The sequence below is a fragment of the Biomphalaria glabrata genome, chromosome 8, assembly GCF_947242115.1.
Source record: "Biomphalaria glabrata chromosome 8, xgBioGlab47.1, whole genome shotgun sequence".
In the NCBI taxonomy this organism is placed as follows: Eukaryota; Metazoa; Mollusca; class Gastropoda; family Planorbidae; genus Biomphalaria; species Biomphalaria glabrata.
The window spans coordinates 33,173,655-33,283,422 of record NC_074718.1 but is presented as its reverse complement, the minus strand read 5'-3'; the positions used below and the strand labels follow the sequence as shown (position 1 = coordinate 33,283,422).

At 33.4% G+C, this 109,768-nt stretch overlaps 7 protein-coding genes across 16 annotated transcripts; 2 read left to right on the top strand and 5 right to left on the bottom strand.

Moving 5' to 3' along the window:
- Window positions 1-1,158: 1,158 nt before the first annotated feature.
- Window positions 1,159-7,995, bottom strand: LOC106069348 (probable cytosolic iron-sulfur protein assembly protein CIAO1 homolog). 2 transcript variants are annotated; one of them, XM_013228989.2, is made up of 4 exons: window positions 7,711-7,995; window positions 3,918-4,062; window positions 3,316-3,576; window positions 1,159-2,692 (listed from the first exon to the last, which is right to left on the bottom strand). In XM_013228989.2, the coding sequence occupies exons 1-4, from the start codon at window positions 7,750-7,752 to the stop codon at window positions 2,073-2,075; spliced, it is 1,068 nt and encodes a 355-aa protein (XP_013084443.2). In that variant the 5' UTR covers window positions 7,753-7,995; the 3' UTR covers window positions 1,159-2,072. The 2 variants fall into 2 exon arrangements, with proteins under 2 accessions (XP_013084443.2, XP_013084444.2); XM_013228990.2 differs by having other exon boundaries at window positions 7,581-7,987.
- Window positions 7,996-8,100: 105 nt separating this feature from the next.
- On the top strand, window positions 8,101-15,252 carry LOC106069347 (ras suppressor protein 1-like). The gene is made up of 9 exons (XM_013228988.2): window positions 8,101-8,358; window positions 10,061-10,111; window positions 10,254-10,321; window positions 10,452-10,504; window positions 10,635-10,753; window positions 10,927-11,009; window positions 11,695-11,809; window positions 12,053-12,185; window positions 13,097-15,252. The coding sequence occupies exons 1-9, from the start codon at window positions 8,250-8,252 to the stop codon at window positions 13,182-13,184; spliced, it is 819 nt and encodes a 272-aa protein (XP_013084442.1). The 5' UTR covers window positions 8,101-8,249; the 3' UTR covers window positions 13,185-15,252.
- Window positions 15,253-18,721: 3,469 nt separating this feature from the next.
- On the bottom strand, window positions 18,722-38,612 carry LOC106069346 (NFX1-type zinc finger-containing protein 1-like). 2 transcript variants are annotated; one of them, XM_056039133.1, is made up of 12 exons: window positions 38,594-38,612; window positions 38,111-38,208; window positions 36,759-37,437; window positions 35,848-35,946; window positions 32,232-35,339; window positions 27,479-27,720; window positions 26,083-26,326; window positions 24,775-24,990; window positions 24,353-24,491; window positions 23,895-24,228; window positions 23,371-23,546; window positions 18,722-22,485 (listed from the first exon to the last, which is right to left on the bottom strand). In XM_056039133.1, the coding sequence occupies exons 2-12, from the start codon at window positions 38,137-38,139 to the stop codon at window positions 22,277-22,279; spliced, it is 5,475 nt and encodes a 1,824-aa protein (XP_055895108.1). In that variant the 5' UTR covers window positions 38,140-38,208; window positions 38,594-38,612; the 3' UTR covers window positions 18,722-22,276. The 2 variants fall into 2 exon arrangements, with proteins under 2 accessions (XP_055895108.1, XP_013084441.2); XM_013228987.2 differs by lacking the exon at window positions 38,594-38,612 and adding an exon at window positions 38,378-38,585.
- A 1,897-nt stretch (window positions 38,613-40,509) lies between these two features.
- LOC106069345 (NFX1-type zinc finger-containing protein 1-like) lies at window positions 40,510-63,215 on the bottom strand. 4 transcript variants are annotated; one of them, XM_013228986.2, is made up of 13 exons: window positions 62,901-63,215; window positions 59,863-60,038; window positions 57,917-58,580; window positions 56,646-56,753; window positions 52,957-56,109; window positions 52,468-52,709; window positions 51,717-51,960; window positions 49,471-49,686; window positions 49,222-49,360; window positions 44,333-44,675; window positions 43,634-43,809; window positions 42,704-42,912; window positions 40,510-42,262 (listed from the first exon to the last, which is right to left on the bottom strand). In XM_013228986.2, the coding sequence occupies exons 2-13, from the start codon at window positions 59,925-59,927 to the stop codon at window positions 42,242-42,244; spliced, it is 5,580 nt and encodes a 1,859-aa protein (XP_013084440.2). In that variant the 5' UTR covers window positions 59,928-60,038; window positions 62,901-63,215; the 3' UTR covers window positions 40,510-42,241. The 4 variants fall into 4 exon arrangements, with proteins under 4 accessions (XP_013084440.2, XP_055893384.1, XP_055893386.1 ...); XM_056037409.1 differs by having other exon boundaries at window positions 62,950-63,215; XM_056037411.1 differs by lacking the exon at window positions 62,901-63,215 and adding an exon at window positions 62,750-62,860.
- Window positions 63,216-71,434: 8,219 nt separating this feature from the next.
- On the bottom strand, window positions 71,435-75,642 carry LOC106069344 (transmembrane protein 203-like). 4 transcript variants are annotated; one of them, XM_056038626.1, is made up of 3 exons: window positions 75,524-75,642; window positions 73,083-73,337; window positions 71,435-72,486 (listed from the first exon to the last, which is right to left on the bottom strand). In XM_056038626.1, the coding sequence occupies exons 1-3, from the start codon at window positions 75,524-75,526 to the stop codon at window positions 72,319-72,321; spliced, it is 426 nt and encodes a 141-aa protein (XP_055894601.1). In that variant the 5' UTR covers window positions 75,527-75,642; the 3' UTR covers window positions 71,435-72,318. The 4 variants fall into 4 exon arrangements, with proteins under 4 accessions (XP_055894601.1, XP_055894600.1, XP_055894602.1 ...); XM_056038625.1 differs by lacking the exon at window positions 75,524-75,642 and adding an exon at window positions 75,324-75,517; XM_056038627.1 differs by lacking the exon at window positions 75,524-75,642 and adding an exon at window positions 75,341-75,479.
- On the top strand, window positions 75,606-91,734 carry LOC106069343 (protein arginine N-methyltransferase 9-like). Its single transcript, XM_013228982.2, has 13 exons — window positions 75,606-76,207; window positions 77,163-77,405; window positions 77,961-78,140; window positions 79,941-80,052; window positions 80,327-80,400; window positions 82,793-82,964; window positions 83,390-83,597; window positions 83,953-84,104; window positions 84,452-84,634; window positions 85,432-85,736; window positions 86,728-86,887; window positions 87,333-88,145; window positions 88,887-91,734. Exons 1-13 carry the CDS (start codon window positions 75,633-75,635, stop codon window positions 89,103-89,105), a joined length of 3,396 nt encoding a protein of 1,131 aa, XP_013084436.2. The 5' UTR covers window positions 75,606-75,632; the 3' UTR covers window positions 89,106-91,734.
- Window positions 91,735-96,585: 4,851 nt separating this feature from the next.
- LOC106069321 (transmembrane protein 184C-like) lies at window positions 96,586-107,962 on the bottom strand. Of its 2 annotated transcripts, XM_056038616.1 has the most exons (11): window positions 107,569-107,710; window positions 106,613-106,864; window positions 106,117-106,153; window positions 105,746-105,883; window positions 105,175-105,239; window positions 103,466-103,540; window positions 102,304-102,397; window positions 101,495-101,607; window positions 100,597-100,699; window positions 100,185-100,359; window positions 96,586-99,679 (listed from the first exon to the last, which is right to left on the bottom strand). In XM_056038616.1, exons 3-11 carry the CDS (start codon window positions 106,141-106,143, stop codon window positions 99,048-99,050), a joined length of 1,422 nt encoding a protein of 473 aa, XP_055894591.1. In that variant the 5' UTR covers window positions 106,144-106,153; window positions 106,613-106,864; window positions 107,569-107,710; the 3' UTR covers window positions 96,586-99,047. The 2 variants fall into 2 exon arrangements, with proteins under 2 accessions (XP_055894591.1, XP_055894590.1); XM_056038615.1 differs by lacking the exon at window positions 106,613-106,864 and having other exon boundaries at window positions 107,569-107,962.
- Between the last annotated feature and the right edge of the window lie 1,806 nt (window positions 107,963-109,768).

Sequence of the window (109,768 nt, the reverse complement as noted above, 5' to 3'; positions counted from 1 at the left end):
ATAAATATCTAGGCGTTATCATCAACAACAAGCTTTCATGGGAAGACCACCTTGGAACTCTGACAAAGAAAATAGCCCAGCGACTCTTTTTTCTATACAAACTCAACAGTTTTAAATTAAACAAGAAGATCCTTGAGACATTTTACGGCGCGACTGTACAAAATCTGCTAACATACGGAATAAGTTGTTGGAAAGGCAACGCCTCATCTAAAATGTTGCAACGTCTAGAAAACATCATTAAAAAAGCATCAAAAATTACACTCACAACATTACCACATTTAAAGGAACTTTTTGAACAAACATGCCTAAGAAAAAATCTTGGAAGACAACGGCCACCCGCTCCATCAGAAGTACGCCAGGTCGTCGCGAAGTGGGCGACTGCTGTCAATCAAAACAAGAACGGAGCTGTACAAAAACTCGTTCGTACCTCACTCGGTCAGACTCTATCACCGCCACTCATTGATCAGGGAACATGAAATGCACCAAGATACCTGTGTGTAGTCGCTGAATGAACTCTTTATGTTGTCTGTTGTATTTATGTGTATGTTTCTGTTGTGTTGTCTTTATACGAGAAACGAGTCCTTGTAATCACAACAAATTTCCGTAAGGATCAATAAAGCAGTCTTAGTCTTAGATGAGGCACCATGATACAATCAGAATACAGTGAATCCATTGCAAACTTCAATTACCATATATACAAAATAATAATATAAGTAGAGTATTTCAAGAGGCAATGTTACGACTACCATTATTAGAACAAGGGGAGGACAATCTTAACTTTTTTTCCTTTTCTAATAGGTATTTAAAGAAAAATGCTTCCAAGAAATATTATTATTGATCTTAGACATATCCTGACTATATAAAACAGCAAATTAAACATTTCCCAGTATTTTGTTTTTGCATGCTCATTCATATGTACAACACATTAAGTAAATGTTTGTAGCCCAATAGGCACTACACATTAATTATTAAGATCTTTAGGTATTTTTTATTCACTTTATCATGTTTTTATAAACCATAATATCTGTTATCTTTATGCTGATGCTAATCATGGCATTAAGGAAATTGTAACTTTATGAAAGTAAGCCTACATTTTTTAACCTATAGCAGATTAATTAGTTAATAATAGACTAGTGATAGAAAAAAAAAAAGCTCTGATTTCACATTTTTTAACAATTTTTTTAAATTGCAGACTAAAATCATCGTAAACCTAGGCAATGAATCTCTTTTTTATATTGTATAATTCAATTTATAATATATACACATAACAACACATCTAAAATATAGGTACATTTCAAATGAAATAAAAACCAGTGAAGGATGAATTAATATCAATAACATACAAGGAGATGTTTCTATATTAATGCTAATAATACCATGTTCAGCCAAATCAACCAAACTAACAACTACTCTAGATTATTTGACATAAACAAGTATCTTATGAGCAAGCCTTAAGTTCTTTAGGAAAGAAGGACAAAAAGCATGCAAGATTTAGGATAAGAGTTCTTCTGTTCATGAGGCATAAATACTGTTATAATTTTGCCAACCAACTGTTTCTATATAGTATGACTTGAAACTATTGTAAAATAAAATCAAAAGTGCAGTATTCATAAGAGACAACCTACCATCTACATGAGTAATAAGTAAACTCAACAAAAGCTATTCTCTGGAATCAGAGAAACTGACAACTGGCTTATCCAGCACATGCTATTTGAGACCCAAGAAAAACACTATCCAATAAAAGAAGAAAGGAAGACAAAGAAAGATTTTAAAGCTGAAAACATTTGCAAAAGATGCCCAACAGAGTCATGCTTGCACAAAATTACAGTGCAAATCCTTGCCTCATTAGGTTTTGATCATCGGTCTTTCAGCTTGACAACCACACAATAGTGCAAAAATAAGCCAGTTTATTAGTATTTCTTTTCTTTCTTGATTAAGACATGTTCCTTTACACAAAGGAAAAAAACATATACATAGAATGAATACAAATCTTTTTTTTTCTTTTAAGGTACTTATTCAATAAAGTTGATCAAAGTATTTTTTGTTTAAAGAGCAACTTTATCCAGCTTTCATTACTTCTCATCCCTTTCAAGTTTCCATAATTTAATAGTTCCATCATCACTACATGAAGCTAATAGTCCTTCCTCTGTGGGGCTCCATACTGTGCAATTGACATCTTGAGAGTGAGCTCCCCTGACCCTAGCTACTAGTTCAAATTGAGGCTGGTTCCTAGAATCAGAAGAATGGATCTCACTGAAAATACACAGGCTGTCATCCCCTGATGATGTAGCTAGCAAGCCAGACAGGTGGGACCAGCTAATGTCATAGATAGCCCTTTCATGATAGCCACCAATAGTGCAGACACACTTCCAAGTGGAGACATTATCAGGTGTAGCAACACACTCTGGGTTTCCAGGCTCGTATTCCTGCCATATCTTGACGGTTGCATCAGCACTGCAGGAAGCCAACCTGCTCCCTGTCTTATCAAAGTCTATCGCCCAAACAGTTGAGCTATGCCCTTTGAGAGTAGTGAAACACTCCCAGTCATCTGCTTGTTCTCTGTAGAGACGGACAGTGTCGTCATAGCTACAAGACGCCAGAATTTCCTTGTTAGGGTGCCATTTCACTCTTTTTACATCCTGTGTATGTGTTGACATTACACTGGCACATTCAAATTCTTCATCAGCAGTCACTGTGACAAAAAGTATCTTAATTAATTTTACAGTCAAGTCTAAAAAAGATATCTAGGAGATTTTCTTATAATGAAAGCTAATCCATAAATAGCATGTTTACAAAGTATTAAAGTATTAAACAAAACATTTTTAAGACCATGTCATAATCTATGTCCACATTTTTCAGCAATTAAGAATCAAATTAATTATCAAGTTGGTAATGAGCAGATAAAGCTGAATAGCCTTTAGAATGAACATCTCTAATACTAGTAAATAGAACATCAACAGATATGGCTTTCCACACACACAGATCTCAGAAAGAGAAATGAGGATATCCTTCAAAATACTGGAGTAGATATAAAAATATTCTGTTGGCTGTAGTATTTAAACCAATGAAGGGCTGTAAAAGATGGTGTGGATCAACTGAGAATGTCTTTTAATAAATTAAATGCGGCAATTTAACGTGATAACCGCATAATGGCCAAGTATCACTTCATTGAAATATTACCAAATAACACATTTTTAATGAAACATTTTTTTGAAATATTTTAATCCAGAATAAAATTTGTTTAGCTGTTTCAATATTTTAAAGAAAGGTGTTTGCTAAAGGACTTCAAATGGTAATGTTACAGTAGACTAATACCTTCCCATATCCATACACTTTTGTCTCGACTGCAGGTGGCCAGTAGATTTCCAGTGCATGCCCATGAAGTACTTTTGACCTCATTTTCATGACCTTCCAAGGTAGCAAGACATTCAAACTCTCCCGCTTTCCTGCTCCACACACTAGTAGTGGCATCAAAACTTGCAGCTGCTAAATACATCCCACAAGGTGACCATGACACTGACCTTACAGTTCTAGTGTGACCGTCAGTTAAAATGGACTTGCAGATCCATTTTTCACCTAAATATGAGCATTGCAAATGATGACAATAATGACATTATATATAAATCAACACCAAATAAATTAAAATCAGGTAAAAATGTGTATACCATTGAATGTAGATGAAGTGTGCTAATTGTCAAATATAAGCAATTAAGATCAAATTACAAATTCACAAAAAAAGATAACAGCAGTAGCAAATTTAACAAAATTATTCTTCATTCTTAAAAAAATTATTTAGACTTAACGAAAAAGAATCAAAATGATGCAACAGCAGATTCTATGATTACATTCTGAACTTACTAGTACCAATCATGTATGAGCAATCATTAACATTAAAATTTGTACAATTCATACATTACCTTCCTTCCCCCAAATTCGTATAGATTTATCTCCTCCACAAGAAGCAAGAAGACTTCCATTAGGACTCCAGGAGACACACCAAACCCTGTCTGAGTGACCAGATAAAGTTTCTACTTCTGTTAATGTGTGCATTTCCTTGAGACGCTGAAAACATAAAACAAAAAACAGTAAAAAAAAATTAAAAATTGAAAAACAAGATGTGACCCTGCTACTGCTCTCTTACGTACATCCATTGGCATCCTGTGAGTGCAAGAATCAACTACAAGGTGACCATTGTCATCAATGCATCTACAACAAAGAAATGCCCTTATACCTTAGTAAACTGATCACTCCATATGTTCCTATGAGAGCCCTGAGTGCAAAGGACTCGATGCTTCCAGTCGTGCCATGTTTTTCCCTTAAAAGTTACAGTTTGTTGGCTTTTTCAGTTTATCTCAGACAAACAACAGGCTTCTATTTTAATGATACCATGGTCTGATAGTCCCGGGATAATATCATAATCTACTACTAATCCAGGCCTGATGGTTAAGAAGAGATCTAATGTGTTGTTTAATCTAGTTGGTTTTTTAATAATTTCGATCTAAACTTAAGTTGTGTAAAGTTTCTATGAAAAGCTCATTTATGTCCTTAAGGTTTTGGCTTTGATCTATGGTTAATGTTTTCCAATTTATATCAGGTAGGTTGAAGTCACCCATAATCCAAAAAACTGCAGTTTTATATTTTTCCTTTAAATATAGTTAACTGATTGCATAGTTCTTGCATATATACTCTGAACTAGAATTTGGTGGTCTGTAGATACTGCCTATTATTAGGGATGTTTTCCTACTACCATTTCAGCCCAACATAACCAACACCCTGTAAGGCAGTGCTGAACAACTGAAGAGAACAACACACTATTTTTCCTTGGCACAGTCTGCAAAAGAGCTCACAGCTCAGCAGCAAAAAGCTAGCTAAAAGAAGAATTAGGGATATTGAGGTGGTGTTAATTTTACAAAATGTTGATTCTATGGATATTTTTTAGGTAAGGTAATTTCATCTGCTATAAGAGTGTTTTTTATTGCTAAAAAAACTTCTCCATGATTATCTGTCCTATCTTTTCTAAACATAATAATAATAATGATACCATAATGCAGAGTTGCCTATAAGTATGCGTCTTGCGTATTTTGTACATAAATGGACTCGAAAATACGCGAGTACGGTTTATCATCTGAAAATATGCATTTCCCCCTCTAAAGCAGAAAAAAATTTAATTAAAAAAAAAAAAAAAAGTAGTTCTTGCTAATCATATAAATAGATGAGTGCGTCAATGCCTGGAAATGGACTATTCCTATTAGATCTACCACGCAATAAATCTAGTATCGCTTTTTTTTTCCTCGCACGCTGACGCACGAAGATTTAAATATTTAATAGGTCTAGATCTTACTGATCTAAACAAAGTTGAGTTCCTTTCAATGTGAAATATATGAATATGAAGTCTTTATACTAATTGGGAATTAATTGATTGATTAGTTCTAATTCATCTAGACAGGATCTAGAATCAGAGATATGTCAGACAATAGACTTAGATTTAGACTACTGGCTAGGTGTAGCAATCAATGTAGGCTGTATATGCACATTAAAAAAAATCAACTGTTAATGAAGTTGCTTACAGATCTAGATTTATTCTAGATTTGAATTTGATTTTTTTTTTTTTAGATGAAAGGAGAAGGGCAGAGGTTTTCATAGAAGAAACATTGGTTGCGCTTAATCTCTCTTTTAGCATGATAAAGGGAATCAAACTGATGTTCTATAACTTGCAGAATAAAATGCTTAATGAGGATTTATTTTTTTTAACGTCAATAAAGTTTTTTTGTTTTTTTTTTTTACTCTAATGAAATAATAACTTAGTAATTGATGTTTTTCTGACGTAATTTTCCTGCACATCCAAAACCGTCAGACTTTCACCGGGTATCATAGCTCTGGACTAGGCCGTCACTAAGCCTAACAGCTACTGTAAGAATGAAGCGATATAATTGGTTAAATCAAGTTTCTCTTTAGGAAAGTGACGCATGAAATAACTTAAAACAAAATCTCAAGGAATCAGAAAATTCTTCACGCCCCCAAAAAAACGGGGTTCTGCGAGATTTTGTTTTAAGTTATTTCATGCGTCACTTCCTTAAACAGTACTAAAAGAGAAACTTGATTTAACCAATCGTATCGCTTCATTCTTACAGTAGCTGTTAGGCTGTTAGGCTTAGTGACGGCCTAGTCCAGAGCTATGATACAGTTATATATATAAACATGTATAGATAGATCCAAAAGCATTAGGATAACCAACTCGAGAAAAAAAAAGTAACATTGTCATCAAAGCCTCTTCCTATCCCAAGAAGTAAATAGATCGTGTGTCTGAATGATTCGAACAAGCTGGTCAGTGTAAGGCTAGTCGAGACTACGTGTAGTCGGTCATGAAAAGACAACCAAGCGATAGTGTTTGTTGTGTGTTGAGTGGTCTGGCGAGAAAATACACACTGCCATGATTAGTCAAGCATGTAAATCTACTTTTAATACGCATTTTTTCTTTGCTTACAAGATCTTAATTCTAATTGCATAGACAAAGATATATTTCTTTTACGAGAATGTAAACTTTGCTGTATGGTCTCCTGTTATACAATTATAAGTCAGTAGATTAAAACACCTTTGTGACGTCACATAGAAACCTGGTGAAAGTCTGACTGTTTTGGATGCGCAGGAAAATTACGTCGGAAAAACATCAATTACTAAGTTATTATTGCAAATTTAAAAAAAAGAAGAATATATTCATTATCTGTAAATCAAAACACATATTATAGCAAAAATTGTCAAAACCATCGGAGTTTCCCTTTAATTTTAGTTAAGTAAAAAACAGGACAAAAAAGTCATACAAATACAGTCATAATTTATATTATACATCATTGGAAAGTTCTAATGAAGCACTTTAATCATTACAGACATTAATGATGTATTAACAAAAAAAATATTTTTCCCATCCCTATACCGGTAATGGTGGTATAGGTAGACCCCTCTAGAGTCTATATACTTTATTATATAGTATCATGACTATCAAGTATCATGCCTAGCCTATGTATGGCGGAGCCTATGGCATGGCTATGTCAAGTATGTCTATGATCATTATTATCATGACTATGTTACTAACTAGATCTAGATCTTTGTAAGCATATAGATCTAGATTTAAATGACTAATGCAATCTTATTGAATCTATAATCTATATCTACACTTATAAAAAGTTAATTTATTAGGACTTAAACTACAAAAAGGTCAGTCATGGGAAATCTTATCAGAAGTAGAAGGGCACAGTGACAATGACACTACTAGTACTAGTCTAGATCTAGATTCTAGATCTAACACTAACTTTAGAACAGTAACACAGACTTTACAGAGCATCATCGATCATCATAGTCATAATCATGATCTTCATCTTGTTAGTAATACTAAATGTTACTATTCGAATCTAAATTGACTAAACTAATTTACTAAATTCAAAACAAAATTGTTAGACTTGTTGACTAAATTTCTAAATCTGTATTAATATTCTGTAACAAACTCAAAATAATGATAATATTAAAAATATTTATTATTTAAATAAAATTTAATGATATTTCAGAAAAAAATGTGACTTAACCACCTTCTTGCTGCAGCAATGATGGCTCTAGATCTAAAGATAGATCTAGGTTTGTGGAGAAGTGCCTTCTATATTATATAGATCTATATCTCTAGAGACTCTAGATCAAATTAGTCTCTATTAGTATTTCTACCTTAACAGTCTGTGTATGGACTATGCCTTGGAACGGAAACATGCAATAAAAGGTAAGTGTAAATTCGAAAGTAGAAAGTTTAAAACAACTACTCTATAGTCACTATAGAAAATCATGAAACGCAAATTTGTAATCAATGTAAATGTAATGTATAAAGATTCTAGAAATCTAGATCTAGAATGTTGACACATTAAAATAGATTTTTTACGAGTCCTAGTTTTATGTAAATACTAATTGATCTAGATCTAGATCTAATTGTTTATGAGTCCTAGTTTAATTTAAATTCTAAATATTTAGCGTTTTTATAGCTTTAGATCCAGATCACAGACCTATATAGATCTAGATCTAGATCTATATTATTTTTTTTATTAAAAGATTTTAAAACTGTGATTCATCGTTTCCGAAATAAGCTCTTCCGGGTTTCCATAAAAAGGCAAACAATTTAGACTCTCTTGGCTTCGTAGATTAAATTTGTAAACTCACATCTAGGGTTAGATTTAATGTTTTTAAGAAAAGAAAAACTTAATTTGCACTAAATTATGGCTAGTAAACTAAAGAAACTAGTCGACGATTCTAAAGAAGGCAGTGGAACCGAGTTAGATCTCGTTGACAAAGGCATTGTAAACATCCTTGAAATACCAGGTTTTGGTAAGAATTATAATAAGTTCTTCAAGTCAAGTCTTCATTCAATATTATAAGTAGATCTAGAAATCTAGATCTATAAGATCATACTCATAACATTGATAACATAGATCTAGTAGATCTACATTAAATACACATACACACATTATCTGGACTTGTTGGGTGTTCAGGGGAAGTAATCTTCTTATGTTATATAATACAGACGTTACTTTAAAAAAAAAAGATGATTACATCCTACGCGTCATGCATTCAGTCATGCATGTTAACCAATGACTTAAATTCTGTCAAGTCACTGGTTTTCCTGGCTAGCTCAGGCAACCCATTCCATGCTCTAATACTTCTAAGTAATAGCACTAGAGAAGAAGGAGTATTTGTACAAATTTGTCCTAGCATATGGGATGAGGAATGTACCTTTATCTTTGTGTCTTCTGAGTATTTTATTAAATTTTGTATTTGAAGATTATGGTTCAGTGTTATGTATAATTGCTACTCTACTTTTGAGTCTTCTGTCCTGAAGGCTTTCTAAATTGAATTGATTTTACTAAAGGTGTTACTCTAGTCAAATGTGAATATTCGTTTGTTAGTCTGTGTTACTGGTTTACCATGAATAAGATAAGTGGAATTAATTTGTTTTAAATAGTTTTTTTGTTACTTTTAATAACTGACATTTTTCTGGGTGGAAAGACATGCTCCAATTTGATTCCCATTTCTGTAATTCATCTAATTCTCTTTGTAAAATTTCTGTATCTTGTGTTGTTTTTATTGTTCTATATATTATGCAATCATCTGCAAATAATCTGACTTTTGTTCCTGAACTAATGCAATTTGGTAAATCATTTAATGATTTATGTGGACCTAAGACTGTTTCTTGAGGTACGCCTGAGTTTACTGTTATTGGTGTTGATTTAGAGCTATTTATTATTACAGTTTGTTCCCTCCCTATCAGAAAATCTTTAATCCACTGATGCAATGAACCATCAGTGCCAAAATTTTTAATTTTTTAAGCAAACGTTGGTGGTGAACTTTATCAAAAGCTTTGGAAAAATCTAGTAAGATAGCATCTATTTGCTCACTGTTGTCTAAACCCTTTGAAAAATCATCAAATAAGTAATGTGTGATTGTCCAGATACCATTCTATAGAGTATAGTGTTATAAGTATAAGCTGAGTAGTAGTATTTATAACTATAGTCTTAGTAACTAGTAAATAGTAGAGTGAATGTTTGTGGGTTGTTGTCTTCTCTACATTGATATTGACTCTAGTTGAGTATTAGATCTGTTGTATTTTGCTGTTTGAAGTAACCATTGATATAATATTGCTTCAAATTTTGATAAAGATCTATTGTATGACTTTCAAGTCTCTTGTTGTATTTTTATCAGTTTATGTATATACACATTTCCTTTGATTGAATGGCACAGTATATTTTGAATGGTTTATAAATGTGATGATTTATTATACAGGATAACAGCAGATAGCATGCCATGAGTCAGGTTACCATTAATAATGGTCAAATGATTCTTGTTTTAAACTTCATTTCTTTTTATTATAATTGGATAGCTAGGGTAAGATTAAATCATCTCCAGGATCTAATAATATTGGCATCATCATACTTTTTATTGTACAACTGAGTTCTTTACTATCTTTCCTTTTTTTTTTTTAATTAATTGTATTTACTATCTTGATAATTTTTTGCTTGTTTATTTTACACAGCAAGCTTGAAGAATTTGACAAAACTTGTACTCGCTCACAACAAAATATCTTGTAAGTTTTACTTTGCATTTTACCATCTAGTTAACTTGTAACAAGTTGCTTAATCACAACAATTATTATCCCTTTTTTCAAGATATAAGCATACTTATATTTGTCTTAACTTTTTACTTTTATTTTTAATTTTTCTCAACAGCTGTGCCTCCAAACATTGCCAATTTTCTAAACCTTGAGATAATTGTTTTGTTTAACAATATCATTGAGGTAATTTTTTTGGCCCAATTCCCTTTTCCCCATTTCTATTTCTAAGTATTTGTTTCCCTTAGTTGGCAATAAGAATGTAGAATACATATTAAATCCTTCATTTCTGTCATTCTTTTCTTTCTTTCTTCAGGAGCTGCCTACAACACTCAGCTCTCTGCCCAAACTAAAAATTTTAAATGTTGGGTAAGGGTATATTGGTACATTTCTATGTAAAATAGTTTTATTCATGCAAGTATTAATTAAAATGTGTGATGATTTAAAATTGGTGTGAATCTATGGGAATAATGTGGTATACAATCTTAAATATTTTTAGAATGAATAGATTGAATTCTTTACCTCGAGGATTTGGTGCTTGTCCAATGCTTGAGGTTTTGGATGTAACCTACAACAATCTCAGTGAAAATAGTCTTCCTGCTAATTTCTTCTGCTTAGGTATGATAGTATCAATGCTTTTTTTTTAATTTTGAATTATTGTATTATTATTATTATTAAGATTTTTTTTTTGTACTATTATTTAGCTCACTTTTCTGTTGAATTGTTTGTTTTAGTTTGTATAAATATGATCACTTATTAATCTTTTTCTTAAAACTTTAATTTTTGTTTAGATACATTGAGGGCACTGTATATGGGAGACAATGACTTTGAACACTTGCCACCCGAAATTGGTCGTCTGAAAAATCTTCAAGTGGTGAGTTGAACTTGAAATACTGCAAAGTTATTACTGGACTGTAGTTTGGCTTATTTTAAGAAAATAAAATTGTCAGTTTTGTTAAAGTTTAGTATTATCTTACAGCTTACCACTAGGCTGTATTTTGTTAATGTTTAGTATTATCTTAAAACTTACTACTAGGCTGTAGTTTGTTAATGTTTATTATTATCTTACAGCTTACCACTAGGCTGTATTTTGTTAATGTTTATTATTATCTGACAGCTTACCACTGGGCTGTATTTTGTTAATGTTTAGTATTATCTGACAGCTTACCACTAGGCTGTATTTTGTTAATGTTTAATATTATTTGACAGCTTACTACTGGGCTGTAGTTTGTTAATGTTTATTATTATCTGACAGCTTACCACTGGGCTGTAGTTTGTTAATGTTCAGTATTATCTTACAGCATCTTGCAGATCACCACTGGGCTGTAGTTTGTATATGTATAGTATTATCTGACAGCTTATTACTAAGTGAAAAAGAGGACGGTTTGGCATGGGGCTAGCTACCACCCACCATGTAAAGCCTTAATTGCTACAGAAACGGCAAACTTTAAACATAAAAATGATTTTACATGTGGTGAGGGAGTCCAAACCCCTGATGACAGATTATCTTATATTTGTTATTGGGCTGTAATTTGCTAATGTTTAATATTATCTTACAGCTTGTGCTGCGAGAGAATGATCTGGTAGAGTTGCCCAAAGATATGGGGGAGCTTACTAGACTTCGAGAACTTCATATTCAGGGGAACAGGTTGACTGTGCTACCACCAGAAATGGGTAATTAAAATTTGGTTACAGAAATAAAAAATTGTCCTGATTTTATGAAAAAAATAACATAATAAACAATTCAACAACTAGTCATCTATTTTTTGTTTAAATGTTTAGGTACAACTAATCTACCTAGTTGAAATTAGTTGAGATTAATTTTTTTTTTTTATTTCCATTTTGCAGTAATGTCAAAAAACAATGTTTTTTATTATAATGCTTATGGCCTTCTTTTCTACTTTCTTCCTTAACTAGGTAATCTTGATTTAGTGGGAACAAAACAGGTATTTAAGGCAGATGGTAACCCTTGGGTAACACCAATAGCTGATCAATTTCAAGTTGGCATCTCACATGTGTTTGATTACATTAGGTCAGACACTTACAAATTGTAAGTTGTATTTGTTTTTTCTGAACTCTCTTCTAAAGCAAATTGTAACTCTAAACATTCAAACTATTAAAAAAAATGTATACTGTACTGTATTTTCACACACATAACCAACACACACGTACATCCTGCACAAATTGCAAAATAAGTACTACCCTCACCTGTATATACCCTGTATATGAAAAGTCGATTTATGACCAACTGCTGCTGACAACAAGCTTCATTTATTGGAAGACGACAGTGAAAATGATACAAGTTTTGATGACTTCACTAACTATAGCGAGGACAGTGACATTGGTGAGACTGGGGATTGATTGCGGAGTACTGCATGTATTGTAGTCTTTATGTTTTGACATTACTGGTATCTGCAAATTAGTTTAGTGGCTTACTTGTCACAATTCATTACTGGTATATTGAACATTCTCTGTTGCATCAGTACTATTTGTGTTGCATCAGTACTATTTGCTTTCTTGAGAAGTTCATAAAGCTTTCCAATCTACATATCACAAGCACACAGCAAACTATAGGAGGTATAAAGACCCACCAGTATGTCCATAGTTTCTGTTGGGTATGTTTATAAGTAAAAAAAATTTTGTAAGCTCGTACCTTCGTATAACCTTAACAGCTGCCATATTAATTCGTAAAAACTTTTATTACCCATGAGTTATATGCACAAAAATACAATAATTTTTTGCTAAGAACTAGAGGTAGTTTATATAGGTCTAACTTGTATTTATAAGGTTGATCATTAAAGAATTATATAAAATGATTTTCAAATGCACTGCACTATATAAACACATATTTTTCCATAGTATTTAATATTTAGACATTGTTTGTTTGTTTTTTAATTTGGAGTTGTTATTTGTAACGAAGCAATTATTTGGATAATTTTTGGTGTTGTTTATTTTTTCTAGTCTTTATGGTCGTCACATTGCAGCCAGGGCAGACCCTCCTCCTAAAAGTGTGGACAAGTCCAAGAAGATCAGTCGGATCAAAAAATAGTGGCCAGTTGTGAATGGTCTATAGAATAGAAAAAATTATTTCATGCTGTTAGAGTATGACCAGGGGGTGTGGGGGTGGGGGATAACATCAACTAATGACTTATTTCTTACAATGGCTATTACTCATTCAACTGTAAGATTTGTTTGCATAATGAAGGTAGTTCTCAACCTACTTTTTAGAAATGTCAAAGGCTTTTATATTATTACCAGCTGCATAATGCAAGCAATAGTGCTATCAGTTATGATCTTTGAAATTTGTCCATAGACTCTTACCAGTCATCAAAGATATTTAAGAAATGATTTCATTATTATCAAATTTCAGAGTACATTATTCATTTCTCTTCTTTCTCATAGTTTTACTTTGGTCACCATTTTGTTTAGTTTTACTTTGGTTGCCATTTTGTTTGTTCATCCAAATTTTAAAAAAATTAGACCTTTGCCTTAGTATCTCAATCTGGCTAATGATAGGCACTATGTTAAAAAAATGGAAAAAACTTTTTTTTTAGCATTCAATTTGCATCATATTATCTTACATTTCTTGTAAGTCTGTACCAGAATAACTCAGAAAGCTAGTTTTTAATTTCTAGTCTTCACGTTACATTTTTTTATGATTGTAGCACATCTTGTTACAGTTCATGTTATTTTTCTGTAAAAGAGAAAAATTTGTTTTGTCTTTTATATTAGTGCTTTAGTAATGGAATGTTTTTGCTGTACAAACGTATATATTATATGCCTGTATATTTGTGATACATTTACTCATCCCTGCTTATAGTATTATAGTTAAGAATGATCAAGTACATTCATTGTGAAGTGAATTGATAGTGCTTTATTAGTTCTCATCTAATTAGCATGTGTAAGTTTGTACATATATTAGTGTATAAACTCTTACTGATCTTATTATGGTGCTATGTTTTGTGGTGTAAATATACAAAATATTTATAAGTTAACAGTTATATTCTCTGGCTTGATGCAATCATCATTATATTCTAAATGTTTCTGTTTTCAGTAGCAAAGTAGTAAAAGAAAAAGTACTTGTATGGTTTGAATCAATAAAATGCTCTGATGTGAGTGCTGTGGAGGCATACAATTGAAAATAACCTATGCACCTTCTTTTAAAGTTACAAACATTAGCATTTAATTTTTTTTTGTGGCAATAGAGCTTTTATGAATCACATAAATTAACTCTTTTAGTGCATATTAATTTGATGGAAAAAAATGGAGATTTCAGGGACAAACAAAAACTTGCAGGGGGGTAGTGTTACTAGAACTAACTTTTTATTTTATTATATATTTTGATTTGATTTTAAAGGAAAATGAATTGGCTACAAAAGTGTTACAAATAAAATAAATTATTTAAGAAAATATTTCTTTTAATAAGCTTAAACTGAGTATGTAAAAACAAAATTTATTTTACAAATAAAAAAAAAATTGATATACTATGTGATTTAATAATTCTAGATTTAATTCTAAATATTGAGAAATCACCAACCTAAACACTAAGTCACTTTTAATTTTATAAAAGATGAAAAAAATGCACTAAAAATTGTATTCAACATTTTGGGTCCCAATGATTTAAACTAAAAAGTGGAGTCACCAGCACAATTTTGTCTTTTTTAAAAAAAACACATCTTGGACTTTGTTTTTACAACCAAAACAAAGAACAATCACTCCTATATGCAGAAAGTTAAAAATATATAGAAAGAAAAAAAGTTTATCATAATGATAGTGAAACAAACATTGTATTCCAAGTTACTCACTGAAAGTTACCCTGCATGAAAGTTAAATGTTTTCTCCACTTTTTAGTACAATTGATTAGAAAACAAATAACTATTGCTTATAGAATGTATACCAGTGCTGGGAAGTTATAATTTAAATTTCACAGTTACTTAGAGATTTGTTACAAAGTATTGTTTCCTTTGTGTAACAACAATTGTTTTATTCAATACTGCCTTATTTATTGATATATTGTTCATTCTTTATTGAGTATACTTATAAGTTATATACATAAACAAAGTAAATGCTCTTTTTTTTTTTAACTTTTAATAAACATAATGGCTTAATCTCTTTCATTTGACTTGAGGGGATTTTTCTTTTAGAAATATAAGCATAACATATTAATTATTATTTAAGAAAGATACTTAATTTTCATGATTATTATTTTCTTTCCCCATAAAAAATGGGATCAGTATAATGTTAATATATCTATATCTATATAATTCTCTACTTCACCCAACTATGTGGGGGACACGATGCACACACACAGACTCTCTAACCCGTGATGAAAAAGTCATGGAAAGATAACTCATTTATTTCTGCAAGTCAGATAAAAATTACTCTAGGTAACTTTTGTAGCGACTGAGTGTGGCTCAGAAAAAAAAAAGATGAAGGAGGGAACAAGTAATCTTCTCGCTAAATAGTGGTGAATGCTACACTGCAGGTTGGCTCGTACATGAACATTTTTTTACTTGCCCTACTGATAGAGCCAGATATTTATTTTGAAAATGTTAGCTGCAATGTTTCTAGTATTAATAGAACAATTACAAAAACTAGTTTGTTCCTTGTATCAGCCCTACTCATTGATTAGGGTGTCTGTTGCACCTGTTCACATTTTGTGTGGAATGTTTGTCGTTTTTAATTATTATAATTTTAAAAAAGACCTAATCACAACAAATTTCCTAAAAGGATCTATTAAAGGGTAACTCCGATGGTTTTGACAATTTTTGATATAATATGTGTTTTGATTTATAGATAATGAATATATTATTCTTTTTTTTTTATTTGCAAGAATAACTTAGTAATTGATGTTTTTGTGACATAATTTTTCTGCGCATCCAAAACAGTCAGATTTTCACTGAATTTCTGTGTGACGTCACGACGGTGCACTCAAATCCTATTGATACTCATTGATAGGGAGGCGAAAAAGAAATTATCTTTGATAAAAAAAAAATTTCGTTATTACATCATTATAATACTTTAAAAGAAATTTCTAATGGTGTATTAATTATGACTGTATGTTTGACCGTAAGAAAATTATGATTTTTTTGTGCTGTTTCGACCTAACATTGGTTGACATGGAAAAAGTGATGAGAGAGCTTGACGCTGGCTCAGCCGGCGAGACACACCCCCAAGGGCAAAAGTTAAAAAGTTGGAATTGAGTTTCGTAGACGATAGATCTACTTATTAAATAAGAAATTTAATAGTAGATCTAGTATTCGTAGTAAATTTCTAGCTCACAAATCTGATTTCATTTAAATTTATGAACTTCAGTTGTTTAAAATGTCTCAGTAGTATCATTAATTGAATTATTTGGCCTGGAAATCCAATGTATTGTTGGTACTGCACCTGGTATTCACTTCAATTTTTTTTTAAAATCCCATTTCCACAGCAGTGAAGTTGCTGAAACAGCTTCTCTCAAAATGGTTATAGCATAAACAGGAATTAGCTAATGCCTTTGTAAAATATTTGCTCTTCAGGCGAATAAATTTTCCCTTTAAAACTTCATCTCTTGGAAACAAATGAAAAGAGACACTAATTTCTGTATCAGCATACTTGCTGATTTTATCTTTGTGATTGGAACTACTGCAACAAGCTGAAGAACAATATTTAATTTTCTTCAAGTAGAAATAGAGGTTTATAAACAATGACCGATTATAAATCAACGTGGAGACTAGATCTAGCTGTGAAGCGTAACAATAAATGCGATCCGATAGGTCTAGATCTAGACTAGAGAGTTTATCGGTTATATAGGTCTAGATCTATATTTAGCCAGCACCTTCGTGACGTCACGTTTTTAAAAACTAAAAACATCTCGCAGAATCCCGTTTTTTTGGGGGCGTGGAGAATTTTCTGTCTAATTTATTAAATATAAAATTTTCCGAGCATTTAAATAAAAAATGATATAATGTTTACTATTACAACTTTTTACGCAGAATTTAAATATGTCAATAACTAAAATTTGAAAAACTATCGGAGTTTCCCTTTAAGCACCAGAAATCAATTAAAGGCAGACAATTTTATTTTTACTTGGAAAGACAAGAATATTGATTTTTTGCTTACTGAGAAATGTTTAAAAAAAAAAAAATAGATCCTAAACTGGATATAAGAAGGGGTGATTAGCTTTGCACAAAGTTAACATGAATACATAATACAATTGGCAATCGAGCTATGTATGAACATTTTATAGATAAAGTAGAGACAAGAAACAAATTTCAGACCTGCCTACCGTTACGCAAAATGCGTATTCGTTACGCAAAATCTCCCAAAAATGACCGCCAGTACGCAAATACGCATTTAACCCATCGCGTTACGCATTTCGTATGCTTTTTTGTTCTCCTCTCTAGACTAGCTTACAAGCGGTCACAGAGGTCACGCTAAGCCCACCTGTGGGGAGAGGGGCGAAACAGAAAAGGTGGGGTGAACACAATGTGCCCAGATCTATACGTTGATTGGTACTTAATAGCAATTAGATGTCTAGAAATGAAGAACGCGAGAGTGACTTTTGTTTTTGTGTAAGTTCATGAGTAGAATTTAATTATGTTGGTGCATTCCTGATTCTCGTATTCATTTGTATAAAAAAAAAAATCGAAGAGCTATCGATTAAAAACACATTGAGTGACATTGTAGATATCTAGTCTAGATCTAGATTCTAGATCTAGAATCTAGATAACTTGTTATACAGGAATAGATCTAGCTCGAGTCTAGCTAGTCATTACGTTATGATTCTCTACATTAATATTAGTACATTACCCTACAAACTAGTTATAGTATGATTTAGAATTTAGATTGACTAGATCTAGATCGATAACATCTACTACCATCTAGTCTAGATCTAGACTAGATTCTTAGTCTTAGTATAGAATAGATCAAGTATGAAGGTAGGCTTACGAAAGTTTGGATCTAGCGGATCCACGGCATCGGTAACACTTTTGAGCCCAGATCTAGAGTAGATTATATTCATTATATAGACATAGATCCAGATCTAGTCTAGATATCATCTCTATTGATCTAGATTTAGATTGTAGATCTAATCATGACATCTAATATTATACACATATATATATATTTATATATATAATATATATATATATATATATATATATATATATATATATATATATATATATATATATATATATATGACAAAATAGAGGATCACGTAAGTGTTACGCATTCTGGTGCCAAAATACGCATTTTGACCGTAAGTGTTACGCATTTGGACTTTTTTTGGTAGGCAGGTCTGAAATTTCCTTGATGTGGATTGAAAATGCCATGTTCTACAAATTAAAAGTGTCTGTTTAATAAAGGCAGAGAGTGTTTACAACATTGAAATAAAAATCGATGAACACCGCTAATAACTGATTGAATAGTGAATAGATAGATATGAAAAAAAAAACTTTATGATGGCATAAAGCTGTCTGTAATGAAAATTAACAGCAAAAACTTTTTTTTTTCCCCTTACCAAGATGTGAGCTAGTTATCTAAACTGCTATGCCAAGTTTTCAAGGCTCTACTCTATTAAATATCATTGAAGTCATAGTCTCAAATCTTGCAATGCATTTATTTAGATGATAAAAACGGTATAACATTGTTCAATGATTGTTGGTATTGGTTAAAGTTTTGCAAGTAGTGATGTACAATTACATAATTCAAGGCATTGTTTTGTTTATTTAAAATAGAATTTTAAATACATTTAAATGGCTTGTTAAATATCCATGTTAAGTCTAGTGTAATAGGGTTTTTTTTAGCAATACATTTCAAGTTACCAGAATGAAATAAACAAAAAGCTCTAAAATGGCATGACAAACAAAGGGAAAATAAAAGCAAATCTAGGAACATTCTAATCATTGACAAATTCATTAACCCTTATATTGCAATGCACCTTCTAGATATGACTCTATATAGATTTACTATTAAAGATAGTAGAAAATATAATTTATCATTACAATAATGTAAATTATTATTAAACAAACAATTAATAAATAAGATACATGATTAGTACATGACTCGCTGGAGGGCAATGTGCAAGATCATTAATAACAAGGGAAATTGACTAGGATAATGTCAAGGGGTATTTGTTAAAAGGAATTTGGCGATTGTTGACTACCAAATGTGACAGTTGGCTAACTATCAACATAGATTATCTATTGCATAGGTTTTAAGTGATTGATCATTGTATAGGGGCACTAAATCAAGATTAATTATCCACAAGCAAAATGTTTGTGTGGTTATGCGCTAAAATGAGAAGGTGAAAACCACAAGCTAGTTTTCTGTGTATATCATACAACAATTTAGAATACCAACCATGTCCTATAGAACTGCACTATAATCATGAGGCCAGAAAAGACACAGGCCCAATGACCTCTCTATAGAAGAAAAACTATCTGGAGAGCTGCTTGATTTAAAAACCACTCCACAGTTCCTCACAAATACTGATCTAGTCATCTGAACCCTCCAATGTAATAATGAGAACAAAAAAGAAGAAATACATTAATTTTTAATTAATTCTCAAACTTAAAAAATGAAAGACAAAAATGTATTGGTTTAAAACAATATAAATTTTTTGAAAAGTACAAATATATTATTAAGCTCCCTTTTCAGACTTTGCAGTCTAAGAGCCAATGATGTAGAGCTCATCTTTTTCTATGGCCAAAGGTTAACAAGGGTGTCAAAATGACCAACTGCATTCACTTTTACTAATAAATGTCAGGTATCCATTGGAATAATATAAAATCTGGGTTTTCCTCAGTATCCTTAAGTTCAAAACCTTAGTCTTCACTGGGATACAAACACATCCCCCTTCAATTCAGATGCCAAATTATTTATAGCTCAGCTATAATATTCCTGAAACTAAATGAAATTGAATTAAAATTCGAAGAATGATGCCTTATGGAAACATATTGATAATAAAGCTCAGCATTAAGATTGGGCTTATTAACTAAGGACTATTTCAGTGATACAGACTTTTTCTTTATTCATTTTTTTTTTTGGAAAAAAAAAAATTGAATTAGGTATGGTAGAATTAGAAAAATTTTGTTAGCAACCTTTATGTCAGCAGCTGTAAGTTCTTGCAACAAATGTTATCTAATAAAATACAGACATACTTTAAAAAAGATGATTACGTCCTAAGTCAATCTAGTCATGCATGTTAATGACTTAGACTAAGCCAAGTTGTGGGTTTTCTTAGCTGATTCAGGCAACCCATTCCATGCTCTAATAGCACTAGGGAAGAAGGAGTATTTGTACAAATTTTTCCTAGAATTTGGAACAAGATATGTGCCTTTAAAACAATTTCAATAATACATATACATATCTTAAATATGTGGAGTTCTGGTAGCTGAGCAGTAAAGTGCTTGGCTTCTGTACCAAGGTCTGGAGTTCAAATCCTGGTGAAGACTGGTATTTTTAATTTTGTAATCTTTGGGCACCTCTTTAATGAGTACCTGACATTATTTGGGGAAAAGTAAAGGCGGTTGATGATGACCTTTACATCATCTGCCCTATAGACGGCTATAGACCACAAGGTCTGAAAGAGGAACTTGACTTTTTTTTTTTTTAACTTAAATATGTAAATTACTTCTTAAAGCTTATGTAAGAATGGGTATATTGACAACTTTTTGAACTTTCAGGTAACAACCCTGATCCACATGACCATGATGTTCACTTGTAAAATCCACATGACTGTGATGTTAAGTGTAAAATCCACATGACTGTGATGTTAAGTGTAAAATCCACATGACTGTGATGTTAAGTGTAAAATCCACATGACTGTGATGTTAAGTGTAAAATCCAAATCCACAGCAGTTATGTATACAATTACTTCACCTGAATATTTTCAATCATTAAGTAGTCAAAATATTCTGTTTTTACATTGTATAAATTATTGAGAAATTTACATCAGTCTAGTGGATATACATATTCAATATCATTCAAACCATTTATTAAAAATTTTTTGCATAATATAATACATATAAATATATATATATATAAGTAAAATACGATTTTTACAAAATCTGGTTAAAAGTGATTGTTGTGATTTGCACACAAAGTTTCACACCATAATTATTACTCAAATGTACTTCAAATAATAAGAAAAAAAATGGCCAATTTGCAAGTATTTTGCAAAATGAGAACAATTTTATTTATAAAATTAAAATATGTGAACAGCATCCTGATATGTATTTTATGTACACAACCAACCAGTTTATAATTTAATCACTTTTGAATGCTTTTGTCTTTGAGCATGCCATACAAGTTTTTATTTCATAGCACAGTTACTTGTAATGTGTTTTTAATTTAGTAGACAAAGTGTTTATATTGCAGAGTATAAACACCAAATGAGTAGGGTTTCAAACAATATACATTTTCAATGATACAGTAATGTATTTCGTGTTCTTTTAAAAAGAAAGAGAAATAAGTTTCACAGTCAATGATGGAACAAGAAATTAAGAAAGACAAAAAAAAATCTGTTCAATTAGTTTTCATATGCTGGGTTCAATAGTTCTTTCATATTTTGTTTGTTTGATAGTTAATCAACAACTAATTGTATTTTGGACGTGAAGACAAGCTTTATTATTAATTGCATTTCATAGAATTAAAAAAAATTAACTGCATTATATCAAATCATAAGATTCCTGTAGTTGTAGATTAGAAAAAATGGAATATGTAAAAAAAGAAGGTAATTATGCTGCCAAAGTAGCAAATCTTGAACAATCTTACTTCCTTTTAGTTTCAATTGTAAACCATATAGGGTAAATCTAGCATCTTTCTATATATTGTGCATTATGAGGCATATCAGTCCAAAGTTGTTTTTAATGATGCTTGAGGTTGATAACTTAATTTAATCATGCCAACTACTTCTTGAACATAGTCATTATATTTGCATCACAAAAAAGTTAAAAATCAACCACACTCAAATATATCTTTAACAAAATAACAACATTTCGACAATTATCTCTAGGAGAGCAATGATAGTTTAATGCCTAGTTCCAGTTAATACATCAATGTAAATGAAAAAGACATTATCAGGTCATTATACAATAACATACTATAATTTGAATGACAATATATAAAAGAGTAAACGCTTTTCAAGCAAAACTAAATAAATTGTTGCCTTTGAAGTCTCTCTGCCAATTGACGGTCGCGTTCTACATTGCGCCAAATAGGCTGTTGAGCATTGTCCATATGCTGAGCCCAAGCATTGGTTGGAAGCAATCTGTGATTGGTGCCTCCAATTTTCTCTTTACAATCTGGACATCTAGATTCTTCCATTGCTTGACCACAATCTCCAATAGCATAAATATGACCTTCAAGAAAAGGTGAAAAGAGAAGCCTTATTAATTGATAAATGAATTGAATTTCAAAAGTCATATGCTTTAATTTCGTAATCTACAAAATATTTAATTTTGGATTTTTTTTTATGTTGTCCTCAACGTACTTAAAGTTTTGTTTTCACAGGAAATATTGTTCACTTACACTACACTTCAAGCATTTACAGGGGTGCCACTTAAAGATGCCCCAGTTTTGCAGTTGACTAATTAAGTATTACCTCTATACTGTCTACATTGCTATTCACAAAAACTATCTTTCTTGTGGTCTTATTCTCATATTGATGTGCAACTGGGTCTCAGTCATACAGATTGTGAGAACCTGTAAACTTTGGATTTTGTCAGAAGAAAGACTTATTTCATCAACATTTCTTTCAAATGTGTTTATAAGCCATTCTAGCCTGAAAGTTATCTTACTCTCAAGAATGATCCACCATTAGATACTGTTATAACATTCTTATATACTGTTATGACACGATTAGGAATTACTTATTTGTTTTGGGAATAGGGTAAAGTTTTACTTAGCGACAATGACGTAAAGTTTATTAAAAAATAAGAACACTCTAGGAGACGCTTTAAAACAAGACGCTTTTCTTATCACAGTAGGAATAAGAAGTCTTATATAGATGGCTAGTAATAGAGGACATTCGACTGTTCAATTTTGAGTATTTAAGTATTTGTTGTTTCAACACTAGCGTCAACTACTTTTATCGATTATTGGCCTTTCGTCTTTTTTCTGTTCCAACATTGAGTTCGATGTTACCTCTATTGGAGTTTGGTTGTATTTCAAGTACTAGACACTGCGGAAGAGCTTAACAGTACATACATTTAAAACTGAAATATAATTAGAAAAAAAATCTTTACCATTGGGGCAATGATACCAGGCCCCAGCACTAACATTGACAGCACGAATAATGGCCAGTCTTTCTTCATTTGTAAGAGTCAATTGTGTGTCAGGTACTTGCTTTTTAAGCTCAGTACATAGATCTTGGCTTGTCTTTATTGTTCTCTTATCTGCCCTTCCTTGCATTGACAACACTCTGTATAAATTAAATGTTTAAACATATGTATTTACATTTTTCTGAAAGAGCATGTTATACCTAAAACATTCTAAAGTAAAGAGACTGTAAAAAAAAAAAGACAAATTATTGCTGTTTAAAATTGCTAAATCACTAAAAATTTTCCAAAATGATTTTTCATTTAGCATTACACCTTTGTATTTTGAGTTTTTAGCCTGTGTAACTGGTTTACCATGAATAAAGTAAGTAGTTTTTATTAATTTTAGTTTTATTGTTACTCTTATAACTAACATTTTTCTAGTTGGATGCTCTTTAGCATTCTGTGACATACACAACTAATACTTGACAAAAGCAACAAATATTCTATACCTAATACAATTTTGCAATTTTCTTTCAGAATCATTAAGCTGTATGCCTCTGATTTTAGCATTCTGATCAATTTTGTGAAGATTAATTAACAAATTAAGGCGGTTTATTTCTAATTCAGCATCCTCCTTATTCTGTTCAGAAAATACAGCTCTTCTTGACAAGATCCAGTCTTCAAAACATTGCAAGTCCTGGTAGATTTGGTCAAAACTTTGAGCTTTATTTTGCCATCGTCCCTTACATTCCATTGCTTCTCTTTGTAATGCGAAAATCTGTTTGAAAATGATTATTTGATTTATTTCTGCCTCTATGATTGTCTCTGAGGCCACTTCATATCCTGAAACAAAATTGACAAAATATATGAATAAAACTTATTGTACATCAGGTAAGTAAAAAAAAATTGTTAAAAAAAAAGGATGGCTATGTAAGGTAAAAAAAAAAAAGACTTTTTAAGAGTCTACCTTCTTCAAGGAAGGTTTCAATGATCTGCTTTTCTTCTCCTCGTGATTTTGCTACTTCACGTTCCAACTGCTCTTTCATGTCTCTCAGTTTTTCACCAATACATTTACGTTTAACTTTCTCAATAAGGATGAGCATTTTCTAAAAATAGCCAGAATCGAGAAAAACATTATTACTTCATAGCTTTTCTAAAAGTAAAACAAGCTATACATTTAACTTACAGATGCACATTTATGTATATTAGATATATATTTTTTTTCTTTACTTTTAATTCAAGTACTAGCATTTATCAAATGAGGTGTTTTGTAAGGTTAAAAAAAACAACACTTGATTTATAGTTAAGTATAGCTTTTAAGCTATATTTTTAAGATTGCTTTTAAGAATGGAACAAAAAAAACTGCAGAAGATTTCTCTTTTAACTTGCCTTTATCTGAGCATTGTAACGATTGCATTTTCTAATGGGTGTTTTGCACACTGGGCAAGCTTTTAAGCCAATAGCTTGCTGATCGCCAGAGGATGTTGTAGAGGTTACCATCCATTGATCCATAAAATCCACTTCTTGTACATGGCCACAATCTAGCTCAATGAAAGTAGTTGATGAATCACCATCATAGCCATATAGGCTTGTATCTATGAGTTCCTGATTGTAGAGATAGATTAGTTGACCAACATTTGATAATATTAAACATGAGATTTTTTTTTTTTTGAATCTATGTAATAAGGTTTGACCATAACAATTATTATTTTTTAAATAAGTTTCTGTTTTTCTGTGCCAATATAGATCAAAATATGATTACTTTTAAAAACCAAGAAAGTGTTCAGATTTACAATAAGTAGTTTTTAGCTGGACAGACAGTATAGGTTCAAGAATTATTTTTTTTTTGTTTAAATGAAAGGGGATGGTTCAGCAGTAAAGCCAAACTTAAGGTTTTAAATTAAAATCCCCTTGAAGGCTAAAATGTTCATAAAATATTTTAGATAAAATTAGTTGATCACTCTGATGCAACATGACGCCCTCATTAATCTCTGGCCCAAAGAAACGGATAAACGTTACATCAATTTACATACAGATCTCATTACTTAAGTTATTCATAGGTTGTTATTGCCAGAAGTATGAATAGCTATAAGCACATCACTACTGATAAAATGCATTCAATGGCATGGGTTTCAAATAGCCTCTGACCTGGCTAATAGTCAAGACCTGGTCTTGGTCTGACCTTCACATGGTTCAATATTGGGTCCAGCTGACTGTTATCACTAACAACAAATAGGACAAAGGTGAGCAAATAGTGGCTTAACCAGTAAGCTTCAAGCAGGAGAAGCCTACTGACCTAGGAGAAGGACAACTCTGAATTTAAATCTCTGCTGCATTGGGACAATACCCAAACATGGGAAAAGTTTTGAGAGTAAACACTGAGGAAAAATCCCAGAAATGGTGACCCTAATGGATCTTTCATCACAGTGGGCTACACCCTGGAAGAATCTGCTATGTCACTGATCTCAAACTACATCAGCACCTGCCATTCTTTTGGACACATCAGCTGCATGAAGAGTAGAGAATTGCTGAGTGAAGAACATTGTTCTGGACAAAGCTAATCTCATAGAAATGAGATGATCCATAGTCATTTCACAACTGAAGGAAATCACAGATGCACTTATCACATGATTTTGTTTTTCATAGTATACATAAATTAAACAAAGATGATTAAAAATTCATAAAAAAGACAATTACCTGTTTATTACAGATTACACATAGCCTGGGACATTTCTCTCCACACAGACCAGGGCACTTATGTTTACATGGTAATGTCTTAAGGCAAGGAGAATCACAAGGAGGATGAGGACATGGCTTGAAGCAGTCTTCATCACATTCTTGATGGACACAGCCAGATGAGCATGTCTCCACACATGGTACACATAGTTCCCCACACTTTTTAGGACAACGAGAATGAACACAGGCAACATCACAAGGTTGTCTGTAGATACATTCAATTTCAATTTTTTGATTGTTTTGACATCACAAATATAATAGAAATGTACTATCTAAAGGATTCTTGTGAAATTTTTAAATGGTTCAAGCTATCTATGTTCCAAGCTAAACAAAAATATTTATGATAGAAATGAAGTGGGAAATTTTTTTACCACATTCACATTAAAAAAAAACATGTCCAATAAAAAACAAACATGTAAATAAAATTTCAACTTGAAAAAAAAAAAGATAACTGATGAAGCACAACATAGAAACATCAAGTATTATCATTAATAGAAGAAATTATGTTTGTATGATAAATGTGCATAAAATTACTAAATTGTAAATAACAATTTTTTTTAAGTAGAGATACAGTATCAAGAGTCTATACAAATATTAACATTCTTATTTTATTATTATATATGCATATAGAATAAAGATAACCAAATCTTGCATACACAATAGCACAACCTATTCAGAAAGATACAAAGATAAAGGCACATTTATTATTTCCTATGTAAGAGCAAGTCCTCTTTCTTCCTTAGTGCCATTAGAGCATGAAATTGGCTACCTGAATCTGCCAGGCAAACCCATGAATTAGAAAGAAGAGTTTAAGTCCTTATAAAAAAAATTTAAGATAAGGTAACTCTGCCCACTCCCATCCCCCCTTGTCCTGCGGGAGGTTTGGACTAAGAAGTAAATTTTTTTAACTCTGAAGGAACACCCGAAACATGTAAAACATTTTACAAACAAACAAACAAAAAAAAAAAGATTTGAGGTTGGTAGCTACTTATGAAAAGTAGTAATAGATTTTGATGAATGGACACTACAGCATAAATAAAACAGTTCAACTGTAGAATGAGTGATGGCTTAAAATGTTTATTAACATGATAAAAGCCAAACCTTGATATTGGACTTGCAAATGCACAACAATAAGCTCTGTCATATCAAAATCTACTACATGAAAGGATACTATGTGTTATTTTGCTCAACCTGCTCAAAACCTTAGATATTGAGCCATAATTGATGGTTGTGATACCCCAACAGACTAAGAGACAGGTGAATAGATGGAGTGAGAACAGAGTAGGCTTGTAATGTTTATTTAAAGATATCATGACTAAACTTGCTAAGAAAGCAGGATAGATCAAATAGAGCTTACGAGCAAGGAGGGCAGCTGTTGCACTTGTCTTTGCATTCGTGACCACAGATCAGTATTTTCTGACACTTTTGTTGACAGTTCAGATGCAAGCGGCCATTAAGGCACTTTCCACAGGTCCCTTGGCACACATGCTCACATTCAAGAACTGTCTGACAAGGTTGAGGACAGAGATAGAAGTCATCCTCTGTTCTTTTCCAACATTCAGTTCTGAATTTCCCATGTCCACAAGATTTTGGTACTATCTAGTTTTCATAAGAAAACAACATTTAATTAGTTCTACAATTTTAGGTCATTTTTAGGCTCAATTATTAAAATTGTTAGCATACAGATTAGAACAATATTTGTGTCTATAAAAAGATTTTATTGTTTTAATTGGACCATAATGCTTTGGTCCATAAATATGAGAAAAAAATAATAAAGGGACACCACTTAACTGAAAAAAACAAACTTAAAAAATCTGCATACTGTATTCTGATAATAAATCATCAAAGATAATTTATATAGGTCTTTAACATGCTATAATCTCAATCCTGTTTGATGTCTATTTACTTTGAGGTTTATTTATATGGTTTTTATTAGTAAGTTCATAAGCCTAAAAGTTTTTTTTTACCTTACTATTCTACTTGGACTATTTGACATTTGTTTTAAGCCTAATACTTTATTGGCATATAATTTCATTGTTCTAAAAAATAATGAATGTAATACATAGTAAAACCTATTGCCACAAATTGCTCTAGAGGTAGTATTGTCTTTCAAATCATGAGACACCTTTATGTCTCTATGTAAACACAGAAGAAGTGTTGAAAATAGTTTTCTTTAGATTGCTAGTATATTTAACATAACCAGAATTTTTGGGAGAGAAACTGGACACATGCTGAAAGTGCCAGAAAAAAAGGGTAAGGGGGAGAAGAGATTTTGCTCTTAATGACCATCAACATCAGATTGTCCACACATCATTAGAATAGTGCATTTAAAAAAAAAGAGAGAATTGACATTTTGTTGGGCAATATAGCAGAAACGATTCATCGACAGTTATTGCAATGCTGCCTAAAAAATACAGGCACAATTCAGCACACTGGTTTTTTTAACTTTTGAGACATGAAATATGAACTCAAACCTAGAAACAATTTTATGAAAGCTTCAGAGATAATAACAGTCCAATATTTCTGCAATATTCTTTTTTTTTCTATATCGTCAAAGTGGAAGAATTTTTTTTAGATCCATGCACAGACTGTGTAGTTTTCATACATATAGTTTCCAAAATGATGAGAAGACAATCTGCATCAGTTTTTTATGGTGTTATGCACTTTATGAGCAGCATAAGAATCACAAACGAAATTTCAAAGGTCTGTAACTTTGAAATTATTAAATAAATTATATTTTAAATCAGATTTTTAAAATAGAAGAGGTGCAAAGATTGACTTATTGCATGAAAGCAGGACATTGGAAGTCCCACCTGTAAATTTTATGAAAAGTGGAACATCTGGTCATCTTAATATCTTCAAACTCAATTTAATAAACAAGTAATCTCCAGCGACTAATAGAAGTGAGATAAAGAGTAAATCACCAGTACAAATAGTAGCCTATAATACTGACAATCAATATAATAAATAGCTACTGGTCAGTTAATAATGACCACTGAACAAAGACCCAAACAGCAAGATTTTCTTTCATTATATAGTTTTCTAAAAAGACTTTTCTGAATAGTTGAATAATTCTTAACCTTTTCTTCAACCTTTTTCTGTCCATGTTTGTATGTTTACATAAATATCTTTTCAAGGTCTTCTGGAAAAATCTGGTCATCTACACATACACATTGTGACCTATTAGCCTGGTCATTCACACACACACGCTCTTAGTCCACTTATGAGTTGAAGGGTGACTTAAATAGTTAATAGTTCTTTTTTTTTTTTAAAGTATTGTTATAAACCTGGTGGTGGCACAGATGGGGGTAGTGGTGTGAGTGTAGTCAGCCGACGCAAATCGCCCCAGGCCAGCGCTAGACGAGCGGTCAACCGTGACGAGTTACGATGGTCAGCCGAGTCGAGTGTCAACACGGCGGTTCGGGAAGGATCGACGGCAGTTCGTGAACAGAGCTCAGGAGCGTCACGAGAGTTTTGGTCATCTGACCACCTGGAAACGTCGAGCGGCGTTCTGTCCGGTTCGAGAAGGCCAGTAGGGACCCTATATAAGAGCGGAGGTATCGCAGTCAAGACGGTCGAGAAAGGGGCTCATTACAGCAAGGTTCACTACAGTCCGGTCGACTACAGCACAGTTCAGCGGTGTGGGTCTGTACGGAGCATTACGACGGTTCAGTGCGGAGTACTGTCAAGTACAGTTGAGACGGCTGGCGTCTTGATCTTGGTCTGCGATCGAGTCCGACACAACGAGCCTAGTGTGTGAAGTCAGTCCTGAACTGTTGAACCCAGTGCAAGCCCGGAACGAGACGGGGAGGCCAGTGCAAGAGTTGATACGGCGGAACGGTGTTATCGAAGAGATATTTGTACAGTCTTGTGTTACGTGCTGCCAATTGTACAGTATTGGCTGTTATTTATTCAACCATTAAAGCGTTACGTTACTTTGGAGCCCTGAGTTGTCAAGTTCTTTAAGTTGGTGGTGTATGGTGCAGTTTGCAGAGAGCCTGGATAGTGAGATTCGTAACACTGGTGTCAGAAGTGGGATAGGATCGGAATCGGATTGGATCGGATCTACTATGGCTCGTCTGAAACTGCTGTACGAACTTGAATTCAGAGAACTGAAGCAAGAACTCCGCGAACGAAGGCTGAAGACATGTGGAAACAAGGAAACGTTACAAGCACGCCTCCGAGATGACATTTTGGAAGAGAAAGAATATCCGGACACATATCTTTTTGAAGTCGAACCTAACTTGCTGGAACAGATCAATTCCAAGTTAGATGCCATGAACACCAAGATAGCCGCTATGAACCAACGCATACCTGCTGTGGAGGAGAGAATCATCAACTCAAACGTTCGTTCAGATGCTAAAACCAGAGAGAGGAACCTTGGTGGTGATCACGAGGACCCATTGAAACCTGACGAAGCCGTTGAGAGACATATGCAAGTCGAGAGATACCAGCCAGGTCCGAACCTAACAGACTTTGGTCCAGCTGCTAAGACTGGAGAGGAAAGTCCTGAAGGTGGTAAAGATAATCCAAGGCAGTCTGACGTTGACGTTGATGGACATTTGAAAGACGAAAGTCATCGACAGGGTCTAAAACCAACAAGTGATTGGCCCGATACTGAGACGAGAGAGAGAGGTCCTGATGGTGGTGAAGAAAGCCGAATGGAGCCTGAAGCCGAAGACGAGGGACCTTTGCACGAGGAATGTTACCAACCTGCCCCACAAGCATGCCCTCCAGACAAGGCTGAAGATGATGATCTGTCCCACAATTCCCTGTCCTGTGGATTTGAAGCCCATCCCAGTCCTTCTTCGCAAAGCCCTATGAAGCCACCTCTTTGGTCAACAATCTTGGTAATCCCTGCCCTTACATCCTATACCTCTCCATGTGTCAAGTGGCTGTCCTCAGTACCGACCGACAAGAGAGCGATGAAACCACAACGTCACTGCAACAAGAGGACGATCAAGTGGCGGAGAAGAAGAAGAAGGCGACTTTTGTTGAGTGCAACATGGATGACGATGCGACAACGACGTCGATGCAACCAGATGAAGGTTAACTGGAGGAGAAGAAGAAAACGTTTTCTGAATTCAACTTGGATGGCAATGAACGCAAAACGTCCATGCAACCAGGTGAAGGCCAATTGGAGGAAGCGAACATTGCTGACTGCAACATGGATGGCTCCATCAAGCTCAAGAGGCAAGCCAACTGCCACTGATCGACCCCCGCCTGCAGCGATGAAACTTTACAGCCAATGTCATGATGTTGATTCTGTCCGGGACGGACAGATCTAAGGAGGGGGCAGTGTTATAAACCTGGTGGTGGCACAGATGGGGGTAGTGGTGTGAGTGTAGTCAGCCGACGCAAATCGCCCCAGGCCAGCGCTAGACGAGCGGTCAACCGTGACGAGTTACGATGGTCAGCCGAGTCGAGTGTCAACACGGCGGTTCGGGAAGGATCGACGGCGGTTCGTGAACAGAGCTCAAGAGCGTCACGAGAGTTTTGGTCATCTGACCACCTGGAAACGTCGAGCGGCGTTCTGTCCGGTTCGAGAAGGCCAGTAGGGACCCTATATAAGAGCGGAGGTATCGCAGTCAAGACGGTCGAGAAAGTGGCTCATTACAGCAAGGTTCACTACAGTCCGGTCGACTACAGCACAGTTCAGCGGTGTGGGTCTGTACGGAGCATTACGACGGTTCAGTGCGGAGTACTGTCAAGTACAGTTGAGACGGCTGGCGTCTTGATCTTGGTCTGCGATCGAGTCCGACACAACGAGCCTAGTGTGTGAAGTCAGTCCTGAACTGTTGAACCCAGTGCAAGCCCGGAACGAGACGGGGAGGCCAGTGCAAGAGTTGATACGGCGGAACGGTGTTATCGAAGAGATATTTGTACAGTCTTGTGTTACGTGCTGCCAATTGTACAGTATTGGCTGTTATTTATTCAACCATTAAAGCGTTACGTTACTTTGGAGCCCTGAGTTGTCAAGTTCTTTAAGTTGGTGGTGTATGGTGCAGTTTGCAGAGAGCCTGGATAGTGAGATTCGTAACAGTATAAATAGTTTCACTTATGTTTGTTGGGACTAAGTTTTCCTAAGAGCTATTTTGAGATCTACTTACCTCAATTTTTTCTTTACATATTTCATCTGAGTGATCATGTAACTGGCCACATTTCTCTCTACAAGGATGACCACATGATAGTGTTTCACCACACTGAGCCAGGCATTCAAACTGATTTGGCTCCAAATAGCAAGGAACCTTCTGTATATGGTTACAAATAGGAATACGTTTATCCACTGGCAAACGGCAGACGTCATGCTCACCACACTTATGAGCTCCCTTGCAGCTTTGATTGCATTTATCACACACCTGCTTACATTTCTCATTGCACTTGTTTACTTTATGGTCGAGATCATCGGCATGACAAATTCTTTTACAGCTGTGCCCACAGTCTAAGCGTACACCACAAGCTTGTCTGCAACCCCCTTCAGGAACATTTTTAAAATCACTAGGATGTCTGATAATGGTTTCTTTACCTCTATGGCGCAAGCAAGTCAGCACAATATGATCTTTAAGATATTCAAGTTTATCAGCCTTTTTCAAAATCTCATTCATAAGTGGGCTTGACTCAGCAAGTCCAATAAAGTTGCCTACAACATAGAGACCCATCTTGGCCCTAGAAAGTGCCACACAAATTCGGTTATTCGCTTTGAGAAAACCAATATCATTATCAACATTGCTTCTCACAAGAGACAGCAAAATGATGTCATTTTCTTCTCCCTGATAGTTATCCACAGATGAAATCTTTAAGCCTTTCATTTTTGAAGCTGTGGTCTGAGATTTGGGCATTGTTTCTAAAAGAGTTTTGATGTGATGGATCTGTCCTGCATATGGCGAGAGAATTGTAATTTGCTTAGATGTGTAGCCTTGTTGTAGAAGATATTCACATAAGCCAATAAGTAATTCAGCTTCATATGAATTTTTAAAAGTTTTGGTGTCATTCTCTTGCTCATCTGGAGCATAATGCTGAATGAAAGCAATGTCTCCTTTAATTTTTAAGATATGAGGGTAAGTCTTCACAACTTCATGGTCGCAAAGATCTAAATACAAATCTGGGATTTTTAATAATGTGGAAATTTCAGGACGCATTCTATGTTGGTATCTGAGACAATCATAAGGAAATTTATTCATGATGAGTCTCTCAAACAAAGAGATGTCAATATGGAATTTTTGTTTTAACTTGTATACTGAAGGATTAGGTCGAAGCTGTTTGTGGTCACCAATCAAAATGACATGCTGGCATTGGTCAGTCAGAGATGTAATCACATGACCCTCAAAGACCTCAGCTGCTTCTTCCACTAAGACAATCTTTGGTCCAATTTCCCTTAAGATCCCTTGGTATTTAGCTGCTGCTGTTGTGGTCATACCAATGATAGTAGCCTTTTCAAGAATGGCTTTGTCCTCTTGGTGCAAAATCTCTTGATATCTTCTGGCTTTCTGCTCATACATTTCTGAGTTCTCTCTTATTCCTTCTCGAATCTCCTTAGAATATAAATCAATCCAATAACGATAAAGCCTCCATTTATTTTTCCTGCTTATTTTCCAAATGTTAACTAAATTTTCAGCTTCTTCTTGGGTCATTCTGTCTGTTTTCTGAAGATGTCCAAGAAGTATTGACCTGTAACGTTTTTTTAAGGGAATAAGACTTTTCCAGTAAGCTTTTTCTTTTTTGGATAAATTTGGAGGAGTAGGCTCATCACCAAAGTTACTTATGTTAAAAGCTGTGTTTTCTATTTTAATTCTTGCTGCTTCTTTGTCGGCTTCATCCAGCTTTTTACTAGTATTCTTAAAAGCTTCTGCAAATTCTTCACCAAGGTTAGCTTGAAGCTCTGCAAATAAGTCATCATCTTCTTCATCATCTTCATCAACGTCAAGTTGATCTTCAGGCTGCTCACCAGCAACAATTTCAACTAGATCATTATCAATTTCCTCATCTTCTTCAGTTTCTTCTAATTGATTTCTATTCTTGTTTTTTTGACCATTGTCTTTCTCTTTTGTTTCTAATTTATGAATATCTTCTAAAATACCTAGCCAACCTGGTAGTACATTCTCTCTAGAAGAACGAGCTGTCAGCTGTTGATAGTGACGAGGATGAATAAATTTTTTCAGGAAGGATTCTTTGACAATTTCTCTTTCCAAAATCTCAAGCTTTGCAGCTTCTTTGTGAATATCTGCTTTGAGGTCATTCATCTGAGTGTGTGTCTGACGTTTTGCTAAGTGAACATCCAAAGGCACCATACGATTCTCTCGAGCTCTGTGTCTCATTCCTCTTAAGTTGCACTCTTCCAATCTCTCACTCTTACTTCTGGAGCCTACCCGAACTAGTTTTCCTTTGTAAAAATCTAGAATTCCTTCAAGAAATTGATCAAGAGCATGATTAGTATAACAGACAAGAAGAATAGGCTTTGGATCCTCATCCTCAGTCCAAATGTCTTTATTATAAAGTAAAGCTTTCATAGCCATCAAGCCAATAAAAGTTTTTCCAGTGCCAGGTGGACCCTGAATCAAAGAGAACTCTTTAGTGAGGGCTGACTGTAAAGCTAAAAACTGAGACTGGTCGAGCCCAAAAGTATTTGCTTTAGGCCATGACTCAAGGTCAAGAACATCTATGTTGGCGGCAGTTTGCGCTTCTCTAGAAAAATTTACATTTCTATCCCTTTCATCTTTTATTATGAAAGATTTATCCACCAGCGGCTGAAGCTGGTATAGCTTCCTTTCCCCTGCAAGATATTGTGGTGGATTGATGTCAGTTACACATTCTCCAATGTAATCCCAAAATGGAAAATTATTTTCAGTAAATTGCTGAAGGCCTAGCAGGACATATTTGTATGCTTCAAAATATGTTGGTGATTCTACCATGACAAAGCGTTGGTCCCGTGCTTCATCAATGAGTCTCACAAACTCCATATGTCCTCCAACATCTACATCTGGCCCTTGACGTGGGAGAATGAACTGCACATCAACTAAACCTTTAGCAAGATCTTTTGGTTCCCTATTTTCAACAATAGCACACTTGTATGTTTGAAAGTTGTCAGAAGACAAGCACAAAAGTGAGCCATATTTCAGTCTTTGAGAAAAAGACCAATTCACTCTGCGAAACTTGGAGACATCAAAGGACAAACGAAAACAAAGTCCATTATCATGACATACTGGTCTGACAATCCTAACCTAGTAAAAAAAAATCATTTTTAAGTTTATCAACAGAATAGCATTTATAATATCTGCTGCAGAAAGAAATGTAAATGTTCAAAAGCACATGTATGCTCTATATCCTATCAAAAAACTTAATAGTATAACAAGAAAAAAAAAAGATTTTGAAAAAGATGCATCTACTCAAAGCTTATGTTATTAGAGTCTTAATAGTAATTGAGTTTCAGCTTTATTTATCTGAAGTCATTGTAAAGCACTGATTATAAAGCACTGATTGTAAAGCAATGATGACTGTTATATGGCTTGAGCTTCAGTTATAACAAACGCTAATTAAAATCTTTTTACAAAAATGTAGCATGCATAAATTTTACTACATTAAAAATATACTTAAGCATTTTTTTTAACAATCTTTATGAATACCTAAAGTCAAGCATTGATTTATAATACGCTATTTACTTAGATTTTACATCTCTCTATATATAAGCCTTAATTATCTGAAACTAAATGCTTTTATTAATAGACTTACTTGTGAATATGCCCTGATGCCTTTTTTAGCATCACCATTTAAAAAGTTATGAATGTTTTCTCTCAATGGGATGAGTAGATCTGCTCTCAAGAGACGAAACTTAAAGATGCAAAATAATTTGTCATATCTTAATATATAATAAAGATAAAGATGTATGTATTGAAGTATTAGTTATTTATGTTGATTAGAACAAAGATGACTGAGACTGAAGATGGAAATCCTGTTTCAATAGAGAGAAACCTGTCAAAAGATCACTATACAGTACCCCAGCAAACTAAGGGAAAGGTGAAGAAATTTCCTAGCTTAAAAGGCTTTTTTTTGTTTTTCTCTCCATCAAATTTGATGATTATTACATCCTAACCAAAATCTTGAACAGGAACCATCATGAGGGCAGTTCAGAGCACATACTGCCTGGTCGTGCGGTTTGCTCGCTGGACTGTCATTCGGATGGTTAAGGGTTCAAATCTTGCCCGCTCCCATCCCCAGTTGTCCTGCGGGAGGTTTGGACTAGGAAGTAAACTATCTTCAACTCTGAAGGAACATCCAAAACATGTAAAACATTTTACAAACAAACAAACAAACAAACATTTTACTCCATGACCAGACAGCAATCTAATTGAAATGAGTACTTTAATAACTAATTTTTTTGTTCTAGTCTCTTTCTGAGTATTTCATCCTATTATGTTTTTTTTAATTTTTAAGCTTTGCTTTATGTTTTAAAATAATTCTGCTACTTTATTTCAAAATCTAGTTTGTAAAGTCTTTAAATTAAATTTTATTGATTCGTTAGCTGCCATAATTTTAAATCTTAGTGTATGATTTCAAGAGTGAATTGTATTTTTTAAATTTAGAATTCAAAATATGAACTACTAAAATATCTCTTAAAACATGTTTTTTAAAATAAACTTTACCTGCATATCAAGATAGTCATTAACATTCTGATACCTCCCTTGTATTTTATTTGCACGCACTGCAATAGACTGAGCAGGGTCAAAGTCCTCTGCTAAAGGAATAATACTGAGTCCACGGAAAAGGTTAGGATCAACTTCTTGATCTTGTTGTGCAACAGCTCCACCTCCTTGACCTGTTTCTTCCTCTTCTGTTCCAATATTTCTTATGGGCCTGAGAAAAATTTCTTTGACCTCATCCTTTTCTTCAACTAATGCAGGGAACTTAAGGTTAACAGCTTGTTCCAGGTGGGTAAAAAGAAATGAAAATGTTTTGAGGGCATTATTGGGAAATGCTTCTAGCAACATTTTGAGAATCACCAGCAAATCTTGAATATATTTGGCGTTATCACCAAGTCGTCCTGTCAGACTCTGCAAGATCCTATCATGAAATTGTGAAGCATTCATAACCATATGAAGTACATCAATGACAGCTTGTCTCTGAGAGTTTTTGTGATCACTCAGAGCATATTGTATAACTTTGATAGTTAATTCCAAGGTTTTCACATCATTTCCCAATTCCTCTAGGAGCTTTTGAAAGCCTCCATCAATCTGAGCTATTCGGAGAAGAACATCACCAGGTTTTTTACTCTGGAGCATAGTCTGCAGTTCCCTTGTGGTGAGAGCTCGTCTTAGGGCTAGTCTGTAGAAATACAAAGTACAAAATATAATAGAGATTATTCTCCCTTTGTGTAATGCATACTTAAATTTCATAGCAAGAATAGCAATTAAGACTGGCCTTTAAAATAAAAGTATAAAAAAACTTAATTTATACTGCAAATATTATCTTAAAACTTTGGATTTAATCATTTTCAAAATGCCATACAAGAAAACAAAATAATAACAGGACATACTAAGAATAAAGGTTTGTCCCAGACATTTCTTCAAAATAAAGAAGATTATTATAACCTAGCATAAACTTATTAATTTTACAGAAGGGGATGAAGCCAGCCATGCTTTAAATTCGCTGGAACACATGACATCACCTAAATAACATATGCCACTCAGATAATCATCCTGTGGATTAAAGCTTTGCTTTCTATATCTTAAAGGTTTAAGAAATGTAACCTAGAAGGATTTTATTAATCTTATATAAATTATGTAACCTGTCCTGGAGAACAAAGGTACTGGTAATGCTGAGATTATTTTTTTTTGATTTTTTTCCCCCAAGATGGTGTTAGTCAATCAAAATATAACAAATACAAAAAAAGTGTTTGATTGTTTTAAAATTCTCTTGATATTACATAAGCATTATATACTTTTATTATATACTTTTGTAACCTACAACTTATTCTTCATAAAAAAAAATTCCTTACCCAACAGCTGAATGACTTTCTTCATCCATCTTTCCTTTATATTCTGAAGTCCTAGTGAACTGTAAAATCTCATTAGGCTTATGGTATATTTAATAAGCCTATTAAAAGAATACATATATTGTTCAGACATGGAAATTAAAACTATACAAGAAGGATCGATATCTGAACTGAATATTAATAGTTAAAATAGTAACAAAAATTTAAACTCTTTTATCATTTTATGGCAAATAGATCTAAATAATAATAATAATAAAACAAATTACTCACAACTATGTTACTCAAAAGATTTAGTCGATTGACACAATTAAAATACTTAAATTTAAATAGCATTAACAGTAATCAAGAGTTTTCCTTTTCGGTAAAACCTCCCATCAAAGGCCCTAGTTTTTCACTTCAATAAATCTATATCTTATTCTAGGTCTTCTAGATCTTAATTAGAGATAACGAAATTCCCAAAAGGACTGAAAATAAAAACATGTTTACAAAGTAAAAAATGATTTCACAAGATAATCGAAAAAGTTATTCACTATTCGTTTTGATATCTGGAAATAACATAAAATAAGTTTCAATTTCCAGTATTTTCCAGTCTTTCGGATTTTCCCTAAATTGTATTCCTTGAAATGTTTATCTCTTGAGAGATTTTGTTTATAGGCTATTTATATATTATCTTATCTTATATAATACAGACGTTACTTCAAAAAAAAAAGAAGATGATTACGTAATCATGCATTTATTATTATTAAACCAATATATAGATCTAGAATTGTAGATCTTAGATGGATTTAAATTATATAAAGAAAGATTGGCCATCGATCGCTTTTGAAAATAATATTCGCAATTTTCGCGTTTTTGCAATTTTCGCGTTTTTACAATTCCTCTTTTTAATTTCAGCTTACAACCTCTTCATGAGCGGGAAAACCTGGACACGGTTCTCGAAAATGGCTCTAAACGATTTTCCCACTAATTTGGCAGTTGATTTAACCTATATCATTGGGAAAGAAATTTCTAGCTAATTGGCCACACTAGGAAAGCTCTAGTTAGACTATTATAGGTTTTTGAACTATTAAGATAATTTTATTGGCCCAATTATAGACTAAAATTAAAATTGGTCTTTATCTGGAACAGACAAACGATGTTTTTTTCCCGCATGTGGGGCCTATTAAAAAGTTTAGTAATATTAAAAAGTTCAAGCGCATTTTTTTCCGGAAGGGGGGGGGGTATAGGACCGGGTAAAAAAGTTGTAGTCAAATTGAATGTCCATTTGTTTGGACCAATAAAATTGTCTTATTACTAGAGCAACTTTATTGCTCTTTCAAACTCTTATAAAGGAGGAATATTTTACTTGTTCTCCCTTTATAAGTGGCGTACTGCTTATATAAGAATGACAGAGCACATAATTTAATCCACATACACAACGTTTTGCAAGTATTAGACTATTTATATTAGGGCCTACAGGTTTTAGACTATTATAGGTTTTTGAACTATTAAGCTAATTTTATTGGCCCAATTATAGACTAAAATTAAAATAGTTCAAAAATCTATAATAGTCTTTGTGATTGTCCTTAGAGTGTAAAAAAAAAAAGTTAAGTTTACATATGTTTCGGATATTTCTTCAGAGTTGAAGAAAATCTACTTCCTAGTCCAAACCTACCGCAGGATGACGGGGAATGACAGCTAGCAGAATATATTAAACTGGGGATCATCGAGGTGACCGAACAACAGTCCAGCGCACGTAGGCCTACCACACGACCAGATCGAGAGTTGAGTTGAAGACTCTTAAAACTCTAGACCTATGAAACCTACCCTCCAACGGCTTGTATTGAACAGCTGTTCTGTCTAGGAATATATCTTTAAATTTATAAATAAACGTTTTTATTCAAGTTTGTTTAAAAAGAGATGTTTGTGCAAAATTTATTTCATTGAGAATTATAAATACGCCTACATCGGATTTGTTGTACTAACTGTTTGGAGCTACACTTAACCAACGATCGAGAGAAGGCTTCCGTGCTGCCTTAATTTAGGAGCTCATCAACACAAGTCAGCTCGAGCCCCCAATATTAGGTCACCAAGTGGTTTTTGCCAATCAGCCAAACACAATTTGAAATATAGATCTCTAGGCTTACGCGTTTTTTCATCTTGCATTTTAGTTGAATAGTAATGTTGAACTCGTATCTAAGGTTTAAGTGTTCCACTGTTTTTTCTTTACCTTTCTTTTTAATTTTAATTTTAACTTATACTTTATCTATGCCACATTCTTTCTTAGATTCGCAAAGTGTGCCTTTTTCCAGAAAAAATATTTTTTTTATTGTATCCAGTTAAAATTAATACAACTACATTAATACAACTATATAATACGTTTCAACTGAACTAGAACTTCACAAAAACAGGAAAACAAATACTTTCATTTCCAAAGTTTTATTAGCTAATACACATATAAAAACGATCTAACAAAAAACTCTAACAAATTATGAATATATATCCAAACGAGTGGTTCTTTTTTCAGTAGTTTAACATTTCTCCACACTCCTGATTGGTTCAATTTGAATACAACATTGTGTACAAAACTCAACTAAAGTGGACATATCTGTGTCCATCCTGTAAAAGATTTCTCACATCAGTCATGCTTACACATTACATTTCACAGAAGAACACACACACCTAAATGAAGACTTGTTGCTGAATAATATTAACTACCTATATAATCTCGTTATGTTTTATACATATATGTGCATATAATATGAATAGATTACAAAAGAAAAGTGCATTCTTTCAGAAGACCATAAGTAGCTTTTTATTTTTTACTAAATCCATTGACCTTTATCAAAACAAAGCATAATATTTCAGACAACAAAAAAGTTTGATTATTTTTTCCTTTTAATATCACAATGGCATTGTAACACTATCCAGTGGTATATTATTATATAAGACTTTTAAATTTTGTTTTAGAAGTGGTGCATGTAGTTACCAAATTCAATTGAAAAACTAAAAGCTTTGCTTTCACAGAACCAAAAGTAAAACATTTAATTTCCGCTTGATACAGGCAGTGGTGAAATATAATTTTTATAGTGATATTAGTTTATGATGCAGGCAGCTCTAAACCAATAGCTGCCTTTACCTATTAGGCAGCTAATAAGATGATACAGGGAAATATCATTGAACATGTATTTGAAAGCCAAAGCCACTATTGAAAGACTAGTGCAGACAGCAAAAACAAAATTTGAGTAAGTGAGAGAGAAATTAAACGGCACCAAGCAGACAATTAAGATGTGACAAAAAATGGATATCACAGAGGAGTCAGCATAGTTTTGTCAAATAGTACTCTTCCATATTCTTCAAACAATGCCTTAAATAGAAATATAGGCTACATCTGGCTTCTTATTATGAGTTTATATATATATATATATAAAATAATTATTTATTTTTTTTATCTGAATTCTGCTCTACAGGAACATGATAAAATAAACAAGAAATACATTTCAGGATATGGCAATACAAAATAGTTTTATATTCTTAATATAAACCTATTCATTTATTTTCATGCATTCTATTAATAAAAAAAAATAATGAGTATTAGATCTTTTCAATATCTAACATTCAAATATAACTTTTTGCCTCAGTTTTTCAGCAATGCTTGGAGAGCTAAGCTAGTCAAGTTAAACTTCAAAAGATGAAATAAAACTGTACAACTTCCGAGAAGTCAATAAGGATCTACACATAGCCTCCAATATTTGCTTTAAAATGTGTTTTAAAAAGATTGCAAACTTTATGTAGCCGTAGAGTAAACTTAAACTAATTAAACTGTTTTATATTTTACATAGTCTACAAATAGTTTTTATTCAAACTTTGGCATTACTAATGAAAATGTTAATAAAAAGAAAAGTACTTTAATTAATGGCAACTGTGTAAAAATAATAATAATACACAATTGATTGAATCATCAAAAAAATTTCAGCAGTAAAATAAACCAAATTGAACAGCATTCAATTAGAAATAATAAATTATAGTTATAATATAACATATCTTTCTTCTTTGTCAAAAAAAAATAATTTTATTTAATAGCCAACATAAATAAAACATAATATCAATCATGGAATTTAAGACAACAACAAAAGTGTATTGAAGATCATTGCTTTAAAAAAAGTAACCTTGCAGCTGTAAAAGAAAAATAGAATTAAATTACTTTCATGTGTTTTGAAACATTATTTAGGTCTTTTTTTATGAATGTGATACTGGTCCATAAGATAAAATAAGGTATAATAATATAGTTTACTGATTCATAATAGAAATGTGGTTTTATTGTTTTAGATTTCAAAATCAATTATGGTAGTTCAGAGAAAATAAAAGGCTGATAAATAGGAACAGCAACTTTTTTTTTTTCAATTGAACTTGACACAGAAATGCTTATTAAATTGGTTATCAATTAATATTTTTTTATCAAAATGTTTGAGAAACAAAAATCTTATTCTTACAAAAAAAGAATGTTTGCATTATTTTGATTCAGTTATGTCTAGGAAGGTGAGCTATGATTATTGTAATTTTGTTGAAACATAATACATTTTCCGACAACTCAATATCAATGATATTACAACTTACCCCTTCATTTAATTGGCGCTGCAATCTTTCAGCAAGTTCTCTGTCAGCATCTAAGTTATTCCATATTGGCCCTTCTGCTCCATCCATTTCCAGTGCCACTTGATTGTTGGCTACAAGTTCGTGATTGGTGCCCCCTATCCTGGCTCTACACTCAGGGCAATGTGCTTCCTCCATGGCTCGGCCACACTCTCCAATAGCATAAATGTGACCTGAATATTGAAATGACAAAAAGAGATTTAGAAGATGCATTATCAAATATGAAACTTTAAAATTAAATCAAATTGAGAGTAATTATTTTAAAATTTACATATTAAAGGGAGCAGAGATTACTTATCATTAATAAGTAATCAGAAAACAAAATTGGAAAAATCTTGGAAGAAAACAGCCACCCACTCCATCATAAGTATGTCAAGTCATCGCAAAGTGGGCGACTACTTTCAATTAAGACAAGAACAGAGAGGTACAAAAACTTGTTCGTACCTTACTCGGTCAGACTATATCAACGCCACTCGTTGATTAGGAAACATGAAAAGGACCAAGATGCTAGTGTGTAGTAGCTGAATGAACTTTTTATGTTGTGTCTGTTCTATTTATGTGTATGTTTCTGTTGTGTTGTCTTTATATGAGAAAAGAGTCTTTGTAATCACAACGAATTTCCATAAGGATCAATAAAGCAGTCTTAGTCTTAATCAATTTTAATGATTTCATAAGGGTTACATTACAATTACTGGATTTGTTTATCTCCATATATATCACTTTATGTTTTTGTAGGCATACAAGTTTTGAATGAAGAATATGAAATACTTTTATTTAAAGGATTGGAAAAGGGAAACATTGAACAAGACAGTATGATGCAAACATAATTTTAGCAAAGCTAAAGTCTCTTTATTTGATAAGTTTGTATTTAATGCATATCTAATAAGCTATTACCATTTGGGCATTTATACCAGGCCCCCAGACTGACATTCACTGCTTTAACAATAGCCAACTTTTCTTCATTAGTAAGTGCAATATGTGAATCTGGCACAAGCTTTCTTAAATCTTCACACAAAGTCCTTGATTCACTGATTAAATCTTTGCTGGCTTTTACAGATTGGGATAATGTTCTGAAACAGAGATGTTGATCAATTTAAGCATATGAAACCATCTGCTAGTTAGGTGAAGTATAGGTCTTTTAATTTTTTTTTCAGGCTAATTTTTACAAGTAGGTCTATTTTTATGGCCAGCACAATGATTACAATATTTGCTATCCAGAATTAATATATCTATGTGAATAGAGACAACTCCAAAGCAACACAAAACAAAGGCCTACAACTCAAAAGTTATGCATCATCTATTCAAACACTTTAAAATAAACCTATGGCAAAAATTCAGCTATATTTTTATTGATTTTTATTGACTGCTTCATTCCAGTGCAAGTGGACATTTTTTGAAATAAAAAAATCTTAATTAGACAAGAAATCTTGTTACTTATACAATTAAAATAAAAGTTTATTTGGAGGAATATTATGACCTAGGCAAATCTTGACTACTCTGTCAAACCATACCCATTAGTATTGATGATAAAGAAATGAGAATCCCATCTTAAAAGCTCGAGGCCCATTTTAGGCTTAACCTTTTGATACTCACTCAATATTTTGCCCAAGCATGACAAAATGTTTTTTTGGAATCTGATCTCTCAGTTCACGCACACTAATATTTAACTCTATTTTGTGCAGATCAATAAGAATGCTGATGCGCTCTAGCTCATCCTCGGCATCAGTCTTGTTCTGGTTGCTGAAAGTTGTCCTGCTTTTAAGGGTCCATTCTGAAAATCTTTCCAGGTCTTTTAGTACATTGTCCAGTGTCAATAATCTCTGTGGCCATCTGTCCTTACATTCTATTGCTACCCTGCGTAGGGCATATATACGTCTGAAGAGATTCACTTGGTTTATTTGAGATTCTAAAATAGTTTCTGATGGTATAGCAACACCTGTATTTTAAAGATAAATTTATTTTTTAAATGTCTCACCTTCTAATTTTATATATATATTCATAAAAATGATATATTAAAAATCTAAACTTCTTTGCTTTTTATTTAAAGAATTTGATTCTAGAAATGAAAAAATTTTAAGGTTAGTTACCACAGTGACAAGGATCTTTTAAAATTTGTAATTTATTTTTATTTTTAAAAGTTCCTATTTAAAAAATTCTTTTTTTTTTTACATTTTGTTTTCAGATATGTTTCTCTTAGTATTTTAAATGAAATTTTGCGGTCACCTTTCTCTTAAATTATCCGTATTCCTTCAAAAAGATTATTATATGTCTTACGTGTTAGTTTATTCCTTAATGTTAGTTATTTAAACTCTACTAAGTCAAACATTTTTCTTGCTAATTCAAGAAACCTGTTCCATGTTCTAATAGCACTTGAGAAGACAGAGAAGGAGTTTGAATGTATATGTAGTGGAGAGCATAAAATCTACTGGGAGGCCAAACTTGACCAAGCATTGGTCTGCAAAGAATGAGTTGACCTCTGCCCCCGGAAAGGCCGTCAAATCAACTGATTTAAAAGAAAGTATCATAATGTGGTCACTGCTCTTTCTGCTGGCACCCTTCGCTGAAGCTTGGTTCCACATCTACTCCTTGATGATAAACTTATAGAATTCATAATAATAAGTTATTGAGGACTATTAGTACTTTATTTTAGTGACTGATATGATATCAATTATAATTATCATTTGGGAACTCGGATAATATGTGTTCGGATATCATTTTTTGTTGTTTATGCGTTGTTTATATTACTTTAAGAACTTGAGATATCTCACTCATTATATTTTATTTTGTTAATTACAAGAATTATTTAAGTTAATTTTGTTAAGCTGTAGAAAGGGAAGGATGTTAGTATGTATGTTATATATAGGTTATGCTATTAAGTTTATAAGAGTAATGTCCCTTGTTGACTGTTGATACCTTGAATGGCGTCCTTAATAAACAGCTGATTTGTCAGTTAGAAACTAAAAATAAGAGTTATGTGCTTAATCGTTTAATGATATCAACAACTCGATCTATCTAGATATGGCTATAATTAAACTGAATTGTGTTCATTGCACTTTATCATCATAATTGCTTGAGTGTGAATACTATGTAGTTTTCAGTATTTGTATTAGAAGAAATGCTCACTCTGGAGTTTGGTTTCTTTTTAATTTATTATGTTCTATGTTGGAACTTAAGTTCCTATTTGGTCATTTGTTGAGCCAAGCTTATCAGGTTTTATGTCTTTATTTTTTTATATGTTGCTTTTATTTAACTGTTTTAAGTTTGCATTTGGCAGGTTTTTTTTATCTGTAATAAAAGTTTGAAATCAGCCTACATCTTGCCTTGGTCTTTTAATGAATTCTGTGCCAAACCCACCACATATATTTGTTGTTAACCACATATAATAGATCTTATTGCCCTTTTCATAAAAAAAAAAGGCATGGGGTATTAAGTTTTAAAGTTATTATGAGCTGAAGAGTTCCATGCAAAGGAAACAAATTTTATATATTTTTAATATTATATTTTAGTTAAGTTCTTCTTTAATTAATAAAACTCCTATTAGTAAACCCTGTAATCCTTGTAAAATTTTTATTTAAAAAAAGCTACCTTTATTTAGAAAAAATAGTAATTTAAAAAGATAATGAACCAAAAAATCTGGACAAAAAGGAAAACGTTTTTTTTAAATAGTCTAGCTCTCAAAAACTTACATTTGATCCAAAGAATAGTCTTTAATTTCAACCTTGTTCCCTTCTTAAGATAAAATATAAAAGTAAAAAAAAAAAAATGTAAAGTTCCCCTTTGAAACCTTGTGTTCTATAGGGCAGATGATGTAAAGGTCATCTGTTTCTGTGATCTACGGTTAATGAGGTTGTCATGTGGCCAGCACAACGACCAACCGTCTTTTCTTTTCCCCAACTAATGTCAGGTACCCATTAGACTCAGAGGCGCCCAAAGATTCCAAAATAAAAAATCCCAGGATTCAAACTCAGGATCCCGGTTCGGAAACCAAGCACTCTACCGCTAAGCCACCGCGCCTCCCAAGGTAAAACATATGTACCACATATTGACTGTGAACTAAATTCCTCCATCAACATATGATAAACTTTGATAAAATTATTTTTTGAAATGCTTGTGTTTAGTGCCCTCAGTGCCCATTGGTCCTGCCTGTGTGGTGGGGGGTGGGGGGTATTTGGGAGAAGATTTCTAGTGATGGGCAAAAGTTAACTAAAAAGTTAGAAACTTTTAGTTTAACTAAAAAAAATTAGTTAAGGCCATTGTTTAATTAGACAAAAAAAGTTTAGTTAAAATCATAGTTTAATTAATTTTTTTTTAGTTACTAACCAAAAAGTTTAATTAAAATTTGTAAAACTTTTCAACATGTGGTCAGGGTTGAAACGCACTCCCTGTTTTCTGTGATATCAATAACTTTGATTATCAAAAAAAATGATGCAGTTAACAACTATTTAGTGTTAAGGCTTCCGCGCGGTGTTGATTCTTGGCAATCTGTCTAGTGTAGATCTGACTGGAAGTAACGCTGAACTCAACTCCTTCAGTAACACCGGCGAAAGGCCGAAACAATCAAATAGGTAGTCGACGCTGATATGTTGTTCTACAAATATGTTTAATACTTAAGAAGGGAATCGTCCGATGTCAGTTATGTCGTAAATCCGTATATCTATTGTACTCAAGTCTACTACTCTACAAGAAGCGTCTTCCTTTTAGCGTCACTTAAAGCGTTCTTATTTTTTAAAGATCTGTCACGTCACTTGTCGCTAATTAAAACTTTCCCCTTATTCCCGAAACAAATAACTAAATCCTAATCATGTCATAACATTAGACAGTCTGCATTTGAAGAGGGTAAAGTAAGATGCTGGTAGAAGTTATGGGAGTAAATATTTGAAACTGAAAGAAGCTATGCAGTATTATAAAATTTTAAACATTTTTTGCCAAAAGCTTCTATGCAATATTATGAATGAGGTTGTTCCGAATTTTTTTGTGAGCCACGTGGAGGTGTTTAATTTCTGTTTCTAGTGGGAATCTGATTAGTGAGTTAGGTCAATATTTAGTGGTTTTAATCAATTCATTTGCGGCTAACAATATTTTTTTAACTGCAGGAACATCAAGTACACCCTTTTATAGTCTTAAAACTTATTATTGAGATCTATTAAGTCTAAATCAACAGCTAGGCCTATATAGATCTAAAAGCATTAGGGTAACCAACTCTAGAAAAAAATCTTAATCCACAACCTCTCTGACCATAAAGTAAATAGACTGTGTCCAACTGATTTTAACAACTTGGTCAGCTAGACATACACATGACCACATGTAGGCCTAGTGTAGTGTATGTGTGTAGTCGATAATACTGTAAGACTACCCTGCATTAAGCGTTATGCAATAGTGTTTGCTTAATGTGGAGAGGTCAGACAAGAAAAGAACACACTGGCGTGGCTAGTCAAGCATGTTCGTAGATATATCTTTACACTAAAATAGTTATACACCCTCCCTGACCAGAAAGTAAATGGACGGTGTGTCCGACTGATTTTAACAACCTGGCCAGATAGACGTACACGTGTAGGTTTATATAGTGTACTGAGTATGCAGTCCATAATGACAAGATCACCCAATTTTTTTTTCCCTTGCGCGTTTAACGGTTATGCAGTAGTGTTAGTTGTATTTTTAGTGGTCAGACAAGAAAATAGCACATCAGCATGGTTAGTCAAGCATGAATTTTACACTATAAAATAGTTATACAGGTCAAATGTTTTAAAAACTCCAATGATTTCGTTTCTATTTCTTTGGATACTAGATCTAAATTTGAAATTCTAAAGCTGTTATTTAATGAGTTTTTAAACTTTACCAGTATAAAGTACGATTTTCTGTTATATAATAAGTTAATATAATTTTAAAAAAAAAAAGAGTACAATTTTTTTCTAAAGGTTTTAATTCAAGGCAAAAATACAAGCACACATATTTATTTAGACATTTTATTTTATTGTGCATTATATATAACGTTTATGTAAGAAACATATTCCTTAATACTGATTTTATTTTAGATAAATATTACTAGAATGTTAAAAGAATAAGATCGAACCGTAGGCATACAGTCGGATGATTAGGCCTATATCTATATAGGTCTAGTTCAACCCCGCCCCCCCCACCCCCCCAAAAAAAAAAGAAAGTTTGTTATAGTTTAATTAACTTTCTTTACTTTAGTTTAACTATCTTTTGAAATTCATGATAAACTAATAGTTTAACTACTTTATTTTAGTTGAAAACTAGTTTTAGTTTAACTTTTAAAAGTTAGTTTATTTCCCATCACTAAAGATTTCTATGCTGCCTATAGGTGATCATCAAACACAATTCAGGTGGAGTCAGTTTCAAACTCAAGTCCACTTGATAGGTAGCAAGATAATTCATGCCACTTAACAACATATAAGCATGTAAATAGAAATCACACAAAAACAAACTTGATAATATTCATTGTATAAACATTTTTTTCTTACCTGGTTCAAGGAATCTATCAATTATGTTTTTTTCTTGACCTCCCAATTGAGTAACTATTTCTCTCAGATGGCGCTGTTTTTCTTTCTGATTAGTTCCTAGATATTTGCGCTTAACACTTTCAATAAGACAAAGCATCTCCTAATAATAATGAGGAAAAGGCAAGTGCATCAAAACAATTGGTTTAAAAGTGTGGAGTAAATTGATAAAATCTACAAGATTCTAAGAAACAAAAAAAAATATGGCTTTACCTTTATTTGCTTATTGTAACGACCACACTTTCTCACTGGTGTTTTGCAAATGGGACACGATTTTAATCCAATAGTTATCTGATCTGAGTCATCACTTGCTGAAGTGGCCATCCATTGGTCCATGAAGTCAACCTCTATGACATGGCCACAGTCTATTTCGACAAACAGTGTGGTTGGATCACCATCATAGCCATTCAGACTATTAGCAATTAGCTCCTGCAGAAATCATTGGCTTTCAGAATTAGCAGGCATGTTAAAATAAAAATGACACAAAAATATGTTTTCTTCAGATCATTTTGAAAATATTTTTCCTTAACAAGGAATCAATGTATTGTATTTTTAAGTGTTCATCATCTTAAACTTACTATATATAAGATTTCATTTCCTTTTTAAAGACCTGAATAACAACCTTCAGTGTATTTGAATACAGACCAAGTGCATGTGGATTCCCAAACCCATGGAAACAAGAGTTTGATGAAGCAGGTATATGCAAGAAGAACTTGAGAGCACACAGTTTCCTCACCCTTCCTGCAGCAAGTCAATGCTTGACATAAACCATGCAAAAATAGCAAGTAATGGCGCTGTGTCCCGTCCTTAACAAGACTAATTAAGTTGTAAACATACCAACATCTACAGCTAACATCATTTTATCAGTTGTGAGAACTCATTTTTTGCTCAAACCTATCTTGTCTAGTTCTCTTTTTTTAAATATTTTTACAACTCAGTCTGTCTGTCTGTCCATTCGTCCAACTGGTAAAAAGTGTGTACATGTTATTTCTCCCACACCCATTCTCAGATCAAGTTGAAACTTCCCAAAATTATTCATTGACATATATAAGACATGAATCCATTTTTAAAAAAGTAACCAATTAGACAATTAATTACTGGTAATTAATTATTTTGTTTTACAGAAATAAGGCACAGATATTTGTTGGGCTTAGTTCCCTTAAATAATTGTTAACACTATTTCTCCATGATATTCTATTGTACCCAATAAAACATGAATCAATAAACAAAGATACTCAATTAGTAAATTAAATATTGGTAACTAATTATTATGTTTAATATAAAAAAAGGAACTAACTTGTACATTATTGGTAGATATAGTGTTAAGGACACAGAGTTCTTTCCCATTAGATAAGCTTTTTTATTTATTTTAAAAGAATTTTTTATATTTTGCTTGTTCTTAAATTTGAAATATTTTCTTAATTTTGTTCCTAAACTAGGCCTAAATGTACAAGTCTAGGTATGTAATTACGAAGATTGAAAATGTTTAAATTTGGTGGTCTTTTTTAGTTTACTTAAAGGGAAACTCCCATGGTTTTTAAAATTTGAATTATTGACATATTTAAATTCTGCATAAAAAGTTGTAATAGTAAATATTTTACCATTTTTTATTTAAATACTTAGAAACATTTATATTTAATAAATTAGTAAATTCTTTACATCTACAGAACAAATGTTTTTTTTTTAAGATTTTGTTTTTAGATTAGGCCTAAACAATACTATTTGCGAATCTAGATTTAACCAATCATATCACTTCATTCTTACAGTGGCTTTAGGCTTAGTGACAGCCTAGTCCATAACTAAGGTACAGTTATATATATAGACAGATCTAAAAGCATTAGGATAACCAACTGGAGAAAAAAGTAGTATTTTCATCTATACCCCTCCCTGTCCCAAAAAGTAAATAGATCATGTGTTTGACTCATTTTAACAAACTGGTCAATGTAAGGCTAGCTTAGACTATATGTAGTTGGTCATAACAAGAAGAACCAAGTGATAGTATTTGTTGTGGTCAGGCTAGAAAATACACACTGCCATGGTTAGTGAATCATGTAGATGTACTCTTAACAAATATTTTTTTCTTTGCTTACTAACAAAACTACATAGACCTAGAAATATTTCTTTTACGAGATTGTAAACTTTACTGTAAGGTTTTACATTACACAGTAAGCTAATAGATTAAATTAATAGGTTTGTGTGACGATACGAAGAAACCCATTGGAAATCTGAGCACTTTGGATGCACAGAAGAATTACCCAGAAAAGCATCAATTACTAAGTAATTATTGAAAATACAATTAAAAAAAGAATAATGTGTTCATTTTCTGTACATCAAAACACATATAAAAATTTTTCAAAACCATTGAGTTTCCCTTTAATTATAAACTCTATGATTTCCAATACACAAAAATAAAAAAGAAATTGAAGCATCATACTAGCTTTGTTAAAAAAAAATCTTACATCCTTGTCACATATAGAGCACAAGCGTGGGCATTTTTCTCCGCAAAGACCAGCACAGTTGTGTCCACAATGTAATTGTTCAGGACAGGGGACATCACAGGCTGGCCTCTCACATGGCTGACAGCAGAGCTCTGGGCACTTCTCATGTTTGCATGCCCAGGAGCACCATTCCACACAAGGCGTGCAAGATTCACCACATTTCTTAGGGCATCGAGAATGTTGACATGAAGTTTCACACTGTCGTCTAAAATTTTAAAACAAAAGAAACATTAAGTAACTGGCTGGATGTAAGGGAATGCACTTTGAATTGTATTCATGATTGTCTATGTCAGCCTATATATTGAGAGGGAACGTATGCAAATTAAAAACTATTAAGTCAGTTGTTTTAAACAATAAAATAAAATATGGGAATTCAGAGGTACAAACAAAATGTGTCCATTCTAAAGGCAGACAGACAACATGCTACACTACTTTCAAGAAGAACATTAAGACCTATCTGTTTAAAACTTTTTGTTAGATTAGTTTGTTATTTTAGCTCTCATGTTATGTTTGTAATGTTTTCACAGCACCTTGGACCTACATGCCAATTAGAAAAACGATACATCAAACAAATAATGTATAGTTGAGCGGACATTCATACACAGAATCCATCTACATTTACTTTCCTTTAAACTAATAGCCCATATTTCAGTCAGAATTTCAGAATCATAACCACTAAGCACTACAGAGGAAGATTCAGTAACATACTCACGAGCAAGGAGAGCAACTGTTACATGTATCATTGCAAGAGTGACCACAGATGAGTATTTTCTGACATTTCTGCTGACAGTTCAAATGAAGGCGCCCATTGTTACACTTGCCACATGTACCAGTACAAATATGTTCACATTCTAAGACTGCCTGGCAAGGCTCAGTACATTCAGAGGATGTATTCTCACTGGACTTCCAGCACTCTGTTTGAAACTGTTTATGTCCACAAGTATCTGGAGTAACCTTAAAAGTTATTTTTTTAAAAGGCTCAATGAAACAAATATAATTTAAATAATGACTGCAAAGAAACACATTCAAGATTTATACAGGTAAATTTCATAAGAAATGAATTTGTTGTAAAGTGCCTTATCATTATACTCAACTTCCAATTATGTATTGTAAATGAAAAATTTTTAAATTATTAAAGACAAATAAATTGTTTTATCTTTTAGACAAAGTCTAAACAAAAAATAAGAATATAATTTTTTACCTGCACTAAAACTTGGCATTTCATTTCTGTATGTGAATGTTTTTTGCCACATTGGCCAGTACAAGCATGCCCACATCTTAATTTCTCTTTACAAACTTCTATGCACTCAAAGTGATTGGGGCTCAAGTAGCAAGGAACCATCTGCTTGTGGCCACAGGCTGGCACAATTTTTTCTACCAAGTTCTTGCAATTGGTGTGCATGCCACACTGATGATCCCCATGGCAAAAGCTGTGGCAAGTTTCACACCTGTACTGGCATGGCTCTGTGCAGACAGCATCTTGGTGCTCAATGTCATCTGTGTGGCAAATTCTTTTGCAGCTGTGACCACATTCTAGACGAATCCCACAGGGCTTATTACAGCCACCTTCAGGTACCTTTTTAAAATCATTGAATTCCCTAATAATTGTTTCTCCTAATTTATGAAAAGGGCAAGAGAGTGAGAGACTTTCTTTAATATATTCGCAAGTTTTAGCAACATTTATAATTGTGTCCATCAAAGGACTGGACTGAGATATTCCATGAAAGTTACCTATTACATAGAGACCCATTTTAGCTCTGGATAAGGCAACACATATTCTGTTGTTTGTTTTAAGGAAGCCAATGTCATTTTCTTCATTGCTTCTAACAAGTGAGAGCAGAATGATGTCATTTTCTTCTCCTTGGTAGTTATCCACAGAAGAAATCTTTAAACCTTTCAGCATTTTCTTTGAGACATCTTGAGACCTGGGCAGTGTTTCACATAATGTTTTAATGAGATGAACCTGGCCAGCATAAGGGGAGAGGATGGTGATCTGCTTGGAAGTGTAGCCTTGCTTTATGAGATACTCTGATAATCCAACAAGGAACTGAGCTTCAAAATCATTACTAAATGTTTTGGTCTCTGCCTCTCTTTGATCAACCTGATAATGTTGAATGAATCGGATGTTGCCATTCACCCCTCTGATGTTAGGATAGTGTTTAACAATTTCATGATCTTCAAGCTCTGGGTAAAGTTCTGGAACTTTTAAAAGTCTAGATATTTCAGGCCTCATTCGATGCTGGTATTTCAAGCAGTCATAAGGGAAATCATTTATGACAAGTCTTTCAAAAAGGGAAATGTCTATGCCATATTTTTCTTTCAACTTATACACAGAAGGATTAGGTCGAAGCTGTTTGTGGTCACCAATCAAAATGACATGCTGGCATTGGTCAGTCAGAGATGTAATCACATGACCCTCAAAGACTTCAGCTGCCTCTTCTACCAAGATAATCTTTGGTCCAATTTCTCGTAAAATACCTTGATATCTTGCTGCCGCTGTTGTTGTCATACCTATAATGGTAGCTTTTTCAAGAATAGACTTGTCCTCTTGGTGTAAAATTTCTTGGTATCTTCTAGCTAGTCTCTCATATTGCTGTGTAGAATCTCTGATGCTTCCCCTGATCTGTCTACATTTTAGATCTACCCAATAACGGTAAAGCTTCCACCTATCTGAAATATTTAAATTCCATGGGTTAAAAACCTGTTTTGCTTCATCTTCAGTCATGCGTTCAGTTTGCTGAAGTTTGTGCAGAAGAATTGCTTGGTAACGTTTTTTTATGGGTTTTAATTTATTCCAATGCTCTCTTTGCTCCTTAGTTAAGTTTCGAGGCATCTCTTCTTCTCCATAGTCACTGATACTAAAAGCTAAGTTTTGTTCTCTCATTCTAGCAGCTTCTTCATCAACATCATCCAGCCTTTGATTAATCTTTCTCATATTTGTCAAAATGTCATCAAAATTTTCTAAGTGTTCAGCAAAGAACAAATCATTTAAATCATCATCCTCATCTTCATCTATATCCAATTGTCTGGTAGTAGATGCCTGAGTGATTACTTCAACAATATCAGAATCATCTTCACTGTCATCACTGTCTGTGTCTGCGCCACTCCCAGCTAAATCAGTTGTTTCATTTGGGTTTGTTTCATTGACAGCTGAAGTTTTGGCCAATTTTTCCGCAGAAAACTTTTCTAACTTATCATTGTCTATTGTTATTTTTAACCATTTTTCTATCACACTTTCTTTTCCTGCCTTTTTAGTTAGATTTTCATAGGTGTCAGGATTAATTAAATCCTTTAAAAAGCATTCTTTGACTATTTCTCTTTCAAGTAATTCAAGCTGAGCTGCTTCCAAATGGATGTCTGCTTTCTTGGCTTTCATTTCATTACGTTGTGTTTGTCTAGCTAAGTGTATCTCTTGAGCCACATTACGGTTTTCTCTTGCCCTGTGTTTTAAACCTCTAAGGTTGTATTTATCTAATCGTTCACTTTTACTCCTTGTACCAACTCTGACTAATTTCCCCTCAAAAAAGTCAAGGACTCCTTCTAAAAATTGATCCAGGGCATGATTAGTGTAACAAACAAGTAGAATAGGTTTCTGATCACCTTCTGTCCAAATCTGCTTATTATGAAGCAAACATTTAATTATCAGAAGTCCAATAAATGTTTTTCCAGTCCCTGGAGGGCCTTGAATGATGGAAAACTCTTTAGAAAAGGCTGAATGCAAGGCCAAATATTGAGAGGTATCAACTCCTAAAGTGTTATGGTTAGGCCATGTTTCTCGATTTAATATCTCCACAGACTCTGCAACACTGGAATCCTCACTAAACTTATAAACAGAGGGTGAATTTTCATCTATTTCGAATTTTGGATCTAATATAGGTCTCAAATCAAACTTAGGTTGCTGTAGATTTCTGATGTATTGTGGGGGGTCAACGATGTGTTGGCATTCTCCTATGTACTTCCAGAAAGGGAAGTTGTTTTCGGTGAAGTTTTGAAGGCCCATCAGAACATGCTTGTGAGCTTCAAAGTAAGATGGTGATTCCACCATGATGAATCTTCTGTCCCTTGAACCTTGTGTCAATTCCATAAGCTCAGTAAGATCATAATTTCGTGGGTCAAAACCTATACCATTCAAGACAAACCGGACATCCACCAAGCCCTTTGCTAAATTTTTTACATCACGGTCCTCAACAACAGCACACTGGAAATTCTGGAAATTATCTGAAGACAAACACAAGAGTGAACCATACTTCAGCCTCTGTGATATAGCCCAATTAACTCTCCTGTGCCTGCCAATGTTGAAGGACAGTCTCAAGCATAATCCTTTATCTTGACAAATGGGTCGAACTATTCGAACCTGGAAAAAAAAAGAACTTTTCCGTTTTAATAATGAAGCATGTCATTTTTCTACAAACTAAATAAAATTTTCTACACAATCTTCTTTTAGATCTACGTACTTCTCTCAGCATTGCTTCCACCACTTCCAACCGGTCCAATTAGTAGGCCTATATAACATCTTGCTGATAGACTATGTTGCACTTAGAGGACAGAGATGATGCAATCAACTTTGTAAAAAAAACTTTTATACAGAAAGACACTAAAAGACTTTATTAATTAAGATGGATGGCTGCTTAGATATGTGCAGCCATTCCCTGCTGTCCTTTAAGAGATTTGGTCTAGGATGCAATAATCTTCATTTCTTAAGTAACGTTTGATAGATGGAAAACAAAGCATTATCATAACTATATCTAAACCTAAATATTGATCAGCTCATCACATCAATAAGCATTATTAATTTCTATAAAAATCTATTTATATACAAATGTATTTCAACTGAAAATTTAAAAAAAAAAAGTAACTTTAAACAATAATAGTTCCTAAAAAAAAACTTACATCAGTGTAGATATTAAACCCAATCTGTTCATGTTTATCAGTTCTTGATAAATATTTATTTATGTTTTCACGAAGAGGAATAATAAGCTCAGCTCTCAGCAATCGAAACTGAAAATAATCATTAAAAAGTATAGATACTTATCATTGAAATACATCAGATTTTTAATGATAAGTTCAGACAATCTAAAATTGAAATATTGTTATATTGCTTACAATGATATATTAGTTGTTGTTTTTGTGTGTGTGTGTTTTTCAATATTTCAAATGTCTGATAAGTGAATGGCCTTTCATTCAAAATCTTTTCAATGAAATGTCCATCTGTTGTAATTGGGTTTTTTTTGTTTCTTTGTTGTTGTTTTTCTTTTTTTTTTGCATATTGCTTTTTCTTTGTTTACATTTAATTTAAGGGTAGATTTGCATAGTCCAAAACACATCACTTACAAGCAGACTTTGGGGGTGACAAACAGGGGAGACTAACCAAGACCCAGCAGCTAATTAAGGGACCTGCAATATGGGAATTATTTTATACAAATAGGAATATGCTTTCTAACTTACAGTACTACAACATTATGGATTGGTTGTGGTGGATGTATTCAAAAACAGTTTTTTTCGGATTTCAAATTTTTGATTTAGAATAGAGGCCTACTTGTAGATCTAAATCTAGTCATTTTTTAATTGTGCTACACAGTATCATTAACTACAGTCTTTACATTTCAAACTGTAGAAATTTACCCTATACACACACATGCAAGTGCAAGCATTCATACTGATGCTCCATGTTCTTTGTAAAAACACATTTGATAATCACACTAGTCTAAGGATAATCCCTCACATTCTCTGTGACAATTATCTACATGAGAATTAAACTTAGATCTAGATTTTTGTAGAAAAAAAAGCAAACATTAAAAAAAAAATGGAATGAAAGAAAGTTATGCACCAAAAAAGGGTTAATAAGTGCTTAAAGTGAAAGGAATTATAATTTTGTACTTTAGATATTTGAATGTCAGCCTTAAAATACATATTGGGTCAAAAATGCCAATAAGAAATAGTTTTTGGTCAATTTAATTGCATCAATTTTGATCATCAAAAGGGCTTAAGGCATTGTTATAGGCAGGTTAACTTTTCTTATTTTATCATCCATAACAAGTGGGAAGTTAGTGATGATCAGTCAGTCATCAGGACCAAGAACTTTACAAAGAAGAAGATATGAACTTAAAACGATTAATGGGTTAAATTGTTTTTTTATACTTTTTAATCATTCTTTAACCCACCTGTATATCAAGGTAGTCATTGACATTTCTGAACCGTCCCTGAACTTTGTTGGCACGGACAGAAATATCAACATCAGGGTTAAAATCTGTAGTTGTAGGAAAGATACTTAGTTCACGAAAATCATTTGGATCCATTTCTTCATCAGGTACATTTTCTCTCTCTCTTTTAGCATCCTTTTTGTCAACAAATTTCATAGGTTTACGAAGAAGTCTTTTAACCAAATCTCTTTCATTGTTTAGGTGTGGAAAAAAACCATCAACAGCATAATCCAATCGCATAAAAATGGATTCTAATATCTTGGCAGCAACATTGGGTTGTTTTTCTAGTGCAACCTTCAAAATTGTCAAACAAGATTTGACATAGTCTTCCTCCTCAGACAAAGACCCTCTTAAACTGTCACAAAGTTTGTCTTGAAAATCTGAAGCATTCATGAACATTGTTATGACATCAATTATGGCTTGTTCCTGTGATCCTTGTGGATCACTCAGTGCTTTGCCCAAGACTCTGACAGTCAGGAGCAGTTTATCACTATTAGTATCATAGTCTTTGAGAAGCTTTTCAAATGAACCATCAGGTCTTGTTATCCTAAGTAAAATTGTACAAGGCTCATCATTTTCTACCATACTCTTCAACTCCTTAACGGTTGGACAACGACTTTTTGCACTGAAATAAAATATTAACAATTAAAAGCATTCTAAGTTTTTAAAAAAAGTAATTTTGTAATATAAAATGGTTTTAATGTACATTTAACAACATATTTTTTGATATTCTTATGTTTAAGATATTTTGTAATACACTTGAGGGTAAAAAATATGAGCATAGTCTTTTCTCTACTCTTGTACTGAAAGATAAAATAGACATACTTAGGAAACCCTGCTGAACTTAAGTAAAAGCACAAGATGATTGGGCCACAAGGCCTTCATCAGCTAGATAAAATAAAAACACAAGATGTTTAGGCCACAAAGCCTTATTCAGCTACAAACAAACAAAAAAGATAAATAGCTAACACTAAATGTTAGTTAACTTTACATATTTTTACATCAATGTAATATAAATATTACAATATTTAGTGAAATCAGAATACAAAAATAAAATGGGAGGGTGAAAATGTAACAGAAATGCATGTTAACCCCAGTAAGATTTAAATATTTAAATTTAATTTAATTCAGTTCTTCACAAGATAATCAACAACTTTATAATAATTTTTAAGGTATCTTTGGCTCTAAAATATTGACATTTCAAGAGGTATATTAATTTTTTGAAGTAATTTTATTAAATATTAAAAGTTTAGAAGCATCTCTAGCTCAATTTTGAAGTTTTACAGATATCATGTTATAGCTCACTAAAGGTGCTTTAGTGTGTTTTGCTTAGGTATAAAAAAAAAAAAAACATTATTATAGATTAAAATAGAGATTTTCAAGTTCCTCATGCTATGTCCTTTAGAACCCTTTTATTTCATTGGAGTTCATTTTTTTTCTTTTACCTAGTTGAAGATATGTCTTTATCATCAATAATTCCTTACATGCAGCTTTCATATAAATGAATTACCAGCCAGAGGATAGGCTTTAATCCGTTATACTATATTTAAATCTAACAGGTTAACAGATGTAAATTTAGTATTAGAATAATTATCAAATAGTTACTTAAGACTTAAATAATTTTATTTTATTATATATATAAGCATATATATATATATAAATATATGCAGGGCATTTTTTCTGATGGTACGCACCTTTTTGAAAAAAAATATTACTTTTCCTGTATTTTAACATATATTATTAATTTTTAGTAGTTAAAAGTTAGGCAATCAACTATTTTTTTTCTCCAAAAAAAACCACTGTATATATGTATATATATATATATATATATATATATATATATATATATATATATATATATATATATATATATATATATATATATATATATATATTAGCAAACTTACCCAGCTTTTTGTCTAAGATTTTTTTCTTTTACTTCTTCATCAAACACATCTATTTCATCCTCCATTTTCAGCTGGTATTAGAAGTTAACTATTTTCCAGGTCATACAGTATTCAATTTGCAGAGCATACCATGGCAAAGTTTTAAAATTAATTTTTTGATGACCAGGAGATCTAATCTATAAGAATTTGTAAAAATACACACCATTTTGATATTATAAAGATGGTGGAAATTTAACATATATTGAAATAAAAAGGCTTGTCTTCAAGTTCAAATATTAATGAGGAATGCAATATTTCCCATGGCTACACAGCCCCAGCTGTGACCTAGATAATTGTAATGTTAAATGACAAGATATAAATGAACTCCATGCAGATGTGGTATTATTTAATTAAATCAAATAAGTATTATAATCACTCACATCAAGTAAATTACTTAAGTTCAACTAGATGGAGATGTCTGGTCAAAATTTAAGAGCAAACAGGGCTCCCAGTGAGCTACCACAGATATGCTCTAGCGAGTGTACTTGCACGTGGTGGAGATGGGAAAAAAGCTTGCTAACCAGTCCGAAACCCCCATTGCTTTGTTCTCCGTTGGGGAATGATACAGGCGGTGATGGTTCCCCCATGGGGGCAGTGGGACATTATAGGAATATGGAGGGTCCTCCGACCTCACATGGGACTGGGGAACCCATGTTGTTGGCTCAAGGAACGGTGTCCCATGATGAAATGGGTGTGATTAAATGATCATCTGGTTACGGGGGACTACAGAGAGAGGGGTTGGTGAAGAGTCGATTCCTCATCCTGGCCATGGGATAAAATTATTTCCCGGGTCACATGGTTCATAAATGGATGCAGTCATCTCGAACCTTACGTGGACATCGCAATGGTCAAAATTAGAAGTCAACTTTAAATTAATTATAACCAGTGGGGCTAAACAGATAATCTCTACAAAAGTAAAATGATAAATAGATTCAACTGATTTAGACTATAGCCTATGTGATTGAATCATATAGACACGATTCTAATAAATTAGAGAAAACTGAAATCTCCATTTAGGTGCCTAAACATGACACTGGTCCCAAAACACCCCTTTAGAAAAAAATAATCTAAAATAATATATGGAGAGCTAAGACTAGTCATCTGAACTCTAAGCCCTCCAACATATTAATTGAGAACGCAGAAGAAGATCGCATGCCATATACATATATGTCTATTCCATGCCTGTAAAATGAAATACAATAGTTATATTTAGATATAAAACTATAGAATGATGGTTTGAAAAGTTTCCGACCAAATATTGAAATGAGTAGTTTTTTGTTCTAGTATCTAATTTTTATTTCTAGACGAAGATCTATACATAAATTAGTTGCTTTTGGGTCTATGCGCTTGTCCCACTAATCCAGTGATGTTCCCAGCTCTCCAAACCCTGCAGGTTTCGGATGTTCCTTAAGAATTGAAGATTTTAATCCTTAGCCTACACGACCAGAAGCCATCTTTTTCTCCGTAAAATAGATAAAGCCTATAGATTTTGCTAGTTGATTACAACAGATGATATTACAGCATCATCAAAGATGAAAACCTCCTCAGAGTGCAACTCTTTTAGATTCTTGTTTAGGAAAGGCGCTACAAAGTATAAATACCAATTTGAAACTGTCAGGTAGAGTAGAACCATAATAGACCTATAGGATAGGTCAGTAAAAGCGAACAAGAGCGCTCTCTTACCGCCCTGACTGAACAGTGTGTTCTGTCTGGCAGAGGGTCTTACTAGTGTCTATTTTGACTCTTGTCATTTCCAGTGGCACGTTCACTCCTGACTCGCGGACTATAGAGACGCGGCTGAAGGCCGTATACACAGAAAACCACTGCCATTTTCCTATTCTATACCAGGCTAACTGTGCGAGACAATTCATTTTTAAACGACCACGAGGAACGGCGTCTAGATTGTTGACAAGGATATGGGAGCTCTTTTACAACAGTGCAATGAGATTACTCTCGCACCCCCTTAGGCACTCCCATAATTGTTTCGCTACACATTTGGCCTAATCGTTTCCTCCTATGATCGTATCCACCCAGGTAGTCTAAATACCATGTGTAAGCCTCCATGCACTAAGGCTCCATGCTGGGATTAATCCCTTATAGCACGGTCCAGGTATCTGGCAGTTTTCTAAAGAGTTTTCCTGTCTCAGTACAGGACAAGGACCCCGCGTGCACCAGTTTTATCTGTTCCAAGACTAGTGATATCTTCGAATGTGTTTCTGAGCACCCTGCAGTCGCTGCACATGAGGAGGTGTTCTACTGTCTCGTCTTCCGTGTAACAGTGTCGACATCTGGGATCCTAGTGAAGTAGCCTCCTATCGGACAGTGCCCCTTGCGAAATCGTACCGAAATTGCGATCTTTCTGTCTAACTGCCACCATTCGTCCTTACTGTTTTGGGTGTTTAAATTGAGAACATTTAAGACTTCCCGTCCCATGGTCCCAGCTGCCACTTGGACTTAATCCATTCAGATATCCTGGCTAGCTGCTTTTGCACTCTTGTATGTTTGCGGCTCCTCTGGGGGGTCTATTAAAGCGTACCGTTCCTAGCTTCGCCAAACTGTGCCTAATTTCTCTTTTCCGTTGACTCCACAATGTGAGGGAATCCATTGCATCTAGATCTAGATATAAATACTATTTTGAAGGATTGGAGATGTTGGAGGATCGCTGAGAAAAGTGCAAAGATCTAAAATGAAAATATAATATGCAGAGAAACAATAGATTTAGATACATATAATCTAATTAGATTAATTTAAAGAAACAAGAATATACAAATTGATTGGATCTTTAATCTTGATAGATATAGACCAACATAAATTAAATCTAGTCTAATATTTAAATAAAAATTAATACCATGTAATCATGTAGGGTAGCTGATTAAAATTAAATAGCCTAACTAAATAAGATGAACGTCGACAATAAATGAATAATTTTGACGATAATATAATATAAATTAAAATAATATAGATCTAGATCGGATATCTTAAATTATCAACTACTCTACCTAAATTTAGATCAGTCTATAATTTATAAAGAGTCTAGATCTAGTGTACCGTAGGCCTTGATTTTCTATATACATATAGATCTACAATCCATCTATATAGATTTATGTCACATTCAGCTTAAAATGCGCAGTACGCAGTCTGGCCGATTGTGACATGTACTTTTTGGAAATACATGTCATTTATATGTAAATGAAAGTGAAAAATCCGATTCCTGGAATTTGTCTCGCTCCCTTTCATTTTATTTCTTTGTCCGTTTTTGTTTAAATGTAGGCCTAGAAACTAGATCTATTGATCTATCCTATAGATCTAGATCTATTTGTCTATAATTTCTAGAGTCCCAACAGTTTTTATAGCCTGCAATATGTTATTAAGGCTAATTAAAAAAAATAAAAAAAAAATAAAGGGAAAACCCGTTAGAAATTGCATCGCTCAGCGATCTCTTTTTAGGCTTACTATAGTACAGTGGTTCCCAAACTTTTTTGTCTCGTAGACCCCTTGCCATGTTTTCTGGTTATCGGTAGACCCCCTGCTTAACTTCCAAATTTGTGAAAATTAAACTTTTTTTTTTTTAACTAATTTCTATCTGTACAAAAAGTAAAGTTCCCCTCAGACCTTGTGGTCTATAGAGCAGATGGTGTGAAGGTCATCTGTTTCTGTGGCCTACGATTATCGAGGGTGTCATGTGGCCAGCACAACGACCAACAGCCTTTACTTTCCCCAACTAATGTCAGGTACCCATTAGAGCTGGGTGGCCTCAGAGGCGCCCAAAAGATCCCGAAATTAAAAATCCAAGTCTTCAACAGGATTCAAACTCGGGACCCCCGGTTCAGAAACCAAGCACTTTACCGCTCAGCCAAAACGCCTCCTAATTTCTATCTGTAGAGAGTTGAAAAGTGAAAAAGTAATTTAAAGCTACATATTAGAGATTTTAGAGATCTCTCTTTTTTATTGATAAAATTCAAAACCAATTAAAATCATATTGCTGGAATCTCCAAACGTTTATATGTAGTTTGCAAAGAATTACATATGAAGCTTTTAATTTTATAACTCATGCCACCGAAGCAACCTTGAACTGTATTGTTGCTTAAAGAAATTCTTTTAATAATATCAGATGTGGGTTTGTGTAAAACAGGTTTTAAAACGGCTGATAAAAATCAATGTTCTACCTATGGTGTTTTCCCCATTTTGCCATAAATAAGTAAATTTCCCCTTTCAGACATTGTGATGATGTTATGGTCATCTGTTTCTTTGGCCAACGGTTAACGAGCAGGGTGTCATGTGGGCAGAACAATGACCAACCGCCTTTACTTTTACTAACATAATTCAGGTACCCATTAGAGATGGGTGGACTCAGGGGAGCCCTGAAAATCCTAAAATTCAAAATTCACATAGATTCGAACCCAGGACCCCAATTACGGAAGCCAAGCGCTTAACCACTACCACCACACCCTTATTTTGCTATAAGTGAACAGATATTGTAAGACTCAAAAACCACCATCTTCTCTACCTGATGTTGAATAGAGATTTTGTGGGTCTATTCTGAACTTTATCTTTGAATGTTCAAAAGTTTTTCAAATCTATATCTTTTTATCAGGGTGATATTGTCGCAGAAGATCCTCAAGCGTAATTAGTTTCATATCGTCATAAAAAAGGCAATCGGTAACCGCTTGGTTGACAAGGAAAGAATTAACAATTTTATATAATCAACGCTAGACATTCTACATTTCTTTTTGCTAAACATTATTTACATGAAGACAAAATTAAGTTATTTTAATAAGTATTGAAATTAAATACAACCATTTTTTGTTTGAATAGCAGGATAAATATTTAAAAGTTAACTAAGTTACAAATTATATATAGTGTGAAGAATTACATTAATGGGATGTAAAAATTAAAGTCACGACCTGCTTATATGAAATCTATTATCAAAGACCTCCTTGGACATCTCATGGACCCCCAATTTGTTTTTTCACTTTCGTAGACCCCTTGAAAGTCTTCGTAGACCCCTGGGGGTCTATATAGACCACTTTGGGAATCACTGCTATAGTAGAGTCCTCACCATGCGGCTACACCCAACCGTAAAATAATATTCTAGACTGCGCTTTTGATAATTTTATTTTTAAAAATACATAATAAAACGAATATCATCTTCTTAATCAAGTTTACTTTTGTGTTTGGACATGAAAACTAAAAAGCTGTGCCTTGCATCCTCAATAGCAGATAAATCATCCACTGCACACTACACGCCAGAATTCCAAAATGTCAAAATCATGGATGAAAGACACCCCATTGATTTCAGATCAGAGAACAATGAAGACTATAACAAACCGTTCTCGCTTGAAGAACTAAGGGACTCGCTGGACAAATCACATGACACAGCACCAGGAGAAGATGAAATCCACTCTCAGTTCCTCAATCATCTTCCCGAACCCTCATTGGCAATCCTGCTAAAAATCTATACCTAAACCGGGAAGAGATGGGTCTGACCCAGCTAACTACCGCCCAATAGCACTAACAAGCTGCATCTGCAAAACCATGGAAAGGGTGATAAATAATAGGTTGGTATGGTTCCTTGAGAGAAATAAAATAATCTCCAACTACCAGTGCGGATTCCGGCAGGGACGAACGAAAACACCTGGTAAGGCTGGAATCTTTCATCAGAAATGCATTACTTAGACGAGAACATCTAATAGCTGTATTTTTCGATATAGAAAAGGCTTATGATACAACCTGGAAACATGGCATTCTACGTGACCTGGAGCTCATGGGGCTTAAGGGACACCTTCCCTGCCTACGGACTGGGGAGCTGACATAGATACCTTGCTGCTGCTATATCGGATTCTGATCCGATCCAAGTTAGACTATAGATCCATATTATATGGAGCAGCCAGGAAATCATACCCAAAAATGCTAAAGCCCATACAAAATGCTGCCCTGCGTCTCTGTCTCGGGGCGTTTTGTACATCACCAATCCCAAGTCTCCACGTGGAGGCTGGAGAACTCCCCATGTACATAAGAATGAAAAAAAAAAAACACACCCAAGCATACTACAAGTTCACTTAAGGGAACTGCAGGATAGCTACGGAGATTGTGGCACCATTTACACTGACGGATCCAAAATGGATGGAAAGGTCGCATGTGCCTGCACCTTTCGGAACAAAACAATCTCCCGTAGACTCCCCGATGGATGCTCCATCTTTAGGGCCGAATTACATGCAATATCGCTTGAACTCATGGCCGTCAAAGCATCACACAGGAGAACATTTATCATATGCTCCGACTCCATATCTGCATTACAAGCTTTGGGGCGGATGAAGACTAACATTCCATTGGTACATAAGAGCGTAAAGCTTTTGGACCAAATAACAGCTGACCATAGGGATGTCACCTTCATCTGGATCCCCTCCCATGTGGGGAAACGAAACGGCAGAGAGGGAAGCAAAGAGAACCCTAAATCAAGCAGTGTCAGGAACCCACCTATCGAGAGTGACAGGATCGGTGGGAGGCTGAGACCCATAACAAACTCAGACAGATTGTGGCGGATGTCAGGTGGCGGCCCACATCTAAGGGTCTGACAAGGCATGGAAGCACGACCATGTCCAGACTTAGGATTGGCCACACCTACATCACGCACTCCTTTGTGCTGAAGAAATAGAAGCCCCACTTTGTGAGTAATGTGACTCTCGTCTCACCGTGGAGCATATCCTTATTGATTGCCCCAAATCTTTTAGAGCGCACAACTTAAAAACACTGTTCGATAGTGTCGACCCTCGGAAGGTATTGGGCTTTTTCCGGGAGGTGGGGTTGTCTACGAAGATTTGATTTGTGAACATATAATATTTACAAGAGATTTTTATTAAATTTTACTACCTTTACTATTTTAACTGTGAATAGACCTTGTTTTTAATGACTTAACTAAATAATATTTAGCTCTTGTGGTATGAAGGGAAAGTAACCCTTTAGGGATTACGGGCACGACATGGCCTAAAGTGTGCCGATGTGCCTAAAAACTCAAAACCAAACCAAACCTAAAAAGCTGGGGAGGGGGGGGGGAGAATATGCTCATGGAAATGGAAGAAAAAGGCGCAACACAGACAAAACTGGATATGACTGAAAAAAATCAAGAGCTGTGTAACTGACATTGAAGAGAAATCTTTTTCTCAGCATCATTATTAATGAATTCAAAAAACTTTTTTTCTGTGACGTCTTCGTAACATCTTCGACTTTGAGTGAGTGTGAATGGACACCTACTGAGTGCAAACCGTAAATTCGACAGATTTGAAAAGTATGAAAGTTAATATGCAAGCACGCGTGAATGTTCTTTCACAGAAATTATCATTAAATCCTCATAGAAAACATATTGTTATAAACCTGGTGGTGGCACAGATGGGGGTAGTGGTGTGTGTGTAGTCAGCCGACGCAAATCGCCCCAGGCCAGCGCTAGACGAGCGGTCAACCGTGACGAGTTACGACGATCGGCCGAGACGAGTGTCAACAAGAGAGTTCGGGAAGGATCGCCGACGTGAACAGAGCTCAGGGGCGTCACGAGAGTTGTAGTCATCTGAGTACCTAGAAACGTCGAGCGGCGTTCTGTCCGGTTCGAGAAGGCCAGTAGGGACCCTATATAAGAGCGGAGGTGACGCAGTCAAGACGGTTCAGAAAGCGGGTTCACGACAGGAGTTCAGAACACGGTCGACTACAGCACAGTTCAACGGTGTGGTTCTGTACGGAGCATTACGACGGTTCAGTGCGGAGTACTGTCAAGTACAGTTGAGACGAACGGCGTCTTGATCTTGGTCTGTGATCGAGTCCGACACAACGAGCCCAAGTGTGTGAAGTCAGTCCCGAACTGTTGAACCCAGTGCAAGCCCGGAACGAGACGGAGCGGGCAGTACAAGACTTGATACGAAAGAACGGTGGTATCAGAGAGATATTTGTTATCGCAGAGCTATTGGTACTGTTCTACGTGCTGCCAATTGTACAGTATTGGCTGTTATTTATGGACATTAAACCTTTACGTTATTTTGGAGCCCTGACTTGTCAGGTTCTTTAAGTTGGTGGTGTATGGTGCAGTTTGCAGAGAGCCTGAATAGTGAGATTCGTAACAATATAATATTGGAAACCTGTAAACTATGTCTGCCAAAGCTGACGTGTCATTTGGAAAGATCGAATATTTTTAAACAAATTGAGTTGTGTTGCCTTTGATCATTGCAGTGACGTTTTCGTTGCAATTGTAATTCTTGTAATTCGTTACTAATATTCGTCGATGAATCGTGCAGTTCCGATTACTTTTGTACCAAATATAGAAATCCAGACCAATAGTTTCGCAATGAAACCACAAATATTTTACAAGAGATTTTATACTTATGAAGTCGCATATATCGCATATTGAAGTAATCATCTCAAGAGGTTTGGAAAAGAGAAACACGTCTTTAAAATCGTCTTAGATACAGTGTATTATCTTTTTTTCGGTAAAGCTCAGATGTTTCTGTCAAATATAAGTTACGGATGTTTCAGTTTCATAGATTCGCCTTATTTCTTTACAAATGACTTACTTAGGTTTTTCAATTTCTGTGTAACTATTTAAATAAAATTATAGCATTAAAAAAATCTTCATGTTTTTTGTTCCAGATCCATTTTCATGAGTTGTTCCATAATGAAACTATGACCTTCATCAACATGGAATATAAAACAATGGCGAAACAATGAAATATAAACGAAAATGCTTGTCAAATACCTTACGACGTGCGCGAATAGAAAAACAAATGTATGATTTAAACTCTTCAAACTATTTATTCTGCGACAATGAAAACGTTACAAATCATTCAGATAAATTCGTCTACAACATCTATCCAAAAAAACAAAAGTAACATTGTAGGCCTATATTTAGACAATGTTAGAATTGATTGTCTATGAGCTTTGATTTTAGAAACTAGATATCGTACACGTAGTCTTATTCATTGTACATATCAATTGTTTAAATATCTTCTTAATCTCACAAGTATTCACATTTAAATTTTGCCAAACCTTTTTGTAGCTTCATCATTCCCCCCACACCCGCCTAAAAACTAATCACTAGATTCTTCCCACCATAACCATGGAAGCATACCTACAAAGCCTACACACAACAACGGAATACCATCCTAAAGGTGTGTTATGGTTAGATGCTAAAATTCTTAATTAAAAATATCTCCAGCCATAACACAAGAGACTTGAGTTTCATAGGTTTTAGACAGGAGAGACCAAATTATGGTGGCTAAGACAAAAAAAAAGCGTATAGCACGATTTCAAGTGGCGCACTATACCCCAGAGATTATATATATACTTCGTCCATCGTGGTTCGATGATGACCACTTTGTCATCCAGGGGGCTGAGGGCTTTGCACTGGGGTTTTATGCCTCCCCATGCTCTTATGGGTACCTGACATTAGTTAGGGAAAAGTAAAGGCGGTTGGTCGTTGTGCTGGCCACATGACACCCTTGTTAACCGTAGGCCACAGAAACAGATGACCTTTACATCATCTGCCCTATAGACCACAAGGTCTGAAAGGGGAACCCCAGAGATTATACAAGTAACAACATGCCTGGCGGTCTGCTTTTAAATTAATAATAACCTTTTTATTGTTGTTTTTTTTATAAAAAAAAAACAACAACAGGATATTAACTCATTAGCCACTAGACAACAGGAATTCTTTCTTATCTTATATAATACAGACGTTGCTTCAAAAAACAAGAGACCAAATTGAACTCATAAGCTACTACGAATTGACGTTGCTCAAATTGACTGAGGTGGTTTTAATACAAATGTGCTATACAAGATGAAACTGGATGGAGGAAATGCACTAACCATGAGATATATCAATTGTATGAAGGCACACGGCCTCCTATGGTAACGAAACAAAACAAAAAACAAGACTACGTTGGGCAGGCCACCTCGAGAGAATGTCGAAGAACAGAGAAGCAAAAATTGTATACACCACGTATACGATGGATTGATGATGTGGATGCAGATCTAAAACAATTTGGAGTTCGGTCGTAGAGACGAAAGGCCCAGGGGAGATCTGAATGGAGGGATGTGTTGAGGCAGGCCAGAGCTCTCCATGGGCTGTAGGGCCACTAAGATGGATGGGTGGATGGTTTTAACCCTAGTAGATTGAAAACACGATGGTATTGTGTCATCTTTAGCAAGAACATGAACAAACGAGCAAAAATATTAATAATACTTTTGAAAATTTTATACGGAGTGAAATCACATCAATTGTTTTATGAATTCATCATGAAATTATCGGCCATGCCTCAATTTGTACACGCTTATGTCAACTCACTCTGTCCGTCTGGTACAAATTTTGAACAAGTTTTTTTTTTTAAATTTCTTTCCCATCCCAATCATAGGATTTACAACCAAAAAAAAAAAAGCCTTTGTCTTGGATCAAAGCAGAAGCCTTTCTCAGACGGTGAAGAAATTGTTAACAAATGTATCTAAATATTTTCAAAATGTGTTGGTGCATTGAAAGAAAGATAAATGTAATCGCTCTCAATGCTGACAAGGTGCAGTGAGGAACTTATCTCATGATGTATGTGAACAACTAAATGGTCGTGTCAATGCATGCTCTTTCTTTTTGTTAGCATTGGGAAAATCTGCTGATATTTATGATGTTGCCAATAAGGGTTTTTATAATAGGATAATTTCAATATCTAAGAACTTATTAGCAATGGACAAAAAACAGAGGTTCAGGCTTGTGCCATTCCTCAGTTTCATAAATGGTGAATCTCGCACGGTTAGCGTGGTAAAGAGAAGGAAAATGATGGGGGCCTCAGATGTAATCAGCCTCGTTTCTAGTCAGAGCGTCCCAAGCCCCAGAGGTTTGAAACACAGACATAGGTTGGAGGAGGAGTGCTCTTGTTATTTTTTTGCTGCCCTTCGGATCAACTCTTCACTATTTCAAATGGAGTGAGACATTTTTGAGAAAGTAAAGTCGTGTATATAAAATCATAACTTAAACTTTAGAAAAAGTAATTGCACCCATGGGGCCCTGTTAATGACTGGTAGAGATGCTGGGGACTGAACATTGCTCGAAAAGTGTTTAAGTCATTCTCTTCTGAAATATTGCATTATACACTAACAGCCATGTGTGGGAAAAATGTATCATTAACAACCCAACAACCCGTTGTAAGATGTGTGAATAAAATTAAAGCAAGAGGGTTAAACAAAAAAAGTTAAGAGAGTATTGAGAACTGTTAGATATGGAATATTTTGGTCTTATCCTTCATAGCAAGGTGCGTTGGCTTTATAGAGCACATGTTCTTAGAAGATTTTGGAAACTAAAAAATACTGTACATGATATTCTAGAAAAGAATGATCTGCCTGAGGAAATTGACCTTTTGAGTGATGAAAAATGGATGTTTGATTTAGCATTTAAGTTGATGTTACTAATTACTGCGTTATATATCTATATATATATATCCAATTTACCAAAATAACTATAACTTGTAATAGAAATTTATAAACATTTCAAAAAATTACACAAAAAAAAGGCTATTTACAATTTATTCCATTTCTGAAAGTATGTGTGTAGAATAATTTTCCTGATACAGAATTTAAAAACATAAAATCAAAAAACAAATTGTATTTAATTTTTCTTCCTTAAAGAAACAAAAATGTGCACACAAAAAAAATTATTTTCATATTTATAATTTATATATATATAAAAAAAAAGAAATGTTTCTTTATTACCACAGCTTTATATTATGGAATATCTTACTGAATAAACAAAAATATTTTTATAGTTGCAATACTAACAGACATACATAAAATACATTTTTTTGTTTACTACTAAAAAGTGAATTGATATAAACTAAAATAAATTATAATAACTTGAATGTTTCTCTAGAGTTTCTCGTACTCTGTGTTTGCAAAGCCTCATTTAAATTCTGTTTGAAGACACTTGAGTTCATGACAAAAATATCCTCAGCTCAAGATTTTCTGTAGGATGCTCACAGAAAAAAAAAAGCTGGAATCAAAGGTTTGGCTTGTTTCTTGACATGTTATAGCCCATTGTTCAAGGTAGAGAGAACTTAGTGTTACTTAATTATATATTGGTACTCACATGATAAACAGTGTGGTTTGAAGGAGTGACTGTTCTGGGCCTTTCTTTATAAAGTTTTTGTTAAACGTTTGCTTGCATAATTGTACGCCTGGTAACTATAGCCTCATGATATGTTCTCTAGACATGTATAACTAGGAACAAAATTACTTGCTCATCCCCAAATCCAATGTGAAATATGTCCAGGAACTGCACCATAAAGAAGATTTAATAAAAGCTTCTAAGCAGCGTAAAACTTCAATGCAGGAAAAGGTGTACTTTGAGATAAACTGGTAATGATTTGTGCTGGAGAATGATGTCAAAGACCTTTACTACTAGTGCATTCGACAAGCTCTTATCATAAGGAAGGTAGACAGGACAAATAATGGTGCAAACACTTCAGAACAACTCAAGTTTCCTGTAACAAGTTTCTGGCACAACAGAAGCTTGAAAGTAAATATAAGTCCATTGACTAGAAGTGAGCCTGCAACACGTAAACTTGCCTGAAATGACATTGTAAAACAAAAATTCTAAATTTCTATATCAACAAGCTGAAAGTAAATGTTTTAAATGTGTTTTATAGAATGAATGATCATATTTGAATTTAATAAAATGTACAATATTTATAACATGAGCACATTGATAATATATTAATTATAGTGTAAAATATTCATTTTAATTTTAAAATAATTATTCTGAAAAAAAAATCTTTTAATTACTAATACATAAAACATATTTAATCAATATATATTAACTAAGTAAACTTATTCACTTTTAATTTTTCTTAAAAAGTGCATTTTTTTTTTATCATTAGAAAAAACAGATGTGCTTTAAATAAAGTAAACATGTCATTTATATTTTGTTATTTTATGATACTTTTATAACAATTTTTCCCCAAAAATAATTCTAAGAAATGTTTCATTAAATACCTAAATAAGCGTGAGACCTAGAAAGTAAATAATAGCAGTTTTCTAAATGTAACTAATGAAGTCTTTTAAAATTCAAATTTGCTTCTTCTTCATAAAATGAATTAAAAATATATTTTAAAAAGTATTGGGAGGGGAAAAAAATGAAACAAAGATTTAGATCTAGCACTCACCTGTTTTAACTCATATTCTCTGAACTGTCTTACGAAGACAATAAGACACAAGTATGCATTCAAGCCATCACAGATAAAAAGAGGTGAAAACACAGTAGGCCATGAAGCTGCCAGATGCCTCTCTAATTTTGTTGCCAAGAGAACACTAAATATGAGGATAGAAAGCAGATGAAGGAAGAGTTCAAATGCTGTCATCCGTGTCCATTGAACCACTTCTTTCAATTTAAGCAACATTGCTGCACACAGAATAATTATCTGAAAAATAATAATTTGACATATGATATAGTCTTATCTTATAAATGACAGAATTACCTCAAAAAAAAAGATAATTACGCCCTGTCCATATTCATGTGTCAATCTAGTCATGTATGTTAATAAGTGACTTAATATCTAAAAGCTAATGCTTAAAATTTTAAATAATGTCATCAATATTCCATTTTTGCAGAGTGATCCATTATTGGAACACCAACCCTAGGTGATTATTTATTATTATTACTGATCAGAGCCATTATGGGAAGAGATTTTTGTATTCATGTTAGCTTTCTTGCACTACACCGTAACATGTTGTGCATGGAATTAGTCACAGCATTACAGAGATTGGTGTCCGCGGCCTCCTCGAAAAGTGCATTTTTGGAGACCTACCTGAAAGGCAAATTAATATTATAACTTTCCTGAACTATGTCATGTACAAACAATTTTTTGTTCTATTCTTTCTGTAATAGTGATGCTATCATGCTGTGAAAAGAAACTTCTACAAAGTTAATTTGTCATGTTAGTTATAGGCTTCTAATTTTGGATGGATTTCCATTTTTGTAACACGAGGCAAATCCAGTACTAGTATCACTTATAATAGCTATTTCTTTTAAACCTCTAGAATCTCTAAAACTTTCTAGGAAGTACATATTGTGCTGCCATTAGACATGATTGCTTTAAAACCAAATTTTCAAACTTGCATGTTGCTGAGAATGCAAATTTATGTAGCTGAAAATGTAAATTTGGATCTAATGGACAAGTTTTCCAAACTGCAACTTCCCATACAAACTCAATGTTAGATACATAAAATTTATTTCAAGTAAAAAATTGGCTTCTTTCCAGTCCCTCTGTACTCTGCCTGATATAAGATGCCTGAAAAAGTATTTTGAGCACTGATACCTGCTAGCTCAATGCTTAGTTCTTTGAGTAGTTGGACCCCTTAGATCTATATCTTTAATGTTTTCAACTTGGTTTAAATTAAGCAACATGTCTTTGTCTCCTGAAGCTAAGAGTGCGGATTCAAAATATTTATTTAGAATTTTAGTTTTAATTTCATCACCATTGCCATTACGTTTTAATTTCTTGTCCTTTTCATTGAGGCTACAGTGTTCCAGTTTTCTCAGATTTAATATATAACCATAGATTTTTACTGTTATCCTTAAATATTACTTTGTCTACATATTCGTTGTGCAGCTGTCTGCTAACTTTTTGGGCTAGGTATTTATAGTTTATATTGATTACTTATATGTACTGCTTTTAATTTTATTATAAAGATCTGTATCTCTACTTAACTCTACTAGAAGATCTAGATCTATCTATATTCAATGTCACTTATGACACATATGAACATAATAATAATTATTATTATTATTATTATTAAATACATAGATCTAAATGATATTTATAAATGTGAATTGTTTTAAGTATCATAAAGTAATTTTTAAAAATGTTTAAAGTTATATTATGTTAAATTATTATTATATTTATCATAATTAGAATGGATCTATTTTAGTATATTCTATATTACTACTAAATACTAGTCTAGATCTAGATAGATTTGAATTTTAAAACTAATAAAAATTACATACTTATGACACTTGTCTTATGAGTCTTATGTCACTTAATTCACTTATGATTATCATCAAAGATGATTAGAATCTAGTCTATATGAAACTACTTTGTCTTTGAAAGTTAACTTTGTAACTTTTTTGTGATCTTAGACAGTACTTAGACTCTTCTATCTAGTTCTAGTCTAGTGTGTAGTGACAGGTTTAGGTTAGTCTAAGACTAAGTTAACTAAGTACTAAAGTAGGTCTAGTAAGTCGTCTTAACTCTATAGAATATACTCTATAGATCTAGATTAGTATAGTCTAAGTCTTACACTTTAAGTTACACTTTACTAAACAAAACACTTCTTAAAGATTGAAGATTCTACTAAATTCTAAGATACCCTAGATCTAGTCTAGAATCTAGATCTAGTTCACTTACACTTAATTTAATCTTACTCAATTTTGTACTACAGTAACTACAGTCTCTACAGACTACACAGACTGACACAGATCTAGTCTGCATCTAGATCTAGAGATGTAATAGATTCATAGATCTATATCTAGTTACTAGTTCTAGATCTATATAGAAATCTAGATCTAGATCTAGACTAGTATTCTAGTGAGACTAGTGACTAGTACCATCTAGAATCTAGCTAGTATTTCAGTATTTGCAACTGCTGGCGACTTCGCAACTTTTTAATCGCACCAGTGGCAATTTAGTCACAATTTTTAAGTTTTCAGCGTCAATATGGCAGCCTCCTCGGAGTTAAACTCTAGAACAGACTCTGACGACGATGATGGCGATAGTTCTACATCTTCATCTAGATCTAGTTCATCAGGCGGAATCGAAACACAAATTTCTTCATGGACATATATTTGTAAATCTTTCTCTGACATGCTAAGGTCCGGGGATAAAATAAATCTCGATTACGTTTTCAAATCTGCAGAGCAAGCTGTACTCAACGAAGAGCCCGTTCACGCCTTAAAATTATTTGCAATGGGATTCAAACAGATTTGTAATGAAAATTGCGACAGTCATTTCACTTTTAGATCTAGATCTACAACGGATGAAATGCGTCAAAATGAAAAACCATATGAGGCATATGTTTCTGATTTCAATTTAAATCTTGATGATCTAATTGAAATGATGTGTGTTGCCATCAACCAATGTGCAATTTTGATAACAAATGAAAACAAAACCAAAAATATTAATGGGATGAAGTTAAATGTAAAACAATGTCTAGAGTTGATAATAAACAGTTGTGAGTTGCTATCTTTACTCAAAACAAGACTTATCTGCAGTGCAGCATCCCTGTATTTTAGGTAAAAATAATTTAAAAACCATTGCTTCAATTCGACTATTTAAAACTGACTTGAGTATAGTGTGACAGTATGAGTATACTTATAGATCTAGTCACGACTGTCACTATGATGTGTTTCTTTGGAATGTACATTAAATAATATTTATAAATTACATTTTAGCGTTCAAATTCTTCAAGGGTTCCGAAGGGTAGGTGGGTAGACACATCTCTTAGAAACAGCTTCTCTAATAATTTTCTTTGAAATTTGAACATTTATATCTTAGGCAAACTAATCTATATCTAATTGGCCACAGTGGGAAAAGCCTGGTTTAGCTGTTATATTTTAAAAAAAAAATATAATCATCTTAAAATTAAATGAAAAGACTTTCGACTTCATATTTTGAACACACATCAGTTGGAATTTTGCATATTATATATATATATATATGTATATGTATTCAATAAAGAGGTGAATAAATAAATCTGATAGATATTCAAGAACATTTTGCGCACCATCATATGTAGAAATCACTAGCTAGACTTGTGATATATATATGTTTACATTAATTTTAAAATACAATAAATTATTAATACACAATATCAATACTATACTATTGTCTAATCATATTGACTAATACTAATAAGATCAACATTCTAATTTAGACACTGTCTTTTGATGTTTTCATGTCTGCATCTTTATCACCAAACCAGAATTTTCTATGCTCCGAGTTAGATTTATACATGGGTGTAAACAGAATTTTTTTTTCAGAAAGGAGGGATTGGGGCGGGGGTAAACAATTTTCCTCTTTTTTTTTTATCTATCTCTCATTAATTATTATGAGCGAAGTAATCAGTCTTACAAAACGTCATCAGCTTCAAAAAGAAGGAATTGTAACAAAATTGTTTGTACGTTACTTGTTTTATACATTTGTGGATAATTTATTCATGCTCTTAAAGTCTCATCCTTTTATTTTCAGTTTAAAAGACTACCAGAAAGGTTTTCAGTTGGCCACTAAAGCTGTTCAGGCAGATTCATCCTCCACATTAGCTCAAGAAACTTATGAAAATATGTGCTGTCATTTAGTAGAAAGGTGGCACTTTGCAATGTTAAATGATGTATCAAGAAATCAGGCTTACCAAAGAGCATTGTGTGAAGCCATTGGAAAAGTCACATTCAATCCAGTTGTTTGTGATGTTGGATCTGGAACAGGTTTGCTCAGGTAATCATGGCAATCATCTGTAGCTCAGTATAATATAATGTAACTGTATTTATTATCCGACAATTTAAAAAAAAAATCATTATTGGCCATACAAGATCAATTTGTTTGCACTAGCCTATATAGATCATCTTATATTTAAATATCTTAGTTTCTGTTGCATGTAGGCCTACCTGATATTATATTTAGATTCTGTGGTATTAAAGTAAGCTTGTTATTTTATGGTGTGGGATGTGTAGCCAAGAGGCTAAGTATGCTTGGCTTAGCTACCTATCAAGAGGGCTCGAGGTTTGATGCCCAACTCAAGAAGAATAGTGTTTAAACTGAGCATGAAAAACCTTCTTCCAGATCCTCTCTCCCCCCACTGGTCCACAAATGAGGTTGCTCATATATAAAACTATTCAAAATAAAACAAACTGTAAAGCCTAAACACTGTATATATATGCCCTAGTTACATAAAGTAATAATAGGTATTTGGTTCACTTGTATAACAGTTGTGTACTACTTCTTATTGTTCTGAGAATGATGAACTAATTACAATTTTGTCTCTAATTTAAGCCTCATTGCTTGTGAGCAAGGCAAATGTAGTCAGGTATATGCCATTGAAAAGTCATCCATTATGTGCATGGTGGCTCAAGATATTCTAAAGACAAATCTCAGCCCTGAGCTCATTCAAAGAGTGCAAATAGTTAACAAAATGTCAACCACAATGTCAGTTCCTGATGACATGAAACAAAGGTAAATGTATTTATTATTTTTTTAATTCTTAGTATTTTATCTGTCTATCAATCTGGGGGGTGTGGTGGCTGAGTGGTAAAGACTGGTTTCCAAACTGAGGGGACTTGGGCTCAAATCTCAGTAAAGATTTTGCTTTTGGGATATTTACAACCCCCCTGAGTCCACTCAAATGGGTACCTGAGTATGCAATGTTTTTGGTGCTGCCATTTTGGCATAATGGTCTCTTGAGGCACAGCCGTTTTGGCATAAAAGGTTCTGCTGATAATTTATAAAACACAAATCTTTTTATAATAACATTGTTTTTTCACTGTACTATTCTATAGTATACATATACATTCCCCCCCCCCCTTTTTTTCCTGAAACAATAAAGTCTTAATAATTTTTTTTTACTACATCTATTTCATCAAAGACTACCTCGTCATTTGGTATGAGCTTGGAACATGCCATCTTGATGGTTCTGGGGTGAACACTGCTGGCCAAAATTGTCTGCTGCACATACATTATAATGTTAGAGATATAACAATAATTATATGACAAACTTAAATCACAAATCTAATGGATAAAAATAGCTATTTGTTTTTTTATTTTAAAAAATACATTTAAACACAAACACACATACAAAACAGATATGTATTATTCTTTTTAAATAAAATGAATATATAATATGTAACTAAAACCTTTCGTTTCAAAATGTCCCATGCCAAAACAGCTGAGCCAAAGCTTGTCCTGCTTTGCCTTACATTAGTTGGGTAAAGTAATGTTGGTTGGTCATTGTGTTGGCCACATGACACCCTCATTGAATGTCAGTTGTAGAAATATAGATTGCAGTGTCTGAAAGGGTTTACTGTACATTTATCAACCCATCTAGTTCTCTTTCTCTGTTTCTATATGTAGGCCTATATACCAGATGTGATACTCTATGGGTGATAGTCATTCATGTTGTAGTAATTCTGGATTTACTAACTACTCTGTTCCTGATAAAGCCTATATGAGTAAATAAATTAAAACTTGAATACATTAAGGAATTTAACCAGTGCAGTTGTATATAATAAATTACAATATTCAATCAAAAGTTTCATTAGAACTACATTAATCAAGCTTCCAGATAATTCCTCTATCCTGATCAGGGGTTGGTAACATGTGTAACGCTGGCTTAATTTGACTTGCCTTATGTCTCCTTGTGCCAAAATCACACTATGATCACACTACTTTTATGCAATAGTCAGAGGAGAAAGAGGAAGAGAGATGGGTATAGAGGTAGTACCAAAATACTCAAAATTTTCTTTAACTCTTTAATAGATTCAAACCAGGAAATTTGTAATCATATGTATCCACATTTTAAAATGTCAGAATGCTTTAGAATCACTATTTTTAACATTATTTTGAGGAATGTTCATACATATTGAGCAAAAGAAAAATAAATTCATGAAATCCTTTGTTTTTAGATTTTCAAAGATGAAAACTGAGCTTGTCAAATTTGCATTTTTGACTCTTGTAATGAAAACAAAAATTGTACCTTTGGTTAACAGAAGCAAAATTATAAACAAGTCTTTTTATTTAACTAGGAGCATCTTGTTAAAACAATAAAAAAAAAAGATGAAATGCAAATATGACTTTAAAAAATAACTTATTGCAATTGGAGGTGAAGAATACTAAAAATCACAAGAAATGGTAAGAAACAAGAAAAAAGACATGGAGCTGATGAAGTATTTCAATGTTTGGAATAGAGTAAATGACTTGCCAAAAGTATGTGTGAAGGAGCATTATATTACTGTTAATAATCTCCATTTGTTTGTTTAGTGCAGATATTCTAGTCACTGAGACTTTTGATGCTGGGCTGTTTGGGGAAGGAATTCTGCCTACATTATGTCATGCCTGGTCCAAGTTGTTACAAAATACTGGTTCAACAAAGGTAAGGCTTATTGGTTTCAGAAAAAATATATTTTACACTAAATTAGCATGTTGTTTTTTTTTTGGGTGTGAAGAACTAGATTTAATTTTGTCCATGTTCATTTATCAATTTCTTTTTTTATTTAATTTTCACTTTACTTAGTTTTCCCTACTTACAAAAGTACTTGAACATAATTTGCTAGGTATAAATTTTTTCATGTCATACAATATTTCTAAGCAAAATCATAATAAATTAATAACTTTAATAATTTATGTATAAACGTTTTACTCAAAAGGCTTTAGTGATACCTAGCAAAGCTGAGCTGTTTATTCAAGCTGTAGAATGTGATTATATTCGCATGGAAAATAGGTAATTATTACAGATTTTTCTTAATATCAATTTATATATATATATTGTTATAAACCTGGTGGTGGCACAGAGAGGGGTAGTGGTGTGTGTGTAGTCAGCCGATGCAAATCGCCCCAGGCCAAGGCTAGACGAGCAGTCAACCGTGATGAGCTACGACTGTCAGCCGAGTCGAGTGTCAACAGGACAGTTCTGGAAGGATCGCCGTCGTGAACAGAGCTCAGGAGTGTCACGAGAGTTGTAGTCATCTACCACCTAGAAACGTCGAGCAGCGTTCTGTCCGGTTCGAGAAGGCCAGTAGGGACCCTATATAAGAGCGGAGGTGACGCAGTCAAGACGGTTCAGAAAAGGGGTTCACGACAGAAGGTTCACTACAGCACATTTCAACGGTGTGGTTCTGTACGGAGCATTACGACAGTTCAGTGCGGAGTACTATCAAGTACAGTTGAGACGAACAGCGTCTTGATCTTGGTCTGTGATCGAGTCCGACACAACGAGCCTAGTGTGTGAAGTCAGTCCTGAACTGTTGAACCCAGTACAAGCCCGGAACGAGACGGAGAGGCCAGTGCAAGAGTTGATACGGCGGTACGGTGTTATCGGAGAGATATTTGTACAGTGTACGTGTTGCCAATTGTACAGTATTGGCTGTTATTTATCGACATTAAAGTGCTACGTTACTTTGGAGCCCTGAGTTGTCAAGTTCTTTAAGTTGGTGGTTGGTGTATGGTGCAATTTTCAGAGAGCCTGGATAGGGAGATTCGTAACAATATATATATATATATATATATATACTAGCCGGACATTGCCTGCAGGCCTTAGTTTGTGTATTACTAATTTAGTGGATTAGATTTATATATATGTCAAACTAAGATAATGTTCCTTTCAAGTTGTTTTTTTTCACCATGAAAATGAAAGTTGTTTTACGAAAATGGCTTTATCCATTAAGTACAATTAAAACGGTTTTACCTGATTTGTTAAATAAATGGGATTATAAAGTATGTCAGGGCATCTAAATTCGCAGATATAAGGAACAAATTTATTTTAAAATGCTTTTGAAATACAAATTTGAAGGTTAATTTTATTCAATAATGAAATCAATAGACTATATTTTGTATTTTCTTGTGTCAAAGTAAAAAACTATCTGTGCAAAGTGTAGTTCTTAAAATTAGATCTAGATCCTTTTGATCTTCTCTCATGTAAACATGGCCTAGATCCATGAAATAGTAATACTTTCATAAAGTTGGTCAACTTTTTTTTTTTTTTGAGGGTCTTAAGTTTGTTTTAGGGCTACTATGCATATGTTACGGTTCCAGTTAGTACCCAAGGAACATTTATGCCAAGTTTTATCAAGATTGGTGAAACGGTTTTGATTTCTAGTCAGAACATACATACATACATACATACATACATACACCTTACTTTATGCTTTACATTATATATATATATATATATTTGTATCTTTTATCAATTCTGTATTTTAGTATAATATACTAAATAATTAAGAAAAATCTAGCATCTAATATAAATAAGAACTATCTTTGTTTCATTTTGGCTTTTGATAGATTCGGTAGGGCTAAAAAAATTTCATTTGCAAACATTTTATTTAAAAAGTCTTTAACAATATCATGATCAGATTGAATTTTACTAGTATTCATTATCCCTGGGCCACAGAAACAGGTAACCTTTACATCATCTGCCCCATAGATCGCAAGGTCTGAAAAGGGAACTTTACTAGTATTCAGATGCAGTACTAATGATTTTCATGTTTATGAATCCACATTTAGTGTTAGCAATTCTAGGATTAAAGTTCCATATGAAATAAATTTAAACAAAGGATTTCTTTTTTTTTTTTGGTACTGTACCATAGATTCTCATCTACTGGTTGAAATGCATTTATATATTAGGTCTGTGCTTTGAATGTTTAGCTGGAGATATAACAAGATCACCCTGCATTTAGACCTATCTGTTGTTTTTTTTCAACATTCAACACATGATGCTGAGCTAGCATAAATCTGTCTCAACATTATCTATCTAAACTTTGGTCTGCCTTTAAATTTTTCCTTTCATATTTCGTTCCTTAAAGATCTGGTATTTTTTCCAGTTGGCTTATTATTGCAATCATATTTTTTCTTTTAAATTGCCAGGTTTTGTAATGCTGTAATAAGTGGTTTGGATGTGGCTTTTTTTTTCTGTGAGCTCATTTGAATGAATTTTGTATATTCTCTTATACATTTAGCTTGTAAATCTTCCGTATTCTAAGAATCTTGAAGATAATTCTTTCTTGGAACGCTCATTTATTTACCCATTTCATATTAATGAAGAAATCCTGAATAGTAATTTTATTCTTTAAACATGTCAAATATTGATTTAAAAAAAAACAATTTTTTATTTTTAGGTTTAGTGGTGGAGTTGGTGATATTGAGTTTCAGAACATCTTTCTGTGTAGTACCACAGGAATGTGTGACCCTGATCCATATACAACTCAAGATCTCAAGCTGCTTCCAGGAGGATTCAGAGTCTTGTCACAACCAGTGAAATTTATGGAAGTCGACTTTAATAACCCCAAGGTATAACCAGTTCTAAAATATTGTTCCTTTTCTTTATAAATATATATAGATCTATGCAATTTTTACAACAGCCTTTTACTTATTGATGTTCCATAGGTGTGAAAAGTTAATATAGAATTTTATTTCATAAAATAATGATGTCTCAGAAGTATTAGGTTTTTGATATTTTATTTTAAATGAACTTTTCAGCAACCTCTAAAAGACTAATGAAATAGTCCATATTATTATTATAGCTCTTTCACCCTCCCTGGTACTTTTGCTTTTCATGCTAGTAACCCTAAATAGTTTGTTTTATATTTATATAATGAAATAAATATAAATATTCAAGAACACATAGATACACATACATATATTCTTTGGCCTAGGCTTTTGTTTATCTTATGAAGTTATTATTTTTTTTTTTTTTTTTTTTTTTTTTTTCCTAGGAGCTCATGAAGCTGAACAAAGGCTTAACCCAGGAAATATCTCTCACCATAACAAAGGAAGGCAGACTTGATGCGTTGGCAATGTGGTTCACTCTACATCTGAATGACTCTGTCCAGATTAGCACACATACACAGTCCAACAGTTGTTGGGAGCAGGCCATATTTCCTGTACATGCAGTGAAAATTCAGAAGCAGCCAGAGTCAAGAGGTAAGCTGATTTTCAATGTTGTTTTTTCCCCAGTACCTATACATTTTATTGAAATGTTTTGTTTGGGTTCTTTAATAATCTATTAATAATAATCTATTACAATATAAGTCAATGTCTTCTTAGAAATAAATTATTTGTTTACATGTTAGGCTGATTCTTAAAAAGAAAAAAAAATAATATTATAAAACTAGTTTCAAAATCTCTACTATTAAGTTTTGAGATATATAATAATATATAAGTTTTGAGATATATAATAATATATCTAATTCGCATATTTTTACTTTTTAATTTTATAACAATATGATGCTGCTGAAAAAATAAAGGTTGTGTAAATATTGATTTTATTTTTCATAAGGTAAAAAAGTGTCTTTAAATCTGAAAATAGATGACATAGTGCATGTTATACAGTGTGTTAAAGGTGGAAAGCTATGTATGGATGTAACTAGCTTGTCAAAGCATGGGGAAAAAATGATCCAGTGCTACAATATCACACAGCCAGTCCCAAAGGTAATGTGTTTTTTTTTTAATAGTTAAACTTTCAAATTAGTTTGAGTTTTTGATAAATTTTTTTCAGCTTGTCATTTGTGTGTGTGCATTTTCTCATTATGGCTATGCATTGTTTTTCTTTAGTATTTTAACATATTTTGTTTATTGTAGAAAGGTATCAGTACTGCTAATTCCTCATCCATTTAAAACCATTTAACTGAACAAGTGCTCTAAGTGTCTTTTAAATTATTAATTGAAATCCCAGAAAAAGTGGCTCTAATTCATGGACATATTGTGTTGTAGAATTTGTTTCTTCCCAATTTGTGTTTGTGGATGTTATAATATTCAAATATTTCTTCTAATTTCAGTTTCTGTCCAGTGTTTCGGATTGGTTTAAACATCAAGTTTTCTGTTTGAGCTCAGGGGAGATAATAAGCCTGAACAACAAAGATTTCTATGCTGCTATCATTCATCAAATCAAGTCTAGCAACAAGGGGGAAGATGTAGACTTTGTCCACTTAAATATAGGATTCTCTCCCCTTTGTCTAGTGGTAATAACTAATTTTTTTCTTTTAAGTTGAATATAATTTTAGATATAAGTTTATTAATTTATCTGGATACTTCTTGAAGTATGGCCTTATTTTCAATTTAAATATCTACAATAGTCTTTGCAAATCTAAACATTTTCTCATCCTGGCCTAAATGTAAATAAAAATTTTGATAAAAAGTATTATTTTGCTGGGAAAAAAAAGTTAAGTAACCCTTTCAGACCTATTTATCAATAGGGAAAATGGTGTGAATATCATCTTTTTTTTTTTTTTGGCCCAGGGTTAACAAGGGTGTCATTTGGCCAACACAATGACCAACTGCCTTTACTTTTCTCAACTATTCTCAGTTGAGAAGCTAAACCTTTTACCATTTAGCCACCTTTTCCCATATTTAGCTGGAAAACTGCAATCTATTTTGTTCTATTTGCCTGTGTGCCATATCTCAATAGAAAACTATCTGAACTGTTGGAATTTCAGATTCATTATATTTCTGTATAATGCTTATAATAGGAGCAGTGACTACTTTTATTCTTCTGATTGTTCGTATACATATGTATTATATATATATATATATATATATATATATATATATATATATATATTATATATATAATAATAATAAGGCTTGTCTTTGAGCCCGAAGATTAATGAGAAATGCAGTATTTCCTGTGGCTACTATCAGAAGACCAGAAGATTCATTATTTATCAATAGATTGTATTCAAAAAGTGATAAGTATGTATCGATATATGCCTTAATGTGCTCACATAAATAGAATACAATCTTTCATTTTTTTTATCAGGCCTTGCAGTCTGGTTACCGACACAGCTTAGCTATTGCACACAGTCTGTGCCATCAAGTTTTGCTCAGAGCGTTATGCAGATGTAATAACATCGATATGAGAAGACTGTCACTTGTAGATGACATCGATGGATTTATTAATCTCTTAGAATTGAGTGACCCAGGAGATGCAACTCAGCCTTCAGAGACAGAAAATTGGAAAGACTGTCAGGTGTCGGAGAGGAAAAAAGTGCATGTCCTGTGCGATGTTGTGGATGTACAAGGCAGAATAGTTGAGAACCTGTGGGACCAACTGAATGTACTCAAGTAAGTTGAAATTTTAAAAAAATAATACAAGAACAAATAAACATTTTAAAATTCATACTTTTCAATAAATTCTTAATAAATTCTCTTTTATTAAAGCACATTTCAAATAGAATTGTGTGTATTGTAATTTTTTTTTCAATTGTTTACATTTTTAGGTCATTCTTCCTTATTGAAATATTGATGGGCTTAATAAATATTACCCATAAAATGTGTGTGCTCTTATGATGATAATATTCTGTCTCTTTAGTTACATTTATGAATATTTGTTCATCTTGTGCTACTTCTTTTTTCTTAGTTACTAAATCACATCACTATTTCAAATGTTGGTTCTGAACTTATAGGCAGATGTTCATTGTCTAAGGGTACAAAATGTCAAGTTTCAGCACAATATTTATACACACAAGTCCCATTTAAAAACAACAGTAGCTAAAATGAACAATTGAGTTGCAGATGAATCTCCAGTAGTGTTAAAGTTTCCATGAATACAACAGAATCATGTTACACTAATTCAGTCATCTAATTAATTAATCAGTCAAACAGCATTGAAATAAAGTGAGAATAGATGTGGGGTGGCTCTCCATTCTGAAACACAGTGGGTAACCAGATTCTGCAAGACTTAAATCTATGGAAAAGAATGTCCAGTCTTTGTCATCATGGATAGAAATCCAATATGCTTACATTACTGATACAGTACTATGTATGAGCCCCTGAAATCAGTTGTCTTGTAAAAATTTTCAGCATCTGACATTCATTCTTTCCTTTTCAATTAATTTTTCTTTTGTGTCAAATTAAAAAAAAATTTTTTAGTCTTTTATTGTCCCTGATTACGACAAGACTGACCCTACAGACTTGCTTGGTACTAGCTAGACCTCTGCCTTTTAGGTCTACGTGACATCCCTTAAGTCTGTACTTGATTACTTCTATCATTTGAGAGATTTGTAATTGGTGAAAATATTGTGATCGAAAAATGTGAATATCTTTTATTCCACAGATATTGTTTATCAGATTATACCATACAGCAAGTCATCCCATACCAAGTGGATATCTATGGCGTATTAATTGAATCACAAGATTTGATCTGTTTAAGTCGCATCTTGTCAGATGAAAACACATTGGGCTATAATATAGGAAGTTTCTTTAATAAGTTCTCAGTAAGTATAGTTGCTATGTAATTGCTGTGTATGCATAATGTAAGTTTTATTATTTACTATAACCTGAATTAAAAAGTAGGACAAAATGACATATACAAGTATAAGATGATCCCTCATAGTCTCCTAGAATGTGAAAGAGCCCAGCAATTCAAGTTATATTTAACTTATCATTTGTCATAGTATAACTACTTCTAAATAGTCTAAAAGGAACATTTACATCAAGTGTAATGTTAGCTACCTTGGAATATTCAGGATGTCATTTAGCTGCAATGAACTAGCTTATTTATTTGGCGTACCTGAGAAATTTTTTTGTTAGGACCAATGCAAGTTAAGCATAAGTTGTATTAAATAATACTCAAAAGATTGTGGTATAAGCTAAGATTATAAGATCATCCATATTGATGCTCTGTTTTATTGTGTAAGACAAATATAAATTGTATTGCAGACTAGGAATTACCAAGGCATTCTGCTGAGTACATTGTCACATTCAAAATTGACAGAGCCTTTCAAGATATTCTCTGTAAGCTTGAATAAAATATTCCATGTACAGAATGATACTCTTCAGTCCAAATCATGCCCAGTGTTCAGTTCGACTAGTCAGCAAACGACAGCCTCTGTAAATGTCAATATTGCTGTTAGTAACTCTGGTGATGCCAATTTAAGTCAAGTTAACAACAATGTCAGCTGCAACATCGTCAATGTAAAGAGTTCACAATGTAAAGAGAGAGCTGAACCCAGTTCTGTTCTACAGAATTTAGAATCTCAAAGTGCCACTGGATCAAATAATTATCTTTGTTCTCACAATCACATCATTGAAACCAGTCTGCCTAGCAACACCAGTCAGTGCCCACAGTGTTCAGTGCTTACCTCATGTACACCTGACCAAGTATCACCATGTCAATCCAAGAGTTTAGAAAAGGACCAAACTACAATGGCAGCAGAGAACACATTCATCCCAGGACCAAATAACAACAAAAATGATGCCTTCAGATTCTCTCACTTCAATCATTCTGTTGATGGTGCTACTATAGAAGTTGACTCTTTAAAAATGTCCAATGAAATAGATACCACTCTAAACAAACTTTCATCATCAATTCCATTGCCAGCACCCATTGTTTCACAAAATAATGTTTGTCACTCAGAATCATCCCCAAATCACAAGCCCAATTATGATGTCGATGAAACTTTATTGTTGAAGGATGATCAAGACAAAGGGGAAGATGAAACTAATGAAATGAATCAAATACAGAGATTACAGGCAAGTTTTAATATTTATTCTAAATTACTTTAAATATTGAAATAGCCAAAATAAATAACAAAGTTAAAGTAGCATTTTAATCTAAATTTTTAACTAAAAATACTTGAACTATTTTCTCTCTATAAAAAAGTTCTTCACCCTATATTTACATAGCAATAACAAGCTTTTGGCCTAAATTTAGACATTTATTTGAATTTTTTTTATACGATTGTTGATCTGTAAAAAAAAAACGTCCCCCATGGCTACAGTAGTCCAAAAAAAGTAGCATTTTTTTTTTTACAAAAAAACACCACGGCCAATGAGTTAAAAAAGTATTTATTAATTTTTTATTAGAAATGTTATTCAAGCATTTGATATTAGTTTCTACATTTCATTAATTCAGTTATAAATTACATTAATGAACATCAGTAAATTTAACTCCTGAGCTTAAAGTTTAACTAACTCGTGATTTGAACTTTTGGAGATAAAAAAAAAAAGTATTTGTTTTTTATTCTTTTAGTCAAAACTCTTTGACTTCCCTTTTCTGTTGTCTACTTTATTATTCTCTAAAATATTAACAACTCTCTAATGGATCTGTCAAGGCCTACTTAGTAACTACAACTCTCTAATGGATCTGTCAAGGCCTACTTAGTAACTACAACTCCCTTATGGACCTGACAAGGCCTACTTAGTAACTTAGTTTTCTTAATTTTATTTCAAAAAAAAATATTTAAAATGTAATTTTTTGTTTCTGAAATACAGATACCTGTTATAGAGTCTGGCAATATCACTGCATTGATCTATTGGTTTGACCTGCACATGTCACCTACTGTCAGCATCAGTACACTCAGCTACCCTCAACACTGGCAACAAGCTGCGGTCATGGTCCCTCACTCACCATCAGTAGTAAAAGGGGAATTCCTGGACATTCAATTTAAGTTAGGCAACTCAGCCCTTAGCCTTTCTTTTTGTACCAAGTAGCTGCTTTAAACATGAATATTATTTACCCCCTAGTAAACACTTTCAAGAAATGTTCATTCCTGCTCAGTAAGAAAAAAAAAATCAAATGTTATGTCAGAACTGTAAAATTATTTTTTGGAAACAAATGTTCCTATGTTTGGTTCACATCTTTTACAAGTACCTGGCATATCTTGGTACAAGTAAATCAGTGGTGGCTATATGCTAGGAGAACCTTGAACTTCATAGCCTTATAAGCTCTTGAAACAGTTCAAGGCTAACAATTTTTTTGTTTTTCAAAATGATGTTGCTCACAAACAAAATATATGCAGCACAATTTAAATGTGTAACATGGCAAACACAGACACCAAACACTGTTTTACAGACACAAGCCAAAGATATGAAGCAGTGTTTTATAAACACATATATATGAAACATTACACACAAATGTTGAGGAACAATCTGCATTTAAGGGATTCACACAATGTTAAAATTGACTTCAAACATATCAGGCAAACGTATGATCTTTGTTTGCACTTTTTAAAATTGTATTTAAAATACTACTATTATTTAAAAGCAACTTTTAGTCTCAGTCGATCAATTACATGTCATTTCTGTTGACATATATCTTTCTTTTTTTTTTATCACAAAATTTTTTGATCAATTGAGATAATTGTATACTGTATACATGTTGTATTTTTTTTTTACTCTAATTATTTTTGTTTTACATTTAAATTACATTAAATTAAAAAAAGAAAAAGAAAATTAAAACATAGAAAAAGTTTTATATATACAAAACAATAACAACATTGAAATGATGTACATGGTATTCTATAGAATTTATGTATAAAATGGATAAATTCAAGGACCTGCTTAATTGTTGTTGCTATTTTCAAATTATTTATCAAATACAACTTTGTAGCTAAACGATTAAATCAGTATAACAAAACATTACGGTAGCAAGGACTTGCAGTATTTCCAATCCTATTACACACTAAAGAAAACAAATATCTATGGTTAAAAATCTTCAACTACAATAGAGAAGAGGTGGGGTGGATGAGGGGTAGTGCTTTGTTTCAGTTCTGAGAGGTCAAAGATTCAAATCCTGTGAAGACTGGGATTTTAAACGTCAATTTTAGCACACCCCTTGGAGTCCACCCAATTAATTCTATTGGGTGCCTGACATATGTTTGGAAAGTAAGGGTGGTTGATTATTGTTCTGGCCACATGACACCCTCCTTAACAGTTGACCATAGAAATAGAGCTTTACATCTGGCCCATAGGTTGAAAGGTCTGAAACATTACAATAGAATACTTTTGCCTGCCATATATTATAGAAAGTATTGTCTGGCTTTTGTCTTTCATACTGATTTAACAAGGAGCCAGTGTGAGAGTGAAAATGTCTTTTACAATGTAAGCAACTAACTTTTGTATATTAATTCTTTTTCTAAACTTGTAGACCTAGCTCATAGATGGTGACTGTCTTTTTTTTTTGTTGTTGTTTTTTTGTTTGTTTATTCAATGACATCCGTAACAGTTCTAGATTACAGGCTATTTGAAACTCTCATCACTTTTATTTTCTGTATGCAAACAAGCAAAACTATTTATAATTTCCCTATGACTGTGACACAGTTTTACATGGCTCCTTCTGTCTCAGAAGACAATGAGTCACTGGCTTTGGTTACGTCTTGAGATGGGGCAGAATCTGGAGTGACTGATCAAGCCAATTCTGGAGCGGCAGAGTTGGCCACAGTTCTTACATGTATCTGCATCTATCCTAGGGCTAGCTTACAGGGCAGATTTCTTTTTCTTTCTCTTGGCTGACGCAGATTCGTTTCTTTAGCATTCTGAGAAGTTCGTACCAGCATGTACAGTCTGTCTCCATGCTGTCTGGTCTTGGACTATCTTCTCCAACATACTTTGGTCAATGCTTGTGGCTCTCAAGGCTCGCTTGCAGACATCTCTGTAGGTTAGTCTTGGGATTCTTCCATCTGGCATGTTTACACTAAAGCAATTAATACTAGAAACAAAAACATTTTATCCATGCTCAAGAATAATGACAAAAATTGATTGAATGCCAAATAGTAAAACTTAACAGAGACACTAGTTAGCATAATTCTATAAGAATGATGCTTCCAACATTCCTGACCTATATAAGTTTTAACTGTTTTGAACGTTTCAACAAGATTGGGGTAAACAAAAATGACATTGTAAATTATTCAACTTAGTCACATTTATATGTAATTAGAGGAATTGTTATGGCTAGAGTCAGGTGACTAGCATTGTATTGATGTTAATAGCTACAAATAAGGCTGAACACAAAATGCTCATTATTTTTAAAATGTTATTTAACTTACTGGTAAAGGTACTAGTTTTGTTTTGGTAGTATATAAATATTTCTGTATATGTTACACTAATGTACCAATGTATCTACCAATCTACAAATCTTGGAACAACTTACCAATCTATTGATTATTTGTCTTTCAACAATAGTTCAAATACTTGCTTTTTTAATGTTCATTTATGTTTGTGTATTTGACTGTATCATTTTTCTTCGCCTAACTTAACACTATTTAAATTTTCTTATTGTTTTATGTTGTTTAAAAAAAAAAAAACTGATATGGTTCTTCAATAAATGCCTTAATAATAAAGTCTCTCTATCTCAGAATTATTTGCTAATAGCCAGAATAATGTTTTATTTAGTGGTTTGCTTTTTTTTTTCCTCACTCTTATGAGGTTTTCAAGGGTTAGTGGGGATATAAGCGAAAAATCTAAAAAAAAAAAAAAAAATCTTCAGTCCCTCCCAAAAAATGGGGTAAAAATATAGCATGGGAGATAACAACGTATTAGATATCATTGCAAGTAATATAGACAAAGACAGGGCCGGACTTAGGCCACTGCAACATATGCGGTCATAGTTCCAGCGATAATTCTAGGTGTAAATTATTAAATGAAACCATTATATCTTATATATAACAGGGTTTCCGCCGCCTCCTGATTTTCCAGACCTTCTGGAAATCTCCTGTAATTGCAAAATATATTTTTTTAAAAGTCATGGAAATCTAAAATTATTAAAATCTCCTGAAAACTCTGAAAAATAGACAAAATTGTCATTTTGCGATGGCAATCCTACGCGCGATAAAAAAAACGGCACTGTCAGTTTTCGTTTAATAAAAATCTATTACAAAGACGAGTGTATTTTTCTAATACACAATCTTAATTTTGACATTATGCTTATCCCTACCCTGGCTGGCCCCGCGCAATCCGTTTTGCATAGGGCCCCGCAATATTGTTAAGCCGGGTCTGGACAAAAAGGTGTTAAATTTCCTTCTACCATACCTAGGTTTATTGAGAAAAAAAAGTCTTCAATAATTGACACTGAAGTAGCACTATCTACGTTTATTGACAAACAAAAATCTACAACTAACACTGGAGTAACCACTGTCTCTAAATCCTTGTTACTGGGTGGAACTATAGCAGACATGCGGCAACAGTTTCCCTTTAGCTAACTAAACTATTAATCTTATGTTTTAATAAGCTAACAATAACACACACACTTGAAACAGGAGCCAGTCGGGTCTAGCACTTGGCTTTTCTACGTAGACAGGCTTGTATGAAAAGACAAGACAGATTTCAATTGACCAGATCTTGTTGGTAATAATGCAAACAAGAAAAACAGTCAAAATCCTTAGACATTTCCAACTATCTTAAAACGTTACCAAAATTGGAGCGTGTCTTTCCACCCAGAAAAAAATGTCAGTTATTAAGAGTAACAAAAAAACTAAAACAAATTAATTACACTTATCTTATTCATGATAAACCAGTAACACAGACTAAAAACGCAAAATACTAAGGTGTTATAATAAATGAAAAACTGTCATGGAATCCCCATATTGATGAAACTATAAAAAAAAAAATCAAACAAAGCATTAGGGTTTATTACAAGAAATTTCTATAAATCAAATAAGAACATAAAACTAAATGTTATATAACCTTGGGACCCCTCAACTCTATAAAACATTTTTAAAAACTGTAACAGACACAAAATAGAGCAGTAATATTCATAACAAACGAATATTCACATTTGACTACAGTAACACCTTTAGTAAAATCACTAAATTTAGGATAGAAGACTCAAAAGTAAAGTAGCAATTATACATAAAACACAGAACCATAATCTTCAAATACAAAAACAAAATTTAATAAAATACTCTGAAAGACACAAAGATAAAGGCACATTCCACGTCCCATATGCTAGGACAAATGTGTACAAATACTCCTTCTTCCCTAGTGCTATTAGAGCATGGACCGGGTTGCCTGAGCTAGCCAGGAAAACCAGTGACTTGGCAGAATTTAAGTCATTGGTTAATATGCATGACGCGTAAGACGCAATCATCTTCTTTTTGGAAGTCACGTCTGTATTATGTCACCAAGAAGTGTTATTTGTTGGTAGGCCCTATGTTTCCAAAATTAATTTGCTTCATCGCTCTTTTCAATATCTGTGGGTTTTGTTTTGTTGAAGCAGCTCCATGCATGGTCTGCAGTAAAATGGTAAGATACTCCTTTCATATGGCCATCACGCCCACCGACGTATGTCAGTCATGACTGTTAATTAAGCCGATTTAGCGCCAGAATTTCTGTCGATATTTTAGAAAACAACATTTTGCAATAAACATATTTTATATTAAAAAAAAAAAAAAAGATCTGAACATTTAAAAAGAGCAAAATAAAATTTTCATTTTATAAAAAATAAGATATTTCAAATATTAAAGAATAGCCTAAATAGAGTAATTAAATGTCTGAACGTAACCATCTAAGACAGTGATGCCCAACATAATTCGACCTGCGGGCCATTTTAATTTCGACACTCGTGTCGCGGGCCACATGACCGAAAAGGAACAAATACGAAAAGAAATTGACCTGAAACAATGTTATTACAAACTCTGGATCTAGTAATTACATTAATTAATGGGATATTGGAGGTTTAGTTTTTACCCGTCGGAAAATTTCATTACTTCTCTACTTCAAATGTGAGCAACATTGTAGCTCGCTTTACCAACGACTCATTTTCTTGGCTCTTTTTGGTAAATATTGCCATCGATCCTCCAATTTATGGGAGTAGTTTAACAATATTTTTATTCGCGGCTCAAACCAAGTATGCAGTCGTACTTGGTTTATAATGCCGTTTTTATTATGTTATTTTCTTTTTTTGATCAGCCTTAGTTACTTTAGAAAACAATTATGCTGGCTTATAATCCTGTGCCACAACTTGTAAAGATCCGTTCACTTTTCCTGGTAGATTCTCATTCAGAGTCAACTTTCATAAACACATAAATGGTGTGTGTGTGGGGGGGGAGGGGAGAGATTTTTCTACACTTTGTTCTGACGTTTCGGCGGGCCGGATAAAACCACGTCGCGAGCCGGATCTGGCCCACGGGCCGTACTTTGAGCATCACTGATCTAAGAAGTTACACTGCTAAGACTTTCTTCTAAGCCAGTAATAGTAGGCCTACAATAGTTGCTCTCAAAAGATGGATTGCAAAACTATAAGATGGACGTGAGCTGTAGTTTGTCTAGACTTTAAGAGGACTTAAGAGACTTTATATTTAATCGCCTTGTACAATTACATTTAGAATTAACAGAACACTAAATGTAACTCTTCAGATTAGTAGTCTTTATCTGATCGTTCATTTTCGTAATTAAAAAAAATATTCCCAAAATGACTTCGGGCATAAAGCCTAACCTTTCTTAGGAAATTATTTAACCGAGCGAGGCTCGGCCACCTGATATTAGATTATTAAGCTTAATATTTGATTATAAAATCCCATATAAAAAAACTAAAGGATATTAACAAAACAATGGAAATAGAAGTGCTAAAAAAAAATCTTTTGTCTGCCCATCGTACAAATGTAGGCCTACGTTGATTCGTGACCCCGATATGACACAGCTGGGGCCCGCGCAGCTTCTGTATAAAATATTGAGTAGTGTTTCTTAATATTACATCTATTTAAAATATATATTCATACGTTTCATTATTGCTTTTCTTAAAGGTTTTTATAATGAAGGCTTAGCCAGATAACTTTGTTGTTAGGAATTCCAAGAATACTTGTCGAGTTATTAAAATTGTCAGTGAAATTTCACTAGTAAAAAAAAAACAATGAAAAAAAAATAAAGGACTTTTTTTCACAGACTGTTTGATATCACAATGCTTCTAATAATTTAAATCCAAATTTGGCATTTTGTAACCACTTTGACTAGAGGGAATTTCCTTGAGACGGAAGAAAATTATGAACAAATACATTTTTTTTTTGCCAAAATGGTAATGGATATAAGCCCTTCACTACCTATAAACTGCTTCCAATGGCATGCGTCTCAAGTAGCCTCTGACAACCATTCCTGCTCCTGGCCTTCACGTGTGATTCAGATAATGGGTCCACCGTAACTGCTATCACTGACAGGAGAAGAGGCCAAGACCTGGCGCCTAAATAAGTAAGCCTTTGGTAGGATCCGAGGGATTCATTAGTCTTGGCTGGTTACTCACCAAGGAGAATAAAAACTTTGAATTCCAATCTCTGCTGCCTTAACCAAACACAGGATAAAGAAAACCTTTAGGCAGGTGCAGCACATAGTGCTAGATGTAACTGTATCGGCACCTGCTGCGTCAAGTGGGGAACTGCTGTGTGAAGTGGGGAACTGCTGCGTGAAGTGGGGAACTGCTGTGTGGGCGACATTGTTCGAGCATTGCTAATGCCCATGCATTCATCTCTTTTTCATATGAAGCATAGTCGCGACGGAAGGAGATCGTAGAAAGCTAGAGTTGCAGCTTATTCTTCATCACTAGCAAGTAATCCCCCAAAAAAGGTTCTGGTCCTGCAAATTTGGACTCATGACTGAAACAACGGTCCTGTACGTTTGGACTCAAGACTGACACAACAGTCCAGTACATTTCGACTCAAGACTGACTCAACGGTCCTGTACATTTTGACTCAAGACTGACTCAATGGTCCTGGACATTTTGACTCAAGACTGACACAATGGTCCTGTACATTTTGACTCAAGACTGACACAATGGTCCTGGACATTTTGACTCAAGACTGACTCAATGGTCCTGGACATTTTGACTCAAGACTGACTCAATGGTCCTGGACATTTTGACTCAAGACTGACACAATGGTCCTGGACATTTTGACTCAAGACTGACACAATGGTCCTGTACATTTCGACTCAAGACTGACTCAATGGTCCTGTACATTTCGACTCAAGACTGACTCAATGGTCCTGTACATTTCGACTCAAGACTGACTCAATGGTCCTGTACATTTTGACTCAAGACTGACTCAATGGTCCTGTACATTTCGACTCAAGACTGACTCAATGGTCCTGTACATTTTGACTCAAGACTGACTCAATGGTCCTGTACATTTGGACTGCCACAACGTTCACAGAAGGCAGTAGATTTGAAAATTGTGAACGGAAGCTATAAAAATAAAACAAAAACAAGTGATGCTTTGAATCTGTCATTTTATTTGTGTTAATGTTTGTCACTGAAGACAGAACTTCTCCAATCCTAATTAGTAGACATGTACTTTATTATTTATTTAGATCTATCTAATTATATAGAAATACCTTCATTTGTAGAATGTTTTTCTTCATTTTAAATGATCAAAGCTAATTTGAACAAAACAAGTTTTTCAGAGATGCATTGTGTAATTTTTTTCTTGTTTATGGTCATGAATGAAGCTAACATGAATTTGAATTCTAAATTAAGCTGATCATCAAAATAACAAGCAACTAAATATGATTCTAAAAAAATGAATAATTTCTTTGTACATAACTAAACTACACATCAACATAAATGTTTACAATTTCAATCATGAATTCAGTCTCCATCAACATATTAAAATGATTGAACTATAGTACACAAACATTTTGATAGTACATGAAAAACATTTGGGGTTTTCTATTGGCAATTTTAATTCTTTTTTTCACAACACTGCTGAATAAGATAACTTTGAACCAATATGTAAATCTTAAAAGTTTGCCTTTCCATTTTCACCATTTAAACAAGTTATAAGTAAAAAAAAAATACTTTTTAAAAACCTTGTTTCTATTGAGTGAAAAGAGATCAAGGCAACTAGAAAAACATTTCAGTTATTATCGTCTTTAGAGAATAAAAGTGTTTTTGAAACTGGCAGCACTGTACTTAATATAGCCAAAGGGGCAATGGCTATATTTATTGTTGAGAGAATGATTTCCATTTGAAGCAGTATTTCAGTCTTGTAAACAAAATTAATTAACTACAATTAATTACTTAACTTATTGGATCATTTTTCCACTGATTCATGTGTTGTCAACAATGAATGATTTGTGCAAAGTTTCAGCTTCATATGAGGATGGGAAGTGGAAGAAATAATGTGTGGACAGACAAATGGAATGAGTTGATATCAGCTCAGTAAAAAATAGTCCTGTGCTTTTACTATTTGAAAAACATTTGTCCTAATAAGAAAAACATCAAAATTACCTTTTTTTAAAAAACAAAGCTTATATTAAGTTATATTGTATCAATTAGTTTGGATCAGTCTTGTAATTATGATTTATCAGTAATATTGACCTAGACATAATAAATCTGTGCAATTAGAAATATTTTTACCTATTGTTTCTGTTTAGCTTTCTCTATGCACTAGGATCCTATCACTTGTCTGAACCAGTTGTGAAAGGGGGAGGAAAGAAGGGGGCATCTTGGTAAATGTTTAAATGCAAAAAAAAAAATTTTCATTCATGGCTTGAGTCCTCAAGGGGACTAATTCAACTTATACAACCATATATGTCAAGTATTTCTTTCCCTTGTTCAAGATACCAAACAAAATAATAAATTACCAATAGTTAATAAACTAATCGGCAATTTGTAAAAGAAATAATTATGCAATATTTCAGCCTAATCCGAGACTGGGTGTGGGAGAAGTAACATGCATAATCTTTTTACCATACAGACAGAGTTAGAGTTAAGCTTTAGATGAATAAATATTTTCTCATACACTTCAGATTTGAGTTATGAAATAAAAAACTGTAAATAATAATATAGAGATGTCTGGAAATTTTTCTTTACAGTAAAAAGGATTAAAATAATAGCAGTTTGGTACATGCTATTAAGATATTTTAATATCCTGCAAGGCAGCTACTTAGAACTGACTAATACATATGCATTTTTAAAAATATACACATTTTCTTGATAAAAATTCAAAATTTTAGATCTATATATATGGTATTAGTAAAAGAAATAGTCAATGCAAAATCACAATGAACAGATTTTAAAAAACACAACTTTTCTTGATATTAAAAAAATCTAAAAACTCCATCCCGATTGCATAAATGAAAAATTGGGCATTAAACACCATCAGTATCCTCAAAATGCATTCCCCCTTTAGGAAATGAGCACCTTAGTATTGTGATAAATACTAGGCTATGAAAATGACTAAAAAAAATGATGAAAGACAAAGTACAAAAAATATGAGGCATTGCTCAAATTATCCAATAAAATATTTAGTAACACTGAGATAAAATATATACTTAAAAGAGAATGTTTTATTGTGAAATATCATAGTTGCAATACATTGTAAAATAGACTAGTGAAATGGTCACAATAGACACTCCTCTCTCCTGGTAAAGTAAAAGTGGAAAATACTTTTACTAGTTATGTTGTTCCTTTCTAGTTAGGTGAAAAAACAACGGATACCAATAGCAATTACAATGTTTATATTTCAATCAAAAAAGCACAAAATGAGAAAATTAATTGATACACAAGTGTAATTGACTTTTCTTATTGACAAGCTTTTCTTATAGGTGATACTCGAGATACAATATCCAGACTGTATGGAGAGGGCCTATGTGTTGGATTAAATACAAATGATTGATCTACAATATATGAAACACACAACTTTTATTGAGGTATCATCTACGTACTATAAATTATACAACAGGGTTATCTCTTTCGTTCACTTCTACAACAGGAGAATCACCAGTTGACATTATAGGTTGATTTTCTGTAGTATCTAATGAACTCGACAAATGTGGAGCCACATCCTCTGCCTTGGAATGCTGAGCCTTATCTAAATCTAAAAGATCCTGTTCTTTGTTAGTAAACTGGTTTACATGATGTGCATTGTCATTAAGCTGATTAGTGTTTGTGTTATTATCACTGCTTACATTTTGATCTGCGCTATATGAACTCTGCTGATATTCCAAAACTCCAGCAGACATTCTGCTATGTGTTGGCTGTGCTTCTGTTTCCTCAGTTCGTAACACCTCGAAATTCTCATCTTCCCCACTGCCATAGCCTTGAAGACTAACAGACCTGGACAGACCTTTAAGTTGATTCTCTGTGCTGTTTTCAAATATGGCATAGTTGTTCATACTTGCATTAGCTTTGACAGTCGAGCTAAAGCTTTCAGTGTACGAGTCAATGTTTCCATCTGAAGAGGCAGCGGCTGTTGTCTGTTGGCTAGTCAGGTCTGAGCTGGGCCCAGAAAGTAAAGGTGTTCGTTCATCGTTTCTTGCTACCAGTCGTTTGCCCAAGTTTAAAGTTTTTTGCATTCCTCGCCCTGTTGTAGCATAAGATTTAATAAAATAAATTTATAGAAATCAATTTATACAAATACATTATTATAGCCAATGATAGCTTACAATTAAGGGTTTATAGGGACTGAGCCTTAGCTCATGGGTGTAGCCAGGATTTATTTTCAGAGGGGGGGGGGGGGGGTTGAAACCCAAGAACCCCCCCTGGCTATGCCCATGCCTCAGCTAATCCATATTAGGCAGGCAATCATTTTTATATATAATACTTTAAAATACCATATATAAATGATTTTTAAAGACTTTTTTTTTAACCAAAGGTAAACTTAGTTGTTTTTTTATTAAAGATTACTAAAATAGTTCATCAGTTTCAATTAATGAAAATTTGTAAAAATGTTTTCAAATTTAAACCTCATGTTGGTGTGCTACCATTAATAACCCCATAAGCTAGCTATTAAGATACTTTGCAACTGGACCAGTAGGACAAGGTGAGGTAACACTGCAATATCAGAATATAAGAACTATTCCACTGACCTAAAAATCTAGCATGCTCTGCAACATCTCCAGTCACATCCCTGACGTCCCACATTGAGAGAAAAGAGTCACAACAGTTCTGCTGTTCTGCTGCAGGGTTCACAAAGGGTTTATGGGAGAAAGAGAAGTAATGAGCCACTGCTGCCAGAAACATTTCAATACAAATGAGAAAATCCTGTAGATAAAGAAGGAAAATAATTTGAAATAACATTTTAGATTCAAGACTATATTTTCATGCATATTTTTGTCATGAATATTTTCATGCATATTTTTGTCATGATGCCATACTATAAATTTAGTGTTTCTTATCAAGATTTAATGTTTATAACCCAAGATCAATCATACATAGATAAAATAATTTGTATGGTATAACAACCAGAGCAAGTTCTGTAAAATGTTAAAGAAACAAAACCTGAATTCCAGTGGACACTTCTTTAATGTTGTCATAAAACACCCATGTTCCATTAGAAGGTATCACATTCAATTTGGCTAGAGCTGCTATAAGTAAGCCTTGCCTAGAAAAAAATAAATAATATTCATTCTATCTGCTTACTTTTGGTGCTGAGCTGATGCTTGGAGATTTCATAAGAAATTCCATTATAAAAACCAACTCATTTTATTATTTAGAACAATGATTTAATTGTAAGATGTTTTAAGACAGCTAAAAGGTATATTGCCCTGGTGTGATAGCTTAGAGTTAAAGATATGGAACAGCAAGTTTAGATTATTTTGTGTGCAGCAAACATTGTATTAACCTTATTTTCAGAGAAGCAGTTAACCATTTTATTGATAGTCACTGCTACCTAAAGAACAAGAGTTTTGTTGAGTGGTTAAACTCAAGAAGATTAAATACAAGAGAGGTTTGAAAATGTACATATTTAACAACAATCTTGAGATGAAACATTTTTAGTTGCTAGCCTTACATTTATTTAACAAAATTAATATAGTTTTGCTGCCCATAAACTATTAACTTCACAACAGCTTTACAGTCCATAAGCTTTAAAACAATCCATCCACAAAACATTAGTAAAGAATAAAGGGAGAGTTTTATCAAGAGTATTTCAAGACTATATGATTTCTAATTTTGCAGCTAGATGATGCTACAGAAAAAAAATTTCAAGAATTGACCCCAAGGTGTTTTAAGATGCCAGTTGCAGTGTGTGACGCTTTGTGACATGCTTGTTTAGGTTTATAACCCCAAACCATTTAGTTTCTATGGGCATAATGTTTAATGCAGCTCAGAAAGTGAAGGGAAGTGATAACTAGAAAACACATTTTACTGAGAAGATCTCATCTATTAAATGACATACCAAAAGGACAAAAACACTACAGCTTTCACACAAAGGAATTTAGGCACCGGTTTCAAAGGTTTCAGCTCTTGTCTGAATGCTCTGTAGAACATGACAAGGCAGTACATGGCAAACTGGAAAATACAAATTCAAAGTTGACATTTAACATGTTTCTCATATTTTAGAACTAGGCAGTGTTAACTACAAATGCAAGAGGCTGTTTCTAACAACTATTCTGATTATAGTAACCATAATGATATCACAGATTTATAAATATATGTGTCATGTTGTAAGGTCATAGTGACTCATTGAAAATAATAAGAAAATATAATGAAGAAGCAAGGTATTTAATCAACAAGAAGCTCTCCAGTTAACAAAAATGAAAAAAAAAAATTTTTTAAATATATAACTAGAGAAAAGTACAATAAATAAAATGCATATATTTTAGCACAAGTTAATCTATATAACATGAAACAAATTATTTGCAATGTCATGTTTTAGGTTTGACAATTCTTACGGACGACTTTTGCTTTGTGCAACTGCATATATATTTGCAACCATGTTATGAAGATTAGTGTTCATGTATGTTGATTTCTACACTAACAACAATGCTTAAAACCACACAAAATTGCTGTATTACTAGTAGTAGATTTTTTTTACCATGTTTATATCCTATTCTAGAACCCAAGTATTAAGTGCACATTCTGTTTGGGTTTGGATCACTTATATCTTATTCAATGCTGAAAGATTAAATTAGAATAAAAATGTAACAAAAAGATCATACTATTTTTTCCATGAGATTATATGCCATGAATGTCTAGCTTACTTACTATTTGAGATAAGTTGCTAATGACAACGATGTAGGACCAGGCAGACTTGAAGTTGAAGTCTCCCTCCTCATACTTCCCATACATCTCACAGATACTGGTCATAGAATGTAAATAAAGCAAAAGCTTTAATAACAAAAACACATATAATGCAAAGAAAGGTAGAATAAAATTAAAATGAATGTGGTTCTTGATATCTTGAGAGACAAATGTGCCTAAAAGTTTTACTGGTGGCTGTTACTCCAGCCACAAATAAAAATGAACCCATTTCTCTAGTAGCAGTCTCTTCTTCGGTTCTTGGAGGTAAATGTTTCACTTAACTAGCTCAAAGATATAGCAGCTTTTATGTTACTTTCACCTTATATGGTTGCTCCAGACTTTTTTTTTGTTTGGTTCCAGAAGGTTGTTATTGCCAGAAGTGGTAACAGATATTATCTCTTCATTACCTATAAAATGCTTCTAATGGCATGCATCTAAAATAGCCTCTTACAACCAATCCAACTCCTAGCTTTCATTTGCGGGTCATATATTTAGCTAGGTAAAACTAACAGGAGTAGGGGTAAAGATGAGAAACTGTTGCCTAATCCTGTAAGATTTGAGTAGGAGGGACTCGACAGCTTTAGCAGGTTAGCCCCCTAGGAGAAGGAAAACTCTGAATTTAAACCTCTGCTGCCTTGCAGCCAAACACAAACAAGGGAAAGGCTTCTGACCATAGCTGATGCCCATAGATGGCCATAGATTATATGCACAGGTCATAATCTTAATGTGAGGCATGGTGGCTGAGGGGTAAAGAGCTTGGCTACCGAACAGAGGTTCGAATCCTGTTGAAGACTGGTATTTTTAATTTCAGGACCTTCAGGGGCCTCTGAGTCCATCCAGCTCTAATGGGTACCTGACATTAGCTGGGGAAAAGCAAAACTTCCTTTTATGTATATTGTGTATGTCTGGGGATATACATCACTTCTTAGGACAAACTTTGTTGCTATGACATGGGAAGTTAAGAACAATTTAAAAAAAAAAAAAGATGATTAGAGGTGATTAGATCATCAAACTAAGGGGCTGCTACCACTTCACAGATATTCAAACAGGTTATCATGGGAAAAGCTCCTGATTATCTAACCCCCATCTTATAAGGCTAAAATAAATGAACAAAAGTTTTTCTTACAAAGCTATGGCTGCCATGATTGGTCTGACCAGAGTGTACTGTAGGACCCCATGCTTGCAATGCTGCATAAATTTACTGGAAAACAAATACAAATGTAACCCATGTCCTAGTGTTAGCATTACATCATAAAAATACATAAATTTGATAATTGATTCCAAACAAAAGGTGCTTTGAATGTGCAAATGCACAAAAGAAAATTAATAAGCCCTTGTTTTCAGTGTACCTTACTCAATGCAACAACTGGCGAGGAATCATGTTACTGTCAACCCTTAGCAAGGTCTTAACTAGGATAATATTGGAACGCCTAAAAGATGCCCTAGACAAAAGACTAAGACCAGAACAAGCTGGATTCCGTAAGGAGAAATCATGCACTGACCACATTGCTAAGATGTGCATTATCATAGAACAATCTATCAAGTGGTAATCTCCTCTGTACATGACCTTTGTTGATTTTAAGAAAGCCTTCGACAGTATTGACAGAGACGTAATCTGGAGACTGATGGATCACTACGTAATTCCAACAAAATTCACCAGTTGTATGATGACTCATCATGCCAAGTAATACACAATGGTAAGCTGACCAACACTTTTCAAGTAAAAACAGGAGTAAGACAGGGATGTATGCTTTCGCCCTTGATATTTTTGCTGGTGATCGATTGGGTCATGAGACAGACAGTCTTAGATAATAAAAGCGGCATACAATGGACACTAACACAACATTTAGAGGACCTGGATTTCGCCGATGACATCTGCCTCTTCTCCCGTATACAACAAAATGCTCAGACCAAACTGACCAGACTCTCAGAAATAGCAAAAAAGACTGGACTTCTAATCAACAAAAAGAAAACAGAAGTTATGAGGATCAACAACAGACAAGAGAACCCAATCATGCTACAGGGAGAGAATATCCTTGATAGAGACCACTTCACATATCTGGGAAGTAGAGTTAGTAAAGATGGCGGAGCTGATGATGATATACTAATTCGGATCAATAAAGCTAGGTTTTCCTTTTCAACTCTTCAAACAATCTGGCGCTCTAAGGCATTATCTCTACACAACAAGATATGAATCTATAATACAAACGTTAAGTCTGTCCTTCTATACGGTTCAGAAACTTGGAGAGTCACTAAAACAAATATGGAAAAGCTCCAGACTTTTGTTAACAGATGCCTATGCCGGATATTAGGAATTAGGTGGCCAAAAAAAGATAACTACTATCGATTTGTGGGAGAGAACTAGACAAAAGCCCATAGCTCAAGACATCACAAAACGAAAATGGAGCTGGATAGGACACACCCTGCGAAAAACACCTACCAATGTTGCAAGGCAGGCACTTGAATGGAACCCACAAGGAAAGAGGAAAGTGGGCAGACCTAAGCAAACCTGGAAGAGGTCAGTCATCAGTGAAGCTGAGGGCACTGGAATGACATGGGAGCAAATGAAGAAAGCTGCTCAGAACCGAGTTCAGTGGAGAGGTGTGGTTGCAGCCCTATGCTCCCCTGGGAGAACACAGGATTAAGTCAAGTAAGTCAAGTGTTTTCAGTGTAAACATTATCTTAGTTTCTAATTAGATGAATTTTCTTGTAATCATTAAAAAATTAGAGTTTTGTAGAATCTAATAAAAATTTCAATATTGAAAAAAAAAAAAAGAGTCTACCTTTTTATTGAAAAAAAAAAAAATATATATAAAAAAATAACCTTAATTTTACCTTCCATTTTTGCAAGGTGGCAGAAAACAAAGTGGAAACACAAACGTAATAGAATTGTCCTCTACCTGTGGAATATAAAATAAACCCCTGATCATTGCAAATAAATATTACTTTCATTTTTGTTTCTATCAATCTATACATAATACTTTTATATATATGAAAATCAAATAAAGCTACAGCTCATTTTTAGGAACTGGGTCTACATTCAAGAAGTACAAGTTATGGGATACTTTTTAAAAAATTTGTAATTATCAGGATAAAAAACTTTTAATATTAATATGCAATTAGTCCAATTAGTCATTTTTATAGAGTTTTTAAAAATTAAAAGTGATGTGGGAGTTGGAGCATAGTAATTAAAACATATATTCATGAATAGTATTTTGTTTAGTTTTTTGTTTAATTATTCAGTATATTTAATTGAAAGTAAATTAATCAACTATCATTTTTTTTTAATTTGAATTGCTTATTAAAATTGTAAATTTATACACTGGTATTAAATATAAATTAAAAGTTTAAGCAATCAAATATTTTTAGCATAAAAATTGTGACTTCTAAAAAATTAACTAATTACCTCAGAGCTTAAGTCAGGATGATCGTGATGCAGAAAGGATAACAAATAAGCCATGAAATTATAAATCACATAAGCTTCATAGCATTCTCTTAAAGTGTCCAAATAAATAGCAGCTTTTGGAAATCTGAGAGCAAACCACTGATAAAAGAATGAAAAAAAAAGAAAGTTGATAATATATTTAAAAGAAAAAAACAGATTGCAATCTAGATAGTTTACTGGCTGTGAGGTATGTGCTTTGGGCAGCTATCATGATGCACTTAAGTTTTGAGTCAGACATAATAATGTTCACAATTACAGAAAATATGAAACTTAAACAAATTTAAAAAAAAAAAAAATAAGTAGCACAAATGGCATCAAATAATATAACATACCGCATTTAAGGCATATACAGGAACCATCCACAAGATTCTGGAATAAGTAGAAACAGTACTATTTAGTTCTTGTTCTTTTGTTGGAAAAATAATGTAGTGTAGGTAAATATAACTTGTAAATGACGAGAGCCTTCATTTATGCTTTATACATTTTTTTTATTGTACTATCATTGAGTTTGCTACATTGTTTTTATAAGCTATTAAACACACTAAATAAAAAAAATTAGAAAAACCTAAATAAATATAATGTTACTGTACAGTTGAACAAAGGCATACAATGCACTATTTGGCAATAATTTCTAAAACCTCTTTAATGAAGCTTGCCTAATAGATCAGCAGAAGTATGAGCATGGTTAATTAGAAAGCTTGCAAGGCAGATATATAGAGAGCTGTTCTGCAAGTTGTCATTTTTTATTTATTATTATCTAGAATCTAGGTCTAGGTCTAATTGTCATACGAGATGCATTTGGAAATCTTTCATCAAGTTCTTTTTAACCTTGTCAAGTAATATAAGAATCTAGATTTTACATCTAGATAGATCTAGATCTAGGTTTAACATTCCTCGTTCCAAATGCTAGGACGAATTTGTACAAATACTCCTTCTTTCCTAGTGCTATTAGAGCATGGAATGGGTTGCCTGAGCCAGCCAGAAAAACCAATGACTTGGCAGAATGTAAGTCATTGATTAACATGCATGACTAGACCCTTGACACATAGGACGTAATCATCTTCCTTTTTGAAGCAACGTCTGTATTTTATAAGAGAAGATAAGAATTTAATTTATTAGCCATTTGAAATATTTATAAATCATATAGATCTAGACTACATCTATGCCTATTCATATAGATCTAGAGACTCATACTAGATGTAGTAGTACTAAGAGTTAGGCGCTTCCGCTGTGTCTAATGCAGATAAACCAAACAAAGGTAACACTCAAGTTCAACGAAATCCAATAACACGGGCAAAAGGTCGTACAATCAATATAAGTTCTAAAATCGATGCTGATATGAACAAGAAGTTTAATAGTAATGAAGGAAACCATCAAATGCCAGCTAACTCGCTATGTTCATAACAAGCTTCCTATCTCTAAGGCATCCTGGAAGTAGTCTGTTTACAGTTTACATCGGCTGATATTTCGCTCTAAAACCTAGACTTGTTTTTACTAGTCACTTCATTCATGGTCATTGTCTCTAAACTCTATGGCACAATTAGGAATTAGTTATTTGTTTCAGAAATAAGGGAAATTTTGGTTTTGATTTGGTTTATCTGCATTAAACACAGCAGAACTTCAGAAGCGCCTAACATAAGTTATACATAATAGTAATAATACAGATGATACTCATTAGTATTAGACTTAGTTCACTTAGACTGATTAGATAAAAAATGGTCTAATTAGCCTACTATTAAATACAATTAAACATACAATAACAATATTGTATTCTATTCAATCACCTAATTATGTGTCGCTGGAGATACGGAGTAGTGTAATTTATGACATGCTGCAATATTCCCCAAAATGATATCGGTAGTGCCATCAAAACAAACATCCCTCCAATAAACCAAGCTTGAACGTGATCTGGTGCTTTGTTCTGTTCTAATTCCCAGATGCACAATGGAACAGCTATTACAAGAAGTATAATGTAAATTATTATAACAGCAAAACGTATCCATTTCTTCCATCTGCTAATAAATGAAGCACAGTCCATGGTTGACTTAGGAAGTTAAAATAAATTTACAAAAGAATAACAATATTCTTATTTGTTTACAAATATGTAGTTACGCCATCTTGTAGTCAGTCATGTGATATTTAAAGCCCGCTACTACGAAATTCTGTAAATAGTTTTTTGAGTCACAATACGTCACTCTCGATAAACTATATATAGGAAAGGCCCATCAGCGAAATAGCATATAAAGCGAACACCTCCCCGTAATTTTTATCCATTCATATTTATTTCAAAAGTAACTGCAGAACTAATAAAATGGTATTACAAAGACTCCATTTTTCTACATTTCCCACATATTCACTTTCGTTTTCCCTCATACAATAAAGCATAGCTGAAGGTCAAAGTTGACATGTATGGAAATTTCATTCTCAAAACGTTTTCGGATAAACGAGAATAGGTCCGAACTTAAGGCGATTTTAAAGCACCAATGGACATTGGCCGAAAAAAATTTGCATATTGTACTTCTAAATAGGTGAGGAAATAGTTAGCTATAATAGCTAAGGCTATTTTTTCTGTTGTAAAAAATATATTATGGGGTGTTCGCTCAAAATGACCCTTTTAACTGAAAACCTATTCAGCGAAAGCCCCTATAATAAGCTTAAAAAGCCATTTAATTATAATTTTATGACTGATTTAATCTGTTTTTCTTTTTGTCTTATCTATTGTTATTGTTTGTAAACTGAAATATTAAAATAATAGGCCTATTTTTAACCTTAACCCAATGTCTTCGATTTCGAAGATTAAGGATGAGTGCAGTACGTGTTTCACATGACTACGCCCAGTTACGACCAGCATATTTTCACGCATTTTCTTTCCGTCTAAAATGTTTGACTCGCAGCTCTCCAACAGTCTCTCAGAGGTCATATGCTGGCAGTAACTTTCCTCTGTGCCAGTGAGGGTGAAATGACGCTTCAGTTAATCTTAACAGCGCTTAGGCCTATACGGCTTATACGGGGTGGGGGGTGGATGTGGGTGACCTCTGTTTTGCCGTCCTCCTTTCTTTAACTGGCTGGTTAACTTCTTGTTACTAATTAATGATATTAATATGAGTATAAATGTTTAAAAGACCAGAATTCATTTTCACAGGGTTCCCCCACCATTCTGAGATTAGGATTTCAGGAGATTTCCAAGAGTTTTCCAGGAGAAAATATTCGATCTCAGGAGCGGAAAAAATGCGAACTATATATTTATTAATAAATATAAGAATTATCATATAATATACATGTATAAAATGTATAAAATTACAAGATCGCTCCTGAGCCTTTCGTCTCCATGCCCGAAACCCAAGCTGTTGTAGATCTGCCTCCCATACATCATCAATCCATCGCATTCGGGATCTGCCTTTGGGTCAATCAGCGCGAGTGTGTGTATGTGTGTGTGTGGGGGGGGAGATCGAGTTGATGGTGATTAAGTGCACTGAACATGTGTTCCTAAAAAAAAATTGGCGCAGTAACGAGAGTTTATGAAATGGAGAGTACAACGACGTGGACTAGCCTATAGGAAGGAGGCGAGATCGAATTTTGTAGTTTCTTTCTTTAAAAAATATTTGATCGCAAGTTTCGTAGGCTATATAGACATCAGTTCCAAGCAGAGAAAGGAGATGTGGAGCACAAGAAAAGTGAAAAAAATTTTAGGCCTAATGCCACAAGGAGGACAATAGTTATAATGCTTCATGAAGAAGTTAAATGATAGAACTAATTAAAGCATAATATTTTAACATGCTATTTCGCTATTTTTTACGGCCTTTCGCTCATTATGACTCCCGCGAAAATTGCGTTCGCTGATTAGGTCCGACCCCTACCGTAAGTTGACTTGAATTATAAATTTAATAGCTGATTTGGAAAAAAGAGTCAAATTTAGTTTTATCGCCCAATAGCTGAGGAGTCCGCAGATATTTTCATTTTTTTAATAAGTTTAACCATTGCGGA

What these genes read in the sequence shown, in the direction of transcription:
- LOC106069347 (XM_013228988.2), top strand. Translation starts at nt 8,250, where the DNA reads ATGGCTAGTAAACTAAAGAAACTAGTCGACGATTCTAAAGAAGGCAGT. An exon ending in CCTTGAAATACCAGGTTTTG is followed by an intron (nt 8,359 to 10,060) that starts GTAAGAATTATA and finishes TATTTTACACAG; the next exon opens with CAAGCTTGAAGAATTTGACA. An exon ending in CGCTCACAACAAAATATCTT is followed by an intron (nt 10,112 to 10,253) that starts GTAAGTTTTACT and finishes TTTTCTCAACAG; the next exon opens with CTGTGCCTCCAAACATTGCC.
- LOC106069344 (XM_056038625.1), bottom strand. Translation starts at nt 75,407, where the DNA reads ATGCAGACTAGATCTGTGTCAGTCTGTGTAGTCTGTAGAGACTGTAGT. An exon ending in TGAGTAAGATTAAATTAAGT is followed by an intron (nt 73,338 to 75,323) that starts GTAAGTGAACTA and finishes ATTATTTTTCAG; the next exon opens with ATAATTATTCTGTGTGCAGC. An exon ending in GAGAATATGAGTTAAAACAG is followed by an intron (nt 72,487 to 73,082) that starts GTGAGTGCTAGA and finishes ATGTCATTTCAG; the next exon opens with GCAAGTTTACGTGTTGCAGG.
- LOC106069343 (XM_013228982.2), top strand. Translation starts at nt 75,633, where the DNA reads ATGGCAGCCTCCTCGGAGTTAAACTCTAGAACAGACTCTGACGACGAT. An exon ending in TCGACTTTAATAACCCCAAG is followed by an intron (nt 82,965 to 83,389) that starts GTATAACCAGTT and finishes TTTTTTTCCTAG; the next exon opens with GAGCTCATGAAGCTGAACAA. An exon ending in ATCAAATACAGAGATTACAG is followed by an intron (nt 88,146 to 88,886) that starts GCAAGTTTTAAT and finishes TCTGAAATACAG; the next exon opens with ATACCTGTTATAGAGTCTGG.
- LOC106069346 (XM_056039133.1), bottom strand. Translation starts at nt 38,139, where the DNA reads ATGGATGAAGAAAGTCATTCAGCTGTTGG. An exon ending in ATGACTATCTTGATATGCAG is followed by an intron (nt 35,947 to 36,758) that starts GTAAAGTTTATT and finishes TGCATCTTTAAG; the next exon opens with TTTCGTCTCTTGAGAGCAGA. An exon ending in GTGTAATCTGTAATAAACAG is followed by an intron (nt 24,991 to 26,082) that starts GTAATTGTCTTT and finishes CTCTACAATCAG; the next exon opens with GAACTCATAGATACAAGCCT.
- LOC106069345 (XM_013228986.2), bottom strand. Translation starts at nt 59,927, where the DNA reads ATGGAGGATGAAATAGATGTGTTTGATGAAGAAGTAAAAGAAAAAAAT. An exon ending in AACAGTTGCTCTCCTTGCTC is followed by an intron (nt 51,961 to 52,467) that starts GTGAGTATGTTA and finishes TTAAAATTTTAG; the next exon opens with ACGACAGTGTGAAACTTCAT. An exon ending in TGATAGATTCCTTGAACCAG is followed by an intron (nt 44,676 to 49,221) that starts GTAAGAAAAAAA and finishes TTTAAAATACAG; the next exon opens with GTGTTGCTATACCATCAGAA.
- LOC106069348 (XM_013228989.2), bottom strand. Translation starts at nt 7,752, where the DNA reads ATGTTTCCGTTCCAAGGCATAGTCCATACACAGACTGTTAAG. An exon ending in TCCATACACAGACTGTTAAG is followed by an intron (nt 4,063 to 7,710) that starts GTAGAAATACTA and finishes TTATGTTTTCAG; the next exon opens with CGTCTCAAGGAAATGCACAC. An exon ending in AAGTGTATGGATATGGGAAG is followed by an intron (nt 2,693 to 3,315) that starts GTATTAGTCTAC and finishes TTTTTGTCACAG; the next exon opens with TGACTGCTGATGAAGAATTT.
- LOC106069321 (XM_056038615.1), bottom strand. Translation starts at nt 107,822, where the DNA reads ATGGACTGTGCTTCATTTATTAGCAGATGGAAGAAATGGATACGTTTT. An exon ending in CTGTATATGCCTTAAATGCG is followed by an intron (nt 105,884 to 106,116) that starts GTATGTTATATT and finishes TTCTTTTATCAG; the next exon opens with TGGTTTGCTCTCAGATTTCC. An exon ending in ATCATGGCAGCCATAGCTTT is followed by an intron (nt 102,398 to 103,465) that starts GTAAGAAAAACT and finishes TTCTATGACCAG; the next exon opens with TATCTGTGAGATGTATGGGA.